Source organism: Callithrix jacchus, chromosome 21, assembly GCF_049354715.1.
Source record: "Callithrix jacchus isolate 240 chromosome 21, calJac240_pri, whole genome shotgun sequence".
NCBI classification, from domain to species: domain Eukaryota; kingdom Metazoa; phylum Chordata; class Mammalia; order Primates; family Cebidae; genus Callithrix; species Callithrix jacchus.
This window is the reverse complement of record NC_133522.1, coordinates 1,037,946-1,169,305: the sequence shown is the minus strand read 5'-3', so window position 1 is coordinate 1,169,305 and position 131,360 is coordinate 1,037,946. Positions and strand designations below refer to the sequence as shown.

Genomic DNA, 131,360 nt, shown 5'->3' with positions numbered 1-131,360 from the left:
TATAGCTTTCTTTGAAATATAGTTGGCATTAGTAAATATTTCTTAAATAATGAATGAATATTAATGCATTCAAGGCTTCAGTTGAAAAAAAAAAGCCTGTTTAGTTCTTCTGAATTCAGTGTTTCTCAAACTTACTTGATCTCAGATCCTATTTTAAAACAAAACAAAAGAAAACCGTAATACTTAACATTCTTCCAAAATAGTACTCCTCCATGATAGCCAGTTTGGGAGATTCTCATTTACAGCTAAGTCAGTGCTTTGCACATTCTCTTTACCAGTATTTTGTATCCTATCATCTTGAGACAACCTTTGATGGCTGTTAAACTTTTATGTTCACATTGAAATGCTGGTTGGTAGCTGATAAAGAATAAGCAAGATTTAAGAGGAGATTTCATGAAGTGGTCTTTGATCTGAAGGAATGAAGCACTAGAGTAGACGGTGTCCACTTTACAGGACTCAGTGGAGCTATTTGGGGCACCTACATTTCTCAGAAACGTCTGTCAGATCATATGCCTCCTCACTGTCACTTAAATTATGTTAGGGTGCCCTGGGGTCTTCTTCTGCATTGCAGGGGTGAATCATGATGAGAATCTGTCTGACTTCTTTATTGAATAATCTTTGCTAGACTATCTCTATCAATATAAACATTAAGGAAGTAATAAAAAGTTTTCTATGATAAATTTTAAGTGGGAAGTGGTCTGCATAAAAATAAAAATAAGGCAACTGCATAGACTAGAGAGAGTTGGCTTATAGGAAGTCCAAGGGTTTTAGTTGAATTACAAGAAGGCATCTGTCTCTGTGGATGCTGAGTTAGCTCTTTAACCTTATTCCTTTAGAGCTTTCCTTTGCAAGCTCAGTAAGCTTCTTAAGAAAAAAAGCAGAAAAGCACATCTGTCAAAACTAGAAAGTGGTAACTCCCAGGAAACAAAATGAATCATAGGGTCACTGGAGAATTTTGTAATAGTTTAAGCTCTCCCTTGCATAAATTGCCTCCTGTTCAATTTTCCTCCACTCTGATGATGCCAGCCAGCCAGTTTTCATTTCTTTGGTAGGGACATAAAGAGAAAATTGGAAAAGGATGGCTGTATTGCCAATCTTGGGGTATGTAGCCATTATTTTGCCCCCAAAGAGAAAACAGAAGAAAAGCCAAGGCCATACTTAGACTGGATTGAGTACATCTGACAACAATAACAACAAATTCCAAGCTTCTAGAAATGTCCCAATGTGTCTGCAAGATGTCATCTAGGCAAAATATCTTGAGCTGCTAATTGTAGAGTCATAAAATCTTGATAGGGAAAGACTTCTGGAAATCATTTAGACTACACTTAATGCCTCTCCTGCTCTCTTTTATGCTGAGGAAGCTAGGACCAGAGAGGGTAAGTGATCAACTAATTTAGTTTTCTTATTTACAGGCATGTGCTGCGTCCACATATATGACTGCGGTCATCCAATAAGCTAAGGTTAATTTATTACTGAAGAAAGAAAAATCTTTTGCATCAATTTGTGTATCCTAAGTGTACAGTCTACGGTGGTGTACAGTAATGTCTTGGTCTTTCACATTCACTCACCAAGAACAACTCACTGACTCACCCAGAACAGCTTTCGGTCCTGTGAACTCCATTCATGGTAAGTGCCCTATACAGTTAATCTTTTCTAATTTGTCTATGTTTATATATGTTTAGATACACAGTATGAACCATTGTGTGACCATTGCTTATAGTATATGGTATAATAACGTGCTATACAGGTTTGTAGCCTAGGAGCAATATCATATAGCATAGGTGTGTAGTAGGCTGGACCATATAGTTTTGTGTGAGTATATGCTACAATGTTTGCACAATGAGGATATTACCTAACAACATATTTCTTAGAGCTTGTCCCAGTCATCAAATTGCGCTTAACCGTGTTTCGTTTTGATGCATTGGAAATACAATCGGCCATGCCTAGAGCAGCCAGTAGGGGGCATTTGCTATCCCTCCCAAAAACCTTGCTGTCATTCAGAAATCCTGTTTCTCGCAGGGTTTCCAGAATTACAGGATAACTGTAGACCATCGTCCCTCCCACGACCCTTGTTTCATTTTCTTATCACATCCTTCCTTACATACAGAATCAGCTGTGAAAGGAGTGAGGACACTGAAGAATTATTGCTGTGTTTTACAGGAAAGTGGATGATGACACTTGAAGCAAAGCGGTCTTCGTTATCGTGTAATAGCGCAAGATCACCACTAGATGGAAGCATAGGATACACATTCTCATCCAAATTACGCTTTTGCCTCGTATTTGCTTCCTTGGAGGAAAAGCTTCCTTGCGTGGTTTTGGTAAATGCAAATTATTCAGCACCTGTAGTGAATATTTTTAACTTAACTACCGACAGAATGAAATGAAAAAATTAATGATTCAGACAAAAATCCCACAAACCCCCTTATAGAGGAAAATGCAATTATTTACCTTGAGTAATTGATTAATGAGATTTACTGGTTTCTCTGATTGAACATTAATTTACTTTTAAGATTTCAGTTTTTGCCTACACCTAAGAATAGCATTTTATGTGTGAGGAGGCTAACAGACAGAGGTGAACACTGGAGAAAAATAAGCTTTCTGTGAGAGTGAAGTGCCTGCCATGAGTAATGTTTCAAAAGGACAGTAAAAGCACTAGGGCACATGGCTCTGGGGCCGGATGTGGTACTTACTGAATGATTTTTAAAAAGCTTCGTAAACCTCCTGGACTTCAATTTTCTGTTCTGTATTCATTAAGCAGCTGTTTGTAGGTGAATTTCGAGATCCCTGAGGAAGCAATAAAGCACACTGGTTAAGAAGAGACCCTAGTGATAATCTTTATCGGGATCTTTGGTGTCAGATTTCTGCCTTTACATTTGCTTTAAAAGTGTGTTCCCTTACTTCTTGGGAATTTTTTATAATTGTTTTTAAATGTTTCTCAAATATTCCAACATCTGTAACCTCGCGGTTGGCATCTGTTATGTATTAACTGCATTGTGCCTCTCTCCTCATTCATATATTGAGTACTGAATCTATATTTGACTGTAATTGGAGCAGGGACATTTAAGGAGACTATGAAGGTTAAATGATGTCAAAGGTTGTGAAGTGGAGGCAGGGCTAATCTGATAGGGCTGGTGTCCTTATAAGAACAAAAAGAGAGGCTGGGCGCGGTGGCCCACGCCTGTAATCCCAGCACTTCGGGAGGCCGAGGCAGGAGGATCATGAGATCAAGAGATCAAGACCATCCTGGCCAAAATGCTGAAACCCCATCTCTACTAAAAATACAAAAAGTAGCTGGGCATGGTGGTGCGTGCCTGTAGTCCCAGTTAGTCGGGAGGCTGAGGCAGGAGAATTGCTTGAACCTGGGAGGCAGAGGTTGAAGTGAGCCAACGTCTTGCCACTGCATTCCAGCCTGGCGCCCCGTGACAGAGTGAGACTCTGTCTCAAACAAACAACAAACAAACAAACACACAAAAAACAAACAAAAAAACGCAGAAAGAGAAACCACAGTTCTCTTTTTGTGTGTTCCTGAAACAGAGTCCATGTGAGGACACAATGAGATGGCGGCCACCTGCAAGTCGAGGAGAGAGGCTTCACCAGGAACCAACTCTGCTGGCACCTTGACCTTGGACTTCTGGTCTCTAGAATTGTGAGGAATCAATATCTGTGGTATAAGCCTCTCAGTCTGTGTTATCTTATGATATCTGAGCAGACCAATACAACACCTATTAATTGTCTTTTCTTATATGAGTTGAAAATTTCTTGTTCTTCATATGCCAAATAATTTTAGGTGGTATCCTGGTCTTTTTGAATATTGTGATAGAAGAGGCTGGGTCTTGCTGACATCCTATGGAGAATGTTATTTTTTTTTCCAGCAAGCAATTAACCTGATTAATTCAGGTCACACATTCTGATCTACTTCCTGTGGGCTGTGGTTCAATATCAGTTCAATATTTAAAGACTTTGCAATTCTATTCAGATCGATCATACTTTGTGTCACCCAGTGCCATTGTAGCATCTGGGTGATAGTTTGTCTTTTAATTCAGTTCTGAATGTTTAAGATCCAATCCATGCACAGGAAGATTGGAGGTGAGCCAGGAGTTCGTCGACCAGTCAATGGGGTTGCTTTCCCAACCTCCTCCCTGAGATCTCCCTCTTACTTCCCAATTTCCTGGACACCTTTTTTCTTTCCTGTGGCCAGAAAACTGGGCCTTTTATTATTTTATGTGCACCTGCATTTGGGGCCAAGTGGCTAGAAGTAACAAGTGTTATCATCTTTTATGATGATAACATAAAAGTCACACTAGTTTAGTATTGTCTAAAGTTAAACTTCATGCAGTGATATACTACTAAGGGCTGCATTGTGGAATTGATCTCTCTTATGTGGGAGCTATAAGGAGGATTCATTATTTATGGGAAATTTAAAAAGAAAAATAAAATTGATCAAAAGTAGTCCTGACTTTTATCATCAATTTCCAGCAATTAAAAAAATCAGTAATCAAATACTCTCCCTAAAAAAGTATTTTGTTAAAGTTTCAAAAAATTGCTAAATTTCCTATTACTCAAATGTATTGTTTCAAATTTGAATATTTTATTGCATAAACATTAGTAAATATTACATTCAATTTAGAAGTTTATTAACAGAACGCCAGCTTTACATTTTCTCTAGTTTCATGGGAATTCAGCAATATGAACTCGTTTTAAGAGTAAATCCATAACAGTTTAGAATTATTTTGGTTGCATTTCTGTGTCTCCAATACCTTTGGTATTAAATATTCCTACATTTAGGTATTAGAAAAAAAATAACGATAGAACACTGATTTTAGAGGTCAATGGAATTCAAGTTACTTTCATTTTGTCATTGTATAGGATAACTTGAAATGTTATTTGCATTTAAAATTTACAATAGCGAACTAGAATGCAAATTGCAAGGTGTAATGTTTTTGTTTTCAAAGTATACATTTTAGTTCTTCAATCAACTATAAGTAAAACTATTGATGAACCTAGTTATAGTGTCTATTATATGTCAATATATAAAGAAGATACCTTTTGGAAAAATCATTCACAAATTTGCAAAAGTGAGACATGAAAACAGATATTAATATTATTTATCACTGTGACAGATCAAAATATCAATGTACTAGTTTTCTTTTTTAATATAAATGTAATTAAAGGAATTAATCTGTTGCTTTTTCATGTTTATACTATAATTTAAAAAACTTTTTGCTGGTGTAATATGAAGTCCAAAAATGAAAATTTTCATTGTTTGCCCTTTTCCTGATCATTTGTTTTGTTAAATTTTGTGATTATAACTGAGAATATTTTTGAAATATAGAGATGTTAAGAAATTATCAACTACATCTGTCAAATAAACTAGTTATGCTACTGACTCTGTTTACCCCATGAAATAGCAATTGCTCTCTATTAGGAAAATAAAACAGGGAAATGAGGCATATGTCCACTGAAAGACAATTTATACTTGTGTTATTCAAAATAACCAAATACTGGAAACAACCTAAATGCCCATCATCAGGAGAATAGATAAACTGTAGCATTTTCACAAAATGGACTACTGCATGGTAGTAAATTCATTAAACTCATGGTACAAGATGACATGGATAAATCTCAGAAACATTATGCACAGTCTAATAAGCCAGCCACAAACACCTACTATAAAGTTTCATTTATAAAAACAGGCTGTAATCCCAGCACTTTGGGAGGCAGAGGCAGGCAGATCACGAGGTCAAGAGATTGAGACCACCCTGGCCAACATGGTGAAATCTTGTCTCTACTAAAAAATACAAAAATTAGCTGGGTGTGGTGGCAGGCGCCTGTAGTCTCAGCTACTCAAGAGGCTGAGACAGGACAATTACTTGAACCTAGGAGGCAGAGGTTGCAGTGAGTCGAGACTGTGCCATTACACTCCAGCCTTGCACCTGGTGACAGAGCAAGACTGTCTCAAAAACAATAACAAACAAACAAAAACAAGCAACACTGCTGTGACAAAATAATCTACATTTACAAATGATTTTCTATAAAATAGTTTGATTTACTCTTGGTCAGCATTATCCTCTCATGAGTATATTGAGCTCAGAGCATTTTTAAAGTTTTTTTTATTTAAAAAAATTTTTTTCAGAGCATTTTTTTTTTCTTCCAGATATAGCTAAAAATAAAAAAGCCAAAGAATGAATCTGGTTTCCATGGGCCTCTGAGTAGATGAATGACTACATGATTCCTCTTACAGAGCAAGCTGATCCGCCCATTTACCCCCTAAGACATATGCCTTAAAATATTCTTATGACCATCTCATATAAATTTGGCTTTCTTAATCGATGCATTCTGCAGTCCATAGTTTGCATTTATATAAACTTCTACCTTCCTCCCCTCCTTCCTCCTTAATTTCTCAAATATTAATCATTTGCATTTCAGGACTTTTTGACCATTCAGATGAGCATTGCTTTATTCTTGTTTTATTCAAGTTGTTTTTCTTGGTCCTCACATTCATGTTTGTCTTCTTAAAGGCATTCCACAAAGGCATGCTATACCTTGCACAACTCTAAAATTATCTGAAAGTTTTTCAGACTCTTCTGATGCCTAAGACTTCACATCCTCTGTGTCCCCCAGAGACTTCAAATTCTAGAACACTGATTAAGACCTGAAATGAGGATTGACTTCTATTTATTCAGGACATGAGTAAACATTTTTCCAGTAATTGATATATATCTTCGGATTACTAAAAATTGTATACTCACCTAGCTTATTAGAAAATCCAATAAAAGGGCCGGGTGCGGTGGCTCAAGCCTGTAATCCCAGCACTTTGGGAGGCCAAGGCGGGTGGATCACGAGGTCAAGAGATTGAGACCATCCTTGTCAACATGGTAAAATCCTGTCTCTATTAAAAATACCAAAAATAATTAGCTGGGCATGGTGGCGCGTGCCTGTAATCCCAGCTACTCGGGAGGCTGAGGCAGGAGAATTGCCTGAACCCAGGAGGCGGAGGTTGCAGTGAGCCGAGATCGCCCCATTGCACTCCAGCCTGGGTAACAAGAGCGAAACTCCGTCTCAAAAGAAAAAAAAAAAAAGGAAAATCCAATAAAAAGGCATAAAATAATTTAGTTGATTTGAAAAAATGATAGCTTCTTTTCCTTTCCCTCTCCTTTCCTCCCATATATTGAGTATGTTTCACCGAAAGGAACAATTTGATACATTGTTCCAACTAGGTCTTACTATCTAGCAAGATATCAACATTTAGAGCTTAAAGGACAATTTACTTTGGTATCTCACATTTCTTTGGGTTGAAGTAGCCGTGTAGCATGCTGTTGAAGTCAGGCTTTTCCTGTAGCTACAGTCATCTTAGGGGGCTCCTGGGCTGGAGGTCAAGATAGCTTATCATATGGCTGGCAGTGCAAGGTAGCTATTGTCTAGTAGCTCAACTTGGGGTTAGAGTGCCTATATGTTACCTCTTCATGTATCCTGAGTTTCTCAAAGTATGAAAGTTTGATTCTAAGTGTTAGCATCAAAAGACTTAAGCAGAAGTGGAAGGCTTAATTGTGGAAGTCCCACCAAATACATTTTGCTGCATTCCATTGGTAAAGCAAGTCATTAAGCTCAGACTAAATTTGAATGGAGATTTAAACTTCCCCTTTGAATGGAGGAGTGACAAGGCCACATTGCTGGGGAGCACATAAGATAGAACATATTGTTGCAATCATACCTGGAAAATAAAATCTCTCATGCCTATTATTTTAAAAAATGAAGACCCAGGCTGGGCACAGTGGCTCATGCCTCTATTCCCAGAACTTTGGGAGGCTGAGGCAGGCAGATCATGAGGTCAAGACATTGAGACCATCCTGGCCAACATGGTCTCATTGATATGATAAGATTGATTGATATGCGTAAGGCTTATCTAAGGTTATGATAAGCCTAGTAATGGAATGGCTGGGTCAGGAAGTAGGTGTATTTTTAACTGTATTGGAAACTATCAGACAGTATTTTAGAATGGTTACACTATTGTATTCTCTTTTTCTCTCTCTTTTTGAGACAGTCTGTCGGCCAGGCTGGAGTGCAATGTCTCAATCTCGGCTCACTGCAACCTCTGCCTCCCAGGTTTAAGCCATTCTCTTACCTCAGCCTCCCACATAGCTGGGATTGAAGTCTTCTTCCTCAGCAATGCTCAATATCTCAATGATTGGCTTTCTGTGTGCTGAGCAGTGGGAAATGGAACAAGAGCCAATCGCGCTAAGGATCCAGGTCTGTAACAGGGGCCTGTTAGGTGCAGGATTCTGTTGGCTCCAATGATGTTTCTCAGATGAGCTGATTTTTATGGACATAGCCTCTGAAAGAAATCAGTCAGGGAATAATTCAGAGACACTTACCTGCATGTGAATTCTTCATTAATATAGAAGGGAGAACTGGCATTAGATTGTTTTCAGCAAATAAAAGTAAAATCAAAATTTAGAAAAGAGGAATGGGGAGGAGAAAAAATGTCTTGGACCATTGCGATTTTGCTCCCTTTGGATAAGCAACTCGGCAGAAGGCTATCAAAGAAGTCACTGTAACCTGTCTTCTCTGGACCCATGTGACTTGGTCACCACAGGAAACAATGACAAGCTGGGCACAGTAACACACAACTGTAATAGCAGCACTTTGGGAGGCTGAGGCAGGTGGATTGCTTGAGCTCAGTTGGAGAGCAGCCTAGCCAACATGGTGAAACCCCATCTCTACAAAAAGATACAAAAATTAGCCAGCCAGCATTGGTGTATGCTGGCAGTCCCAGCTACTCAGGAGGCTGAGGTGGGGAGGATCACCTGAGCCTGGGGAGGTCAAGGCTGCAGTGAGCCATGATCATGCTACATTATGACCATGCCACTGCATGGCTGCCTTGGCAAGAGACCAAGACCTTGTCTCAAAAATCAAATGAAACGTCTTAGAGGTTTACCTGTGCATCCTATGCCACAGAATATCAGTGTGTAATGTCCTCCATGTCATTCTGTTGTATCATCCCCTGTTGAGTCACAAAGCCACCTAGCCCCTTATTAGAATATCCTGGCACATGGCCATGGATGGTGGCTCACACCTGAAATCCCAGCACTTTGGGAGGCCAAGGCAGATGAATCTGTTGAGCCCAGGAGTCAGAGACCAACATAAGCAACAAAGCAAGACCCTATCTCTAAAAAAAAATAACCTGAATGTCGTTGTGCTTGCCAATAGATCCAGTTACTATGGAGGCTGAGGTGTGAGGATCATTGGAGCCCAGGAAGTGGAGGTTGCCGTGAGCTGAGATCACACCACTGCACTCCACACTGGGTGACAGAGGGAGACCTACTTTAAAAAAAAAAGGAGGAGAGGGAGAAGAAAGTTTGTTGTGCCAGCAAGTAAATGAATAAAGGGACAGTATTAGAGTTGAGAAATAAATTGGAATATGATTTGGTACGTCTCTTACAGAAGATAAATTTGCTAAATGTGCTGAAGTTAGATGTGTTCTACAAGGCCTGATGCAGTGGCTCATGCCTGTAAATCCTGGCACTTTCTGAGGCCTTGGAGCTGCTTCAGCCCAGGAGTTTGGAGACCAGCATGTGCCACATGGTGAAATCCCTTCTCTACAAAACATACAAAAATTAGCAGGGCATGATGGCCCACAACTGTAGTTCCAGGTACTGGGAAGGCTGAGATGGGAGGATCACTTGAGCCTGGGAAGTGGAGCCTGCAGTGAGACGTGATCGGGCCACTGTGCTCCAGCCTGAGAGACAGAATGAGACCCCACCACAAAGACTAAAACTAAAAATTAAAAAGCCTGTAACATGGCAGTGGCACATCCAGTTCTCTACACTATAGGAATATCAGTGGCCAAAGAGATGTGTGCAAGAAAGATGATTGCAGGATTCTTCAAAATCCCAAAACCATAAAGCCAACCTCATTTCAAACACATTTTGGAAAGGATTAAATAAATCATGCACAAACTGAGGGGAAAATGCTGTTTTCAAAAACGATGGGGAGGATTATGATGACGATGAATGATTTTACTGGTCACATTATGTAAATCCAGGCACATCCTGGGGATATGACACCTCTCTAATCTTCCTGTTAAAAAAAAAAACAAAAAACAAAACAAAAAACCAAGGCTGGTATAAAACCCATCCAAGCCTATGCAGGGCAGCATGAGGATTTTATCGCGCCAGAGGGACTCCTTTGGTCCCTGTTTCTTGTACACAGGCACAAGACGACAAGACATTTCAGGAGATGCTCTGTCAGAATTGGATCTGTGAGGGGCGTGGCTCTTGACAGGGATCCCTGTTAACTGTGACTAGAATCCTGAGAAGAGAAAACCCTCCCTGAAATGGGCATGTCCCTGGCTGGCCTAGAACCACCAACCTTTCGGAGTTAGCACTATGGGAAGAAACGGGAGATTCTCTAGTGAGTGATAATACATGAACCCTCTTAAAGTCAGAGGAGGCGTTCCTGGGTGGGCTCGAACCACCAACCTTTTGGTTAACAGCCAAATGCGCTAACCAAGTGAGCCGCAGAGACAGGTGCTGGTGGTTTCACAGGGTGCTAGAGGCAGGGCCCTCACCAACCTTCCCGCATCCCTTCCAGCCTCAGGGCTGCCCCGGCAGAACGGTGAGCAAGACCTGGGGAACCTGGAGAGATTAGAGCGGCGAGTCCGTTGGTCCCTTAGGACACCGGCGCATTGGGAGATTCTGGAGTCAGAGGACAGCGGAATGGCCTTTGCCCGCCCTGCCCCACCGCTGCTTCAGAAGCCCCCGGAAACACCCCGGGTCCGCGACCCGGGTGGAGTCACCTGGGGGTCGAAGGGAAGCTCAACGCCCGGCGGGCTCCTGGGATGGCTCTTCCCCTTCTTTGAGCCGCCTTCACCCAGAGGGGAAGCCTGTGCCCACCCTGCTCCGTCGCTTTCGAGGCCGCTGCGGAGTTTCCGCTGCTGTCTTCTGATCCTGTGTGCCGCACGGGGGCTCCACCAGGGCAGGGATGTGGTGAGGGTCCTTCGTGGGTCCCCTCGCGGGGAGCAGGGTCCGGCACTCAGCAGGGCGCACAACTTGGACTAGTCGACTGAACGCATCGTCACCTTTGGCTTTTAGTCCTTTGAAGAGCCTTGAGAATGGAAGTCATGAGATTTTTCCATGGAAATTCCGTTTACGTGCGTCACATAGCGTTTATTCGGGTTGATTTCTCTGCACTCTGCGGGGTGAGCAAAGGGGAGAGCCTCCAGGGCTCCTTCTGCGCGGTGGAGCCTGGGCGCGCAGCTGGGCTGGGGTCGGGTCGTGGGGCCGGACGGCGGGAGCGGGAAAGGGAAAAGCAGGGAAAGAAGCCATGGAGCGGCGGACCAGACAACCAGACCTCCTAAGAGGCTTGTGCAGAGGCACTGGCGGTGAGATGTCATTTTGTTATTGCAGCAGAATGGAGAGGAATTGAGGGGAAAACGGAGACAGAACCTGAAAGAGCCCAAATGAGAGAACATGTAGCTCCCAAGAATAAGATCTTTCAGAAGAACTAGCGTGAAAACCAAGCATCTGGGAACCCTGAAATCCATGCAGGAGTACATCTCGTGACCCTCTGCGTTCCTTTAGGCAAAAGGACTTCCTTCCACTGTTTGTTCAATTGCTTGTGTTTGTTTAATAAATAAAGCGCTTTCCATTATCTTCGAAATTGCGTTGGTTCTATTACTTTAGGATTACAAACAATGTTGCACTCATCATTCTTGTTCACTTCTCACTGGTCACTGGTGTGTTTCTATAGGGAGAGGCCTGGAGAGCATTTGTTCTCGAATAGTGATCACATGGTTTTTATATCAGTCCATTTTCTTTCCTATTTTGGCTTGTTAGCTATAATTCTTTCTTTTCTTATGTCAGTGACGGCTTTAGGGTTTCTAGACTACATCTTGATAGTCTGCCATCAAGTGACATTATACCTCCGCTTCTGGCCTTTATGCTAGTGTTGTCATGTAATTTGATTTTAGACATGTTCTAAACCCCAACATCAAAGTACTCACATAGAGATTTTCAGTCATCTATATTTGTTTGTGGAGGTCCAGATTTCTGTCTGGTATCCTTATCTGAGGCCTAGAGGACTTCTTTGACGTTTCTTGTAGTGTGGGTCAGCGAATACTTTCATATATCTTTATGTCTTTAATTTCATTTGTATTTTACTTTTAGTTTAAGAGCAGAAGTTTAATAGGTGAAAGAAAGAAAAAAGCTCTCTCGTGCAGAGAAAGGGTCCCAAATGGGTTTCCCTATTTGTATTTTCTTTTTTTTAGATGGAGTTTTGCTCCATCATCCAGGCTGAAGTGCAGTGGCATGATCTCAGCTCACTGCAACCTCCATCTCCTGGGTTCAAGTGATTCTCATGCTTAAGCCTCCTGAGTAGCTGGGATTTTAGGTACGTGCCACCACAACTGGCTGATTTTTGTATTTTTAGTAGAGGCAAGGCTTTGCCATGTTGGCCAGGCTGGTCTCTGACTCCCTGACCTCAAGTGATCTGCCTGCTTCCCAAAGTGCTGGGATTACAGGCCTGAGTCACCATGCCTGGCCTCATTTTTTGTATGTCTTTGAATGTCCTTACTAAGTCACGTTCTTGAAAGATTTTTCATTGCACCATAGAATTCCAAAATAAGTTTTTTCTCTTTCACTATTTAGGATGTTGCCACTTTGACATCTTGTCATCGATATGCCATCTTTTCTGTTTTTGTAAAACTTGCATAAAGGAGGCCTCCTAAACTTGTTATGTAATTTTTGGAATGTGTATTTAAATTAAAAAACTTTTTCTTTATTATACTTTAGGTTTTTGGATACATGTGCAGAATGTGCATGTTTATTACATGTGCCTATACATGTGCTATGGTGGTTTGCTGCACCCATCAACCTGTCATCTACATTAGGTGTTTGTCCTAATGTTATCTCTTCCTTTTGCCCCCTACCCCCCAACAGGCCCTGGTGTGTGATGTTACCTTCCCTGTGTGTATGTGTTCTCATTTTTCAACTCGCACTTATGAGTGAGAACATACAATGTTTGGTTTTCTGTTCTTGCATCAATTTGCTGAGAATGATAATTTCCAGCTTCATCCATTCCACACAAAGGACATTAGCTCATTCTTTTTTATGGCTACATAGTATTCCATGGTGTATATCTGCCACATTTTCTTTATCCATTCTATCATTGATGGGCATTTGGGTTGGTTCCAAGTCTTTGCTATTGAAGAGTGCTGCAATAAACATACATGTGCTTGTGTCCTTATAGTAGAATGATTTTAAATCCTTTGGGTATGTACCCAGTAACGGGATTGCTGGGTCAAATGGCATTTCTGGTTCTAGGTCCTTGAGAAATTACCACACTGTCTTCCACAATTGTTGGACTAAATTTAGAATATTAAAAGGGGCTGGGTGAGGTGGCTCACATTTGTAATCTGGACACTTTGAGAGGGAGAGATGAAAGGATTTGACTGAGGCCCAGAGTTGGAGACCAGCCAGGACAAGATAGCAAGACACACTCTCTCTCCATATATATATCTGTATGTATGTGTGTATATTGTGTGTGTATTTATATGTCTACACACACACACACACACACACACACACACACACACATAGATACATCCATTATGAAAGTCCTAGATTCATCTTAAATTCCAACAAAAGTGCACTTAACATAAAATGTCCCCACCCTGAGGGTCAAACCTACCTGCTGGTGTGTAATTTGTGTTTGTGTGACTTGTTAATAGCGTTTACTTTCCCTAGCATAGTGCTTTTCAGGTTTTTCTCACACCTGAATGTCCAGTATAAAACCTGCCAGAATTCATTTCTTTTGTGACGTTTCTTTGAGAACACTCCAGGGTTTTGTTTTATTTATTTATTTTATACCTTTAAAAAGCATAGAGACAAAGACTGGCAACTGGCATATATTACTATATTAGTCTGAGTTCTCCAGAGAAAGAAAAAGAGCAGGACACACACACACACACACACACACACACACACACACACACAGAGAGAGAGAGAGAGAGAGAGAGAGAGAGAGAGAGAGAGAGAGAGAGAGAGAGATATTTACATTGGCTCATGTGATTATGAATCAGAAAATTCCAGGTCTACACTGAGTAAGCTGTAGACCCAGGAGAGTCGAATATAGTTCACCACCAAGTCCAAGGCCCAAGGCAGAAGACTGATGTCCCAGCTCAAAGGCAGTGAGACAGACAGACTTCTTTCTTAGACTTTCGTTCGGTTCAAGCCTTCTGTGGGCTGGATGAGGCCCATGCACACTGGGGAAGGCAATCTGCTTTACTCAGTTTACCAATTCAAATGTCAATCGCATCCAGAAACACCCTCAGAGACACAGTGAGAAATAATGTCTAACCAAGTATCCGGACACCCCCTGGCCCAGTCAAATTATCCCAAAAGTAACCTTCACAAACAGTCTCAGTAAAAGTGATGAGTAAATGTAGCATCATGTCCTGCCAAGAAAGACATTTTGGTCTTTTCTCTATTGTTGATTTTTCACGCATCACTCATTAATGACAAGATTGCCAGAAGAGAAAGGTGATCCCAACTGATAAACATATTAAAGAAACTGGATTAGTAAACATGAATAACTTCCAGGTAGATAAGGCCAAGGCAAGGAAATCACACTGAACACAGGCTGTGTTTTGGGAGGGAGGGGATTTTAAACAACAAGGAAAATCAACACTAAATGAACATATGAGAGAAAAGAATTGGGAAGACTAAACATGGGATATTTATGAAACTATCATTCACATATGCATATTATATACAGAGACATTTTATTAAATGTCTCTGTATATAATAGATAATGTATATGACAAATGACATAAATGCATATATTTATATATATAATTCCATTGAAAGAAAGTATTACATAGGGATGTGGAAGAGGTTGAGTTAACTTTATAATCACTAACATTATAATCTGGTCCACTGAAATTGGAAAAATATGTAGAAAAATAAGACGAACGAGAGAGAGAAGGTGTGGTAGGGAACGAATGCTCTATTAGACAGCATGGAGAAATCACCAGGTAAAGGAGAATGAAAACCCTTCCCTTTGTTTTATTGCCTGGAGCCTGATAAGTGCTCTGAATTCCTGGGAAAGCCAGCAGGTGAGAGTGTTGGAGCCAGGGGGGGTGAGTCGTGACTGGGGGTGTGGGAATCCATGGGGAAGCAAAAGAGACACAAGCAAAGAACTCAGTTTCAATACTCGAGTTATTATGGCATGTGTCAGGGACTGTGCATCCCCCGACCCTCACTGAGCACCTTCAATGTGTCCTCTCCACAGGCCCAGATGCTGCTCCTTATCTCATGTGACCTCCCTCCTCCTAAGGACAGGGCTCCTCTCATTCCTCAGCTGAGGGCACCGCCTGGCAGATGAGCACCAGGCAGCCCCAGGGGCTCCAGGAGGAGACATGGAGTGGGAAGGAGAGTAACGATGAACATGACCCAGGGTTTTAAGGAAATCTGAGCAGAAGTGGATTCTGTGAGAAGGAAACTGAGGATATGGCCATGGACATGAGTGGAGATGTTGGACTAAATGGAGTTTCATAAAGAGACTCATTTGTACACTTTCCACGAGAAGGTTGCCCTTTATTGTTTTATTTCAAAATGCGGTGAAACACAGAGCAAGAAGCTGGATGTGTCAGGAGACTGACTTGTGGGCCCAGGATTTGCACTTTTACTCAATGTGCCTAATAGGCTGTTACTGAAAGTGCTTGATAGGGGAATTTGACTTAAAAAGGGATATTGATGGAGTTGAAGACAACTGGCAAAAGAGACTTTCTAAGGAAACACAGGAAGAGGGGTCCCTAGAAAGTGGAGATTCTAACAGTTGCTCTTTTCACACAAAACAATGCATGTGACATCACTTCCTAAGTGCTAATTTACCAGAAAGATAGCAATAAGGTAACATCTATTCATACATTTTCTGAGCAATTTTTATTGAATTAGCCCTTTGGAAACTATACTAATTAATGTTTTCAACAACAATTGAATGTGGATATGATTTTTCAGGTCTCTCAGATGATGGAACTGAGATGAAAATACCAGCACCGCAAATGACTTGGCCAAGGTGAATAATGAGTGTGAGTTAAACCCAGGACCAGAGGGCAGATTTGATCCAAAACTCCAGGCTCTTGCTCACCTCTCTGGGCTGGAGCATCGTGGATTTCTACTTGACTCTGAGAGAGCATGAAGAGACACCACTGCCTCCTCCCCTCATAGCACCATTACCACCAGTGCCTGGATTAGAGCTTCCTGGCCCACATTCCTTCCCTATCTTGGAAGGGCCATTGGTTCCCAGGATCATCAGAAAATACTTGCAAAATACAGATCTGATAAAGTGCTTGGGTCCAAATGAAACAAAGAACTCTTCAAACTCAGTAATAAGAAAGTGAACAACCCAATTTAAAAGTAGGTAAAAGATCTGAACACCTCACCAAAAAGATACACAGATAGCAAATAGGTATATGAAAGAGAAACTCATAGTCACTTGTCATCAGAAAATTGCACGTGAAAACAATGAGGTAACAGATCATACCTATTAGAGTGGCTAAAATCTGTAAAAAGTGACAATCTTAAAATCTATCAAACAAATAGAGCTACAGGAACTCTCATTGATTGTTGGAAGAAATGCAAAATGGTACAATCGCTTTAGAAAATAGTTTGGGAGTTATTTGTGTGTTTTTTTTTTTCTTTTGCTTGTTAAAGCTAAACATAGTCTTGCTGTATAATCTCACAGTGGCAGTTTGATTAGCCAAATGAGATGAAAACTTACGTTCACTCAAAAACCTGCACACAAATATTTACAGCAGTTTTATTTATTATCCCCCAAAACTAGAAGTAAACAAGATGTCCTTTGCAACAAGTGAATGGACAAACAAAATTTTGCTGTATCCATACACTGGAAGGCTCGTCAGTGATGCAAAGAAATGAGCTCTCAAGCCATGAAAAGACGTAAAGGAATGTCCAATTGATAACACTTGAAAGAAGCCAGTCTGAAGACCTACATACCCTATCATTCCAACTGCAGGACATTCTGAGAAAGTCAAAAAGATACAAATGATCAGTGGTTGCCAAGGGCGAAGAAGGGAAAGGAGGGATGAATTAGTGAAGCACGGGGAGTTTTCAGCAGTGAAACTATTACATATGATACTGTATTGGGGATTCATGACACTGTGCAATTTTGAAAACCCACAGAATTCTTAAAAAAGAAAAAAAAGATAAAAGATGGAACCCTTAATATAAACTATAGACTTTAGTTAATTACAATAATCAATATTGGTTCATCCAGTGTCACAAACGTACCACACTATTGCAAGATACTAATGAGGGAAATTATGTATTGAAGGACAGGCAGCACATGGGAACCTCTACAGAATCTGCTCAATTTATCTGTAAGCCTAGAACTGTCCTATAAAGTAATACCTATACATTTTTTTAAATTAGAATGTGAAAGCTCCAATCTTTGGTGGCATCCTGATATTGTGAGGCTAATACTGGGCATTGAGATGCACAACCTAGAGTCAGAGCAGTTGAAGATTTCAATATCTGTGCTTCACCCTCTGTCCTGGGGGTGCCCCTGGAATCCAGAGAGCAGATCAGTTAGGTCATAGTGGCATCAGCACTCCAGATAGTGCAGGTTCTGGTAAGGACAGGGCGAAACCACCTTGGATGGCAGAACTTGCTAAATACTTGGAACCACAGATCAAAGGAGAAGGAGACAGGGAGGAGCCACAGGCTACAGAATAAGCTCCTTGACTGAAAGATAAAGGTGCCTTCAGAGATTTGGCAAATTCTGAGAAAGAATTGGAAGTCAGAAAAATAACTTAGATTTCAAAGCAAAGTGGTCTATTTCAAAAGAAAGGGAGACTGGGAGCAGTGGCTCACACCTGTAATACCAGCACTTTGGGAGGCTGAGGCGGGCAAATCACCTGAGGTCAGGAGTTCGAGACCAGCCTGACCAATATGGTAAAACCTTATCTCTACTTAAAAACAAAAAAATTAGCTGGGTATGGGGGCGCGCTCCTGTAGTCCCACCTACTTGGGAGGCTGACGCAGAAGAATCGGTGGAACCTGGGAGGCGGAAGTTGTAGTGAGCTGAGATCATGGTACTGCACTCCAGCCAGGTGTCAGAGAGAGACTCCATTTCAAAAAAAAAGAAAGAAAGAAAGGGAAGGAAGGAAGGAAAAAAGGGAGAGAGGGAGGAAGGAAGGGAGGGAACTTAGGTGAAGACTAAAATATCCAAGGATGGGCTCAAACCATAATCCTTTCCATTAATGGCCACATGCTAACTAATTATAGCCCAGAGAAATGATACTGTAACATCAAATACAGCTAGCATGGGGTGAGAAGTTGCTCCCCAGCCTCTCCATTCTCCTCCAAGGACACAGTCAGAATTCACTGGGAACAGAGATATTGAATCTGGCCTTTGGGTGAGTTTGGACAACCACATGAAGGATCAGGGACACAAGACACCAGAACACCAGGCCATGACCTTCCCCACTGCCCCTTGCCTGTTTTGAAAGCAGCCCCACTGTAGGTGGGGACTTCAGCACCAGGTCTGATGTTGTCCATTTGCTTTCTCACTGGGCTTCTCTCCTGGCACTGGCTCCTACTTCCCCAGAACCCAATAAGTAGCCTCCTGGGAAGGACAAAAACTGGCTGTGCCCCTTTCTCTCTGACACCTCTCGATGCCTGCAGAGGTGGCCTCCAGACCCACTTCATGAGTCATGACTTGAGACTTGCTCACAATGATATACCTATCCCAGAGCAGGGCCTGATACTTCATAGCCACACCATGAAGCTCAGTGAAAGGAGACATCCCCCACATGGCCCTGGAGGTCCAAGAATTCCACAGTGGCCCAGAGCTTTCTAGTCCCAAAAGATCCCAGACTGAGAGATGTGAAAGGCTTTAGAAAGTGGCCATCCTTTCAAACCATTATACTGGCCGCTGCACCATGTTCCCCCATCCTGGACATGTCTAGAGGACACCAGCCACAAAAACACACATATTCCCACCCAGGATAGTCAGCAGTGTTAATTTGGGGGATGCCAATAGGCAGAAAAGGGGGGAACCATGAAAGCTGAAGAGGAGAAAGCAGGTGGAAGTGAGGCATCCAAGTGGAAACAGAGAGAGAAAATAAAGGCGGGTAGAGAATGAGGGGGCTCAGGAGGAGAGACAGAGAGAGAGAGAGAGAGAGAGAGAGAGAGAGAGAGAGAGAGAGAGAGGCAGATCTAGCCACTGAGGAATAATCCTGAAGAGAACACTTGTCTGCTTAAGTAAAATAATTTACACCCAACCAGGGGCAAGGGCACTGCAGGTGTGGGTGCCATGCCCTGGTCATGCTGTGATGTTTAGGGACCATGACATCTTCCCTTTGAATCTAAATCATAATAGAGAGGGGACGCTGTCCCTATCTAGCTGGTAATGCCTTGTGATTTTGCCTTTTGGATCTGGTGGCTCTTCACGTCTGCTCACTTTGTGGGAGGCACCTCTTGGTGCACCAAATCAGGACGATTCAAAAATCAGAACCTTGGAGACCTCACTGGAAGCCCAGAGCAGCGGGAGCTGGTGGCATTCCCAGGGTGAAGTCCAAGAGGTAGCAGTGCTGAGTCTCCACACGGCCTCAGGAGGATGGAAGGGGCAATCTCTTGGTGAGTGCCCACATCCCCAGGTACCTCTGCCTAGGTGGAAATGGGCCCCATGCCTAGCTTTTCCCTGAACAGGCCCTAGCCAGGCATCCAGGGTACTGGCTGAGTCCTGGGTGATGCAAATCCCTGAGTCTTGACCTCGCGGTGGCTGGAAGGAGAAACTGTGATCCTTCCACTTGGAACTGGACTTGCAAAGAAAATGGCTCCTTCTGCTGTCAATTTCCTTGGACTTTGGCAACTGGATTCGGTCTTCTTGAGTGGAAGCAGGACCCTTTTGGGTCACCCCAGGAATGGGGTGGCCTTGGATCTGCCGGTCCTGCCCAGGCCTTGAGGACTGGCTGATGTTCATCACCTCTGTTGGAGTCGCTGAACTCACATTCACCAGTAAAGATACCCCAAAATGTCCTGACTAGGAACACCCTCCTCCACTTCCTCTCGGACTGTGGTGGGCCGTTTTTCTGTGAGTGTAGGCTGTGTGGAAGGTTGGTAGTGGGTAGGGTGGGAGTCTAGAGAAGGAAGAAGAATGGTGGCCAAGGAGGGGTGGAGGAGGAGGAGGAGGAGGAGGAGGAGGCAGGAAGGATAGAGAGCTGGAGGGGGCTGGGAAAAGGAGTGTGGGGGGCTGTGAGGAAGAGAGCGAGGAGGAAGGAGGGAGTTGGAAATAGAATGACAGGAGGAGGAGAAGGGGGAGGAGAAAGAGGAGGAGGAGAAGGCAGAAGAAGAAGAAGAGCAGAAATCCCAGCATATTCCAAATCCCATTCTGGAAACGGTCAGTGGTGCTCCATGGACAGAGGAAACAGGACAGTTGCAAAGAAAAAGAAGGAAACCCCAGTGGGCAGGAAACTCCGGCAACTCTGCCGAGCTGGTGGCTTTTATGGAGGCCTAAATATAGCTCTCTGGGTTCCTATCCCAAATAGTGCTGAATCTCCGAGATAGAAACCTAAAGAGAAGAGCAGAGAGACGTCAGTCTGGGGCGACTCCTCCTATTGTAGTTTAAAGGTACTCAGGTGCTGTGTGACCAGAAGAAAAGAGCTGTGAAGGAAATTCCGGTGACTCTGGAAGCTGAAAATTCACTTGCAAATGCCAATAACTGAGACTGCTCTTGGCTGGCGGTTCCATGGTGTAATGGTGAGCACTCTGGAATCCGAATCTCAGAGATCCGAGTTCAAATCTCGGTAAGACCTTGTGGTTTGCTGTGCACAAAAGCTGGTCTTTTACTCTGGAGCCCCTCCCACCTCAAAGATAAAGTGAACGGGATGTGGATTCCGTTCGCCCTTTGTTTCAAGTCCTGGGTCACAGGTGAGAAAGATTTGGGTCCCAGAGAAGGAAGTCCCGCAGTGGCAGGGCTGCTGCAAGTTTCGGCCTCTCCTGCTCCCGCCTCGCAATGCGTCCCCTGTGATGTCACTCGCGCTCTCCTATCCCCTCCTAAGGGGGCCGGGGCCCAGAAACTGGGTTCTCACAGTGGCCTGGTCCACAGGGAAATTGCTGAAACATCCAATCGGAGTCACCAAGCCTGGAGGATCCCCGTCCTGAGCGACCCTCCTGGCCCCAGGCAATCGGAGGGCCAGAGCCCACAATCAGCGTCTCAGCAACCCAGTAAATCCCTCACCCCGTGACCCTGGGTTTTGGAGTGAGAGGTCTCCTTCACTAAAATTGCTGCTATGCCTCAATCCTAGACGGGGAGATTCCTTTCACCCAAAAAATCTCGTAATGGCACCCATTGTCTTTTTCGTAAAAAATGGTGGTATGAGAAATTTTGATGGGGTTAGCTCTGTCAGTCATTGGTGATTGTGTCTGGGTTTAGAGTAGATGATTGGGGACCTAACTTAGGAGTAATACTGTTTTATTCAGATGGCTCATCCTATTCCGAATGTTAATTTACTCTGTTCTTCATATTCAGATTTTTATGCCGAATTTCTAGCTCCCACGTCTCTATTGCGGGCTCTTTGTCGCTGTTTCACTAAGCTTTGGAACCTGACTCTGGAAATCTCATTCTTTGGTCCCAAGATCTCAGCCAGAAAGGGAAATCCGCACCACAGGCTCTTAAGCTCGTGGACTGGGAGCCCTGGTCCTGATCCTCCGCAGCCTGGAAGGATCTCCTGCAGGGCCACAGGGAAGAGGAGGCTGAGCAGCCCAGAAGGATGAGTGTTGGACGGTGGGGCTCTCCCTTGACTGGCCAGGACCCCGCCCCAAAAAGAAGATGTCACCTTAGGATGAGACAGATGCAAAAACGTTTTCTTCTGCTCAGCAGAACACTTTGGATGAGGCTCATGGGGTGTTTTGAGAGCGAGCAAAGATGTCCCTCCAGGCGCTCAGGACCATCGCTCTGATTTTCATATTGTGAAAATATGAAAAATTTCAGCAGTTACAAAGGACTGAAAAGCACTGCAGTCTTTGAGGGGGTCAGTTTGGAGGGTGTGGGGAGGTGTGGTGGGGGGCGGGAGAGAGGTGTCTTGTTGGCTCCTTGGAGTGGACCGGCAGGAAGGAAAACACACACAATCCGTTTCCTTTTGCAGGCTGGACTGAAGGGCCTGAGATGGAAAATTGCACAGTCAAAGAGTATCAGGTACATTGAAAATTGCTATCCCTAGAGAGAAGTGCAGGGCCAGGACACTGCCATCATTACTGCTGTTCACCACCAGCTTGGCAGCATGTGTGAATTTCATAAGTGTATAGTGAACGCAAATCACTCCTGTTTACAACCAACTGATAACAATTCCTTACAGATTTCCTTGTTCCTTCTCCACTCCAACTGCTAAACTTGTCTAAACTTAGAGGAAAAAAAGAAAACATTTGTTTTTACATACGATATTGTTTAAGTTGATCCTCAGCCCACCCTCCTCAAGTAGCTGAGATCACAGGTATACAACACGGTGTCCAGCTAATTTTTGTATATTTTGTAGTGATGGGGATTTTGCCATATTGGCCAGGCTGATCTTGAACTCCTGGACTCAAGTGATCTGCCCACCTGGGCCTCCCAAAGTGCTGGGATTAAGTGCTGGCCTGCATGCCCAGCCATCATTTGTATTTTGCATTTAAATATTTTATAGTCACATGTATCATTCCTCAAAGATTCTGGGTTTTGTAGCATGTGAATGATGGGGTTCAGGACATGCTACTCCAAAATATAATAACTTGGGCTCTTAAATATTTTATACTAGAGGAATTTGAGAAAACAACAAGAGCAGGATGGCCACTGTCACCCTCTGCCTGCCCTTCTTCCCTGAAGCCAATCATATGGCTCTCACATGAGAGGTGCCCTCTCTGTACCCAGAAGAAAGGTGCATCATTGTGTCTGAAGATACAAAGACACAGAGAAGAGTCTGAACATATAGGTCTGCTATGTTTCCCCCAGTATATTACCTACAGTATATTAGATTGTACTGTAGGGCTGATGGCCCACAGGGTCATGGGGTGTCTCTTATGCTGTGCTGAGGCACACAATCTGAGAAATAAAGAGACAGAACACAGAAGTACAAAGAAAATGCAGCTGGGCTCAGGAGGCCATGCCACCTATGAGTGGAGTCAGGTGAGGCTCCCAATGTCCAGAAGCATGAGTATTTATTGTGTATAAGTTAGGGGGTAGAGCAATGAGTGAAGTAGTCTTTAAGAATAGTGATAGGGTCATGAGCAATAAAACAAGGGCTCAACCCCCATTAGGTCACCTAGGCTGGGAGGGGGACAGCTCAAAGCAAAGGGTCCATTCCCATTAGGTCACTGAGGCATGGGGGTGGGCCGTGCGCAGTGAAGAGGGTGCCGTGTGCAATACCTCTGTCTATGGGAAAGCTACTAAGAAGATTTATAGGAGGATGCTTTAAGTCACATAGCAGTGACAGAGCTGTCAGGGTCTATGCCACCTGCTGGGAGCTTCCAATGAGTTCTGTGGGGGAATGCTCTTCCAGCAGCACAGTAACAAGAGCTGATAAAGTTCACAGTCACCAAGGTGCGATTGCCATTCTGAGGGCAGCCGTCCACAAATCTGGAGCAAGGTCCTACAACACCTTTATCAGGAGGAGTGGCTCTTGCCCCAAGCCTGACGTACAGCGGCTATTTTGACAATACTGAACGCTGCCTCCTGGGCCACGGATTCTTGTCCTGGTATAACTGCTTTTCCCTAAAATCATGCTGCGCACTGTGTTTGCTCTAGGCATTTCCCTGATTATAAGCTGCTTATTCCTTAATTCATGCTCTGTACTGTATCTACTCTAGGCATTCCTCTGATTATAAACTAAGATATAGATTCATATATATATTATGTATATTATACATTATATATATATTATATATATATATGGAAATAACTGAGTGGTAAGATATTCTTTAGGCACTCATTCTATGAACTAATATGTGATTATATAGAGAGGATTGTATAAAGAAAAATAACTGAGTAGTAACACTATAAACTGAGATATTCTCCAAGCCCTAATTCTATAAACTAATATATAATTAAATAAAGAATTATATAAAAGAAAATAACTGAATAGTAACACTATAAACTGAGATATTCTCCAGGTCTTAATTGTGAGAGGATTCTGCTTAGCTCTCCTTCCTTTGTATCTATACCTTACCCACATTTCCCCGTTTCTTTTGTTTTACAAGTGTGGTTATGGCCACCATGGACTGAGATTGTTGCATATTATGTTTGTGAAATTTTCAAATACAGAAACATGTAATTAACAAGGTAAAAATGCAAGCAACAATCACAATGATGGCAACAAGAAGAACCCACCTAGGAACAGACCATTTTCTAAACCACTTAATTAGATTAAGGTCAGAGAGGCCTTGTATGATGCCTTCAAAAGTTTCTGAACCTGGGACAGTAGTTAGATGTGCCGGAGAACCCTCAAAAATTTGTTGCTTCTGGTGGTTCATGTCCAAGGTGAGGTTATCATCCCAGGACAGCAGGTGGTGGTATATAGTGTCCCGGGGTGAAGTTTAGAATTTTAATTGAAAGGAGCAATGCAAGAATCAGACGTGTTCCAGTCACATTGTAACAGAGCACGATGCTCAAGATTTAAAAGGCTGTCGCCCAGCCAAATGATACTTTGGCGAAGGTCAGTAACTTGATTAGCCAAATGTTGATCAATCTGGGACTGGGAATTCTAGAGAGTAGTTGAATTATTTTGCCAAAGTTCAACCAAGTGAGCTGCTTGAATGCAGTTTTGTGTGGCCATGCCAGCAGTCGCAGCTGAGGCCGTGACAGCAATCAGTCCAATGACCGCTGCTATCAAGGTAAAGATAAAGTGATGGGTGCGATGTAAAATGTCCTTGAGGATTTGAGTTACAATGTGCATAGAGGGAGGGGACTCCCATGGATGATGTAATACAACAGAAACCCAAACTCCCTCCCTAGCCCTGACCAGCAATACATTAGAGTTAACAGAAAAGGTAGCATCTAGACAAAAAACAATTTGCAATTGTTACAGTCAATAGAGTTGGTGAAAAAGGAAACGAAAAATTTACCAACCAGTAACATCTAAGGAGGCTTAACACAACTGCGAATAGGTATTATGTCTTTGGGAGTAAAGTGTAGACGGTGTAGAGTGTCACCAGAGCTGCGACCATAAGAGTCCATGAAAACATTTCAAAAGTGAAGTCCACTGAGAGCAGCAGCCAGCTTCCACAGTTCAGGGTGTTCCAGTCCAACAAGACGGTGAATCACCTTAGAGCACGGTGCAACGATGACAGCGTGAGACCATTTGTAGGGAAGTGGTGAGGTCCGTAGGCGAGGAACGTGATGCAGAACTTGATGCAGTGCTGAGTGTGTCGTGTCCTCCGTGAAGAGATGAGAATATTTCTGGCAGTCTGGGTGTTGTCCAGTGCAATTATGCCAATAGAAACCTTTAGGAGCCCAGTCAACAATGATAGCATTATCAAGGGGGCCCAGTATGTTTCCAACTGGTGCATTACAGTGGTCCCAATGAACCAAAGGCAATGACAGTTGTGGGACTAATAAGTGAAGATAAAATGACATAAACATATACTGGGTCTGGAAAGAAGCATTACTGGCCCCAGATACAACCCACATCCATGCCTGGGGACCAATAGGGAGACAGCCGGGAGTGGGCCCAAGGCAAAGAGAAGAAAATTTAAATTCAATAGAGGCATTATAAAGGGTACCTTCTTCCCTTTGATGAACAGGTAGGTGGTTGTCATTAGAGACAGGCAGGAGAGCACTACAGTTAGTATAGATTTCTATGGAAGAGTCCATCCAAGAAACAGAGCATACAGTGGTGGGGTGAATGTATATATGCCCAGTAGGAAAAATTAACAGAGTTGAGAGATACAGAAGCAGTGAAACCCATCAGAATGAAATGGATAATGAGAGCAGCAGCAAGAGTATGGCTGGGAGTGGGTGGAATGTTGCACCGTTCTGTAGTGTGACAAGCCATATTCACAAGTGGATCAATTTGTGAGAAAGTGAGTAGAGGTGAATGAAGCGGGCTTTCATTAACAGGATGGTGAGGAGAATGGGGAGGAGGGGCAGGAGTTAGAGGAGGAGGAGGAGGAGGGTGGGGTAAACTGCCGAGGTGGTGAGAAGAAGCATGGCAGCCAGAAGAGTTGTGATTAGGGAGATGGATGATATGATCATCCAGAAGTTGGTCCATCAGATTTGGGGCTCTCCTGTGATTTCCGTGGGGGCAGCGGTGGGAGCTCATGTTGTTCTTCAGGGATGAGCTTAAGAAGCCATGATGGAATCCAAACAGGATCAGGAGAGTTATCTGTGGAAATGCAAGCAAATCCTCAGCCCGTAGTTATAAGAGTACATGACGTCCATTTTGCAGTGGATGAGTCTCCACCACACTTATTTCCGTTCCTGGGGGTTATGCTGAACTGCTGTAAAATGTTGTTCCACAGCCGTGTAGGCTTGAGACCTGCTAAAGTTCAGAAATTTTAAACAACACTAGATGCAATCTGGCCTGGGGAGTAGAACAATCATTGTCATCTGGTTTTTGTTGTTTATTTAACTGTTCCTTGAGAGTCCTGTTAGCCCTTTCAACCAGGGCCTGTCCTTGTGACTTATAAGGAATGCTGGTGGTATGTTGAATATTCCATTTCTCTAGAAAACATTGAAATGACTTACTAGTATATCCTGGTCCATTATCAGTTTTTAGTTTTGCAGGTATGCCCATCACAGAGAAGCATGAGAGCACATGCCTTTTTTTAAAAACATTTTTATTGCATTTTAGGTTTTGGGGTACATGTGCAGAACATGCAAGAGAGTTGCATAGGTACACACATGGCAGTGTGTTTTGCTTCCTTTTTTCCCCTTCACCCACATTTGGCATTTCTCTCCAGGCTATTCCTCCCCAGTTCCTCCCTTCGCTGGCCCTCCCCTTTTCCCCCCAATAGACCCCAGTGTTTATTACTCCCTTTCCTGTGTCCATGTGTTCTCATTTTTCATCACCCGCCTATGAGTGAGAATATGTGGTATTTAATTTTCTGTTCTTGTGTCAGTTTGCTGGGAATGATGTTCTCCAGATTCATTCACGTCCCTACAAACGACACGAACTCATCATTTCTGATTGCTGCATAATATTCCATGGTGTATATGTGCCACATTTTCCCAATGCAGTCTATCATCAGTGGGCATTTGGGTTGGTTCCAGGTCTTTGCTATTGTAAACAGTGCTGCAATGAACATTCATGTGCATGTGTCCTTATAGTAGAATGATTTATAGTCCTTTGGATATATACCCAGTAATGGGATTGCTGGGTCAAATGGAATTTCTATTTCTAAGGCCTTGAGGAATCGCCACACTGTCTTCCACAATGGTTGAACTAATTTACACTCCCACCAATAGTGTAAAAGTGTTCCTATTTCTCCACATCCTCTCCAGCATCTGTTGTCTCCAGATTTTTTAATGATCGCCATTCTAACTGGAGTGAGATGGTATCTCAATGTGGTTTTGATTTGCATCTCTCTGATGACCAGTGATGATGAGCATTTTTTCATATGATTGTTGGCCTCCTATATGTCTTCTTTTGTAAAGTGTATGTTCATATCTTTTGCACATTTTTAAATGGGCTTGTTTGTTTTCTTCCTGTAAATCTGTTTGAGTTCTTTGTAAATTCTGGATATCAGCCCTTTGTCAGATGGGTAAACTGCAAAAGTTCTTTCCCATTCTGTTAGTTGCGGATTCACTTTAGTGACTGTTTCTTTTGCCATGCAGAAGCTGTGGAGTTTCATTAGGTCCCATTTGTCTATTTTGGCTTTTGTTGTCAATGCTTTTTGTGTTTTGGTCATGAAGTCCTTTCCTACTCCTGTGTCCTGGATGGTTTTGCCTAGATTTTCTTCTACGGTTTTCATGGTGCCAGGTCTTATGTTTAAGTCTTTAATCCATGTGGAGTTAATTTTAGTGTAAGGTGTCAGGAAGGGGTCCAGTTTCTGCTTTCTGCACATGGCTAGCCAGTTTTTCCAACACCATTTATTAAACAGGGAATCCTTTCACCATTGCTTGTTTTTGTCAGGTTTATCAAAGATTGTATGGTTGTAGATATGTTGTGTTGCCTTCGATGCCTCTGTTTTGTTCCATTGGTCTATATCTCTGTTTTGTACCATGCTATTTTGATTACTGTAGCCTTGTAGTATAGTTTGAAATCTGGTAGTGTGATGCCGCCGCTGTTTTCTTTTTGCTTATAATTAACTTGGCTATGTGGGCTCTCTTTTGGTTTCATATGAAGTTCATGGTTGTTTTTTCCAGTTCTGTGAAGAAAGTCAATGGTAGCTTGATGGGGATAGTGTTTAGTCTGTAAATTACTTTGGGCAGTATAGCCATTTTCACGATATTAATTCTTCCTAACCATGAACATGGAATGTTTCTTCATCTGTTTGTGTCCTCTTTTATTTCGTGGAGCAGTGGTTTGTAGTTTTCCTTGAAGAGGTCCCTTACGTTCCTTGTGAGTTGTATTCCTAGGTATTTTATTCTTTTTGTAGCAATTGTAAGTGGCAGTTTGTTCTTGATTTGGCTTTCTTTAAGTCTGTTATTGGTATATAAGAATGCTTGTGATTTTTGCACATTGATTTTATATCCTGAGACTTTGCTGAAGTTGCTTATCAGTTTCAGGAGTTTTTGGGCTGAGGCGATGGGGTCTTCTAGGTATACTATCATGTCGTCTGCAAATAGAGACAATTTGGCTTCCACCTTTCCTATTTGAATACCCTTTATTTCTTTTTCTTGCCTGATTGCTCTGGCTAGAACTTCCAGTACTATATTGAATAGAAGTGGTGAAAGAGGGCATCCTTGTCTAGTGCCGGATTTCAAAGGGAATGCTTCTATTTTTTGCCCATTCAGTATGATATTGGCTGTTGGTTTGTCGTAAATAGCTTTTATTACTTTGAGATACGTTCCATCGATACCGAGTTTATTGAGGGTTTTTAGCATAAAGGACTGTTGAATTTTGTCGAATGCCTTCTCTGCATCAATTGAGATAATCATGTGGTTTCTGTTTTTGGTTCTGTTTATGTGGTGAATTACGTTTATAGACTTGCGTATGTTGAACCAGCCTTGCATCCCTGGGATAAATCCTACTTGATCACGATGGGTAAGTTTTTTGATTTGCTGTTGCAATCAGCTTGCCAATATTTTATTGAAGATTTTTGCATCCATGTTCATCATGGATATTGGCCTGAAGTTTTCTTTTCTTGTTGGGTCTCTGCCGGGTTTTGGTATCAGGATGATGTTGGTCTCATAAAATGATTTGGGAAGGATTTCCTCTGTTTGGATTATTTGGAATAGTTTCAGAAGGAATGGTACCAGCTCCTCTTTGTGTGTCTGGTAGAATTCGGCTGTGAACCCATCTGGACCTGGGCTTTTTTTTTTTGTGGTAGGCTCTTAATGGCTGCCTTGACTTCTGACCTTGATATTGGTCTATTCATAGTTTCAGCTTCCTCCTGGTTTAGGCTTGGGAGGACACAGGAGTCCAGGAATTTATCCATTTCTTCCAGGTTTACTAGTTTATGTGCATAGAGTTGTTTGTAATATTCTCTGATGATGGTTTGAATTTCTGTGGAATCTGTCGTGATTTCCCCTTTATCATTTTGTATTACATCTATTTGGTTGTTTTCTCTCTCTCTCTCTTTTTTTTTTAATCAATCTGGCTAGTGGTTTGTCCATTTTGTTGATCTTTTCACAAAACTAGCTCTTGTATTTATTGATTTTTTGAAGGGTTTTTCGTGTCTCTATCTCCTTCTGTTCAGCTCTCATCTTAGTTATTTCTTGTCTTCTGCTAGGTTTTGAGTTTTTTTTAATCTTGCTCCTCTAGCTCTTTCAATTTAGACAATAGGGTGTTAATTTTGGATTTCTCCATTCTCCTCATATGGGCACTTATTGCTATATATTTCTTTCTAGAGACTGCTTAAATGTGTCCCAGAGATTCTGGCATGTTGTGTCTTCGTTCTCATTGGTTTTGAAGAACTTCTTTATTTCTGCCTTCATTTCATTGTTTATCCAGTCAACATTCAAGAGCCAGTTGTTCAGTTTCCATGAAGCTGTGCGGTTCTGGGTTGGTTTCTGAATTCTGAGTTCTAACTTGATTGCACTATGGTCTGAGAGACTGTTTGTTATAATTTTAGTTGTTTTGCATTTGCTGAGGAGTGCTTTACTTCCCATTATGTGGTCAATTTTAGAGTAGGTGTGATGTGGTGCTGAGAAGAATGTATATTCGGGGTAGAGAGTTCTGTAAATGTCTATCAGGTTTGCTTGTTCCAGGTCTGAGTTCAAGCCCTGGAGATCCTTGTTGATTTTCTGTCTGGTTGATCTGTCTATTATTGACAGTGGAGTGTTAAAGTCTTCCACTATTATTGTGTGGGAGTCTAAGTCTCTTTTTAAGTCATTAAGAACTTGTTTTATATATCTGGGTGCTCCTGTATTGGGTCCATATATGTTTAGGATTGGTAGCTCTTTTTGTTGTATTGATCCTTTTACCATTATGTAATGGCCTTTTTTGTCTCTTTTGATCTTTGTTGCTTTAAAGTCTATTTTATCAGAGATGAGAATTGCAACTCCAGCTTTTTTTTTTGCTCTCCATTTGCTTGGTAAATCTTCCCCCATCGCTTTATTTTGAGCCTTTGTGTATCCTTGCATGTGAGATGGGTTTCCTGGATACAACACACTGATGGGTTTTGGTTTTTTATCCAATTTGCCAGTCCGTGTCTTTTGATTGGTGCATTTAGTCCATTTACATTTAGGGTTAATATTGTTATGTGTGAATTTGATACTGCCATTTTGATGCTAGCTGGCTGTTTTGCCCTTTAGTTGATGTAGATTCTTCATTATGTTGATGCTTTTCAGCATTTAGTGTGATTTTGGAGTGGCTGGTACTGTTTGTTCCTTTCTATGTGTAATGCCTCTTTCAGGAGCTCTTGTAAAGCAGGCCTGGTGGTGACAAAATCTCTGAGTACTTGCTTGTTCACAAAGGATTTTATTTTTCCTTCACTTATGAAGCTCAGTTCGGCTGGATATGAAATTCTGGGTTGAAAGTTCTTTTCTTTAAGGATGTTGAATATTGGCCCCCACTCTCTTCTGGCTTGTAGTGTTTCTGCTGAGAGATCTGCTGAGTCTGATGGGCTTCCCTTTGTAAGTGACCCAACCTTTCTCTCTGGCTTCCCTTAGTATTTTCTCCTTTATTTCAACCCTGGTGAATCTGATGATTATGTGCCTTGGGGTTGCTCTTCTTGCGAAATATCTTTGTGGTGTTCTCTGTATTTCCTGCATTTGAGTGTTGGCCTGCCTTGCTAGGTGGGGGAAATTTTCCTGGATTATATCCTGAAGAGTATTTTCCAGCTTGGATTCATTCTCTTCATCACATTCTGGTACACCTATCAAACGTAGGTTATGTCTCTTTACATAGTCTCACATTTTTTTGGAGACTTTGTTCATTCCTTTTTGCACTTTTTTCTTTAATCTTGGTTTCTCGTTTAATTTCATTGAGTTGATCTTCGACTTCTGATATTCTTTCTTCTGCTTGGTCAATTTGGCTGTTGAAACTTGTGCATGCTTAGCGAAGTTCTTGTATTGGGTTTTTCAGCTCCTTCAATTAATTCATATTCCTCTCTATGTTATCCATTCTTGTTATCATTTCCTCAAATCTTTTTTCAAGGTTCTTAGTTTCTTTGCATTGATTTAAAACATGTTCTTTTAGCTCAAAAAAGTTTTTCATTATCCACTTTCTGAAGTCTAATTCCATCATTTCGTCACAGTCATTCTCTGTCCAGCTTTGTTCCCTTGCTGGTGAGGAGTTTTGGTCCTTTGTAGGAGTCGTGGTGTTCTGGTTTTGGGTGTTTTCTTCCTTTTTGCGCTGGTTTCTTCCCATCTTTGTGGAATTATCCACCTGTCGTCTTAGTAGTTGCTGACTTTTCACTTGGGTCTCTGAGTGGACGCCCAGATTGTTAATGATGAAGTATTTCTGTAACTTGGTTTTTCTTCTACCAATCTAGCCCCTCCACTGTACAACTGCTGAGGTCCACTCCAGGCCCTGCTAGTCTGGGGTGCACCTATAGCAGCTGCAGAACAGTGAGGGATGCTACCAGTTTCTTTTTCTGCTATTTTTGTCCCAGAATGATGCCTGCCAAATGTCAGTCTTCTGGATATAGAGGGGTCAGGGAGCTGCTTGAGGAGACAGTCTGTACTTTATAGGAGTTCAAGTGCTGATCTGTGAGCTCTGTTGTTCATTCAGGGCTGTTAGGCTTCTACATTTAATTCTGCTGCAGCAGAACTCATTAAAAAAAACCCTTTTTTTCTTAGATGCTCTGTCTTGGGGGGTTGGGGTTTTATTTGTGTGTCCGTTGCACTGTCCTGCCCAGCTAGGAGGCAGTCTAGTCACTATTTGCCTGCTGAGGCTCTGCCCTCCTGGTGTGAGGTTCGCCCTGTTGCTGCAGGCTCTGCCTTGCTGATGTGGTCTCCTCCCGGCTGCCACAGGCTACGCCCTGCAGTGGAGTCTCTCTGTTGTGGCGGGTTGCCTCAGCAACGGCAGGCTGCGTCAGCAGTGGGAGTGTATCTCAGTAGGGGTGGGTTGCCTTGGTAATGGCAAAAGCCCCTCCTCCAACAAACTGCACCATCCTGGGTTCAGCTGTGCCCACAGTGAAACTCTCCACCTGAAGCATTTGGAATCACCGTTTTGTTTGTCTCACTGCCCTGGGCCAAACGCCATTTCCCTGGAATCTCCTGGCCTGTCTCACTGTCCAAGTCCCATTCAATCAAATGGATATGCCAATCTGCCCTCTCAAGTTTCAGATTGCTGGTTCAACAGGGTACCCAGACCAGTGCACTTTGCGCGGAGCACTGTGGAGCACCACTGTGCTGCAGCACAGGCCGCTGGCTGCACCAGCCAAAACTGCTTCACTGGCATCCCACGTCTCTTTTATACCTGGAAATTTCCCTGTTCTGTGGGCAACAAAAGTCCATCTGGAAATGCGGCCCTGACTCACCCTCTGCGCATTCACCGAGAGCTTCAATCCTGGGTTGTTCTCACTGCACCATCTTGAGTCAGTCTTTGAGCATATGCCTTTTAATCTGGGCAGCTGGTTCCCCTGTTTGGCAGGTAGCCCATTGTTGGGATCCGGCACATCTGCCGGGGGTGTACCGACCTGTGGGAATCCCCAAGACCACCAATGTAGATGTCTCATTCAATGTGAGGGAGAGAGTGCACGGAAGTGAAAGAGAATAGAAAAGCAGAGTCTGGAGGGCTGACTTAGGGCTATGTTCAAGCAGCAATTTTATTTTTGCAATCTGTTTTATTATATGCTTTTCTGAAGTTAAAGTTGTTTATGCCAGATCAACATACTTAAGTTACAGTAAGCAAGTTACAGCCACTTAGTTATGCCCAGTAAGTGAGTTAAGCCCAGTAAGTCAGTTACACCCAGCAAGTAAGGTACGCCCAGTAAGTACTTAACAATTGTAAGCAAGTTACAGTTATGCCCTATAAGCTATGGTAAGTAAGTTACAGTTACACCATGTAAGCTATGGTGAATACGTTACAGTTATGCCCTGTAAGCTATGGTAAGTTACAGTTACACCCAGTAAGTTATAGTAAGTAAGTTACCAAGTGTAAATACTTAAGTTAATATTTTACAATGAAGGTAACAAGGGTCCAAAATGAACACAATCAAGCAATAAACCATAAGAAGCCAAAAGTGGACACAATGCTTCCCATGTCCTCATATCCATAAAGTAACATCTGTTAATTATTTTGAATAACATAGTCCCTCTTTTGGTTCCTGCTTTCCCTCAGCTCGACTCCCCCAACCAGGGATCTGTGTCCGGGCTCAAGCTCACCATATGGCGAGGCCCATTTCCTAGGGGCCTCACATGGGAGCAATCCCCACAGATTCCCTCAGTTTCTCCTTTTGTTTTTAGATGCAACTCAAAAAGCTTGAGCTGCAATTGTTGAAGGGAGGAGAACACAAGGCAAAAGAGTACCGGGAGAAAGAGTATAAGAAGGAGTATAACCACTCCAATACCCATTAAAGAGGAAAAGGACGGGAGATGAACTCCACGTACCCAGGAAGACAAGGTGTCCACAATATGATGGGCGATTGTGTCATCTTCAGGCAGGTTTTGACGAGAAAAATCAATGGCATGAATTTTCTGCTGAAGCTTGAAAACATCTAGAGATAAATTGTCATGAGTCCAAATTCCTTGTAAATGGGCCTTAACAAGAGGCCACTGTCATTTGGTGTGATTATAAGGAGTATTACAAACACAAATATATTTATAATCAGCATGGCAAGGAAGGGCCAGGTGGTTTTGAATATTATAAAGTTTATCACCAAGAATAGTAACATTTTGTCCCAAAGCGTTCAGTTTAGCTTCTAATTAATCATCAAGAGACATATGAGATCCGATAGCAATAGAGACATTTTTTGCCAAATGATTCACATATACAGCAGTATTAATAAATTTTGAAAGACTAACAGCAGCTGTAGCTGTAGAAGCTATCACAGACACAATGGCTAATATGGCTAAAAATAGAGTAACCGGATTGAGAGAATGTCCTTGCCTACAAACAATGTGTGACACGTCAGCCACTAGGCATACATCTGGGTCCAGGTCAGGACTGGAACTTCTTGGGGTGGTGTCAGCTGGTGCCGCGGGTGATGGGCACGGTGGGATGTCATCCTCTGTAGGTGTAGACGTCGGATTCTCGGGAGAAGGGAGGTCGGTGAAGTCATCTGAGGTCTCGGCCAATGGGGAGATGTCAGTCGAGGAAGAGGGATGGTCACTGGTCTCGGAGAGGATTGTCTTCTTTGGGACATGCTTGATGTGCCACTCAGGCACCTAGATACGTGAGGAGGCAGACCTAGGAAAGACACAAACGTGACCTCTGCCCCAAACTAACACTGAGTGTTCTCTGAAGCACTGTTTTTTACTCCAGTTCTGATCCCGTCATCCCGAGCTCCCCCATTTTCAGCTCCAGTTCTGACTCTGAGAGTGGCGGGCTCTTTTAGAGAATTACAAGGTGGTAAGTTACAGCCGCCCCCTCCACCATCAGGGTTAGATTTGTAAGAGAAAGAAGAGGAATTGGAAGTGAGAGAGGCAGCAGGGGAGCAGTGAGTGCCAGTGCTTGTGAGATTGCAGGAAGGCAGGCAGACAGCGTGGCGCAACTTCAGCCAAATCCAAAGTAACAGTTCTGCTAGCAGGGAAGATTGATGAGTGGCGGCGTAATCCTCAATCATACTTCCTATTTTACTCCACGTAGATTCATCTAACAATCCCTCCTCAGAAATCCACGGACACAATATGTAGACAATCTCTAAAAACTTAGAAACACGTTTCATTTTTACATCTGCACCTCTATTTCTTAACATTTGATGATACAACATTACAAACACAGACTGATTTCTGAACTCACATTGCTCCATCTTTAATCCAGATTAATTTTGAGTCCAGAACTTCAAGAACCGCAGCTTTACCTTGTCTCCTCTGATTTGGGATGCGTCACTGTACCTCTCGTACTCAGGTCCCTGTCCCAGGCGTCAGATGTTGAGGTCTGGCACGGCTGCCGGGGGGCTACCAACCTGCGGGAGTCCCTGAAACTGCCAACGTAGATGTCTCATTCAACCTGAGGGAGATAGTGCACGAAAGTGAAAGAGAATAGAAAAGTGGAGTCTGGAGGGCTGGCTTAGGCTATGTCCAAGCAGCAATTTTATTTTTGCAATCTGTTTTATTATATACTTTTCTGAAGTTAAAGTTGTTTATGCCAGATAAACATACAAAAGTTAGAGTAAGCAAGTTACACCCACTTAGTTATGACCAGTAAGTGAGTTAAGCCCATTAAGTCAGTTACACCCAGCAAGTAAGTTACGCCCAGGAAGTACTTAACAATTGTAAGCAAGTTACAGTTATGCCCTGTAAGCTATGAAAAGTAAATTACACTTACACCCTGTAAGCTATGGTAAGTTACAGTTAAGCCCTGTAAGCTATGGTAAGTATGTTACAGTTACGCACTGTAAGCAATGGTAAGAAAGTTACAGTTACACCCAGTAAGTTATGGTAAGTTACCAAGTGTAAATACTTAATATTTTACAATGAAGGTAACAAGGGTCCAAAATAAACACAATCAAGCAATAAACCATTAGAAGCCGAAAGTGGACACAATGCTTCCCATGTCCTCATATCCATAAAGTAATGTCTGTTAAGACCTGAAGCATTAACATGAGTTAATTCATGAAAGTTGCAAGCTTCCTGTAGAGCCGTTGCTACAAGGGTGTCTGCTCAGGAATTAGCTGTGGTTAATGGGCCAGGTAAAGAGATGTGGGCGCTAATGGGTGTAATATTAAAAAGGGAGGTCCAAGACCATACAACTGTTTGTAACTGTAACAACAGTGAGCGAAGGGAATCATCATATAGAAATTTAACAAAGGCAGTTTCTATGTTATGAGTAACGTGAACCACGTAAGCAGAATCTGAAACAATGTTTAGAGGGCCTGGAAAATCTTCCAAGGCTACAATTACAGCAATTAGTTCTGCCCTTGCTGAATCAAAACAGCTGCGGTGTGAAAGACCATTTCCTTAGGGCCAGCGTATACAGCTTTGTTGTTAGAGGAAGCATCAGCAGAAACAGTCACTGCTCCCTCTAGCAGGGCATTTCGGGTAACTTTGGGCAATATCCAAGAGGTCAGGTGAAGAAATTGAAAACGTTTAACATTGGAGTAATGGTTGTCAATGACACCCAGGAATCCTGCCAGATTAACCTGCCAGGAGGTAGAATGAACAAAAGCCTGGAGAACTTGCTCCTGTGAGAGGGAGACAACCAACCTGTGTGCTTCTAAGCCTGTCAGACATAGTAGCCTATTATGAGCTACCCCTATTAAGGTAGAAAGTTGACCCAAATATACTGATAGGGTTCATGTAGCGGCATGAGGCAGAAAGCACCATTCAATAAGGCTATCATTGTGTGTAATCACGCCCATAGGGGAGTAAGGGGTAGCAAAAATCAAAATAGTGAAAGGCAAAGAGGTTGAATTCTAAACACCTGAGCCTCTCGGATTCTTTGTTAGAGAGACTGTTTGCTCTGTGGGTTAGATCTCCTTTCAGGGTGGAGAAAATGTTAGAAAGAGCATAGGTATGGATCCCTGACACTAGATGAATCCAATTTATATAATCAAGGAGTTTTTGGAAATCAAAATTTTTAACCCATCGCTCCTCAGTTCCACCAGCTGTTGCTAATTGCGTGCTCCTCAAGCCGCATTCCTAATTTCTGATAAAATGTAGACAGCTAGATCTTCTCAACTGAGATAGTCAGGCCAGCTGCTGTAATGAGCTCCCTAAGCATAGAGAGTACTGAAACAAGAGTCTCACATGTAGGAGCCGCATAAAGAATATCATCCATATAATGGATCTAATAGCATTGGGGAAACTGGGGACAGCACTTTTCCCACATAAAACTGACAAATTGTGGGGCTGCTAATCATGAGTGCTGGCAAGAGCTTCCATTGGAATCTCGTAGCCAGGGCAACATTGTTAAGGGAGGGCACTGTGAAAGCAAATTTATAGCAGTCTTAGGGGGCCAAGGGGTTATCAAAGAAGCAATCCTTTAAGTCAACGATGAGCAAAGGTCAGGAGTCTGGTATCATGGAAGTGGAAGGGAGACCAGGCTGTAAACTAGACTAAATGGCCAGGGGGTCCCACTGTCTCTTCCCAGCAACCGGTCCGCTGTAACCAGAATAAGTGGGTTAGTGGCAGCATTGAGGCGGACTCCCCTAGTAACAGCATCCCTCCACTATGCAAGGAATTGTAAATATTGGGCGTGAGAGAGTGCTGACTGCATGAGTGTTTCCAGATCACAAAAAATGAGTCTCTGCCCTTCTGCAATAGCTTTTACGGAGGCACATTCAAAAAGAGAATTTGTGTCATATTGTTTTACAGGGTCCTTAAAATCCTTGAGAAAAGGAAGTGTGAAACTTTGCTAATTAACTGGATGAACAAATAGTTGATTAGGGTTAAGAGGGTCGGGTCTAGTAATGACCGAGATAGGAGGCGGCATCTAATGGGGAATGACCTGTTGCACCGCCCTCAGAGGCTGATGTGCAGCCTGGGGCTGGGAAACTGCTTGGGGCTGTAACAGCTGTTGTGGCGGTTCTGCTTCATCAGCGGCTGCTGCACCAACATTAGGAGCTGGAGCTTGTTGTAAAGGCACTGCAGGGGGATCCGGGGAATTAGCCTGATTATCAGCCATTGGCAATACCTGGGTACCCTGAAGGGGGGTGTACTATAACTGGGAATTGCCAAGTTTTTCTGGAGCCCAAGGAAGCTTGGGGCATAATATTTAAATTGTGGCAAGAATTCTTGATTCTGTGTTAGAGGGGAGATTGCCCATGATTAAGAGAGCCATGTTACTAACACCTGATACCATAGGAGAATTCCTCCACTGTAGTAGAAGAAACACCTCCTGCATTCCCAGTCCCAGGTGAGTTTACCTGGGCCATATGGGCAATGACAGGGGCACAGACTTTTGGATTATTCTCAAGTACAGTGTTTCCAGTGCTATTAGTATCTGTGTGGGTGTATAGTTTCAAGCTATTGGTAGATTAAAAAGTAGAGTTAGAGTTCATGGGGGCGCATAGTTCCACACTGATAGATTGAAAAGAAGAGTCAGAGGTCACCGGGGTGCATAGTTCCATGCAGTAGATTAAAATGAAGAGTCAGAGTTCATGGGGGTGCATAGTTTCATACCAGTAGATTGAAAAGTGGAGTCAGAATTCACAGGGTTGCAAAGTCCCATGCCGGTGGATTAAAAAGAAGAGTCAGAGTTCATGGGGGCACATAGTTCCATGCTGGTAGATTGAAAAGTAGAGGTAAGTAAAGGAGCTGAGGCCGGACAGGGTGGTGAGAAAGCTTATATAGTCACACGCTACTCCTTGTGAAAAGGCTTGAAGTGCTTTACACTCTGAGGAAAAAACAGGACAGCGAGCAGACCATTCAGAGGGCGATCAAGGTCAGTGATAAGATCAGAAAAGGGAGGAAATAGCTCAGCAAGCTTATCTGAGGAGACTGAAACAGCCCCTGCCTTAGTAGAGTTTTAATAAAAGAAATATAGAAGTCATACTTACAGTTTGTTTGTCCCATTTTAACCCCGAGATTACCTTGAGCATTACCAAAAAGTCACTCCTCCTTTTCTTACCAAATGCCCAGGAATCCAGCACTGACTTTCCCGCAGTAGTAGCTCTGATGGCTATGCTAAGCACAGAAATAAGAAACCCACAACCTGGGCGCCAGATGTAGGGCTGATGGCCCCACAAGGTCGTGGGGTGTCCCTTATGCTGTGCTGAGGCACAGGATCCGAGAAATAAAGAGACAGGACACAGAAGTACAAAAAAAAATGCAGCTGGCCTCAAGGAGCCATGCCACCTATGAACGGAGTCAGGCAAGGCCCCGAATGTCCAGAAGCGTGAGTATTTATTGTGTATAGGTTAGGGGGCAGGGCAGTGAGTGAAGTCATCTTTAAGGATAGTGATAGGGTCGTGACCAATAAAACAAGGGCTCAACCCCGCTGGGAGGCGGACAGCTCACAGCAAGGAGTCCATTCCCATTAGGTCACTGAGGCATGGGGGTGGGCCTTGTGCAGTGAAGAGGGTGCCATGTGCAATACCTCTATCTATGGGCAAGCTACTAAGAAGATTTATAGGAGGATGCTTTAAGTCACATAGCAGTGACAGAGCTGTCAGGGTCTACGCCACCTGCTGGCAGCTTCCAATGAGTTCTATGTGGGAATGCTCTTCCAGCAGCACAGTAACAAGAGCTGATAAAGTTCACAGTCACCAAGGTGCGATTGCCATTCTGAGGGCAGCCGTCCACAAATCTGGAGCAAGGTCCTACAACACCTTTATCAGGAGCAGTGGCTCTTGCCCCAAGCCTGACGTACAGTGGCTATTTTTACAATACTGAACGCTGCCTCCTGGGCCATGGATTCTTGTCCTGGTATAACTGCTTTTCCCTAAAATCATGCTGTGCACTGTGTTTGCTCTAGGCATTCCCCTGATTATAAGCTGCTTATTCCTTAATTCATGCTCTGTACTGTATCTACTCTAGGCATTCCTCTGATTATAAACTAAGATATAGTTTCACATATATATATAAATATATGGAAATAACTAAATGGTAAGATATTCCGTAGGCACTCATTCTATGAACTAATACGTGATTATATACAGAGGATTGTATAAAGAAAATAACTGAATAGTAACACTATAAACTGAGATATTCTCCAGGTCTTAATTGTGAGAGAATTCTGCTTAGCTCTCCTTCCTTTGTATCTATATCGGAGGTTACCCACATTTCCCCGTTTCTTTTGTTTTACAAGCGTGGTTATGGCCACCATGGCCTGAGATTGTTGCATATTATGTTTGTGAAATTTTCAAATACAGAAACATGTAATTAACAAGGTACAAATGCAAGCAACAATCACAATGATGGCAACAAGAAGAACCCACCTATAGGAACAGACCATTTTCTAAACCACTTAACTGGATTAAGGTCAGAGAGGCCTTGTATGATGCCTTCAAAAGTTTCTGAACCTGGGACAGTAGTTAGATGTGCCGGAGAACCCTCAAAAATTTATTGCTTCTGGTGGTTCATGTCCAAGGTGAGGTTATCATCCCAGGACAGCAGGTGGTGGCATATAGTGTCCCGGGGTGAAGTGTAGAATTTTAATTGAAAGGAGCAATGCAAGAATCAGATGTGTTCCAGTCACATTGTAACAGAGCACGATGCTCAAGATTTAAAAGGCTGTCGCCCAGCCAAATGATACTTTGGCGAAGGTCAGTAACTTGATTAGCCAAATGTTGATCAATCTGGGACTGAGAATTCTAGAGAGTAGTTGAATTATTTTGCCAAAGTTCAACCAAGTGAGCTGCTTGAATGCAGTTTTGTGTGGCCATGCCAGCAGTCGCAGCTGAGGCCGTGACAGCAATCAGTCCAATGACCGCTGCTATCAAGGTAAAGATAAAGTGATGGGTGCGATGTAAAATGTCCTTGAGGATTTGAGTTACAATGTGCATAGAGGGAGGGGACTCCCATGGATGATGTAATACAACAGAAACCCAAACTCCCTCCCTAGCCCTGACCAGCAATACATTAGAGTTAACAGAAAAGGTAGCATCTAGACAAAAAACAATTTGCAATTGTTACAGTCAATAGAGTTGGTGAAAAAGGAAATGAAAAATTTACCAACCAGTAACATCTAAGGAGGCTTAACACAACTGCGAATAGGTATTATGTCTTTGGGAGTAAAGTGTAGACGGTGTAGAGTGTCACCAGAGCTGCGACCATAAGAGTCAATGGAAACATTTCAAAAGTGAAGTCCACTGAGAGCAGCAGCCAGCTTCCACAGTTCAGGGAGTTCCGGTCCAACAAGACGGTGAATCACCTTAGGGCACGGTGCAATGATGCCAGAGTGAGACCATCTGTAGGGGAGTGGTGAGGTCCATAGGCGAGGAACGTGATGCAGAACTTGATGCAGTGCTGAGTGTGTCGTGTCCTCCGTGAAGAGATGAGAATATTTCTGGCAGTCTGGGTGTTGTCCAGTGCAATTATGCCAGTAGAAACCTTTGGGAGCCCAGTCAACAATGATAGCATTAGCAAGGGGGCCCAGTATGGTTCCAACAGGTGCATTGCAGTGGTCCCAGTGTACCAAAGGCAATGACAGGGGTGGGACTGATAAGTGAAGATAAAATGACATAAACATATACTGGGTCTGGAAAGAAGCATTACTGGCCCCAGATACAACCCACATCCATGCTTAGTGACCAATAGGGAGACAGCCGGGAGTGGGCCCAAGGCAAAGAGAAGGAAATTTAAATTCAATAGAGGCATTATAAAGGGTACCTTCTTCCCTTTGATGAATAGGTAGGTGGTTGACATTAGGGACAGGCAGGAGAGCACTATGGTTAGTATAGATTTCTATGGAAGAGTCCATCCAAGAAACAGAGCATACAGTGGTGGGGTGAATGTATATATGCCCAGTAGGAAAAATTACCAGAGTTGAGAGATACAGAAGCAGTGAAACCCATCAGAATGAAATGGATAATGAGAGCAGCAGCAAGAGTATGGCTGGGAGTGGGTGGAATGTTGCACCGTTCTGTAGTGTGACAAGCCATATTCACAAGTTGATCCATTTGTGAGAAAGTGAGTAGAGGTGAATGAAGCGGGCTTTCATTAACAGGATGGTGAGGAGAATGGGGAGGAGGGGCAGGAATTAGAGGAGGAGGAGGAGGAGGGTGGGGTAAACTGCCGAGGTGGTGAGAAGAAGCATGGCAGCCAGAAGAGTTGTGATTAGGGAGATGGACGATATGATCATCCAGAAGTTGGTCCATCAGATTTGGGGCTCTCCTGTGATTTCCGCAGGGGCAGCGGTGGGAGCTCATGTTGTTCTTCAGGGATGAGCTTAAGATGCCATGATGGAATCCAAACAGGATCAGGAGAGTTATCTGTGAAAATATAAGCAAATCCTCGGCCCGTAGTTATAAGAGTACATGACGTCCATTTTGCAGTGGATGAGTCTCCACCACACTTGTTTCCGTTCCTGGGGGTTATGCTGAACTGCTGTAAAATGTTGTTCCACAGCCATGTAGGCTTGAGACCTGCTAAGGTTTAGAAAGTTTAGAGTAAATAACACTAGATGCAATCTGGCCTGGGGAGTAGAACAATGATGGTCATCTGGTTTCTGTTGTTTATTTAACTGTTCCTTGAGAGTCCTGTTAGCCCTTTCAACCAGGGCCTGTCCTTTTGACTTATAAGGAATGCTGGTGGTATGTTGAATATTCCATTTTTCTAGAAAACATTGAAATGACTTACTAGTATATCCTGGTCCATTATCAGTTTTTAGTTTTGCAGGTATGCCCATCACAGAGAAGCATGAGAGCATATGCTTTTCAATCTGGGCAGCTGGTTCCCTTGCTGGACAGGTAGCCCATTGTTGGGGTCCGGCACGTCTTCCGGGGTCTACCGACCTGCGGGAGTCCCCGAGACCGCCAATGTAGATGTCTCATTCAACCTGAGGGAGAGAGTGCGCAGAAGTGAAAGAAAATAGAAAAGCGGAGTCTGGAGGGTTGGCTTAGGCTATGTCCAAGCAGCAATTTTATTTTTGCAATCTGTTTCATTATATACTTTTCTGAAGTTAAAGTTGTTTATGCCAGATCAACATACTTAAGTTAGAGTAAGCAAGTTACACCCACTTAGTTATGCCCAGTCAGTGAGTCAAGCCCAGTATGTCAGTTACACCCAGTAAGTTACTTAACAATTGTAAGTAAGTTACAGTTACACCATGTAAGCTATGGTAAGTATGTTACAGTTACACCCAATAAGTTATGGTAAGTAAGTTACCAAGTGTAAATTCTTAAGTTAATATTTTACAATGAAGGTAACAAGGGTCCAAAATGAAAAAATCAAACAATAAACCATATGAGAAGCCGAAAGTGGGCACAATGCTTCCCATGTCCTCATATCCATAAAGTAATGTCTGTTAATTATTTTGAATAACATAGTCCCTCTCTTGGTTCCTGCTTTCCCTCAGCTCGACTTCCCCAACCAGGGATCTGTGTCCGGGCTCAAGCTCACCATATGGTGAGGCCCATTTCCTAGGGGCCTCACGGGAGCAATCCCCACAAATTCTCTCAGCCCATATGAAACGGGAAAATGTGTCTATAGAGACATGAACAAAAGAAACGTTTTCAAAGGCAGAATAGTGGGTCACGTCCATTTGCCATAGGGCATTGGAAGTGAGACCTCTGGGGTTGGCACCAGCTGGTTGTGAGGGAAGAGAAACAACTTGGCAGGGGGGACAATGATGGACGGTCCCCTTTGCCTGTTTCCATGTAATAGGGTAACGGTCTCTAAGACCTGAAGCATTAACATGAAATAATTCATGAAAGTTGCAGGCTTCCTGTAGAGCCATTGCTACAAGGGTGTCTGCTCAGGAATTAGCTGTGGTTAACGGGTCAGGCAAAGAGGTATGGGCTCTAATGTGTGTAATATTAAAGGGGGAGGTCCTAGACCATACAACTGTTTGTAAGTGTAAAAACAGTGAGCGAAGCGAATCATTATATAGAAATTTAACAAAGGCAGTTTCTATGTTATGAGTAACGTGAACCACGTAAGCAGAATCTGAAACAATGTTTAGAGGGCCTGGAAAATCTCCCAAGGCTATAATTACAGCAATTAGTTCTGCCCTTGCTGAATCAAAACAGCTGCGGTGTGAAAGACCCTTTCCTTGGGGCCAGCGTATACAGCTTTGTTGTTAGAGGAAGCATCAGCAGAAACAGTCACTGCTCCCTCTAGCAGAGCATTTCAGGTAACTTTGGGCAATATCCAAGAGGTCAGGTGAAGAAATTGAAAACGTTTAACATTGGAGTAATGGTTGTCAATGACACCCAGGAATCCTGCCAGATTAACCTGCCAGGAGGTAGAATGAACAAAAGCCTGGAGAACTTGTTCCTGTGAGAGGGGGACAACCAACCTGTGTGCTTCTAAGCCTGTCAGACATAGTAGCCTATTATGAGCTACCCCTATTAAGGTAGAAAGTTGACCCAAATATACTGATAGGGTTCATGTAGCGGCATGAGGCAGAAAGCACCATTCAATAAGGCTATCATTGTGTGTAATCACGCCCATAGGGGAGTAAGGGGTAGCAAAAATCAAAATAGTGAAAGGCAAAGAGGTTGAATTCTAAACACCTGAGCCTCTCGGATTCTTTGTTAGAGAGACTGTTTGCTCTGTGGGTTAGATCTCCTTTCAGGGTGGAGAAAATGTTAGAAAGAGCATAGGTATGGATCCCTGACACTGGATGAATCCAATTTATATAATCAAGGAGTTTTTGGAAATCAAAGTTTTTAACCCATCGCTCCTCAGTTCCACCAGCTGTTGCTAATTGCGTGCTCCTCAAGCCGCATTCCTAATCTCTGATAAAAGGTGGACAGCTAGATCTTCTCAACTGAGATAGTCAGGCCAGCTGCTGTAATGAGCTCCCTAAGCATAGAGAGTACTGAAACAAGAGTCTCACATGTAGGAGCCGCATAAAGAATATCATCCATATAATGGATCTAATAGCATTGGGGAAACTGGGGACAGCACTTTTCCCACATAGAACTGACAAATTGTGGGGCTGCTAATCATGAGTGCTGGCAAGAGCTTCCATTGGAATCTCGTAGCCAGGGCAACATTGTTTAGGGAGGGCACTGTGAAAGCAAATTTATAGCAGTCTTAGGGGGCCAGGGGCTTATTAAAGAAGCAATCCTTTAAGTCAACGATGAGCAAAGGTCAGGAGTCTGGTATCATAGAAGTGGAAGGGAGACCAGGCTGTAAACTAGACTGAATGGCCAGGGGGTCTCACTGTCTCTCCCCAGCAATTGGTATGCTGTAACCAGAATAAGTGGGTTAGTGGCAGCACTGAGGCAGACTCCCCTAGTAACAGCATCTCTCCACTATGCAAGGAATTGTAAATATTGGGCGTGAGAGAGTGCTGACTGCATGAGTGTTTCCAGATCACAAGGAATGAGTCTCTGCCCTTCTGCAATAGCCTTTATGGAGGCACGTACAAAAAGAGAATTTGTGTCATATTGTTTTACAGGGTCCTTAAAATCCTTGAGAAAAGGAAGTGTGAAACTTTGCTAATTAACTGGATGAACAAATAGTTGATTAGGGTTAAGAGGGTCGGGTCTAGTAATGACCGAGATAGGAGGCGGCATCTAATGGGGAATGACCTGTTGCACCGCCCTCAGAGGCTGATGTGCAGCCTGGGGCTGGGCAGCTGCTTGGGGCTGTAACAGCTGTTGTGGCGGTTCTGCTTCATCAGCGGCTGCTGCACCAACATTAGGAGCTGGAGCTTGTTGTAAAGGCACTGCAGGGGGATCCGGGGAATTAGCCTGATTATCAGCCATTGGCAATACCTGGGTACCCTGAAGGGGGGTGTACTATAACTGGGAATTGCCAAGTTTTTCTGGAGCCCAAGGAAGCTTGGGGCATAATATTTAAATTGTGGGCAAGAATTCTTGATTCTGTGTTAGAGGGGAGATTGCCCATGATTAAGAGAGCCATGTTACTAACACCTGATACCATAGGAGAATTCCTCCACTGTAGTAGAAGAAACACCTCCTGCATTCCCAGTCCCAGGTGAGTTTACCTGGGCCATATGGGCAATGACAGGGGCACAGACTTTTGGATTATTCTCAAGTACAGTGTTTCCAGTGCTATTAGTATCTGTGTGGGTGTATAGTTTCAAGCTATTGGTAGATTAAAAAGTAGAGTTAGAGTTCATGGGGGCGCATAGTTCCACACTGATAGATTGAAAAGAAGAGTCAGAGGTCACCGGGGTGCATAGTTCCATGCAGTAGATTAAAATGAAGAGTCAGAGTTCATGGGGGTGCATAGTTTCATACCAGTAGATTGAAAAGTGGAGTCAGAATTCACAGGGGTGCAAAGTCCCATGCCGGTGGATTAAAAAGAAGAGTCAGAGTTCACGGGGGCACATAGTTCCATGCCGGTAGATTGAAAAGTAGAGGTAAGTAAAGGAGCTGAGGCCGGACAGGGTGGTGAGAAAGCATATATAGTCACACGCTACTCCTTGTGAAAAGGCTTGAAGTGTTTTACACTCTGAGGAAAAAACAGGACAGGGAGCAGACCATTCAGAGGGTGATCACAGTCAGTGATAAGATCAGAAAAGGGAGGAAATAGCTCAGCAAGCTTATCTGAGGAGACTGAAACAGCCCCTGCCTTAGTAGAGTTTTAATAAAAGAAATATAGAAGTCATACTTACAGTTTGTTTGTCCCATTTTAACCCCGAGATTACTGTGAGCGTTACCAAAAAGTCACTCCCCCTTTTCTTACCAAATGCCCAGGAATCCAGCACTGACTTTCCCGCAGTAGTAGCTCTGATGGCTATGCTAAGCACAGAAATAAGAAACCCACAACCTGGGTGCCAGATGTAGGGCTGATGGCCCCCCAGGGTCGTGGGGTGTCCCTTATGTTGTGCTGAGGCACAGGATCCGAGAAATAAAGAGACAGGACACAGAAGTACAAAAAAAAATGCAGCTGGCCTCAAGGAGCCATGCCACCTATGAACGGAGTCAGGCAAGGCCCCGAATGTCCAGAAGCGTGAGTATTTATTGTGTATAGGTTAGGGGGCAGGGCAGTGAGTGAAGTCATCTTTAAGGATAGTGATAGGGTCGTGACCAATAAAACAAGGGCTCAACCCCACTGGGAGGCGGACAGCTCACAGCAAGGAGTCCATTCCCATTAGGTCACTGAGGCATGGGGGTGGGCCTTGTGCAGTGAAGAGGGTGCCGTGTGCAATACCTCTATCTATGGGCAAGCTACTAAGAAGATTTATAGGAGGATGCTTTAAGTCACATAGCAGTGACAGAGCTGTCAGGGTCTACGCCACCTGCTGGCAGCTTCCAATGAGTTCTATGTGGGAATGCTCTTCCAGCAGCACAGTAACAAGAGCTGATAAAGTTCACAGTCACCAAGGTGCGATTGCCATTCTGAGGGCAGCCGTCCACAAATCTGGAGCAAGGTCCTACAACACCTTTATCAGGAGCAGTGGCTCTTGCCCCAAGCCTGACGTACAGTGGCTATTTTTACAATACTGAACGCTGCCTCCTGGGCCATGGATTCTTGTCCTGGTATAACTGCTTTTCCCTAAAATCATGCTGTGCACTGTGTTTGCTCTAGGCATTCCCCTGATTATAAGCTGCTTATTCCTTAATTCATGCTCTGTACTGTATCTACTCTAGGCATTCCTCTGATTATAAACTAAGATATAGTTTCACATATATATATAAATATATGGAAATAACTAAATGGTAAGATATTCCGTAGGCACTCATTCTATGAACTAATACGTGATTATATACAGAGGATTGTATAAAGAAAATAACTGAATAGTAACACTATAAACTGAGATATTCTCCAGGTCTTAATTGTGAGAGGATTCTGCTTAGCTCTCCTTCCTTAGTATCTATACCGGAGGTTACCCACATTTCCCCGTTTCTTTTGTTTTTACAAGCGTGGTTATGGCCACCATGGCCTGAGATTGTTGCATATTATGTTTGTGAAATTTTCAAATACAGAAACATGTAATTAACAAGGTACAAATGCAAGCAACAATCAAAATGATGGCAACAAGAAGAACCCACCTATAGGAACAGACCATTTTCTAAACCACTTAACTGGATTAAGGTCAGAGAGGCCTTGTATGATGCCTTCAAAAGTTTCTGAACCTGGGACAGTAGTTAGATGTGCCGGAGAACCCTCAAAAATTTATTGCTTCTGGTGGTTCATGTCCAAGGTGAGGTTATCATCCCAGGACAGCAGGTGGTGGCATATAGTGTCCCGGGGTGAAGTGTAGAATTTTAATTGAAAGGAGCAATGCAAGAATCAGACGTGTTCCAGTCACATTGTAACAGAGCACGATGCTCAAGATTTAAAAGGCTGTCGCCCAGCCAAATGATACTTTGGCGAAGGTCAGTAACTTGATTAGCCAAATGTTGATCAATCTGGGACTGGGAATTCTAGAGAGTAGTTGAATTATTTTGCCAAAGTTCAACCAAGTGAGCTGCTTGAATGCAGTTTTGTGTGGCCATGCCAGCAGTCGCAGCTGAGGCCGTGACAGCAATCAGTCCAATGACCGCTGCTATCAAGGTAAAGATAAAGTGATGGGTGCGATGTAAAATGTCCTTGAGGATTTGAGTTACAATGTGCATAGAGGGAGGGGACTCCCATGGATGATGTAATACAACAGAAACCCAAACTCCCTCCCTAGCCCTGACCAGCAATACATTAGAGTTAACAGAAAAGGTAGCATCTAGACAAAAAACAATTTGCAATTGTTACAGTCAATAGAGTTGGTGAAAAAGGAAACAAAAAATTTACCAACCAGTAACATCTAAGGAGGCTTAACACAACTGCGAATAGGTATTATGTCTTTGGGAGTAAAGTGTAGACGGTGTAGAGTGTCACCAGAGCTGCGACCATAAGAGTCAATGGAAACATTTCAAAAGTGAAGTCCACTGAGAGCAGCAGCCAGCTTCCACAGTTCAGGGAGTTCCGGTCCAACAAGACGGTGAATCACCTTAGGGCATGGTGCAATGATGCCAGAGTGAGACCATCTGTAGGGGAGTGGTGAGGTCCATAGGCGAGGAACGTGATGCAGAACTTGATGCAGTACTGAGTGTGTCATGTCCTCCGTGAAGAGATGAGAATATTTCTGGCAGTCTGGGTGTTGTCCAGTGCAATTATGCCAGTAGAAACCTTTGGGAGCCCAGTCAACAATGATAGCATTACCGAAAGAGCCCAGTATTGTTCCAACAGGTGCATTGCAGTGGTCCCAGTGAACCAAAGGCAATGACAGGAGTGGGACTGATAAGTGAAGATAAAATGACATAAACATATACTGGGTCTGGAAAGAAGCATTACTGGCCCCAGATACAACCCACATCCATGCTTAGTGACCAATAGGGAGACAGCCGGGAGTGGGCCCAAGGCAAAGAGAAGGAAATTTAAATTCAATAGAGGCATTATAAAGGGTGCCTTCTTCCCTTTGATGAATAGGTAGGTGGTTGACATTAGGGACAGGCAGGAGAGCACTATGGTTAGTATAGATTTCTATGGAAGAGTCCATCCAAGAAACAGAGCATACAGTGGTGGGGTGAATGTATATATGCCCAGTAGGAAAAATTACCAGAGTTGAGAGATACAGAAGCAGTGAAACCCATCAGAATGAAATGGATAATGAGAGCAGCAGCAAGAGTATGGCTGGGAGTGGGTGGAATGTTGCACCGTTCTGTAGTGTGACAAGCCATATTCACAAGTTGATCCATTTGTGAGAAAGTGAGTAGAGGTGAATGAAGCGGGCTTTCATTAACAGGATGGTGAGGAGAATGGGGAGGAGGGGCAGGAATTAGAGGAGGAGGAGGAGGAGGGTGGGGTAAACTGCCGAGGTGGTGAGAAGAAGCATGGCAGCCAGAAGAGTTGTGATTAGGGAGATGGACGATATGATCATCCAGAAGTTGGTCCATCAGATTTGGGTCTCTCCTGTGATTTCCACAGGGGCAGCGGTGGGAGCTCATGTTGTTCTTCAGGGATGAGCTTAAGATGCCATGATGGAATCCAAACAGGATCAGGAGAGTTATCTGTGAAAATATAAGCAAATCCTTGGCCCATAGTTATAAGAGTACATGACATCCATTTTGCAGTGGATGAGTGTCCACCACACTTGTTTCCGTTCCTGGGGGTTATGCTGAACTGCTGTAAAATGTTGTTCCACAGCCATGTAGGCTTGAGACCTGCTAAGGTTTAGAAAGTTTAGAGTAAATAACACTAGATGGAATCTGGCCTGGGGAGTAGAACAATGATGGTCATCTGGTTTCTGTTGTTTATTTAACTGTTCCTTGAGAGTCCTGTTAGCCCTTTCAACCAGGGCCTGTCCTTGTGACTTATAAGGAATGCTGGTGGTATGTTGAATATTCCATTTCTCTAGAAAACATTGAAATGACTTACTAGTATATCCTGGTCCATTATCAGTTTTTAGTTTTGCAGGTATGCCCATCACAGAGAAGCATGAGAGCATATGCTTTTCAATCTGGGCAGCTGGTTCCCCTGCTGGACAGGTAGCCCATTGTTGGGGTCCGGCACGTCTTCCGGGGTCTACCGACCTGCGGGAGTCCCCGAGACCGCCAATGTAGATGTCTCATTCAACCTGAGGGAGAGAGTGCGCAGAAGTGAAAGAAAATAGAGGAGATCTATCCAAGATGGCCGACCACTAACAGCTCAGGATTGTAGCTCCCAGTGAAAGCTCAGAGAACGAGACGACGCCACATCATTAGACGAATTTTCGTCACTCACCGATTAGCCGACTCCCAGTGGAGGAGCCCCACGGGTCGCCAGCGCGACTCTTGTGGCCGCTGCAGGGGTTTTGCCGGCGTCTCGGCGCAGCAGCTCTTCACGCAGAGCCAACGGGACCGCTTCCCCTCCTGACCAGAGTTTGGAGCTCCGGGAAGTCAGAGCCGCTTGTTGCGGACTCAAGAGGGAAGCCAGACCAGAGATTCCTGGGCAGAAGAGCACCATCAGTCTTATCGCTGCTATTTAGGCTGCCACAGTGGGTGGCTCGGATCCCAGCACTGGGAATCAGTAAGTCGGACGTCGACTCAGAAAACTAATTAGAAAGGCGGTTCATCTAAAATGAAGGGAAAAAAACAGCCTAAGAAGGCCGAGTATACTCAAAATCAGAACCCATCAGCAATGGAACAAGCCCTGATGGAAAAGGACTCATCAGCAACCGAACAAGCCCTGATGGAAAAGGACTCATCAGTAACGGAACAAGCCCTGATGGAAAAGGACTGTGTTCCATTATCTGAAGTAGGCTTTAAAAGGTGGATGATAAGAAACTTCTGGGAGTTAAAGGAACTTGTTCTAACCCAATGTAAAGAAACTAAGAACTTGGAAAAAAGGTTCGATGAAATGTTGAAAAGAATAGACAATATAGAGAGGAATACAAATGAACTTATGGAGTTGAAAAATACAACACGAGAACTGAGTGAAATATGTACAAGCTTAAACAGCCGAATGGATCAAGCAGAAGAAAGGGTATTAGAGGTCGAAGACCAACTTAATGAAACAAAACGACAAGACAAGAATAGAGAAAAAAGGATAAAAAGGAATGAGCAAAGTCTCCAAGAAATATGGGACTATGTGAAAAGACCTAATATACGCTTGATTGGTGTACCTGAATGTGACGGAGAGAATGAAGTCAAGCTGGAAAATACTCTCCAGGACATTATCCAGGAAAATTTTCCTAATTTAGCAAAGCAGGACACTATTCAACCCCAGGCAATACAGAGAACACCACAAAGATATTCCTCAAGAAGACCAACCCCAAGGCACATAATCGTTAGATTCACCAAGATCGAAACGAAGGAGAAAATATTAAGGGCAGCCAGAGAGAAAGATCAAGTTACCCATAAAGGTAAGCCTATTAGGCTTACAGCAGATCTTTCAACAGAAACCCTACAAGCTAGAAGAGAGTGGGGGCCAATATTCAATATACTTAAAGAACAAAACTTTCAGCCCAGAATTTCATATCCTGCCAATTTAAGCTTTACATTTGAAGGAAAAATAAAATATTTTAGGAACAAGCAAGTACTCAGAGATTTTATTACCACCAGGCCTGCTTTACAAGAACTTCTAAAAGAAGCATTATACACAGAAAGGAACAACCAGTATGATCCTTTCTAAAAATACACCAAAAAGTAAAGAGCGTTAACATAAAGAAGAATTTTTATCAACAAAAGGACAAAATAGCCAGTTAATATCAAATGGCAGCAACCCTAAAGTTAAACCAACCAAATCTCCCAATCAAAAGATACAGACAAAATCCAACGGTATATCCAAAGATATACATAGACTCAAAATAAAGGGTTGGAAAAAAAAAACGTACCAACCAAATGGAGAGCAAAAATAAATAAATAAAAAGCAGGAGTTGCAATTTTCACATTTGACAAAATAGATTTCAAAGCTATAAGGATACAAGGGTAAAAGGATTAATGTAACAATAAGAGATCTTAACACCCAGATACATAAGACACATAGATTTAGATTCAATAAGACAACAAATTGATAACGATATCCAGGATTTGAACTCAGAGCCAGAACAAATAAACACAATAGAGGTCTCCATTTTAAACACATAAAATATGCATTAACCACTTTAAACACTCAAAATATTGATCGGCCATTATTGAAACCCATTTTAGGAATGAAGTAATATTCCTTTTTCCCCCTTTTTATTTTTTTCCCCTTCTTTTTCTCTTTTTCCCTAAAAAAAAAAAACAAGTAAATGAAAGACAACAGTATAATTGCTGGAAAATACAAGTTTTTTTTTAAATTAGTATTTAGTGGCACAAATAGTCGTAAAAACATTGCTTGGGGGAAAGAAAAAAGCTTTAAGGCTGGAAACTTTAAGGTAAAAAAAAAAAAAAAAAGAAAATAGAAAAGCGGAGTCTGGAGGGTTGGCTTAGGCTATGTCCAAGCAGCAATTTTATTTTTGCAATCTGTTTCATTATATACTTTTCTGAAGTTAAAGTTGTTTATGCCAGATCAACACACTTAAGTTACAGTAAGCAAGTTACACCCACTTAGTTATGCCCAGTCAGTGAGTCAAGCCCAGTATGTCAGTTACACCCAGTAAGTTACTTAACAATTGTAAGTAAGTTACAGTTACACCATGTAAGCTATGGTAAGTATGTTACAGTTACACCCAATAAGTTATGGTAAGTAAGTTACCAAGTGTAAATACTTAAGTTAATATTTTACAATGAAGGTAACAAGGGTCCAAAATGAAAAAATCAAACAATAAACCATATGAGAAGCCGAAAGTGGGCACAATGCTTCCCATGTCCTCATATCCATAAAGTAATGTCTGTTAATTATTTTGAATAACATAGTCCCTCTCTTGGTTCCTGCTTTCCCTCAGCTCGACTTCCCCAACCAGGGATCTGTGTCCGGGCTCAAGCTCACCATATGGTGAGGCCCATTTCCTAGGGGCCTCACGGGAGCAATCCCCACAAATTCTCTCAGCCCATATGAAACGGTAAAATGTGTCTATAGAGACATGAACAAAAGAAACGTTTTCAAAGGCAGAATAGTGGGTCACGTCCATTTGCCATAGGGCATTGGAAGTGAGACCTCTGGGGTTGGCACCAGCTGGTTGTGAGGGAAGAGAGACAACTTGGCAGGGGGGACAATGATGGACGGTCCCCTTTGCCTGTTTCCATGTAATAGGGTAACGGTCTCTAAGACCTGAAGCATTAACATGAGATAATTCATGAAAGTTGCAGGCTTCCTGTAGAGCCATTGCTACAAGGGTGTCTGCTCAGGAATTAGCTGTGGTTAACGGGTCAGGCAAAGAGGTGTGGGCTCTAATGTGTGTAATATTAAAGGGGGAGGTCCTAGACCATACAACTGTTTGTAAGTGTAAAAACAGTGAGCTAAGCGAATCATTATATAGAAATTTAACAAAGGCAGTTTCTATGTTATGAGTAACGTGAACCACGTAAGCAGAATCTGAAACAATGTTTAGAGGGCCTGGAAAATCTTCCAAGGCTATAATTACAGCAATTAGTTCTGCTCTTGCTGAACCAAAACAGCTGCGGTGTGAAAGACCCTTTCCTTGGGGCCAGCGTATACAGCTTTGTTGTTAGAGGAAGCATCAGCAGAAACAGTCACTGCTCCCTCTAGCAGGGCATTTCGGGTAACTTTGGGCAATATCCAAGAGGTCAGGTGAAGAAATTGAAAACGTTTAACATTGGAGTAATGGTTGTCAATGACACCCAGGAATCCTGCCAGATTAACCTGCCAGGAGGTAGAATGAACAAAAGCCTGGAGAACTTGTTCCTGTGAGAGGGGGACAACCAACCTGTGTGCTTCTAAGCCTGTCAGACATAGTAGCCTATTATGAGCTACCCCTATTAAGGTAGAAAGTTGACCCAAATATACTGATAGGGTTCATGTAGCGGCATGAGGCAGAAAGCACCATTCAATAAGGCTATCATTGTGTGTAATCACGCCCATAGGGGAGTGAGGGGTAGCAAAAATCAAAATAGTGAAAGGCAAAGAGGTTGAATTCTAAACACCTGAGCCTCTCGGATTCTTTGTTAGAGAGACTGTTTGCTCTGTGGGTTAGATCTCCTTTCAGGGTGGAGAAAATGTTAGAAAGAGCATAGGTATGGATCCCTGACACTGGATGAATCCAATTTATATAATCAAGGAGTTTTTGGAAATCAAAGTTTTTAACCCATCGCTCCTCAGTTCCACCAGCTGTTGCTAATTGCGTGCTCCTCAAGCCGCATTCCTAATTTCTGATAAAAGGTAGACAGCTAGATCTTCTCAACTGAGATAGTCAGGCCAGCTGCTGTAATGAGCTCCCTAAGCATAGAGAGTACTGAAACAAGAGTCTCACATGTAGGAGCCACATACAGAATATCATCCATATAATGGATCTAATAGCATTGGGGAAACTGGGGACAGCACTTTTCCCACATAAAACTGACAAATTGTGGGGCTGCTAATCATGAGTGCTGGCAAGAGCTTCCATTGGAATCTCGTAGCCAGGGCAACATTGTTAAGGGAGGGCACTGTGAAAGCAAATTTATAGCAGTCTTAGGGGGCCAAGGGGTTATCAAAGAAGCAATCCTTTAAGTCAACGATGAGCAAAGGTCAGGAGTCTGGTATCATGGAAGTGGAAGGGAGACCAGGCTGTAAACTAGACTAAATGGCCAGGGGGTCCCACTGTCTCTTCCCAGCAACCGGTCCGCTGTAACCAGAATAAGTGGGTTAGTGGCAGCACTGAGGCGGACTCCCCTAGTAACAGCATTTCTCCACTATGCAAGGAATTGTAAATATTGGGCGTGAGAGAGTGCTGACTGCATGAGTGTTTCCAGATCACAAGGAATGAGTCTCTGCCCTTCTGCAATAGCCTTTACGGAGGCACGTACAAAAAGAGAATTTGTGTCATATTGTTTTACAGGGTCCTTAAAATCCTTGAGAAAAGGAAGTGTGAAACTTTGCTAATTAACTGGATGAACAAATAGTTGATTAGGGTTAAGAGGGTCGGGTCTAGTAATGACCGAGATAGGAGGCGGCATCTAATGGGGAATGACCTGTTGCACCACCCTCAGAGGCTGATGTGCAGCCTGGGGCTGGGCAGTTGCTTGGGGCTGTAACAGCTGTTGTGGCAGTTCTGCTTCATCAGCGGCTGCTGCACCAACATTAGGAGCTGGAGCTTGTTGTAAAGGCACTGCAGGGGGATCCGGGGAATTAGCCTGATTATCAGCCATTGGCAATACCTGGGTACCCTGAAGGGGGGTGTACTATAACTGGGAATTGCCAAGTTTTTCTGGAGCCCAAGGAAGCTTGGGGCATAATATTTAAATTGTGGGCAAGAATTCTTGATTCTGTGTTAGAGGGGAGATTGCCCATGATTAAGAGAGCCATGTTACTAACACCTGATACCGTAGAAGAATTCCTCCACTGTAGTAGAAGAAACACCTCCTGCATTCCCAGTCCCAGGTGAGTTTACCTGAGCCATATGGGCAATGACAGGGGCACAGACTTTTGGATTATTCTCAAGTACAGTGTTTCCAGTGCTATTAGTATCTGTGTGGGTGCATAGTTTCAAGCTATTGGTAGATTAAAAAGTAGAGTTAGAGTTCATGGGGGCGCATAGTTCCACATTGATAGATTGAAAAGAAGAGTCAGAGGTCACCGGGGTGCATAGTTCCATGCAGTAGATTAAAATGAAGAGTCAGAGTTCATGGGGGTGCATAGTTTCATACCAGTAGATTGAAAAGTGGAGTCAGAATTCACAGGGGTGCAAAGTCCCATGCCGGTGGATTAAAAAGAAGAGTCAGAGTTCACGGGGGCACATAGTTCCATGCCGGTAGATTGAAAAGTAGAGGTAAGTAAAGGAGCTGAGGCCGGACAGGGTGGTGAGAAAGCATATATAGTCACACGCTACTCCTTGTGAAAAGGCTTGAAGTGTTTTACACTCTGAGGAAAAAACAGGACAGGGAGCAGACCATTCAGAGGGTGATCACAGTCAGTGATAAGATCAGAAAAGGGAGGAAATAGCTCAGCAAGCTTATCTGAGGAGACTGAAACAGCCCCTGCCTTAGTAGAGTTTTAATAAAAGAAATATAGAAGTCATACTTACAGTTTGTTTGTCCTATTTTAACCCCGAGATTACTGTGAGCGTTACCAAAAAGTCACTCCCCCTTTTCTTACCAAATGCCCAGGAATCCAGCACTGACTTTCCCGCAGTAGTAGCTCTGATGGCTATGCTAAGCACAGAAATAAGAAACCCACAACCTGGGTGCCAGATGTAGGGCTGATGGCCCCGCAGGGTCGTGGGGTGTCCCTTATGTTGTGCTGAGGCACAGGATTCGAGAAATAAAGAGACAGGACACAGAAGTACCAGGAAAATGCAGCTGGGCTCGGGGAGCCAAGCCACCTATGGTTGGAGTCAGGCAAGGCCCCGAATGTCCAGAAGCGTGAGTATTTATTGTGTATAGGTTAGGGGACAGGGCAGTGAGTGAAGTCATCTTTAATGATAGTGATAGGGTCATGAGCAATAAAACAAGGGCTCCCGCCCCATTACATCACCTAGGCTGGGAGGGGGACAGCTCACAGCAAGGAGTCCATTCCCATTAGGTCACTGAGGCATGGGGGTGGGCCGTGTGCAGTGAAGAGGGTGCCGTGTGCAATACCTCTATCTATGGGCAAGCTACTAAGAAGATTTATAGGAGGATGCTTTAAGTCACAAAGGAGTGACAAAGCTGTCAGGGTCTAGGCCACCTGCTGGCAGCTTCCAATGAGTTCTATGTGGGAATGCTTTTCCAGCAGCACAGTAACAAGAGCTGATAAAGTTCACAGTCACCAAGGTGCGATTGCCAGTCTGAGGGCAGCCTTCCACAAGAACTGGAGCAAGGTCCTACAACACCTTTATCAGGAGCAGTGGCTCTTGCCCCAAGCCTGCCATACAGTGGGTATCTTTACAATACTGAACGCTGCGACCTGGGCCATGGATTCTTTTCCTGGTGTAACTTTTATAAGCTGCTTATTCCTTAATTCGTGCTCTGTACTGTGTCTTCTCTAGGCATTCCTCCGTTTATATACTAAGATATAGTTATATATATATGGGAATAACTGAGTGGTAAGATATTTTTTAGGCACTCATTCTATGAACTAATTATATGTGATTATATAGAGAGGATTGTATTAAGGGAAATAACAGTAGTAACACTATAAACTGAGTGTTTATATTCTCCAAGCACCAATTCTGTAAAATAATATATGATTATATAAAGGAGTATATAAAAGGAAATCATTGAGTAGTAACACTATAAACTGAGATATCTCCAGGTCTTATCTGTGCCAGGATTCTGCTTGGCTCTCCTTCCTCGGTGCCTATACAGGGGTTCCCCACATTGTACTCCTTTTATTCTATCACACTTCTCTATGACTATCCACTCTTCATCTAACCTACTTTAAAAAAAAAGAAAAAAAGGAAAAAACCCTGAGGTTTAGTTGTGTCCATAGGCCTTCATTTCCTTTGGAACTCACTGCCGTCATGTAAAACTGACATTAGATAACTAGGTATGCTGTTCTCTTGTTAGTCTGTCTTTTGCTGTAAGGGTCTCAGCAGTGAACCTAGGCTGGGTGAGGAAAAGTCATATTTCCTCCCTTACGTGTACAAATATCTTCCACTTTAAAACTATACAAATTTTATTGAGGCTGATTTGAAGCAAGAAATTGAATCACTAATTCCCTTCGGATGAGCTGAAGAGATGAGTTAATTAAGTCCCAGTTCCTCCCAGAGAGAGATGGGGTTTTGTTTTGTTTTGTTTTTTGAGACTGAGTTTCACTCTTGTTGCCCAGGCTAAAGTGCAGTGGTGTGATCTCGGCTCATCGCAACCTCCACCTCCCAGGTTCAAGTGATTCTCCTGGCTCAGCCTCCCAAGTGACTGGGATTACAGGCATGCACCACCATGCCGGGCTAATTTTTGTATTTTTAGTGGAGATGGGGTTTCTCCGTTTTGATCAGGCTGGTGTTGAACTCCAGACCTCAGGTGGTGATCCTCCCACCTTGGCCTCTCAAAGTTCTGGGATTACAGGTGTGAGCCACCATGCACAGCCAGAGAAACACTTCTATAGCTCATTCCCTGAAGTTCCTTGAGGGTCAAACCTGCTGAAGATTGAGGGGCCTTCCTGGGACCTCCCACCCCAGGAGATCACTGCTGGTGAGAGGATTGTCACAGTCTCCCTGGGAGGGTGCATGGCCACTGGAAAGTATCACTGCTGTGACTTCGATACAACCAGTTTTCATCACATTTGCTCTTTCTGTTTGTTTTTTTAAAGATGGAGTCTCACTCTATCACCTGGGCTATAGTGCAGAGGCACAATCACAGCTCACTGCAACCTCTGCCTCCTTGGTTCAAGTGATTCTTCTGCCTCAGCCTCCTGAGTAGTTGGGATTACAGGCACACCACCTTGCCGGGCTAATTTTTGTATTTTTAGTAGAGACGGAGTTTCACCATGATGGCCAGGCTAGTCTTGAACTCCTGACCTCAGGTTCTCTGCCTACCTTGGCCTCCCAAAGTGCTGGGATTACAGGTGTGAGCCCCGGCACCTGGCCACATCTGCTCTTTGTGCACTGCTGCAGGGAACTACAAGAGCGAACATGGAAATGAGAAACAGATCCACGCTCCTTGACTGTGCCTGATATGCAAAGTGCCACATGGCAGGCACAGCTGACGAGTGTGTGTAATTACTTATTTAGACCTTACAGGCCAAGGTCGCACCATCGTCTTCATCTTCCATATGTTGTATTGGACCGAACATAGGAAGTCCACACCAAGACAAAAGCATGCCAAATTGCAGGGTTTATTGCCGGCGACCACTGAGGACTCATGTCTCTCCAACCCGTGGCAGAGAAAGAAGGGTGACAAGACCTTTTTATACCTGCAAAACCACCTTGGGAGTGGAGGTGAAGAGCAGAGATGGGGATGAAAGCTGTCAATCACCTCCTAGGCTGAGACGAGGGTGAGGGGACTCCGGACATTCCGAGGGCCAGGGGACTTTTGTCATTCCGATTGCCACTTAAGTGGTTTACAGAAGTCAAGATAAACATTAGTTTATACATCATTTGGACAGGTGTGGGGTCCACATAATTTTAGGTTGCTTGGCACCAGGATGGAATTATCTGGGGGTGCTTACTCTGGTCAGTACCGGTAAACAAAGGCCAGCAATTCTGGCAGTTACAGATAAGAGAAGGTATGCAGCTTTACCTCTCTTTGCATTTTGCAATGTAAACTTAGCAGTTTACAGAGGCCATGGCTAGCAGTCATTGTGAGACGAATAGAAACAGTTTTGTCTCTGTATAAAATGGCATTGTACCGGTTCTAACTCTAGGCCAGCTATATCACACATATGAGAGGACTGAGATGCAGAGATGTTAAGTAACCTGCTCAGGGTCACTCAGGTCAGATTTCTTTGACAGTCATACTTTTCCTATGTCAGGTTTTTCTCACTGTCGTAGTTTTTGCAAGGGCACTTTCATCAGGAGCAGTACAAATGCAGTGGTTCTCAGAATGCCTTCTGGAGCCAGGCAGCCTTCAGTTCAAATTCCTACTTGCAAATTCTCCTTCCCTGGCTAAGTGACCCTGAGCATTGCACTTGCTGCTAACCTCCAACCTGCCCTGTCTATTCCTGGGCATAGGCCAGGCTAAATATGGGAGAAATTTACTTTCAACTCTAAGTCTGAAGCAAAGATGTTAACGGCCCCTTCCTGAGACAAACTCGTCCCTTTCTTGGGCATCAGAGCTCCTTAGTAAAGCTACCAAATTAGCCACAAGATTGAAAATTATGGCTCAGGAGCCATGCAGCCAGAACCCACATGATTCCTAGGCTCCCCAGTAGTGCCTATGGATAACATCATTCGTATAAAACCTAAGATTGGTATTCAAGGTATTTTTCAGACCCAGCCTTATGATGAACTAGCTGGTGCCACCCAGACAGATAAACTGGCTCATCTGGTCCTGTGGACCCCACCCAGGGACTGACTAAGTGCAAGAAGACAAGGTCCAACTCCCTGTGACTTCACCCTCAACCCAACCAATCAGTTTTCCCCATTTCCTAGGCCTCTGCCGGCCAAACTATCCTTTAAAAAAACCCTAGTCTCTGAATTTGGGGAGAGACAGATTTGAGTAATAATAAACCTCTATCCTGTTGCTTAGCTGGCTCTGCATGCATTAGATTCTTTCTCTATTGAAGGAAGCCTGCTGTTCTCAGCCCCATTGACTTTTCTGAGCAACCAGCATAAGAGAAAAAACACAAATGGCACATATGCTTGAGAAGAAATGTAAGTCTGTGTATCTCTTTTGAAGAAATGCAAAAGGAGGAGGAATGATATGACAGGCAGTACACTGTCCTAAATATTTTCACGATTCTCCTGCCTCCCCCATATCCTTCTTCTCCCAACAACTATTCCCCAGAAACCTTCAACTTAAACACGATTCCTGCCAGACTGGGTTTGTCCTCCCCTTTACATTTTCCTCTCACCTGCCCCACATGCCTTCCATATCTAATCTGTTCTTTCACTTCCAGGTCATTGAGTTTTTCCATTTAAAAATATAAAAGATACAGAAAGAATAAGATAACCAGTCATCCATATTTCCACCACCTGGAATTAAGTACCACTTGCACATGTACATAGTGTTCTTCCAAACCATTTTAAAGTGACTCTCTTTTTTAAAATCATACATGCTTAGCATAGACTATACCACCAGTATAGAGAAAGTACAGATATGTAAGATTTCTGATCATCTTAAGTTCAAAATCACTTTTGTTAACATTAGGGCAACGCTGATGGAGTCGTGTTCTTCTGGTGTATCTACAGAGAGAATAATGTATATTTTAGATAGACTGTCCCCTGCCCGCCCCGTAGGGAAAAAAAAATCAATAAAGGAGGCCATATATAAATACATGTTTTTGTAAAATTGAGCTTAGACTCTATTTTTAGTTTACTATTATTTCATTTAATAGTGCGTGAACTTAACTGAAGACAATAAGACAGAAACAAAAATGAAGGAATTCCTGAACTCCCGATCACACTTAGAGACACTTTTCTAAAGGAATCCTCTAAAGGATTAATGTTTAATACGTTAATTAATAATGTGTAATACATTACATTAAGGCGAAGGCGTTAGGATTCGCAGTGGTTTTCTTTTGTTGTTGGTGGTGGTGGTTTGTTTTTTGAATCAATATGGTTTCTCTCTGATATTGAAGGACTTTCAATTTCAAGCGGAATGCTACATCACCAGGATAACCATATGTGAAAAGAACCAGTTTTCTTTGTAACCCTAAGCATTCTAGTCTGCGAATTAAAAGCCATGATTTGAAGAAGGGTGCACAGGTTCCAGTTGGCGGCCGAAAGTGTCCTCGGCAACACAGGATAAGGAGGCGCTTCTTTGGGAGAAAACAGACATGGGGGAGGGAGGGAGACGCCGACGGTCACTTCCCCCTCCAGCTCCGACTGCGGGTTGGTCGGCTGAGAGGCGGTGGAAGAGATTGGGACTGGAAAAGGCACTGTCGGTGACATCACGGATAGGGGCATTTCTATGTAGATGAGGCAGCGCAGGGGCTGCTGGTTGGCCACCTGCTGCTTCCCAACGTAGGAGTTCCCCGCTGTGGGAGCCAGTCCAGGACCGCCGGTCAGAGCCGAGAGCCCCAGCTGTGTGTCAGGGCTAGGAGGGCTGGGGGAGCAGTGCCCGCGGCAAGTGACCGTGAATGTAAAGGGTGAGACGTATGAGGCTGTGGCGGGGCGGAGGCGTATGAATTCATACTTGTCTGGCAGGAAAAATACCATGATTACGAAGGTGGTTTTTCCAGGGCGAGGCTTATCCGTTGCACTCCAGATGTGCTGATCTCTGCGATTTTCCGAAAAGTGGGAAACTCAACTGCATGATTGGTGGTAGTGGGAGACTGCGTTCGCACTTTCCCCCCTTTTTTTTTTTTTGTGGTTAACGAAGAAAAGTTGCTCCAAGGTTGGTTCTCATTTGTTTAGTTTTCTTATTTCGGGGGTTGTCGAGCTATATTCTAGTTGCTAAGGCTGGAAAAGAGTGAGAACGGTGTTGCTGTCTTTTCTGCTGTAGAATTAGGGAGCCGACCGTGGTGACATAGTTTATACAACCTACTATCGCGATGGCTACACGCGTATTTCTACCTGCGCGGCTTCTGTTTACAGAGGTTGCTCCACGTCTCTCGACTCTTCACGCTCTTTGAGAACATTTGCGTTTTTCCCTACCCCTCAAGTCACCTTTTAGAATTCCCGGGATTTCTGTGCTGCCAAGGAATGGGTTCTCACTTCATAGGGCCAGGTAGGATCAAAGCGGTGCCTTTCTCTCTTAGTGTCCCCTTCGGGGGACATAACACGCTTACTTCGTGTAGGGGAACGACTCTGCCAGCGCCCAGGTTCCCTTGTGCAGATTCATCGAGGCCCACAGGTCAGAACCACAATCCCACCGTGTCCTAGCGGAAATGCGCTGCCATCCTCCATGAAATAGAGGCCGGGACGTTTGATGAGGAGCTGGTCTAGTTTCCCGACTATCTCGTGTCGTTTACATAGCTCGTCTTTCTTCAGACTTCACTTAAGTGGTTTCGCTTCCACATCCTACATCCATTGCCAGGCAACTTTCTAGATAGCACCCTGACCCATCCTTCCCACCCCACCCCCCAGCCGCCTCTTCCTATTTCTGCCGCCTGTGTCCTCCCCGTCCCTTTCTTCAGCCCCTCGATTATCACCTTCATGGACGGAAAATACTTAGCTCTCTCTCAACCAGCGGTTTGCACCTGACACGCATCAAATATCCCTTCTCAAATGGCATTGTAAATTCATCTCTTTTTACCTTCCACAAGTATCTCATTGGTTCTGTCCCCGCACTACGTGAACACGAAAATTTCACCACACAAGAAAGCCCCAGGCCTAGTGATGGCCATTCTGGGCACTTTGCCAGCCTCTCCCGGGGTGTGTTTTCTGACCCCACACTTTTCTGATTTGTAATGTCCTGGTGAATAGAAACTACCGGGCCCAAACTGAAAACACGGGGAGAATGGGGTCGGGGTGGGTGCTGAGTGTGGTGTGTGTGTGTGTGTGTGTGTGTGTGTGTGTGTGTGTGTGTGTTGCGGGGAACGGCGGCCTATGGCGTCCCCTGGTGGCTACCCCGGGAATGGCACTCATAGATCCGCATGTCTGGAGAAGCCTCTGCCATTCCAACCAGGGTGCGGGTGCAGAAACCCGCGGCTCCAAACAAAACCGGCCAGAACGCACAGGATGCCGAGTGAGTGTTCAGGACACTGCGAGTGGAAGCCATATGTCCTATGAACTGACGTAGGTCAGCATGTCCCTCTTTGCCAGAAAGGCTCATTCCTGGATAGTCCTGTCCCACGCTGGGGACAGGGGAGGAAAGGAGCCGCCTCTCTGAGGAATTTTTAAGAGTACCCAAAAGTCCAATGGAAGGGGCATTACAACCAGGTGTAGTGGCTCACAGCTGTTATCCCAGCACCTCACAAGGCCGAGGTGGGTGGATTGCCCGAGTCCAGGAGTTCCAGACCAGCCTGGGCAACATGGCAAAGCTCCACCTCTACTGAAAATACAAAAATTAACCAGGTGTGGTCGTATGTGCCTGTAATTCCAGCTACTCAGGAGGCTGAGGCATGAGAATCATTTAAACCTGGGAGGCGGAGGTTGCAGTGAGCCAAGATTGTGCCACTGCACTCCAGGCTGGGTGGCAAAGCGAGACTCTGTCTCAAAAAAAAGACAAAAAGAAAGAAAAAAGGGCATCACAGAGTGGCCAGAGAAAGAGAGAGAGAGAGGCCTCAGTTAAGTCTCCAGCTGCTGTCACTTGTTGAATCATCTCTAGTCTTCGGAATACCATGCAATTAGTTTTCTCAGAAGTAAAGCGATGAGAAACATGTAACAATAATGACATCGCACTTCATCATTCCATGCCCTTAGACATTTATAGGGCCATGGATGGTGATCTTTTCAAGAGACAAAAATAAACGCTGGTGCAGAACAGGCAAGTGCACTGTAATTTGAGTACATCCGCTTTTGGGCATTTAAATCATGGGTCACGAATTTAGAGCAAGAGGGCGGGCTGGATCCTGATAGTGGGAGGGAGTGTTTTTCTTTTAGCTTTCCAACAGCATCACGGTTGGTGTCGCTGTTGGTGTCACGGTTGGTGTCATGGTTACCACCGTTATTTTGGAGTGAAGTGATGATTTTTTGCTTGGTTGGTTTTTCACTTTATATTTTTATTATTGTTACTTTTTAAGATAGGGTCTCATTCTGTTGCTCAGGCTGGAGTGTAGTGGCAAGATCACAGCTCAGTACAGCCTTGTTCCCTTGTCCTCCAGGGCTCAATGGCTCAGCCTCCCAAGCAGCTGGGACTCAGCACACACCACCAGGCCCAGCTTATGTATTTATTTTTTGAGACAGGGTCACACTCTTTTGCCCAGGCTGGAGTGCAGTGGCATCATCAGGGTTCACTGCAAGCTTGAACTCCTGAGGTCAAGTGATCCTCTCACCTCATACCCCTGAGTAGCTGGGACTACAGGTGAGCACCACCACACCCAGATAATTTGTATATATTTTGTAGAGACAGGGTTTCACCATTTTACCCAGGTTCATCTCAAACTCCTCGGCTCGAGTGATACTCCTGCCTCAGCCTCCCAAAGTGCTGGGATCACAGGCAGTTATTTTGACAGTATGATTATATGGATTAAACTGACATTAGGATGTCTCAGACAGATCTGATAAACAGCTTTTACTTGATATGACCCTGAATTGCATTGTGACTGCGATGAGGTGGAACGCCAGTGAAATTTAGCAGAGGATGTACCAATAGGTCATTATGTTCAAAAGCGGTTTGTGGTTCTGAGTGGTAAACCTGGCACCTTATCAAATTTCCCACATTGCCAATAGTTTGTGAGATTCTGATTTGAGAAGTATCCCTCCATGCTGTAATCACATTAATTAGGGACAGTAAAACAGAAACCTGATCAGACACATTGTGCTATGTATGTATGTATATGTATATACACACATACACAATAGGGCTAGTGTGTCAGATGTTAAGAGAATATGCATATAGGGTGATTTTACCAAAAAACCACCAAGAGAAAACTCCTACAACTTAAAGGAGCCCTAACGGTGCACGCATTCCAGTCAACAGAAAAATAGATAAACTCTTTCAGGCGCGGTAAGCACTGGAATTGTAACTGGTTACACAGGCCAGTATCTTGCACTAAACGGGACTACAACAAATGTCAGCTATTTGCCATCTCGGTCAGGAAGATTGTGAGTCACCTTTAAGTGAAAATCTCCACTGACAGGTGTCTGCTCTGGTAGGGTTACCTTTTATAAGAGCAACATGAATCCATGTGTCAATGCCCTTAGGTTTCCTGGCACAGAGATTGGTCAATACGACCTGATGTGAGCCAGGTGCACTGTACATGCCTGTAGTCCCTCCCAGCTACTTGGAAGGATGAGGCAGAAGGATGGCTTGAGCCCAGGAGTTTGAGGCTACATGCATGATTGTATCACTGCATTATGGGTTGGGGAAAACTGTGAGATTCCATCTCAAAAAAAATAATAAATAAATAAAATAATAATAATACCTGATGTGGTCCCTTCCAACAGGCTTGGAGGGAATATTTTATTTGTTGTTGTTTCCAGTCAACAACATCTCCAGGTTATAGGCTATGATTTCTGATATTTTCATCTCCCATGAGTTCATCATGAAAGGAATCCTTTATTAATGAAGAGTTCTTCATAAGAAGTTTTGTGAGATCTTAGCAATAATGGAGAATGTCACCTAAGAAGTGCAGATTCTTAGAAGCAAGATGGAGTAAAAACAAAAATGACAGAAAAGAAAGAGGAAAAAGAAGAAAGAAAGAAAGAAAAGAAAGAAAGAAAGAAAGAAAGAAAGAAAGAAAGAAAGAAAAGAAAGAAAAGAAAGAAGAGAAGTGCAGAATCACAAGTGCCTTCATCTAACCTCCGCATGGGTCTTCCTGTTATTATTTCAAAGGGAGAGAGTGCAAGTTTTCCAGAACTCATGGGAGATCCTTGGTGAAGAAAGATTAAAAACATCTGTTTGCTTTGACCATTGGGTTTTTATTGTATCATTAGTGCACTCCACCGGCCCAGAGGATTAGGGGTGATAGGCATGATGCAAATGCTGGGACATAGGCAAACCTTACAAATGGATCCAACCACCTGACCGATGAAGTGAATTCCTCGGTTGCTATGGAGCTCAGATGGCGCCTTACGAGAAACGACTTTTTCTAATTACAATCTACCTGCTACTTCGGCTGTGGCCCATCAGCATGGAAATGCTTCCTTCACCCCAGTGAGAGCACATATGAATTAGCACCAGAAGGTATCTATAATCCCAGGACAGAGAGAGCTGGATAAATTTAATGGCCATGTCTTGAAGGGTCATAAAAATAAAATGTCCCGGCGACCTATGAAGCAGTTTCCAGAGTTACGTTTGGGACGAATAGTATGGCTAGAATAAACCTTTTGTGCAGTCATAGATGATGGTGGATGCCATTGCTTTCCCCCGCTAACATTTTGCCTGAATTCCAATGAGTCAGCTTATGAACTACTGTAAAGAGGGTAATTGAAGCCTAAGGGGTAGATCACTGTGTCACCGGGCCCATACCATATGCCTGTTTCTGGAAAACACTTGTTTCCTTTACCTTTCTGGAGATCGCTTTCCTGCTTGGGAGCTCCCAGTTATGCCTTTTTTATATTTTATTTTTCAAGAGTCTCACTCTGTCACCCAGGCTGTAGTGCAGTGGTGCAATCCTGGCTCACTACAACCTCTGCCTCCCAGGTTCAAGTGATTTTCATGCCTCTGCCTCTCAAATAGAAGGGATGATAGGTGTGTGTCACCACACTAGCTACTGTTTGTATTTTTAGTAAAGACAGGGTTTCATTACATTGGCCAGGCTAGTCCCAACCAAACTCCTGACCTCAGGTGATCCACCCACCTCAGGTGATCCACCCACCTCAGGCTCCCAAAGTGCTGGAATTACAGGCATGAACCACCGTGCCCAGCCCACTTGCGCTTCTAACAAAGTCTTCAATGGGTCATAAGTCAGCAAGGTCATTTTGAGGAGTCTGTGTCTCATTTTACCTTCAGAACTGGATCTTAGCTGCAGCATCAGCAAAATGGTTGTCCGTGCTCTCTGGAGTATCGAATTTTGAATGACCAGGAATTTTGATGATGGCCAAAGATTCAGGTTTTCAAGTTGCTTCTAAGAGGACAGAGACTTATTGGTCATTTTTGATGGGTTGACCTGATGAGATCAGAAACCTATGTTGCTTATAAAGCATTCCAAAATCGTCGTCTTCTCCAAATGCATCTCTGCAGTCAATGTAAATTGTAGGTGGAGGTGGGAGGATTGATTGAGCCCAGGAGTTCACTCGAGACCATCCTGAAAAACAGTGAGACGTCCTCTCTACAAAAAAAAATAATAATCAAAGAATAAGCTGGGTGTTGTGGCATGCACATGTGGTCCCAGGTAACTGGGAGGCTGAGGTGGGAGGATTGCCAGAGCTGAGAGTTTGAGGCTGTGCTGGGCCATGATGGAGCCGCTGCACTCCAGCCTGGGTGACAGAGTGAGACCCTGTCTCAATAAATAAGTACATCTCAACCATTTAAAATATCAATGGCAGATTTATTTGGACTTTAAAGTGCATTGCACTTCATAACATCAAAACCAGAAACTTACAGTGATGCCACTGGTGGCAGAAAACAACAATGCAAACATGAGAGAGAGAGAGGGAAAAGACCTGTCCAATGATTCTACTTAGTATATAAATCAAAAGATTCAATTTCTGCTCATGAAAACAGAAGAACTGAGGGAACAAGAGCCAATAGCGCTAAGGATCCAGGTCTGTTAACTGCAGGATTCTGTCGGCTTTAGTGATGTTCCTCAGATGGGCTGATTTTTATGGACATAGCCTCTGAAAGAAAACAGTCAGGAAACAATATAGCTACCAAAGGTGGTCACTGTGACCTGTCTTCTCTGGACCCATGTGATTTGGTCACCACAGGAAACAATTACAGGCTGAGCACAGTGGCTCACACCCGTAACACCAACACTTCGGGAGGCTGAGGCAGGCAGATCTCTTGAGCTCAGGAGCTGGACAGTAGCCGGGGCAACTTGATGAAACTCTGTCTGTTAAAAAGATACAAAAATTAGCCAGGCATGGTGGTGCATGCTGGTAGATCTAGCTACTCAGGAGGCTGAGGTGAGAGGATCACCTGAGCCTGAGGAGGTTGAGGCCGCATTGAGCCATGATCATGCCACTGCACTCCAGCCTGGGTGGCAGAGTAAGACTATGTCTCAAAATAAATAAATTTTACAAAGAAACAGGGCCAGGCCTGGTGACTTGCACATATAATCCCAGAACTTTGGGAGGCCAAGGTGGGAGTATCACTTGAGCTCAGGAGGAGTTCAAGACGAGCCTAGGCAACGTAGTGAGACTTCATCTCTAAAAAATACATGTATATATATTTTAAATAAGTATATATAATATATATAATAAAATACGTACATGTAGATATATTTTAAATAAGTATATATAATAAAATATATACAAAATATATACACAATGCAATCATATATACTTAATATATATTTATATATTTTATTATATATACACATATTATATATATATATATAAACACTTGCAGATGTTGAAGGACTTTAAAGTATTTCAGCTGGGTGCAATGGTTCAGGTCGGTAATCCCAGCACTTTGGGAGACCGAGGCAGGAGGATCACTTGAGCCCAGGCAGCTGAGGCTACACTGAACTATGACCATGCCACTCACTGTGCTGCAGCCTGGGCAACAGAGCAAGACTGCATCTCAAAAAATAAAATAAAATGTCTTAGAAGTTTAGCTGTCCATCCTGCGCAACAGAATGTCTGTGTGTAATGTCCACCATATCCTTCTGCTGTGCCTCTCCCTCAGTTAAGCCAGAAAGGTACTTGTCCCCTTAGAATGTCATTGGCATATGGCCGGGCTTGGTGGCTCCTTACTGTAATTCCAGCACGTTGGGAGGCTGGTCCAGAGTTCGAGACCAGCCTGGCCAACATGATAAAACCCCGTCTCTACTACAAATACAAAAATTAGCTGGGTATGGTGGTGCAGGCTCATAAGCTGAGATCATTCCACTGCACTCCAGCCTCAGCAACAGAGCAAGACTGTCTCAAAAAAAAAGTAAGGACTAGGCACGGTGGATCACGCCTGTAATCCCAGCATTTTGGGAGGCTGAGGCGGGACGATCACGAGGTCAAGAGATCGAGACCATCCTGGCCAACGTGGTGAAACCCCATCTCCACTAAAAATGCAAAAATTAGCTGGGCATGGTGGTGTGCGCCTGTAGTCTCAGCTACTCAGGACACTGAGGCAGGAGAATTGCTTGGACCTGGGAGGCGGAGGTCGCAGTGAGCCGAGATCACGCCACTGCACTCCAGCCTGCCACCTGGCAACAAAGCAAGACTGTCTCAAAAAATATAAAAGAATATCACGGGCCAATATATAGAGAATTTCCTAGGCCATGTGCAGTGGTTCACCCTGAAATCCCAGCACTTTGGGAGGCTGAGGCAGGCGGATCTCTTGAGCCCAGACTCTCTCTCTTAAAAAAAAAAAAAAAAAAAGGTTGGATTTGATGGTACACACCTGTAGTTCCAACTATTCTGGAGAATTACGGTGAGTTTGCAGTGAGCTGAGATCAGGCCACTGCACTCCATGCTGGGTGACAGAGTGACAGCTGGTCTCAAAACAAAAAAGGGCGGGGGGGGGGGAATTTGTTGTGTCAGCAAGTAAATGAAGAAAGAGATATTATTAGAATTGAGAAATAAATTGGAATATAATCTGGTACCTTTCGCACAGAAGACAAATTTGCTAAACGTGCTGAAATTAGAAGCATTATATAAAGCCCGGTGAGGTGGCTCCCGCCTGCAAGCCTAGCACTTTGGCTGACCTCGGAGGTGCTTGAGCCCAGGAGTTTGGAGATCAGCCTGGGCAACATAGTGAAACCCCTTCTCTACAAAAAATACAAGTAAGCCGGGCCTTTTGGATGCACCAACTGATTGTGCCACAGAGATACAACCCTAATGGGGCAGCTTAGGACTCTGGGAAGATATAATCTTCCCCGTTAATCTAGTGCATGAACGCTTTAAAAGGTGGAGCAGGGGTTCCTGGGTGGGATCTAACCACCAACCGCGCTAACCGATTGTGCCCAGAGTGACGGAGTAGACCTTCTGGGCGCTAGAGGAAGGGTGCACTCACCAAACACTCCCCGTCTCTCCCATCCTCAGAGTCCACCAGACAGGACGACTGTGCAAGGCCTTGGAAATCCAGAGAGATTAGAGCGGTGGGTCGTGTTGATCTCGTTGGACACTCGCAGGTTAGGAGATTCTGGAACCAGGACGGCCCTGCCCCACTCCTGCTTCAGAATCCCCCGGAAATGCCCCACCCTCGACCTCGACCTGAGCCTCCTGGGGCCCAGGGGAGGCTGAACGCCCGGCGGACTCCCGGGATGGCTCTTCCCGTTCTTTGCGCCGCCTTCACCCAGTGAGGGAGCCTGTGCCCACCGTGCCCAGACGCTTTCGAGGCCGCTGCGGAGCTTGGCTGCCATCTTCGGATCCCGTATCCCGCACGGGGGCTCCACCAGGGCAGGGATGGGGGTGAGGGTCGCTCGTGGGTCCCCTCACGGGGAGCAGGGTCCTGCACTCAGCAGGGCACACGACTAGGACTTGTCGAATGAATCCATCGTCGCCTTCGGCTTTTAGTGCTTTGAAGAGCCCTGAAAATGGAAATCATGAAATATTTTTCCATGGGGGAGTTTTGTTTTGTTTTGTTTTGAGACGGGGTCTCACTTGTCGCCCAGGCTGGAGTGCAGTGGTGCAAACACGGCCCACTGCAGCCACCACTTCCTGGGGCCGTCGTAGCCTTTAGCTTTTAGTTTTTTGAAGAACCCTGAGAATAGAAATCAAGAGATTTTTCCAAGGGGAAGTTCTTTTTACAAAGCGTTTATTCAGGTTGATTTCTCAGCCCCCCCGCGGGTGTCAACTGGCAGGGTTTCCAGTGCACCTTCTGCGCGGTGTGGCCGCGGGGACTGAGCTGGGCGGTTGGAGGGCGGGTACCCGGGAAGAATAAAGCAAAAGTAGAGGAAGAAGCCGGGCGGCGGTGGACCAGACATCCAGACCTCCTGAAAGGCTGGATCTTCTGGAAATGAGAACTGTTATTTTATTGCAGAAGAATGGGGAGGAATTGAGGGGAAAAGGAAATACAAGCTGAAAGAGTCCCCAAGGCAAGGATCTATAGCTCCCCAAGGATAAGATCTTCCAGAAGAACTAGACCCAAACCTAGGCGTCTGAGAACCATGAAATCCTTGGAGGAGCAGCCTCATCATGACCCTCGGCGTTCCTTTTGGTAAAAGAACCTTTTTTCCTTGTTTGTTCAATTCTCTGTGTTTGTTAAATAAAACTCTATCCATGTATCTTTGGAATTACATTGGTTCTGTAATTTTATGATCACAAGTAATGCCTCAGTCATCATTCTTGTAGAGTTATCATTGGCCACTGGTGTATTCCTACAGGGTAGAGGCCTGGAGAGCGGTTTTCCAGCATGCTGATGACATAGTTTTTATAGCAGTCCATTGGTTTCCTTTGTTGGCTTACTTATTAGCTATAATTCCTTTCACCTGGCCCACCTCTCCCCAGCTTCTTTGCCTGCTTTTGCTTTTTCGGTGATGGCTTTAGGGTTTCTAGGATATATCTTTATCGGTTTGCCATCAAGTGACATTATACCTCTTTTTCTGGCCATTATGCTAGTGTTGTCATGTAATTTGATTTTAGACATGTTATAAACCACAGAACCCATTACTATTGCTTTTGTTTAATCAGTCAAATTATTTTAAAAGATTCAAATAATAAGAAAATAATGTATTTGACTACGTACATAGCAATTTTCAGTCATCTCCATTTCTTTGTGTAGGTCCAGCTTTCTGTCTGGTATCCTAACCCTTAGGCCTGGAGGACTCGGTTTGCATTTCTTGTGGTGTGAGTTGCTGAATTCTTTCATTTTTTTTGGTATGCCTTTAAATGTCCTTATTTCAGTCACATTCATGACAGGTTTTTCATTTTGGCATAGAATTCTAGGAAAATTTCTTTCTTTCTTTCTCTCAGTACTTCAGGATGTTGCCACTCTGATGACTTGTCATTGATACGTCATCCTTCCTGTTTTTGTAAAAATGGCATAAAGTGGGCTTCCTGTGCTCGTTATATAATATTTGAAATGTGTATTTAAATTAAAAACATTAAAATGGGCTGGACGAGGTGGCTCATGCCTGTAGTCCCAGCACTTTGGGAGAGGGAGACAAGAGGATTGCTTCAGGCCCAGAGCTGGGGAAAGATAGCAAGATCCTGACTCTCTCTCTATCTCATACACACACACATACAGACACACACACACACACACACACACACACACACACACACACACACATATACATACACATGCATACATACATTGTGAATGTCCTAGATTCATCCTAAGTTGCGCCAACAGTGCACTTAAAGTAAAACATGCCCACCCTGAGGGTCAGACCCATCCGCTGACGTGTAATTTGTGTTTGTGAGACATTCTCAACAGCATTTGCTTTCCCCAGCCTAGTGGTTTTCATGTTTTCACACCTGAATGCCTTCAGTGCAAAACCTGTCAGAAACTATTTCCTTTGCCAAAGATTATAAAATACTTTTTTTTTTTTTTTTATCAACTCACTGCAACCTCCACGTCCCAGGTTCACAGGATTCTCCTGCCTCAGCTTCCCAAGTAGCTGGGACTACAGGCCGGTACCAACATATCTGGCTGATATTTGTATTCTTACTAGAGACAGAGCTTCACCATATTGGCCAGGCTGGTCTCGAATTCCTGACCTCATGATCTGCCCTCCTTAGCCTCCCAAAATGTTGGGATTACAGATGTGGTGAGCCAGCAAGCCCATCCTAAAATACTCTTATGTCAAGTAAAAATGGGTTTCTCATTTGCATCCCTGGAACCCATAGAAAGCCTGGGAGAGACAATCAAGTGCTACAGAGGCAAGCACTAAGCAGGGGAGGACCAAGCGTGGCTTCCTCACTAGGAGACAGGGCAGTTACCTGCTGTGGTCTCCAATGCAGACTGAACTTGCTTCACCTGTGATGGGAGGACCCAGCCCAGAGGATGCACAGTTCCTCTTCATGGTGCCTTCAGATAGGAAATCTAGGATTTCACTCTTTCGTTGATCTACTTCCAACTCTCCCTTTCTACTTCAAAACCTTTTTTGGATCCCTCCTGTGCAGGACATAAGGGGGTGGTGCCCTTATTTATTGGCCCCTCCCTGCCCGGGCATCTTTGGAGTCCAAGCTCACCAGGAACGTTACTGCCCACCAGAGACAGTGAGAGGACCAAGGAGGGTGGCAGGTGAGATGGGAACCACAGAGGAACCATGCACCTGCACCTCCAGGGCTCCTGGAAAATTGAATAAGTGTCTCCTGAAGCTTCTCTGTAGGTCACAGGGAAAGGGAGGGTGGCTGCCGACCCACGGGAGGTGCAACAAGAAGCGTCAGGAGGCCCTGGCCCTGCCACAGGACTTGAAGACAGGCCTGGCCAGGCTGATTTTGACCGGTAGGCCCAAAGAAGAGGCTCAAGGGTGGCCCAAACCCTGTCCCCGAGATTAAGGTTTTCAAATGTCTGATCATTTTCAGGCTGGTCAGTAGAATCGTCCCACTTCTAATCAGGGGGCGTCCTTTGCCAAAATTCAGAGACCTGGGGTTTCTTCTGCTTGCTGCATAGAAAGCCAATCACCAAGATGATTATTGCCAAGGAAGGGGTTTCAACAGGGAGCTGCAGCGGGGGAGATGAGAACTCAGTCTCAAATCCATCTCCCCGACCAACCAAAACCAGAGGTTTAGATCGCAGGAAGCAGTGTAACAATGTCTAAGAAAACGGGAACTAGGTGAACAAGGAAGCAATCACAGTGAATGAGGTCCAGCGTCTCATTGTGTGGATGGCTTTCAGTTCTTTGATAGCTTCTTTGAGAGGGCTGAAGGTCATTTCCCGAGGAAGGAACTCAGATAAAACAAATACTAAGTTTCAAGCCTTAACACCAAAAGGTTCATTTCTACGTTTATCCAAAAAAGCTACATATGAGACTATTGGGTGGATTTCAGACCAAGAAAGAAAGACTGTGCAGAAGAAAGTCTACAGTTAACCAAAGAAAAAGCATCATTTTCTGACCAATGGATGTATGGGGCCAAAGAAGGGCCAGCCCGTAGAAGAACTGTTTTTTGGCCTGAGCATAGGGGAGGATGAAGTTCACCAGCTAAGGTGGAATTCAGGTGCACATGGGGGAAATCTGGGTTTTGGTTCAGAGCCTTGGGGTCCTCCTTAAAGGTCCTTCCTCTTCCTTGAAAGAGGAACTCTGTCTGGGTTTCTGAGTCTGAGTACTTTTGGAGGTTGAGGATGCTGAGGTGTTGGTGCTCGGCCCCCTCTAACCCTGGGCACTTCCCCTTCTGCCGGGCAACCTGGTCCGGTACTCAGACCCCAGCTCTGAGACCACCTCCTTTTCTTTGCTCCTAGCAAAGGCCGTTTCTGGGTCAGTTGTGAGGTACGGTCAGGACAGGACAACTCGCTCTGAGACTTTTGGCCCTGGAAGGCCGTGAAGGCTGTGGTCCTGTGGAAGTAGCCTCCCTCTTTTGGAGACGGCAGGGAGGAAATGACATGTGTGGAGGGAAGCGAGGGCTGCACCTGTGGAGGAGCTGAGGCAAGTGCGGCAGTTCTGGGCTGTCAACGTAACGGACATTTGTCACCCAAGTGGTTGGGCTGTTATTATTAATTTGAATTTTGTCAATAATAACTACATGGAAAGTTTCTTCTTACTTGTAGGCACCTCACAAGACCTCTCATCTTATATTCCAGGGAGAATTGCTGCATATGACACGAACACATCGGTGAGACTGCGGTTCTGACCTGCAGGCCTCGATGCCCTGTGCAGGGGACACCAGGGCACTGGCAAAGCTCTTCCCATACAAGGAGCAAGTGTTTTAGGTCTACAACCCAATCGCACCAGCTCCGAGTACAATTTCTACTCGGCTCTATGAGCTGAGTACACGTTTCCGCCAGCACAGACATCCTACAAACTCGCGTGAACGCTGTGGCGAAAAGCAGGGAATGGCCGGGTGTGAAGGATCACACCTGTCAACCCAGCACTTTATTTAGGAGGCCCAGGCAAGGCGGATCACTCGAGTCCAGAAGTTGGAGATCGACCTAGAAAACATGGCAAAACCTCAACTCTTAAAAAAAGAAAGGAAGAAAAGAAAATCAACTAGCTAGCTGTGGCGGCGCATGCCTGTGCTATTCCAGAGGCTGAAGCAGCATCTGGGTTCAACCTCCAGAGGATACAGTGAGACTGTCTGAGGGGGGAAAAAAAAAAAGAGGGTGCGTAAGAGGTGACTCTGGGGACAGCGGAAAAACGCTAGGGTTTCCGAGCAGCGTTAAAAGCCAATAGGCCCCGAGGACCGTTGAGCAATCTAGAAAGCCGGCAAGTATAGATTCCCTGAACTCCACCCACCCCGGCCTCCCAAAATGCTGGGATTACAGGCTTGAATCCCAGCGCCCGGCCAAAACAGCACACCTCGACCACCGAAAACCTGTGCGGCCGTAGGCAAACGCGAAAAAGCTGATCTACCATTTACACTGCAAAGATCAGGGGAAAGCGCGAACGCAGTCCCCCACTACCACAAATTATGCAGTCGAGTTTCCCACATTTGGGGAAATCGCAGGGGTCAGCACATCCGGAGTGCAATGGATAAGCCTCGCCCTGGGAAAACCACCTTCGTGATCATGGTATCTCCCCTGCCAGGTAAGTATGAATTCCTACGCCTCCGCCCCGCCACAGCCTCATACGCCTCACCCTTTACATTCACGGTCACTTGCCCGGGACATTTCCTCCCCCCCTCCCCCCGCACCCCCAGCCACCCCGAGCCCTCCTAGTCCGGACACACAGCTGGGATTCTCAGATCCAACACCGGTCCTGGACTTGCTCCCACAGCACCAGAAATCCCTCATGGCGAAGCAGCAGCCCCTGCGCTGCCTCATCTACATAGAAGTCACCCTGTGTGTGACGTCACTGACAGTGTCTTTCCCAGTGGCGGGCCGCTCTGCCACTCAGCCCACCAATCCGCTGCCTGAGGCGGTGGGGGAAGTGACTCTGCCTCTCCCTTCTTTCCCTCCCTCCCTTGTCCTCTGGGGAGGTGCGCCAAGATCCCGCAACTGGTCTCCCTCAAAGAACCGATTGCTTAACCTGTGTCCCGTGGCGGCCAGCTGGAAGCCTGTGCCTCCGTCTCCAGATAATGGCTTTTAATTCGCAAACTAGAATGTTTAGGATTACAGAAAACCGGTTCCTTGCTAACATGGTTATCTTTGTGAAGTAGCATTGCGCTTAAAATCGGAAGTCCTTCAATATCAGAAACAAATAGCTATGAAACCAGAGAGGCTGCTCAGATGACTGCACACAAGCCATCCTGATTTTACCAGTGGTAATGTCATAAAGACAATTGGCCAATTACTTGAATCTTGTAGGTTGGGATTTTTTGTTTTTGTTTCGTTTTCAAATACAGTATTGTACAGAAAGAAAGCAGAGCATGGTTTCTGTCTCAGTGTAATGACTCTCTGGGCCTGAGAATTTGAAAAGGCTCAGGTTCCTCATATAAAAAAGTTCTCTTCTTTCCTCATTCTCTTTTAAGATGAAAGTTTTTCTTGAAAGCGTTGATGGTCAAAAGCTGGGCCAAGGTGTTTCTCCTTGCCAGAAAGACTCATTCCCAGTTAGTCCTGTCCCACACGGGGAGCTGGGGAGGAAAGGAGTCCTCTCACTGATGAAGTTTTAACAGCTCCCAATAGCTGAATTGGTGTGGCATCACAGAACGGGAAAAAAAAAAAAAAGAGAGAGAGAGAGAGATCACGGTCAATTCCACAGTTGCTGTCAGTTGTTGAATCTTCTCTAGTCTTCAGAGTACCATGAATTTAGTTTCCCAGAAGAAGTAAGAAGTGAGAAATACATAGCATTAACAATTTGAGTTGTAGAAATATAATGTACACAAGACTGATAATCACAAAGAGAATCTGTGTGCTAGAACAGTAAGGGAACCTGCTCCATTAGGCAGCCAGCTGAAAACAGCAGGGAAAACATGAAATCCCAGTTCTTCTTCAGTGATTTCTCATAGCCAAGTGGCTTCTTTTATGATTTTTTTCAAGAGAAAGTTCTACTTCATGGGAAATATTTATGTATATGCAACAGGAGGTATTTGCCACCACACATACATCTCCCTGCTCAGCTAAATATATCACTAAAGCGATATGATTATCTGGTACAAACTTAGCCAGTGAATAAATAACTTTTTGTTAAGCTGCAAAAGAGGCTGCAGTTCTATCAGCAATATTTTTCTTTCTTTTTCTTTCAGAGACAGGATCTGGCTCTGAGACAGCCCAGGCTGGAGTGCAGTGGCACCATCATAGCTCACTGCAGCCTCAAACTCCTGGGGTTGGGATCTCCCATCTCAGCCCCTGAGTCACTGGGATTACAGGCCAGAGCCACCACGCCTGGTTTTCATCAGCAACGTTTCCTGAGGTTACAGAAAGATTTGTAATCCTGGGAAGAAACACTCCAAGCAAAACTGTTATCCCCACAAAATACAAGGAGTTTTCTTCTTGATGGCCAGGCAGATAATTCTCTGGTTTTGCTCCAATAGAATCTCTATCTAAAATAGAGTGGTGGTCAGACCTAGTGAAAAGTTTGAGGGAACTTGCCCAACGTTGGGTTTCTTCAGAGCCATGTATGTATTCAAACATCCTAGAAGACATTGCCCTTCATCACTCCATGTCCTTAGACATTTATGGGACCTGGATAGTGATCTCCTCCAGACAAAAATAAATGCTGGTGCAGAACAGGAAAGTGTATTATAATTTGAGTACGTCATCTTTTGTGCATTTTAACCCATGGGTCAAACACGTTAGAGCAAGAGGGCAGGTTGACAGCAGGAGGGAGTGTTTTCCTTTTAATTTCCCAATAGCACAGTGGTGTCTGCCACAGTCATTCCAGAGTGAGGTGACAATCTGTAGAGGTTGCTGTTTGTTTCTGTGGGTTTTGTGTGTTTGTTTTTGAGACAGAGTCTCACTGTGACCCAGGCTGGACTGCAGTGGCATGATCAGGGTTGACTTCTGCCTTGACCTCATGAATTCAAGCAACTCCCTTACTCATTCTCCCAAGTAGCTGGGGCTGCAGGCATGTGACACACACCCTGGGGTGTGAACTGGGATTTGAGGTTTTAGCTGGCTCCCTAATGGATAGGCTCCCTTACTCTCCTGGAATACAGACTGCCTACATGATTATCATTCTTGTGTGCATTGTATTTCTACTACCTTGCTATTTTCTTTTTCTTTTTTCTTTTTGTAGAGACAGGGTTTCATCATGTTGCCCCGGCTGGTCTCAAACTCCTAAGCTTCAGGGATCCACCCACCTCAGTGTCCGGTGTCCCAAAGCATTGGGATTACAGGTATAAACCACCGTGTCTGGCCTAAGCTAGTGTCTTAGTTCACTAAAGTAACTAAGTCTTTATTTAAGCCATTGAGAAAAGCACAATTTACAAGGGAATCATTCTGGTGATCTTCAAGGCTAGTGTCAGCCATTTCAGAATACTGTTTAAAGAATTCTCCATCGAGGGTCCCTGTAGAACCACTGTTGCACCGCTACTCCGTGCCGCACCTGGGAAGCATTGCGTTGCTGCATTGCGTCCCACTGGCTCCACCACGTTGAAGAAATTCGGCAAGAAGGACGAGGAGTCAAGTGGAGGCTCCAGCCCATTCCAGCACCTTGAGAAGAGTGCCATACTCCAAGAGGCCAGTGTATTTAATGAAACTCCCATCAATCCTCGGAAATGTGCCCACATCCTCACCAAGAATCTTTATCTCATAAACCGTGGGAAGCATCTGGGGACCACAGAAGCGACCGAGGCCTTCTTCGCCATGACCGAGTTGTCAGTCAGATGTGCTGCTTGACCATCAAGGAGATGTCTTGCATCGCAGAGGATGTCATCATTGTCACCAGCAGCCTAACAAAAGACATGACTGGGAAAGGAGACAACTACTGGGGCCGGCTGTGCGAGCCCTCTGCCAGCTCACTGACAGCACCATGCTGCAGGCTACTGAGCGCTACATGAAACAGGCCATTGTAGACAAGGTGCCCACGTCTCCAGCTCTGCCCTGTGTCTTCCTTGCACCTGCTGAAATGTAGCTTTGATGTGGTCAAGCGCTGGGTGAATGAGGCTCAGAAGGTGGCATCCAGTGACAACCTCATCGTCCAGCACCGCGCACTAGGGCTCCTGTACCACATGTGTAAGATTGACTGCCTGGCTGTCAATAAGATGATCAGCAAGGTCACCCGGCATAGCCGTAAGTCTTCCTTTGCCTCTTGCACGATGATCTAGGTGGCCAGCAAGCAGCTGAAGGAGGAGGATGGCAGCCGTGACAGTCCACTGTTTGATCTCATCGAGCGCTGCTTGTGCAACAGGCGTGAGATGGTGGTGTGTGAAGCTGCCTCGGCCATCATCAACCTGCCAGGCTGCAGTGCCAAGGAGCTGCCCCGGCTGTGCCAGTGCTCCAGCTTTTCTGCAGCTCACCCAAGGCTACTCTCTGTTATGCAGCTGTTCACACCCTCGATAAGGTTGCCATGAAGCATCTGTCAGCTGTGACAGCTTGCAGTCTGGATCTGGAGCACCTGGTCAAAGATTCAAACCGCAGCATCGCCAGCTGGCCATCACCACCCTCCTTAAGCCAGGCAGTGAGAGCAGCATCAACCACCTTATGAAGCAGATGTCCTCCTTCTTGTCAGAGATCTCAGATGAATTCAAGGTGGTGGTTGTCCAGGCCATCAGTGCCCTGTGTCAGAAGTATCCTCACAAAAATGGCATCCTCATGAACTTCCTGCTCACCGTGCTCCAGGAAGAGGGTGGCTGTGAGTACAAGCGTGCCACTGTGGACGGCATCATCAGCATCACTGAGGAGAACTCAGAGAGCAAGGAGACAGGGCTGTCACATCTGTGCGAGTTCATTGAGGACTGCGAGTTCACAGTGTTGGCCACCCATCTTCTGCATCTCCTGGGCCAGGAGGGGCCCAAGACCACCAACCCTCAAAGTACATCCACTTCATCTATAACCCAGTGGTCTTGGAGCATGAGGAGGTCTGGGCAGGAGCTGAGAGTGCTCTGGCCAAGTCTGGAGCCCAGAATGAAGGTGTTACCCAGTATCTTGGCATTGCTGAAGAGGTATGTGATGAAATAAGACACTGAGCCACCTTCTATCTAAAAGTCCTGGAGCGAAGCAGAAGGCCCTCAATGCAGGCTATATCCTAAATGGTCTGACTGTGTCTGTCCCTGATCTGGAGAGGGCTTTGCAACAGTACATGCTAGAACAATCAGAAAAACCTTTTGACCTCAAGTCTGTGCCCCTCACCACGGTGCCCGTGGCAGAGCAGAGAACAGAAAGCACCCCCATCACCGCAAACAGCCTGAGAAAGTGGCAGCTACCAGGACGTCTTCCAGGAGCAGTTGGTGGCAGGGCCAGAGTTCCAGGGACTTGGGCCCCTCTTCAAGTCCTCGCCTGAGCCCATGGCCCTCACCGAGTCAGAGACTGAGTATGTCATTGGCTGCACCAAACACACCTTCATCGGTCACATGGTGTTTCAGTGTGACTGCACAAACACACTCAATGACCAGACCCCGGAGAATGTCACAGTGCAGACGGAGCCCACTGAGGCCTGTGAGATGCCTGCCCAGAGCTTGCCCTACAACCCGCCTGGTACCTGCTACACACTGGTGGCACTGGCCAAAGGAGACCCCACAGCTGTGGCTTGCACATTCATCTGCATGATGAAGTTCACTGTCAAGGACTGTGATCCCACAACCGGGGAGACCGATGGCGAAGGCTATGAGGATGAGTATGTGCTGGAAGATCTGGAAGTTACTGTAGCTGACCATATTCAAAAGGTCATGAAACTGAACTTAAAAGCAGCCTGGGATGAGGCAGGGGATGAATTTGGGAAGGAGGAAATGTTCGCCTTGTCTACCCTTAAGACACTTAGAGAGGCTGTGGATAACATCGTGAAGTTCTTGGGAGTGCACCCTTGTGAGAGGTCAGAGAAGGTGCTGGATGACAACACCCACACGTTGCTCCTGGGTGGTGTGTTCTGGGGTGGTCGTGACATCCTGGTGTGCTCTCAGCTGCTGCTTTTGGACACAGTGACAATGCAGGCGACAGCCAGAAGTTTGGAGGTGCTGCCAGTAGACATCACTTTGGCATCTGTGGGCTAAGGGGCCAGCCTGCATAGGACCTTATACCCTTCCCCAACACTATCTGGAAGTCATGCCTTCCTTATGAAACTGGTGGAAATCCCTTCCCAAGCTTCTGTATTCAAAAACAATTAGGAATCATTGCAGATACATATATTTTTTATTCTGCCTCCCTGTTCAGGACTACTTCAGGGTGACTATTTTTTTTTTTTTTTTTTTTTTTTAATAGGGGATGATTTTAAAGCTTGTCCTAAATCTTGCTATCCTCCCTTCCGGGAAAGGGACATCATAAAGGAATAAAACATTCTCAACTCTTTTTGAACTTATCCCCCCAGAGGCCATCTTATCCCTGTAATAAATCAGCATGTATCTATAAAAAAAAAAGAAGAAAGAAAAAGAAAGAAGGAAAAAGACAGACAAGAAAAGAAAAATCTCCATCAAATGTGGTGGCTCATATCTGTAATCCCAGCATTTTGGGAGGCTCAGACAAGAAAATCGCTTGTGCCCAGGAGTTCAAGACAAGCGTGGGCAACAGCTGGGAGAGAATCCTCATCACTACAAAAAACCAAAATTGTAGCCAGGTGTGATGGTGCACACCTGTGGTCACAGCAGCTACTGCAAAGGCTGAGGTGGGAAGATCACTTGAGCTCAAGTGACAGAGCCTGGGCTGGGCCATAATCCTGCCACTGCATTCCAACCTGGGAGACGGAGTGGGACCCTGCCCCAGTAAAGACACAGATTCTCAAATCACTCAAACCATTTTATTCTAAACATTTATAAACGGTGTTTTTGTTGTTGTTGTTTTTCCTTTTTTTTTTTTTTTTTTTTTTTTTGAGACACAGTGTCACTCCATCTCCCAGGCTGGATTGCAGTGGCAGGATCTCGGCTCACTGCAACTTCTCCCTCCCGGGTTCAAGTGATTCTTTTGCTTCAGTCACCCGGCAAATTTTTGTATTTTTAGTAGCTACGGGGTTTCACCACGTTGGCCAGGCTGGTCTCGAACTCCTGACCTCAAGTGATCCACCCACTTCGGCCTCCCAAAGGGCTGAGATTACAGGCATGAGCCACCACACCTGGTTCTCAAACCATTTTAAGCAAGCAAAGACACATTTGTCTGGCTTTTTTTAGTACAGTGCTGAATTATCCTCCAATCTACATTTTTAGGAAGGACCTGGGGAATGGCAACATGGAGTTATTTGGCCAAAATGCAGACATTTTCACGTTCTACTACTGTCTATTTTTGAAAATCCTTCCATTTTGCCTTTTGTATCCAGTTTAGTGGCCTTGCCTTCTTATACCAGCATGTGAATTAATTGATGAAGGTTAGAATATTTGGGCTCAAAGGTTTCAACAGTTAAGTCAAATTTTCTCCCAGACCCTATAGTATCTTGGCACTTGCATTAGAAACAGAAGGGGAAACTGTATTTACATTTAGATCAGGGAAGTCTTATATAATAATTTTAATTCACATAATGGTAAAGCAGAATACACAGTGGTAGGCTTCCCTCTTCCTGTGGGTGTTACCTTGAAAGGGGCTGTCAGAACAGAAGTTTCAGGGAAGGGGCCAGAGCCCTGGGGACTCTCCGCAGGTGATGGTGATGGAAGGAGAGGCAAGGCAGGACAGGAGGGCTCAGGTAAGGGAGACTATGCAGGTGCAGGGGCTGGAGGAGAAGGAGCAGATGGAGGCGAAAGAGACAAAGCCTCTTCAGTATTTCTCAATTCAGAAAAAGTCTGCTGGCCTCCTTCAGTTTACTCCTCAATGGAGGCAATTTTCTCAGTTCTTTTAGAAATTTCTAGGTATCATTGGAAGTAAGTCTCCCATTTCATTTGTCTGGTTCTAAAACCATTTTTTATTTTATTGAGACAGTGTCTCACTGTGTCATCTACCCTGGAGTGTACTGATGTGATCTTGGCTCACTGCAGCCTCCGCCTTCCGGGCTCAAGTGATTGTCCTGCCTCAGCCTCTCAGGTAGCTAGGGTTACAGGCACACACCACCATCGCCTGGTTAATTTTTGTGTTTTTAGTAGAGATGGGGTTTCACCATGTTGTCCAGGCTGGTCTGGACTCCAGACCTCAAATGATCCTCCCACCTCACCCTTCCGAAGTGCTGGAATCGCAGACGTGATCCAGCATGCCTGGCCTAATTGTCCACACTAATAAATTATTTTAGGCATTTCAAAAAGATCCCCATTTTCTCCATTCTGCTCATGACTTTTTCTGGTTAGGCGAATCCAGTTTCTTGGATATTTACAAGAGGATGCTTCATAAGTGTTATACATAAACCCAACTGGTGTTTCTAAAGGTGGTTGTTTTTTCACGGTGTGCTCAGAATTTGAAGCTTGATTTCCCATAATTCAGAGCTTTTCAAAGATGACCAAGGCCCGAGATGTGTTTTGGGTCACAGTGTGTTGCTTATGAAGTCACTCCTACAGATGTCACCCGAGTCATTTATCACTCTCTCAGTGGCTCCCACTGTTTCTAACCACCAGGTGGCCACAGAGTGCATATGCTATGGGGGACCCGTCCCACATATACCATCCCAGAAGAGCAGGAAAGGGGGTTCGTAAAGATATTCTCCTGATGGAGAGTGTCCCATGAGGCCCGCCTTTACATGGTGAGTAGTGACCCTGTTACCTTTGCAGAGTCCCCAGTCACTTGGAGCACCTGAATGGGTCAGCGGGAGCAGATCACTTCTTATCTTCAGGGTTCAGAACTAACAGGAGCTCATCACAAATGAAAAGCTAAGTTTGAATGTTCAAGAAGGCATGCTACATAAAGTGAAATCACCAGTGCCTACCTGATGCTTTGTCATTACAGGATACTGCCAACCAACTTTCCAAAGTTTTTGAACTTATTTATACTTCTGCCAGAAATAAGTAGGACATTACAGTGCTCTCATTATGCCAAAATTTGGGAATGTGCGTTTTTTGTTTTTGTTGGGACGGAGTTTTGCTCTTGTTACCCAGGCTGGAGTGCAATGGCGCGATCTCGGTTCACCGCAACCTCTGCCTCCCGGGTTCAGACAATTCTCCTGCTCAGCCTCCTGAGTAGCTGGGATTACAGGCACGCGCCACCATGCCCAGCTAATCTTTTGTATTTTTAGTAGAGACGGGGTTTCACCATGTTGACCAGGATGGTCTCGATATCTTGACCTCGTGATCCACCCGCCTCGACCTCCCAAAGTGGGGTTTGTTTTTTTTTTTAAGTCAAGTTAGCTGGGCATGGTGGCTCACGCCTGTAATACCAGCACTTTGGGAGGCCCAGGCGCTCAAATCACAAGGTCAGGAGTTTGAGACCAGCCTGACCAACATGGTGAAACCCCGTCTCTACCAAAAGCACAAAAAAAAAAAAAAAAAATTTAGCCGGGCACGGTGGCATGCACCTGTAATCTCAGCTACTCGGGAGGCTGAGGCGGGAGTATCACATGAACCCAGGAGGCGGAGGTTGCAGGGAGCGGAGACCAGTACCACTGCACTCCAGACTGGGTACCGGAGTGAGACTCCATCTCAAAAAATAAAAAAGGTCAAGTTTATTGAAGTCGGAATTAAAATTCACCAGCATTACATTATGCACATTGTTTCCATGACATCTATCTTTGCAAAGTTGGCCTTTGAGGGTAGCTCTGATTAAAAAGCTAGTACCAAATAAAAACATCAATATGTAACGAAGAACGAAGGTGACCGTTTGAGAGCGTTTGAGAAGCTATGAGGTACACAACACAAATGCGTACTATTTTAAAATGTCAAAATATTAAAAAGAACAAATGACTTGAGTGAACAATCACAAAATTACCAAGAGTTAAGAGAACACATAAGAATTCCCACATCACCAGCGGCATACCTACAATATACAGGAATCTATCTAAACCCAGCAAGCAATTGCACTCTCCCAGCAAATCAATGAAGTAAGAGACAAACAAAGGCAATCAAAATTTTCAACTCCATTTCATATTCATCATGAATTCTTAAATTAACCATATATCATGAAATTATAAATTGAGCTGACATATAATAGAGAATGATAGTGTTACATATTAGATGATATCTAAAAATATTTACCCAGGCATCCTAAGTGGAATAATTGAGTCTTCTGGTTTGTAGAATCATAAAAATTAATTCCCTTCTAAAGGTATTACCCACTTAATTTATAACTGAGTCCAAAGCTCATAGCTCTTGCTGAATTACAGCCAATAAGTCGAGAGACAAAGTGTAGGGGCAGGGAAGGTGACTGTATTCCAGAGAGCCACCAAACAGAGCAAATGGTGAACTAATATCCTAAAGAACCAACTTAACATGGATTCCAGGCCCCTTGTATGTTAGGGAAGGGAGGAAGAAGGAGGTGTTTGAGGTGAAGAGGTCTGATAATGACAGGCTTATGGGCCGCAGTAAGAGCACAAGTGGGTGGTGAAAATTCTTTGTCCTTTGCCAGGTCACAATGCTCTTCTAAATCTTCAACCTAACACTGTTTCTTGTGTATACAACCTCTTACCTTCTCAGGAATCAGTTTTGGGAAGGGTTTTTTTTGTTTTGTTTTGTTTGTTTGTTTTTTCAAGACGGAGTCTCACTCTGTCACCAGGCTGGAGTGCAGTGGCACACTCTTGGCTCGCTGCAACCACTGCCTCCTGGGTTCAAGCAATTCTCCTGCCTCAGCCTCCCAAGCAGTGGGACTACAGGCACGCACCACCATGCCCTGCTAATTTTTGTATTTTTAGTAGAGACAGGGTTTCACCACATTGGTCAGGATGGTCTCAGTCTCTTGACCTTGTGATCCACCCACTCAGCCTCTCAAAGTGTTGGGATTACAGGCATGAGCCACCGCACGTGGCTGGGAAGGGATTATCGTCATCTGTGCTTAGAGTTAAACTATAAACTAAATCCCTCCGATAGATAGCGTGGCCTATGTGCAGAGAAATAAGGGAAAGCAGTTAGCCTAAAAGACACCACCACAGGGTAGGAAGGGTAAGGAGCAAAATGTAGTTAGCCGTGCATGCCAGGCCTCCTTTTCATTGCTATATATTTAATTTTCTGAACATAAAATTTTAATTTTTTATACTTTTTTTTGAGATGGAGTCTTGCTCTTGCTCAGGCTGGAGTGCAGTGTCACGATCTTGGCTCACTGCAACCTCTGCCTCCCTGGTTGAAGCAATTCTCCTGCCTCAGCCTTCTGAGTAGCTGGGATTACAGGCATCCACCACCATGCCTGGGTGATTTTTTTGTATTTTTAGTAGCGACAAGGTTTCACCACATTGGCCAGGGTGGTCTCAAACACCTGACCTCAAGTGATCTGCCTGCCTCAGCCTCCCAAAGTGCTGGGATACAGGCGTGAGCCACGGAGCCAGGTCTAACTTGTTGTTTATACATTTAAATAGATATTGGCAATAATGTTTGTTTCTTTGATAGTACAACCAGCACAAGGAATTTAGGAAGTTCTATTTATTTAATTAAAACTTTCTTTTTCTTTCTTTCTTCTTTTCTCTTTCTTTTTCTTTCTTTCTTTTTTCTGTCTCTTTCTTTTCTTTCTTTCTTTCCTTCTTTCTTTTTTTGAAACAGAGTCTCCCTCTGTCACCCAGGCTGAAGTGCAGTGGCATGATCCTGGCTTACCACAAACCCGCCTCCCGGCTTCAAGCAATTCTTGTGTCTCAGCCTCCAGAGTAGCTGGGACTACAGGTGCGCACCACCATGCCCGGCTAATTTTTGTATTTTAGTAGAGTCAGGGTTCCATTATGTTGGCCAGGCTGGGTCTCGAACTTCTGGCCTACTGTGATCTGCCCACCTTGGCCTCCCAAAGTGCTGGGATTATGGGTGTGAGCCACCACACCCAGCCTTTAGATTTTCAGGCCAAAATAAACCTAAGTCTTGTATGTACTAGAATATTATACTACCACTATTTTCTACCTTATAATAAAATCTGAAATAAATTATAGTATATAATAATTTTTAGACCAAGATGATGATGATGATTTTTCAAGACAGAGTCTCCCTTTGTCACCCAGGCTGGAGTACAGTGATGTAACTTTGACTCACTACAACCTCTGCCTCCCGGGTTCAAGCAATCCTCCTGCCTCAGCCTCCCGAGTAGCTGGATTATAGGTGCATGCCACTATGGCCGGCTAATTTTTGTATTTTTAGTAGAGATGGGGTTTCACCATGTTGGCCAGGCTAGTCTCAAACTCCTGACCTCGTGATCCCCCACTTCTCGGCCTCCAAAAATGCTGGGACTACAGGCATGAGCCACTGCACCCCGCATGACCAAGATTATTAAACCATTCTAATTTGTCAAACGAGTCACACTGATTTTTAAAAAATAACTTAATAAACTTTTTGATGTCTTTATATGTTATTTACATTATTTAAATTGTTCAAAAGCATCAAATTCCTCTCTGCTATCAACTTTATTTCTTTTATTGTACCAAACTCTCAAGACCATTAATTTAATTTACTGCTAAATCTATTATTTTTTCATGTTAGAAATTCAACAAGAAAATTTTCCCCTAATGAAACATCACAGTTAAAGCGTAAATATGCTGGGCGAGGTGGCTCGTGCCTATAATCCCAGCCTTTTGGGGGGCAGAGCCAGGCGTATCATTTGAGGTCAGGAGTTTGAGACCAGCCTAGCAAATATGGTGAAACCTTTTCTCTACTAAAAATATAAAAGTTAGCTGAACATGGTGGCATGTGCCTATAACCCCAGCTACTCTGGAGTGTGAGGCAGGAACATGGCTTGAATCTGGGAGCTGAACTTGGTGAACTGAGATCATGCCATGCACTGTAGCCTGGCTACAGAGCAAGACTGTCTCAAAATAAATAAATAATAAAGCATAAGTAGTAAAGTAATAATAATAATAATAATGCACAGGCTCTTCCTCTGTTATCTCAGCTAGAGTACAGCCTTGCAATCATAGCTGACCAACCTGGGACCTCAAGGCTGACCTCGAGGTCCCTAGAGCAATCTCTGCATAAACAGCGCAGCCCAGAACTCACAGCTGTGCCAGGGACAAATACAAGTGATTGAGTCGGGAGACCCTGGACAGCAGCGAACAGTCAGCAGCAGCAAAGAAAAAGAGAATCTGTGTCCTGATACTGTCTTCTAAAAAAAGGGCGGGGAGGGGGGGCGGAAAAAACCAAAAAAACGGCGTCATCTCCCTTTTCTTGTCCAGATATAGTTACGTAAAACCGAACTCTGACTGCAAGCCGCCGCAGGATTGCACCGCAAAAGCACAAACATCTTGGAGTCGCCGCACGTCTGTTTTTTGGCAAACTACGGAAGACCAGGGGAAAGCGCGAACGCAGTCCCCCACTACCACAAATTATGCAGTCGAGTTTCCCACATTTGGGGAAATCGCAGGGGTCAGCACATCCGGAGTGCAATGGATAAGCCTCGCCCTGGGAAAACCACCTTCGTGATCATGGTATCTCCCCTGCCAGGTAAGTATGAATTCCCACGCCTCCGCCCCGCCACAGCCTCATAGGCCTCACCCTTTACATTCACGGTCACTTCCCGCGGGCACTGCTCCCCCAGCCCTCCTAGCCCTGACACACAGCTGGGGCTCTCGGCTCCGACCGGCGGTCCTGGACTGGCTCCCACAGCGGGGAACTCCTTCGTTGGGAAGCAGCAGGTGGCCAACCAGCAGCCCCTGCGCTGCCTCATCTACATAGAAATGGCCCTATCCGTGATGTCACCGACAGTGCCTTTTCCAGTCCCAATCTCTTCCACCGCCTCTCAGCCGACCAACCCGCAGTCGGAGCTGGAGGGGGAAGTGACCGTCGGCCTCTCCCTTCCCTCCTTCCCTCCCTCCCTCTCCTCCCTCCCCCGTGTCTGTTCTCTCCCAAAGGAGCGACTCCTTATCCTACGTTGCCGAGTACCGTCTCAGCGGCCAAGTGGAGCCTGTGCACCCTTCTTCAAATAATGGCTTTAATTCTCACACTAGAACGTTTAGGGTTACAAAATAAACCACTTCTCTCCACATCCTTGTGATGTAGCAATCCCCTTGAAATTGGAAGCTGTTCAGTATCAGAGAGAAACCATATTTATGAAACTAGAGAGAGGGCTCAGATGACTGCACACCAGCCGTCCAGGACAGAAACGCAGTCTCACCTGTCTTGGAGGAATGCTTCGGTCCTCCCAGGAATACAAACCAGTGATAATAGTTTTATCACTAGTAATGTTGTAAAGACTGTTGTCCAGTTTCACGAATCTTGCTGTTTTTTTTCTCCAAATTCAGCATTATAGAAAAATATGCTGCCCGAGAAGAGGTGACTGGACGCTCTCACGCATCGCGCTGGACTATGGCACCTCCTGCACGGCCTTCTCCAGACCTCAGCACTTACTTCATGTTCGTATTTTATGTTCTGCAAAGACAAAAGCAAAACAATCCACATTTGGCACAAATACCTGAGATACATCTTATATGAGGTGTTTAAATATGGGAACACTCCCATGTGAGACCCCCAAGTAGTGGGTCACATCATATGGTTGAGCTTGATTCCGGACACAGGCCCCCTGTTGGAGGTAGTCGAGCTATGGGGAAGAAGGACTGCAAGAAGGCTTATGTGATATACAAAAAATAACATGAGTTATTATTCTATTGTGCTGAGGTGATGGGAGGCATGGTGTCCACTTTTGGTTCTCACAGTGTCTACTTTTGGTTCTCACAGTGTCCACTTTTGTTTCTCTATTCGTTATAGTTTCTTCTTAAAGTTATGACTTAAATCTTCAAAGCAAGCTGATAGTAAAAATTGCTTTGTTTATGTCTTTCCTACACCTGGACCCTTGATGCAGTATTTACAATACTGCTTGTGACTTAATGATTTATAATGTAGCCTGTGATTTTCTTGTGAAACTCCTGCCCTAGATAAATAGTTTCTTTTAAACTTTTGAATTTAGGTATTGCACCTGGACTATTGTGACTGATAATTGCACCCCCCACTTTAATCTGATTATATATCTCCTTGTTCCCAGCATATTTATCCAAAATATGGTGACTTGTGATTGTATTGTAAAACTTTCTGTTCCCACGAAACACTGATCCCATGACGCAGACATTTCTACTTGTAATGTATATATATAACCAGGCCCTGAGTTCAATAAAGCTGTTGGTGAAGCATCTGACTTCTCAACACTCCAGACCCCATCTGTTCTTTCTTCTTGTCTTCCGTGCACTCTCCTTTCAAGGTTGGGACCCTCTTGCTGGCCAAGAGCCCCCTGGCAGATGTGCCGGACCCCACATTTAACAAATGCCTGGATTATCTTTCCTTATATTGGATGATAATGCAGAAAACACTGTGAAGTAAGCAGGTTGGAAGGCCCAAGTCAAAGACCATTTGAATATTTACAAGGAGATTTGAGACAGGAATAGTACAGGGCGGTCACAGGAAATGAATTTTAGGCAGCAGATTTACATGACTTGAGGCTATGGGCTTATAAGATGTTGAAAAACTAGGGTGTAGACCAAGCTGGCTGAGACTGACTGGACCCCATGTGGTGCTGGATTCGATGTAGATTTCACCTAGGACCACACTACATGCTCATTAACATACTAAATCACACACCCACCAGTGCCAGGACAGTTCTCACTCCACCAATATTTCATATAAAAGTGAGTGGCATCACAGTTCCAAGAAAGCTCCACCTTTACCCAGGACTTTTCATGAGTATTCCACTCTGTGCTTAAGGAAACCATCAAGATGAAACCCCAGACCCCATTGTCCTCTCTCTTGGGTTTGCCCAAACTCCCCTTTCTTGAATTTGTACCTTTTGCTTTGCAGTAAATCTCTTCTTTAAATATTTACTGACTCATCTTTGACTTCCTTCTTGAGATGGTGTCAAGAACCTGGACACCGCAGCTGGGGTCGAGATCCCACCAGTGTTTGGGGACCTCCTGCAGCCCACCAGTATCAGATTCTATTCCATTGCTCAAATCACAAATTATTGAGTGGTGAGTTCTCCTTTGGAGATCATAAAGCACAGATTCTGTGGCATGGTATCCAGTTAGGCCACTGGAAAACATGGCAAAATATTAAAAATGAGGGATTAGGTGACAGTGTAGCAACTGCTGAATACTAAATGCTTGATCCAAGCCCCATTCCCTGGACACTGACAGGGAGATGCATTGTCCAGGTAGCAGCAGAGAAATATTTTCTGGGTATCAGACCAGGCTTTGTGGAAAGTGTAAGGGTTATTGCCAAGGTTAAAATGAGGAAACTGAGGCCAGTATAAGAAAATTAAATGCCAATTTATTCAGCTTCTGGGTGAGGTTCTATGGTCTGGAGAAACAGGGCCAGAGAAGTTGTGCTGACTTCCTGGGGCATGGGGTTTTTATGGCTATAAGGAACGAGCAACAGCTAAGTGCTCTGATTGGCTCCAGGGGAGTGGGATTGGGATAGGGTGGGCTGCCATTGGTTGGTGGGTTTTTGGGTGGGTTTTTCAGTGTGAGAGCCAGCCAGGGTTGTATCGGCCAGAGCCTTCCAGGGGAGCCATGTGGCAGAGCTAGGTGTCGAGTGCAGAGCCTGGTGCTGGGTGCAGAGTCAGGTGCTGAGTGCAGAGGTGGGTGTGTCTGGCCTCCCGGTGAGGCAACAGGCCTTACATTTCAATTCTTTTGATGACATAGGATGCTACTTCTTTCTGGCTACTTCCTGCTGAATAGGGGCAGAGTGAGGGAAAAAGTTCAGTTGACTGGTGCCTCAGTTGGGAGTTGGACATAGGGGTGAAGTAGCATCTGGTTTACAGCCACCCTGGAAATTTCTCTCATGTGGGCCTGTAGAAAGAAACCTGAGGGAAAAAATGGGCTAGCATTAACAGAAGACAAACTATAATGATGGGAGTGATAATAGGGGTTAGCCAGGTTAGCATGGGGGATTGCCACCAGTTAAGAGGCGAAACTGATGGATTCTGCTTCTTGTGGAAGTCCTCTTGGAGGTGATAGAGAGTGTTGACATTTTCTTCTACAAGGCCTGTTTCATTGATGTAATAGCAGCACTGCTCCTGAAGAAACAGACAGGTATCTCCCTTCTCTGCTGTCAGTGGGTCAAGGGCCCATTGGTTCTGGAGAGTTACCTGGTCCAGTGATGTGATTTGTCACTGGAGGGAGGCCAGGGAGGTGGCCGATGCTTTGATAGCCATGTGAAGCTTGTTCTCTAGTTGAGTGGCTGAGGTGACACTGCAGCCTAGGGCACCACTACCCAGCCTGGCTGCCACCAGAAAGGATGCTAGAGAGAGACCAATGACCATTGGGAGGAAGACTGCTCATCTGTCTCAGTGATTAGGAAAGGGTGGAAGGAGGGATAGAAGTTTGGCCTGTTCGTATACCTCTAACTGTGGGACCAAGGTGACAGGCACACAAAGGAAAGGGAAGGAGGCGTTAATAACTTTAGTTAAGGTTCCATTACACCAGAAGTATCCTCCTGGTGGTGCATAGAGGGAGGATTTTACCTTTACTGTGGTGTTACAGCTGTGACTGGAGCTGCTGGCTGTCTCATAACAGAGAGAGAAATTTTGAGGGTGACCTTGGAACAAGGGGATATCCGTTAAGGTGGTGCCAGGCCCTGTAGGTGATTGTGACAGATTGAACCCGGACCTGAGGGGAAGTGTAGCTCGGGGGGGGGGTTGCTGAGAGAGGCACATAAAAAGCAGTTGGTAATATTCATGACTTTAGTTAAATTTAACATTTTGGCTCCCTGCTGTACTAGAGTCAACCAAGAGAAAGACTGAGAGGTGTTATCTGAGGCAAAGTTAGGTATCCAGTGGCAGAAGAATCCTAAAAATCCTGAAAAGGAGAGAATCTGGTTGGCAGTCTCTGGGGGCTGCAGTGAAAGAAGTGCCTTCTGGTGATCTGTTGTTAGGCTTTTAGTTTTGGGGGTGAGGTAAATGCCCAAGTAGACCACCGAGGTGACTGATAACTGTGCTTTGGAGGGAGATACTCAGTATCCCCAAGATCCAAGAAAGTTAAGGAGAATGGCAGTATGCTGTTGGGATAGGGAGAGGGAAGGGCTACAAAGTAACGGGTCATCTACATACTGGAGAAGGAGACTGAGTTGAAGGGGGCAGGAGCCAAAGCTGGCTGCCAAGGCTTGTCCAAAAAATGTGAGGGCTGTCTCAGAACTCCTAAGGCAGGACCATCCAGGTAAGCTGTTGTGACAGGTTGGTGTCAGGATCAGCCCACATGAAGGAAAAGAGAAAGTAAGACTCAGGGTGAAGGGGAATGGTAAAGAAGGCATCCTTGAGGTCAAGAACTGTAAAATAATAGGTAGTGGAGGGAATGTTTGATGATAGGGTGTATGGGTTGGGGACTACAGGGTGGAGGGGTAGCACTGCCTCATTGATAAGGTGCAGGTCCTGAACCAGGCAGTAGTCATGGATGACTTTTGGACCTGCAAGATAGGAGTGTTACAAGGGGAACTGGTGGGAATAAGTAGTTCCTGGGCTAGCAGGTGGGTGATGATAGGCTTCAGGCCTTGATGGTGGGCCTTTGAGATGGGGAACTGAAGATGTGAAAGAAAGTGGGTAGGATTTTTGAGAAGTATCTTAATCAGGGGATGATATTTGGTCACTACAGGCTTGGAGGTATCCCATACTAGGGGATAAACTATGTCAGGAGGGATAGGGGGTTGAGGCAAGGAGTTAAGACAAGGTGTGGCATCAGTTAGTAGTGGCAGCAGGAGGTGAGTGGATGATGAGCTTGAGTGATGATGGAACAATGAGTTGGAAAATAGCCCCCACAGTCTGGAGAATGTCTTGTCCTAAAAGGGGAAATGGGCACAAGGGTATAATTAAAAAAGAGTGAGAAAAGGGATGTCTCTCAAGGACACAGGCTAAAGGATGGGTTTGATTAGGACAGGAAGGCTTTCTGTCAATTCCCATGACTGAAACCTGGGAAGCTATGCTAGGTCCTGAGTAGGAAGGCAATACAGAATAGGTAGCTCCCGTGTCCACTAAGAAGAAATGGATTTACCTGCTACCTGCAGCATTACCCTGGGCTCAGCAAGGGTGATGGGGATCTTCAAGTCCAGGCTGCATCAGTCATCCAGAAGGCCAAGAAGTTCAAGTGATGGGATTGCTTCCTGCAGATTGGCCTGCCCTCCACATAGAGGTTCAGGGGGTGGGCCTGTAGTCTGGGACAGGCAATCACTGCACCAATGTCCAAGCTGCTTGTAGTCTGGGCAGGGCTTGGTAGGTGGTTGGGGACATAGACACTAACGTGCCCAGTGTCCCTTCTGATGGCACTTGAAACAGGGCCCAGGCAGAACACCTCTGGAGTTCTTGGCAGGTTTTGATGAACCCCCTCCACCAGGTGCCTGGTGGGCTGCCAGCCTCAGGGCTGCCACAAGATCTTGGGTTTGGAGGCTTACCTTTTGCTGTATATGGGCCTGGTGGGTGGCCTCAGCCTTTTCCTCTTGGCCATTAAAAACTTTAAATACCATGTTTACCAGGTCTCATATGGGAGTTTGGGGGCCCTCCTAAGCCTTTTTAAGTTTCTTTTTAATGTCAGCCACTGACTGAGAGATGAAATGGGTGGCTAGGACTGTAGCCCCCAGTAAAGAGGCGGAGTCCAGCTGGCTATGAAGAATCATAGCATTAGTTAATCAGTTGAGGAAGGCGGTGGGGTTTTCAGTAGGATCCTGAGTTATTTTTTTTAACTTATCATAATTAACTACCTTTTGGGCTGTGCTTTGCATGTCTATTAGGAGGCACTGTAGCATTTGGTCTCAGCAGCAGTGGCCATCTTGACCAGTTTGATAGTTTTAATTAGGGTCAGTCTTGGGGACTGCTGCTGCACCTACTGGCATTTGATTGTCTGTGAGATGTACCTGATCAGCGTGCACCTGGGCTGCCATAAGGATACAGTCACACTCACTTGGGGTGAGGGTGGAGGACAGAATCACATAGGTATCATGCCAGGTGAGGTTGTAAGCCTGGGTGAGGTAGCAGAATTCTTTGCTGTAAGCAGTAGGATTGGTGGAAAATAACACTAGGTGTTTCTCAATGGCTGATAGATCAGAGAGGGAGAAGGGAACATGTACGTGAACAATGCCTTCCACTCCAGCAACCTCATGAAGGGGGCAAAGGAGGGAGGTTTCATCATTAGGAGCACAGCACAAGCAGGTGTAAGCACTAACAGGAGAGGCTAGGTTGGGACTAGGAAGAGGAGGAGCTGAAGGGGGTTGAGGTTCTGCATATGGCAGAGGGTTTGTGGGTCAGGCTGGTGGAAAGGAGAATTATTTGGGCAGGTCAGGGTCAGAAAAGGAGGAGGATGGTGGAAAGGCCAAGGGTGGTGAGGGAGTTTCTTTGGCCAGGAGCACCTGAGCAGTGGTGCAAGAGGAACAGAGGGTGGGGCAGAAGCAAAGATACAAGAAGGCCTGAATGTAGGAGACCTCTGACCATTTACCATTTCCTTGACAGAAATTGTCTAAATCGGTTAGAATGCCAGAATTGAAAGTTCCCTCTGGTGGCCACTTGGACTGGTTATTCAGAGGATACTGGGGCCAGGCCACAGTGGAAAGAAAAAGCAGTCTTTTCTTTTTTATGGAGAGGCCCAGCTTGGGTAAATTTTGGACTAGACATCCCAATGGTGACTTGGGGTCTAGGCAGGACTCCTGATTACCCATAGTCCACTCTCTGTCACAGAGTAGTCAGGAGTGAGGAATGGTGTCCTGGACCTCAACACCTGAGTTCTGGAGATTATGGGGAAGGACAGGAGTATAGGGATGAGGAGGGAGACCCAGGAATTTAGGATTCCCTATCCCTCTGTCATCCTCTGTGCATCTCAAAAAAGAGAGAGCAGGCCAGCTGGCACCTCCTGAATCTCCTTCCTGAAAACAACAGGCTAGGCCTTGGGGAAACTCTGCTACAGGGACATCTCCACAATATTCCTGTCTTCCAGAATGGGTGAGCAGGGGCACCGGGATGTCTCCGCGAGACCCACAGCTCGAGACAGAAAGGAGTCCCTGACGCGGCCGCAATTATGGAAAAAGTACCCCAAGGTTTGGAGCAAACAGGGGATGGGGTTATGGGCAATAGGAGTCTTACTGAGTGATGGCTGCAGGCGATCAGAGGGGTGGCAGCTCCCTGGTTCAGCTTATGGTAGAGGAGTCAGTTTCCCCAAGGAGGGGTCTTGAACTCCTCCCGGGTTTTTGGCACCACTTGTAAGGGTTATTGCCGAGTTTAAAATGAGGAAACTGAGGCCAGTATAAGAAAATTAAATACCAATTTATTTAGCTCCGGGGCGAAGTTCTATGGTCTGACAAAAGGGGGCCAGAGAAGTTGCACTGACTTCCTGGGGCGTGGGGTTTTTATTGCTATGAGGAACAAGCAACAGCTGGGTGCTCTGATTGGCTCCAGGGGAGCAGGATTGGGACTTGGTGAGCCGCCATTGGCTGGTGGGTTGTTGGGTGGGTTTTCTGGTGTGAGAGCCAGCCAGGGTTGCATTGGCTGGAGCCTTCCAGGGGAGTCATGTGGCAGAGCTAGGTGCCAAGTGCAGAGCCTGGTGCCAGGTGCAGAGTCAGGTGCTAAGTGCAGAGATAGGTGTGTCCGGCCTCCCAGCAAGGCAACCAGCCTTACAGAAAGAACTGGCACCATCCTGCAAATATGACCACCTGAAGGGGTTCTTCCTGCCCACTATACAAACAAACTAATTCATGGAGAACATGGGATTGCAGTAAAGAGTTTAATCGACACAGGCCAGCCATGACATGTGAGAGACAGAGTTATTAATCAAATCAATCTTACTGAAGGCTCAGAGGCAAGGGGTTTTTCAAAAATAGTTTTATGGGGAAGGGGCTAGAGTTTGTGTGGTGCTGATGGTTGGGGATGAAATCTCAGGGGTGTGGAAAATGGCCCTCTTGCACTGAGTCAGGTTCTGGGTGGAGCCTGAGGGAGTGGTTGATTTTCAGGCCAAATGGTGACATCTACTAGTCATAAATGCAAAAGTCTGAAAAGATATCTCAAGAGGCTGACCTTAGGTTCTACAATAGTGATGTTCTTCCCAGTAGTAATTGGGGAAGCTGCTAATCTTGTGACCTCTGGAGTAACGGCTAGTAATTATCTAATGAGGCATACATCTTAGTAGAATTCAGGCCCCTTTCAGCCTCCTAACGTGGGGGGCTTTCATAATTTCACAGGGGTAATTTTATTTTGGGGAAGTTATCATTTAAACCAGTCTTTTTGGCTGTTCCCAACTTTTTGCCATCAGGGACTGGTTTCATAGAAGACAATTTTTCTGCAGAAGGGGTAGGGGATGGTTTCTGGATAAACTGTTCCACCTCAGGTCAGCAGGCAGTAGTTAGAATCTCATAAGGAGCACGCAGCCTAGATCCTTAACATGCACAGTTCTCAATAGGGTTTGAGCTCCTATAACAATTTGATGCCGATTCTGATCTGACAAGAGGCAAAGCTCAGGTAGTAATGCTTGAAAGCCTGCAGCCCACCTCCTCCTGTTCAGCTGGGTTCATAACAGTCCCAGGGATGAGTACCTGTCTGTGGCTCTGGGTATTGGAGACTCCTAATTTAAACTATAAACTCAATTTTTCCCAAAAGTATCTTGGGAGAAAATGCACAGGAATGAGTGAAGACAGCTAGCCTGTGAGGTTAGAACCAAGACGGAATCAGCCATGTCAGATTTATTTTACTGTCATAATTTTCAAAGTAGTTTCAGAGGGACTACACTAGACATTTGTTAAAAACATAAGACAGATTCTAATGTATGTATTACAGTAGGCAAGAGAGACCAGCAGAGAACTGAGCTCAACTTTCTTTCAATTGGCCATTTAAGTTTAGCAGTAAAAGACTGGTTAATAATAACAGTGCATCGTAAAACCTTCAGAAGGAAAGGAGAATGTTTTGTGGACCACTTTGGTTTGCTTTTTTGGGTGTGGCAGTTTTAAGTCATTAGTTTTTAAAATTAGTACTTTTTAATGGAAATAACCAAAACTTGTCACAGAATTTTGAGATCCATTAAAAAAGTTTGATGAGGAAAAAAAAAAAAAGAAAGAAAACTGAAGCTTTATAGCCAACAGGCAAGATAATAAAGTCAGTGGATGGAAAATTACTAAGAGGAACTTGATTAACTACCAAAGGTGGTTCAGAAGATTTTTGATAAACTAGGCTCGACAGGATTCTTTTTTAAAACTGGACTCGGCAGGCCAGGAACTAATAGAGCAAAGGGCCCAGAGGAAACTGACTGAGGTTTGGTCAAAGATAATGCCCTTGTCAGCTCTACACTGAAGCTTCTGCAAAAGAATGAAGATGAACAAAATGAAAAAAAAGAGCAGAATTTATTCAACCTGTTATGTTATTCTGAGCTTGCTGTAGCAAGGAGTCAGTCACCGTTACTTGCATTTTGGCAGAGACTTGAAGGCAACCAGAAGAGTGGGAAAGCTTTTTAAAAAGAAAGGCTTCAGATATGATTGGATTGGGGACTGTCGGCATGGTGAGGCTGTAGATAGATGAAGAAAATAAAAATATTTTACCCCAGAATGTATTTCTTTGGCATATTTCAAGGTGGCCATCAGAGAGCCAGCAAACAGAAGTAGCCCTGCCAAGCTTTCTTTGTGTGTGTGTGTGATGGAGTCTCACTCTTGTTGCCCAGGTTGGAGTGCAATGGCACAATCTTGGCTCACAGCAAACTTCACCTCTCAGGTTGAATTAATTCTCCTGCCTCAGCCTTCTGAGTAGCTGGGATTACAGGCATGTGCCACCATGCTGAGTGAATTTTGTATTTTTAGTAGAGACAGGATTTCTCCACGTTGGTCAGGCTGGTCTCAAACTCCCAACCTCTGGTGATCCGCCCACCTTGGCCTCCCAAAGTGATGGGATTACAGGCATGAGCCACACTCACAGTGAAAATTCTTTTGTAGGAGAAATTTACACCTGCAGAGAATCTGTATTAATCCAGCCTTCTCTTGTCAGGATTGAGAAATAAAAATAAGCTTTAAGCCCTTCATCCAGACTCCCTCTTGGCTGACAGGACTGCAGAGAAACCTTGAAAACTGAGTTTCTGGCTATGACAGGATTGGAGATTACACATCGCACATGCCCCTTAAAACCCCTCCTTCCCTAACCGCCATTATGAGGCAGGAGAACAGCAGAGGGAATTGGAAGTTGGATAAGAGGCAGAATGAGTAAAAGCAGAAACAAGCAAGGTGAAGGGGCATGTGGGCAAGAAGCAAGATAAGAGGCAGAAGTTGAGCAGCCAAAACAACAAGTAAGATTTAAAAAGCAAGCAAGGCCGGGCCCAGCGGCTCACACCTGTGATCCCAGCACTTTGGAAAGTGGAGGCAGTCAAATCCCCTGAGGTCAGGAGTTCAAAACCAGCCTGGCCCAAATGGGGAAACCTCATGTCTACTAAAAACACAAAAAAATTAGCCGTGTGTAGTGGTACATGCCTGTATTCCCAGCTACTCAGGAAGCTGAGACAGAATTGCTTGAACCTGGAGGGCGGAATTTGCAGTGAGCCGGGATAGCATCACTGCACTCCAGAAGGAGTGAGAGCAAGACTTTGTCTTAAAAAAAAAAAAAAAAGCAAGCAAAGACCACATGGCTGGCAGGATCCAAACCAGTAAAGGGGTAGCTCCTCAGAGCTAGGCATGTGTGTTAGAGAAAAGGTATCCTTGACATGACCCCATATGATAATCAGCTCATTAAAGCCCATACATATGGACTGCATACATGCATGTATGTAAAATTATGGGATGGAGGCAACGTGCATGTGCACAAGGGCCAAAGTAACTAAGCAATCTACCTATCAGTCAAAAGGCAAACACGGGCTAAAGATTAGCCATCCTTGTGAAGAGAAGAAAAAAATACACATGAACAGACCCAATGTACACCAAACTAATACTGATCTCATCTCTCAGAGGTCAAGCTGCTCTTCCCTCTCTGAGAGTGTTACTGTGCTTAATAAATTTTTCTTTGCTTTGCTGCTTTGTGTGTGTCATGTGCAGTTTGGGACACCAAGAACCTGGAACTGCATGGCACCATCTGGTAACAATTAGGCTTGTTTCTCCTAAGGGTTAACCAACCAGCCCTTCGGAAAAACTTGCTTCACCACTGTTACCAATTAATAGCCTGACGCTTTCCCTCCCTTTTGTGGTTTTGATAAAACAAGCAACCAGCTTTCCCTCCTGATAAGAGACCACCAACCTAGGAATGAATCTGGCCAGCCTACAGAGGATATATAGTGAGGGTTTTCATGTCCTCTGCTTCAGCTTTTGATGTCAGAAGGCCACATATGCCACCCTCAGATGATTGCACATCCCACTGTTTTATGAACATGAGTCCCATGGAGAGGCACGAAGCTTAATTGCACATATGCACATTCTTCCTGTTAGAAATATTCATATGGGAATATTATTTGGTACTGCTCTCATGAAAGACACATTCTCAGAGCGTCCTCAAATTAGAAGCATGAGATAAACACTACAATGAAGCAATGGCACATCCAGTTCTCTACACTATAGAAATAACTGTGGTTTACAATGATCACAGACAGGTGTACAAGGATGGTGACTGTGGCGTTCTTTGTAATCCTAAAACTGAAACCAACTTCATCTCAAAAACTTTTCTTTTTTGAGATGGACTCTCACTCTGTTGCCCAGCCTGGAGTGTAGTGGTGCAATCTCAGCTCACTGCAGTCTCTATCTCCCAGGTTCAAACAATTCTTCTTCCTTAGCCTCCTGAGTAGCTGAGATTACAGGCACCTATACTTAATAGAGCGATTGCTCTATCAGTGTGAACATGGGTCCCAGGGAGAGGCATAAAGCTCAATTGCACATCTGCACATTTTTCCTTTTATAGATATTTATATTGTGATACTGTTTGGTACTGCTCCCATGAAAAAGACATTTGCAGAATGTACTCAGATGAGAAGCATTATATAAACTCTATAATGTATCATTGGCAAATCCAGTTCTCTACACTACAGAAATATCAAATCCAGACATCCTGGGGATACTACTGGCCTTTATTGCTAAAGAATAAAAAACTAGAGGCACATAAATTACTCATTTAAGCGAATAACGGACTGAATTAGAATTTTATCACACCAGAGATGGAATCCTAGCTCGCTGTTTCAGGATTCCTGAGTTGCACAGGTGTAAGTCTGGCATTTCAGAAGCTATCTGGTTAAGAATCTGGTCGGGGAGGTGGGTTGGGCTGTGACATGAATCGGTCATAAATTAGTGGCTTAGGACTTCGGGAAGATAAAATCTTCCCCACTTATCTAGTGATTGGCAATTCGTGAATGCTTTAAATGTTCCACACTAGCGTCCTGAGTGGGCTCAAATAACCAAGCTTTTGAATAACAGCCGAACGCGCTAACCAATTGCGCCACAGAGACAGGTGTTGCTGTCTCTACTGGGCACTATAGGTAAGGCGCACTCACTAAACTTCCTCCGTCTAGTCTATCCTCAAAGCCTGTCCGCAGGACGACTGAGCAAGGCCTTGGGAAACCAGAGATTAGAGCGGTCACGTTGGACACCCGCGCGTTGGAAGATTCCAAAGCCAGAGGACAGATGAATGGCCTTTGCCCACCCTGCCCCTCGCCTGTTTCAGAAGCCCCCGGAATCTCCCTGGTTCGACCCCGCGGGAGCCCCTAGAGACCCAAGGGAAGCTAAACGCCCAGCGGGCACCCGTGATGGCTCTTCGGTTCTTTGCGCCGCCTTCACCCAGTGAGGGAGTCTGTGCCCACCCTGCCCAGTCGCTTTCGGGACGCTGCGGAGCCTCCGCTGCCATATTTGGATCCTGTGTCTGGCACAGGGGCTCCACCAGGGTAGGGATGGGGGTGAAAGTCGCTCGTGGGTTTCCTCTCGGGGAGCAGGGTCTGGCACTCAGCAGGGCGCACGACTAGGACTTGTCGAATGAATCCATCGTCGCCTTTAGCTTCTAGCTCTTTGAAGAGCATTGAGAGTGGAAATCATTGGGGATTTTTCCACGGGAAGTTAGTTTCACAAAGGGTTTATTTAGGTTGATTTCTAGGCACCCCGCGGGTGGCAGCGGGCAGGGCCTCCAATGCACCTTCTGTGGAGCCGCGGGGGCTCTGATGGACGGTGGTGGGGTCGAGTCTGGAGGGCGGGAGCCGGGGAAGGGAAAAACAAAAGCAGAAACAGAAGCCGGGGAGCGGTGGACCCAACATCCAGACCTCCTTAAAGGCTCCTGCAGAGGCACAGGAGGGATCTTCTGGAAGTGAGAATTGGTTTTTTGGTTTTGGGGGGATTTTTTTTTTTGTTTTTGTGTTTGTTTTGTTTCGTTTTAATTGTAGCAGAATGAGAAAATGGAAAGAGAACCTGAAAGAACCCCCAAACACGAGGACCTATTGCTCCTCAAGAATAAGACCTTCCAGAAGAGCTAGGCAAAATCTAAGCATCTGGGAACCCTGAAATCTGAAGGAGCAGCCTCATCGTGACCCTCAGCGTTCCTTTTGGCAAAGGACTCGCGTCCATTGTTTGTTCAGTTGTCTGTTTGTCAAATAAATAAAACCTTTTTCATATATCTTTAAAATTACGTTGGTTCTATTACTTTAGGATTACAAACAATGCTGCAGTCATCGTTCTTGTTCACTTCCCACTGGCCACTGTGTGTTTCAATAGGATAGAGGCCTGGAGAGTTGTTGTTCCAGCATAGTAATCACATAGCTTTTATTTCATTCCATTTTTTACTTTTCTTGCTTTATTGGCTATAAGTCTTTCCTTATTTCAGTGACTGCTTTAGGGTTTCTGGGATACATCTTTAATTCACCACAGTTGGTTTTAAGTGACATTACACCTTCCTTGCTGACCTGTATCTTAGTGTTATCATATATTTTTATTCTTCCTGTTATAAGTTTGTAATTTATTATTACTTTTATTTATTACATCAAATTTTTTAGAATATTTAAATTCTAATTTAATTTAATCTAAATCTGATATAATCTAATTTAAATAAGAAAATGTGTAGTACATGCTTTCTAAATGCCATTTCCAATATTCACTTCTTTGTATAGGTCCTGGTATCCTTTTGCTTCACCTGGAGGACTCTTTTAAGATTTCTTGTAGTGAGGGTTGGTGAATTATTTTAGCTTTTTTATGTTTTCTTTTCTTTTTTCTTTTTTTCTTTTTTTTCTTGAGTCAGAGTCTCACTCTGTCCCCTAGGCTGGAGTGCAATGGTTCGATCCTGGCTTGCTGCAACCTCTGCATCCTGGGTTCAAGTGATTCTCCTGTCTCAGCCTCTGAGTAGCTGAGATTACAGGTGCCCACCACCATGTCTGGCCAATCTTTGTATATTTAGTAGAGAAGTGGTTTCACCATGTTGGCCAGGCTGGTCTTGAACTCCTGACCTTGTGATCTGCCTACCTCAACCTCCCAAAGTGCTGGGATTACAGGTGTGAGCCACCATGCCTGGCTGATAGTTAAACTTATTTCCCTATTAACCATTTCTATTATCTGTGAATTTCAGATTTTCCTAAGTAAGAACCTTAAGGTTACTCTGGGCATGGCGACTCATACCTCATAATGCCAGCACTTTGAGAGGCTGAGGCCGAGGTGGATGAATAACTTGAGCCCAGGAATCCAAGACCACCCCTTCAAAGCCGTGCCTTACAATACAAAACCAAACCAAACCAAAAGAAAACAAACAAACAAACAAACAAAAAACCTTAAGATCAGATAAATGGTTGTTTGGGCCAATAACTCAAGACTTAGCTATATTTATTAAACAAACAATATTAGTCACCTTATTTATAAAAAATGACACAAACAAACATAAGATGTATCTCAGGTATTTGTGCCAAATGTGGATTGTTTTGCTTTTGTCTTTGCAGAACATAAAATACGAACATGAAGTAAGTGCTGAGGTCTGGAGAAGGCCGTGCAGGAGGTGCCATAGTCCAGCGCGATGCGTGAGAGCGTCCAGTCACCTCTTCTCGGGCAGCATATTTTTCTATAATGCTGAATTTGGAGAAAAAAAACAGCAAGATTCGTGAAACTGGACAACAGTCTTTACAACATTACTAGTGATAAAACTATTATCACTGGTTTGTATTCCTGGGAGGACCGAAGCATTCCTCCAAGACAGGTGAGACTGCGTTTCTGTCCTGGACGGCTGGTGTGCAGTCATCTGAGCCCTCTCTCTAGTTTCATAAATATGGTTTCTCTCTGATACTGAACAGCTTCCAATTTCAAGGGGATTGCTACATCACAAGGATGTGGAGAGAAGTGGTTTATTTTGTAACCCTAAACGTTCTAGTGTGAGAATTAAAGCCATTATTTGAAGAAGGGTGCACAGGCTCCACTTGGCCGCTGAGACGGTACTCGGCAACGTAGGATAAGGAGTCGCTCCTTTGGGAGAGAACAGACACGGGGGAGGGAGGAGAGGGAGGGAGGGAAGGAGGGAAGGGAGAGGCCGACGGTCACTTCCCCCTCCAGCTCCGACTGCGGGTTGGTCGGCTGAGAGGCGGTGGAAGAGATTGGGACTGGAAAAGGCACTGTCGGTGACATCACGGATAGGGCCATTTCTATGTAGATGAGGCAGCGCAGGGGCTGCTGGTTGGCCACCTGCTGCTTCCCAACGAAGGAGTTCCCCGCTGTGGGAGCCAGTCCAGGACCGCCGGTCGGAGCCGAGAGCCCCAGCTGTGTGTCAGGGCTAGGAGGGCTGGGGGAGCAGTGCCCGCGGGAAGTGACCGTGAATGTAAAGGGTGAGGCCTATGAGGCTGTGGCGGGGCGGAGGCGTGGGAATTCATACTTACCTGGCAGGGGAGATACCATGATCACGAAGGTGGTTTTCCCAGGGCGAGGCTTATCCATTGCACTCCGGATGTGCTGACCCCTGCGATTTCCCCAAATGTGGGAAACTCGACTGCATAATTTGTGGTAGTGGGGGACTGCGTTCGCGCTTTCCCCTGGTCTTCCGTAGTTTGCCAAAAAACAGACGTGCGGCGACTCCAAGATGTTTGTGCTTTTGCGGTGCAATCCTGCGGCGGCTTGCAGTCAGAGTTCGGTTTTACGTAACTATATCTGGACAAGAAAAGGGAGATGACGCCGTTTTTTTGGTTTTTTCCGCCCCCCCTCCCCGCCCTTTTTTTAGAAGACAGTATCAGGACACAGATTCTCTTTTTCTTTGCTGCTGCTGACTGTTCGCTGCTGTCCAGGGTCTCCCGACTCAATCACTTGTATTTGTCCCTGGCACAGCTGTGAGTTCTGGGCTGCGCTGTTTATGCAGAGATTGCTCTAGGGACCTCGAGGTCAGCCTTGAGGTCCCAGGTTGGTCAGCTATGATTGCAAGGCTGTACTCTAGCTGAGATAACAGAGGAAGAGCCTGTGCATTATTATTATTATTATTACTTTACTACTTATGCTTTATTATTTATTTATTTTGAGACAGTCTTGCTCTGTAGCCAGGCTACAGTGCATGGCATGATCTCAGTTCACCAAGTTCAGCTCCCAGATTCAAGCCATGTTCCTGCCTCACACTCCAGAGTAGCTGGGGTTATAGGCACATGCCACCATGTTCAGCTAACTTTTATATTTTTAGTAGAGAAAAGGTTTCACCATATTTGCTAGGCTGGTCTCAAACTCCTGACCTCAAATGATACGCCTGGCTCTGCCCCCCAAAAGGCTGGGATTATAGGCACGAGCCACCTCGCCCAGCATATTTACGCTTTAACTGTGATGTTTCATTAGGGGAAAATTTTCTTGTTGAATTTCTAACATGAAAAAATAATAGATTTAGCAGTAAATTAAATTAATGGTCTTGAGAGTTTGGTACAATAAAAGAAATAAAGTTGATAGCAGAGAGGAATTTGATGCTTTTGAACAATTTAAATAATGTAAATAACATATAAAGACATCAAAAAGTTTATTAAGTTATTTTTTAAAAATCAGTGTGACTCGTTTGACAAATTAGAATGGTTTAATAATCTTGGTCATGCGGGGTGCAGTGGCTCATGCCTGTAGTCCCAGCATTTTTGGAGGCCGAGAAGTGGGGGATCACGAGGTCAGGAGTTTGAGACTAGCCTGGCCAACATGGTGAAACCCCATCTCTACTAAAAATACAAAAATTAGCCGGCCATAGTGGCATGCACCTATAATCCAGCTACTCGGGAGGCTGAGGCAGGAGGATTGCTTGAACCCGGGAGGCAGAGGTTGTAGTGAGTCAAAGTTACATCACTGTACTCCAGCCTGGGTGACAAAGGGAGACTCTGTCTTGAAAAATCATCATCATCATCTTGGTCTAAAAATTATTATATACTATAATTTATTTCAGATTTTATTATAAGGTAGAAAATAGTGGTAGTATAATATTCTAGTACATACAAGACTTAGGTTTATTTTGGCCTGAAAATCTAAAGGCTGGGTGTGGTGGCTCACACCCATAATCCCAGCACTTTGGGAGGCCAAGGTGGGCAGATCACAGTAGGCCAGAAGTTCGAGACCCAGCCTGGCCAACATAATGGAACCCTGACTCTACTAAAATACAAAAATTAGCCGGGCATGGTGGTGCGCACCTGTAGTCCCAGCTACTCTGGAGGCTGAGACACAAGAATTGCTTGAAGCCGGGAGGCGGGTTTGTGGTAAGCCAGGATCATGCCACTGCACTTCAGCCTGGGTGACAGAGGGAGACTCTGTTTCAAAAAAAGAAAGAAGGAAAGAAAGAAAGAAAAGAAAGAGACAGAAAAAAGAAAGAAAGAAAAAGAAAGAGAAAAGAAGAAAGAAAGAAAAAGAAAGTTTTAATTAAATAAATAGAACTTCCTAAATTCCTTGTGCTGGTTGTACTATCAAAGAAACAAACATTATTGCCAATATCTATTTAAATGTATAAACAACAAGTTAGACCTGGCTCCGTGGCTCACGCCTGTATCCCAGCACTTTGGGAGGCTGAGGCAGGCAGATCACTTGAGGTCAGGTGTTTGAGACCACCCTGGCCAATGTGGTGAAACCTTGTCGCTACTAAAAATACAAAAAAATCACCCAGGCATGGTGGTGGATGCCTGTAATCCCAGCTACTCAGAAGGCTGAGGCAGGAGAATTGCTTCAACCAGGGAGGCAGAGGTTGCAGTGAGCCAAGATCGTGACACTGCACTCCAGCCTGAGCAAGAGCAAGACTCCATCTCAAAAAAAAGTATAAAAAATTAAAATTTTATGTTCAGAAAATTAAATATATAGCAATGAAAAGGAGGCCTGGCATGCACGGCTAACTACATTTTGCTCCTTACCCTTCCTACCCTGTGGTGGTGTCTTTTAGGCTAACTGCTTTCCCTTATTTCTCTGCACATAGGCCACGCTATCTATCGGAGGGATTTAGTTTATAGTTTAACTCTAAGCACAGATGACGATAATCCCTTCCCAGCCACGTGCGGTGGCTCATGCCTGTAATCCCAACACTTTGAGAGGCTGAGTGGGTGGATCACAAGGTCAAGAGACTGAGACCATCCTGACCAATGTGGTGAAACCCTGTCTCTACTAAAAATACAAAAATTAGCAGGGCATGGTGGTGCGTGCCTGTAGTCCCACTGCTTGGGAGGCTGAGGCAGGAGAATTGCTTGAACCCAGGAGGCAGTGGTTGCAGCGAGCCAAGAGTGTGCCACTGCACTCCAGCCTGGTGACAGAGTGAGACTCCGTCTTGAAAAAACAAACAAACAAAACAAAACAAAAAAAACCCTTCCCAAAACTGATTCCTGAGAAGGTAAGAGGTTGTATACACAAGAAACAGTGTTAGGTTGAAGATTTAGAAGAGCATTGTGACCTGGCAAAGGACAAAGAATTTTCACCACCCACTTGTGCTCTTACTGCGGCCCATAAGCCTGTCATTATCAGACCTCTTCACCTCAAACACCTCCTTCTTCCTCCCTTCCCTAACATACAAGGGGCCTGGAATCCATGTTAAGTTGGTTCTTTAGGATATTAGTTCACCATTTGCTCTGTTTGGTGGCTCTCTGGAATACAGTCACCTTCCCTGCCCCTACACTTTGTCTCTCGACTTATTGGCTGTAATTCAGCAAGAGCTATGAGCTTTGGACTCAGTTATAAATTAAGTGGGTAATACCTTTAGAAGGGAATTAATTTTTATGATTCTACAAACCAGAAGACTCAATTATTCCACTTAGGATGCCTGGGTAAATATTTTTAGATATCATCTAATATGTAACACTATCATTCTCTATTATATGTCAGCTCAATTTATAATTTCATGATATATGGTTAATTTAAGAATTCATGATGAATATGAAATGGAGTTGAAAATTTTGATTGCCTTTGTTTGTCTCTTACTTCATTGATTTGCTGGGAGAGTGCAATTGCTTGCTGGGTTTAGATAGATTCCTGTATATTGTAGGTATGCCGCTGGTGATGTGGGAATTCTTATGTGTTCTCTTAACTCTTGGTAATTTTGTGATTGTTCACTCAAGTCATTTGTTCTTTTTAATATTTTGACATTTTAAAATAGTACGCATTTGTGTTGTGTACCTCATAGCTTCTCAAACGCTCTCAAACGGTCACCTTCGTTCTTCGTTACATATTGATGTTTTTATTTGGTACTAGCTTTTTAATCAGAGCTACCCTCAAAGGCCAACTTTGCAAAGATAGATGTCATGGAAACAATGTGCATAATGTAATGCTGGTGAATTTTAATTCCGACTTCAATAAACTTGACCTTTTTTATTTTTTGAGATGGAGTCTCACTCCGGTACCCAGTCTGGAGTGCAGTGGTACTGGTCTCCGCTCCCTGCAACCTCCGCCTCCTGGGTTCATGTGATACTCCCGCCTCAGCCTCCCGAGTAGCTGAGATTACAGGTGCATGCCACCGTGCCCGGCTAAATTTTTTTTTTTTTTTTTTGTGCTTTTGGTAGAGACGGGGTTTCACCATGTTGGTCAGGCTGGTCTCAAACTCCTGACCTTGTGATTTGAGCGCCTGGGCCTCCCAAAGTGCTGGTATTACAGGCGTGAGCCACCATGCCCAGCTAACTTGACTTAAAAAAAAAAACAAACCCCACTTTGGGAGGTCGAGGCGGGTGGATCACGAGGTCAAGATATCGAGACCATCCTGGTCAACATGGTGAAACCCCGTCTCTACTAAAAATACAAAAGATTAGCTGGGCATGGTGGCGCGTGCCTGTAATCCCAGCTACTCAGGAGGCTGAGCAGGAGAATTGTCTGAACCCGGGAGGCAGAGGTTGCGGTGAACCGAGATCGCGCCATTGCACTCCAGCCTGGGTAACAAGAGCAAAACTCCGTCCCAACAAAAACAAAAAACGCACATTCCCAAATTTTGGCATAATGAGAGCACTGTAATGTCCTACTTATTTCTGGCAGAAGTATAAATAAGTTCAAAAACTTTGGAAAGTTGGTTGGCAGTATCCTGTAATGACAAAGCATCAGGTAGGCACTGGTGATTTCACTTTATGTAGCATGCCTTCTTGAACATTCAAACTTAGCTTTTCATTTGTGATGAGCTCCTGTTAGTTCTGAACCCTGAAGATAAGAAGTGATCTGCTCCCGCTGACCCATTCAGGTGCTCCAAGTGACTGGGGACTCTGCAAAGGTAACAGGGTCACTACTCACCATGTAAAGGCGGGCCTCATGGGACACTCTCCATCAGGAGAATATCTTTACGAACCCCCTTTCCTGCTCTTCTGGGATGGTATATGTGGGACGGGTCCCCCATAGCATATGCACTCTGTGGCCACCTGGTGGTTAGAAACAGTGGGAGCCACTGAGAGAGTGATAAATGACTCGGGTGACATCTGTAGGAGTGACTTCATAAGCAACACACTGTGACCCAAAACACATCTCGGGCCTTGGTCATCTTTGAAAAGCTCTGAATTATGGGAAATCAAGCTTCAAATTCTGAGCACACCGTGAAAAAACAACCACCTTTAGAAACACCAGTTGGGTTTATGTATAACACTTATGAAGCATCCTCTTGTAAATATCCAAGAAACTGGATTCGCCTAACCAGAAAAAGTCATGAGCAGAATGGAGAAAATGGGGATCTTTTTGAAATGCCTAAAATAATTTATTAGTGTGGACAATTAGGCCAGGCATGCTGGATCACGTCTGCGATTCCAGCACTTCGGAAGGGTGAGGTGGGAGGATCATTTGAGGTCTGGAGTCCAGACCAGCCTGGACAACATGGTGAAACCCCATCTCTACTAAAAACACAAAAATTAACCAGGCGATGGTGGTGTGTGCCTGTAACCCTAGCTACCTGAGAGGCTGAGGCAGGACAATCACTTGAGCCCGGAAGGCGGAGGCTGCAGTGAGCCAAGATCACATCAGTACACTCCAGGGTAGATGACACAGTGAGACACTGTCTCAATAAAATAAAAAATGGTTTTAGAACCAGACAAATGAAATGGGAGACTTACTTCCAATGATACCTAGAAATTTCTAAAAGAACTGAGAAAATTGCCTCCATTGAGGAGTAAACTGAAGGAGGCCAGCAGACTTTTTCTGAATTGAGAAATACTGAAGAGGCTTTGTCTCTTTCGCCTCCATCTGCTCCTTCTCCTCCAGCCCCTGCACCTGCATAGTCTCCCTTACCTGAGCCCTCCTGTCCTGCCTTGCCTCTCCTTCCATCACCATCACCTGCGGAGAGTCCCCAGGGCTCTGGCCCCTTCCCTGAAACTTCTGTTCTGACAGCCCCTTTCAAGGTAACACCCACAGGAAGAGGGAAGCCTACCACTGTGTATTCTGCTTTACCATTATGTGAATTAAAATTATTATATAAGACTTCCCTGATCTAAATGTAAATACAGTTTCCCCTTCTGTTTCTAATGCAAGTGCCAAGATACTATAGGGTCTGGGAGAAAATTTGACTTAACTGTTGAAACCTTTGAGCCCAAATATTCTAACCTTCATCAATTAATTCACATGCTGGTATAAGAAGGCAAGGCCACTAAACTGGATACAAAAGGCAAAATGGAAGGATTTTCAAAAATAGACAGTAGTAGAACGTGAAAATGTCTGCATTTTGGCCAAATAACTCCATGTTGCCATTCCCCAGGTCCTTCCTAAAAATGTAGATTGGAGGATAATTCAGCACTGTACTAAAAAAAGCCAGACAAATGTGTCTTTGCTTGCTTAAAATGGTTTGAGAACCAGGTGTGGTGGCTCATGCCTGTAATCTCAGCCCTTTGGGAGGCCGAAGTGGGTGGATCACTTGAGGTCAGGAGTTCGAGACCAGCCTGGCCAACGTGGTGAAACCCCGTAGCTACTAAAAATACAAAAATTTGCCGGGTGACTGAAGCAAAAGAATCACTTGAACCCGGGAGGGAGAAGTTGCAGTGAGCCGAGATCCTGCCACTGCAATCCAGCCTGGGAGATGGAGTGACACTGTGTCTCAAAAAAAAAAAAAAAAAAAAAAAAAGGAAAAACAACAACAACAAAAACACCGTTTATAAATGTTTAGAATAAAATGGTTTGAGTGATTTGAGAATCTGTGTCTTTACTGGGGCAGGGTCCCACTCCGTCTCCCAGGTTGGAATGCAGTGGCAGGATTATGGCCCAGCCCAGGCTCTGTCACTTGAGCTCAAGTGATCTTCCCACCTCAGCCTTTGCAGTAGCTGCTGTGACCACAGGTGTGCACCATCACACCTGGCTACAATTTTGGTTTTTTGTAGTGATGAGGATTCTCTCCCAGCTGTTGCCCACGCTTGTCTTGAACTCCTGGGCACAAGCGATTTTCTTGTCTGAGCCTCCCAAAATGCTGGGATTACAGATATGAGCCACCACATTTGATGGAGATTTTTCTTTTCTTGTCTGTCTTTTTCCTTCTTTCTTTTTCTTTCTTCTTTTTTTTTTATAGATACATGCTGATTTATTACAGGGATAAGATGGCCTCTGGGGGGATAAGTTCAAAAAGAGTTGAGAATGTTTTATTCCTTTATGATGTCCCTTTCCCGGAAGGGAGGATAGCAAGATTTAGGACAAGCTTTAAAATCATCCCCTATTAAAAAAAAAAAAAAAAAAAAAAAATAGTCACCCTGAAGTAGTCCTGAACAGGGAGGCAGAATAAAAAATATATGTATCTGCAATGATTCCTAATTGTTTTTGAATACAGAAGCTTGGGAAGGGATTTCCACCAGTTTCATAAGGAAGGCATGACTTCCAGATAGTGTTGGGGAAGGGTATAAGGTCCTATGCAGGCTGGCCCCTTAGCCCACAGATGCCAAAGTGATGTCTACTGGCAGCACCTCCAAACTTCTGGCTGTCGCCTGCATTGTCACTGTGTCCAAAAGCAGCAGCTGAGAGCACACCAGGATGTCACGACCACCCCAGAACACACCACCCAGGAGCAACGTGTGGGTGTTGTCATCCAGCACCTTCTCTGACCTCTCACAAGGGTGCACTCCCAAGAACTTCACGATGTTATCCACAGCCTCTCTAAGTGTCTTAAGGGTAGACAAGGCGAACATTTCCTCCTTCCCAAATTCATCCCCTGCCTCATCCCAGGCTGCTTTTAAGTTCAGTTTCATGACCTTTTGAATATGGTCAGCTACAGTAACTTCCAGATCTTCCAGCACATACTCATCCTCATAGCCTTCGCCATCGGTCTCCCCGGTTGTGGGATCACAGTCCTTGACAGTGAACTTCATCATGCAGATGAATGTGCAAGCCACAGCTGTGGGGTCTCCTTTGGCCAGTGCCACCAGTGTGTAGCAGGTACCAGGCGGGTTGTAGGGCAAGCTCTGGGCAGGCATCTCACAGGCCTCAGTGGGCTCCGTCTGCACTGTGACATTCTCCGGGGTCTGGTCATTGAGTGTGTTTGTGCAGTCACACTGAAACACCATGTGACCGATGAAGGTGTGTTTGGTGCAGCCAATGACATACTCAGTCTCTGACTCGGTGAGGGCCATGGGCTCAGGCGAGGACTTGAAGAGGGGCCCAAGTCCCTGGAACTCTGGCCCTGCCACCAACTGCTCCTGGAAGACGTCCTGGTAGCTGCCACTTTCTCAGGCTGTTTGCGGTGATGGGGGTGCTTTCTGTTCTCTGCTCTGCCACGGGCACCGTGGTGAGGGGCACAGACTTGAGGTCAAAAGGTTTTTCTGATTGTTCTAGCATGTACTGTTGCAAAGCCCTCTCCAGATCAGGGACAGACACAGTCAGACCATTTAGGATATAGCCTGCATTGAGGGCCTTCTGCTTCGCTCCAGGACTTTTAGATAGAAGGTGGCTCAGTGTCTTATTTCATCACATACCTCTTCAGCAATGCCAAGATACTGGGTAACACCTTCATTCTGGGCTCCAGACTTGGCCAGAGCACTCTCAGCTCCTGCCCAGACCTCCTCATGCTCCAAGACCACTGGGTTATAGATGAAGTGGATGTACTTTGAGGGTTGGTGGTCTTGGGCCCCTCCTGGCCCAGGAGATGCAGAAGATGGGTGGCCAACACTGTGAACTCGCAGTCCTCAATGAACTCGCACAGATGTGACAGCCCTGTCTCCTTGCTCTCTGAGTTCTCCTCAGTGATGCTGATGATGCCGTCCACAGTGGCACGCTTGTACTCACAGCCACCCTCTTCCTGGAGCACGGTGAGCAGGAAGTTCATGAGGATGCCATTTTTGTGAGGATACTTCTGACACAGGGCACTGATGGCCTGGACAACCACCACCTTGAATTCATCTGAGATCTCTGACAAGAAGGAGGACATCTGCTTCATAAGGTGGTTGATGCTGCTCTCACTGCCTGGCTTAAGGAGGGTGGTGATGGCCAGCTGGCGATGCTGCGGTTTGAATCTTTGACCAGGTGCTCCAGATCCAGACTGCAAGCTGTCACAGCTGACAGATGCTTCATGGCAACCTTATCGAGGGTGTGAACAGCTGCATAACAGAGAGTAGCCTTGGGTGAGCTGCAGAAAAGCTGGAGCACTGGCACAGCCGGGGCAGCTCCTTGGCACTGCAGCCTGGCAGGTTGATGATGGCCGAGGCAGCTTCACACACCACCATCTCACGCCTGTTGCACAAGCAGCGCTCGATGAGATCAAACAGTGGACTGTCACGGCTGCCATCCTCCTCCTTCAGCTGCTTGCTGGCCACCTAGATCATCGTGCAAGAGGCAAAGGAAGACTTACGGCTATGCCGGGTGACCTTGCTGATCATCTTATTGACAGCCAGGCAGTCAATCTTACACATGTGGTACAGGAGCCCTAGTGCGCGGTGCTGGACGATGAGGTTGTCACTGGATGCCACCTTCTGAGCCTCATTCACCCAGCGCTTGACCACATCAAAGCTACATTTCAGCAGGTGCAAGGAAGACACAGGGCAGAGCTGGAGACGTGGGCACCTTGTCTACAATGGCCTGTTTCATGTAGCGCTCAGTAGCCTGCAGCATGGTGCTGTCAGTGAGCTGGCAGAGGGCTCGCACAGCCGGCCCCAGTAGTTGTCTCCTTTCCCAGTCATGTCTTTTGTTAGGCTGCTGGTGACAATGATGACATCCTCTGCGATGCAAGACATCTCCTTGATGGTCAAGCAGCACATCTGACTGACAACTCGGTCATGGCGAAGAAGGCCTCGGTCGCTTCTGTGGTCCCCAGATGCTTCCCACGGTTTATGAGATAAAGATTCTTGGTGAGGATGTGGGCACATTTCCGAGGATTGATGGGAGTTTCATTAAATACACTGGCCTCTTGGAGTATGGCACTCTTCTCAAGGTGCTGGAATGGGCTGGAGCCTCCACTTGACTCCTCGTCCTTCTTGCCGAATTTCTTCAACGTGGTGGAGCCAGTGGGACGCAATGCAGCAACGCAATGCTTCCCAGGTGCGGCACGGAGTAGCGGTGCAACAGTGGTTCTACAGGGACCCTCGATGGAGAATTCTTTAAACAGTATTCTGAAATGGCTGACACTAGCCTTGAAGATCACCAGAATGATTCCCTTGTAAATTGTGCTTTTCTCAATGGCTTAAATAAAGACTTAGTTACTTTAGTGAACTAAGACACTAGCTTAGGCCAGACACGGTGGTTTATACCTGTAATCCCAATGCTTTGGGACACCGGACACTGAGGTGGGTGGATCCCTGAAGCTTAGGAGTTTGAGACCAGCCGGGGCAACATGATGAAACCCTGTCTCTACAAAAAGAAAAAAGAAAAAGAAAATAGCAAGGTAGTAGAAATACAATGCACACAAGAATGATAATCATGTAGGCAGTCTGTATTCCAGGAGAGTAAGGGAGCCTATCCATTAGGGAGCCAGCTAAAACCTCAAATCCCAGTTCACACCCCAGGGTGTGTGTCACATGCCTGCAGCCCCAGCTACTTGGGAGGATGAGTAAGGGAGTTGCTTGAATTCATGAGGTCAAGGCAGAAGTCAACCCTGATCATGCCACTGCAGTCCAGCCTGGGTCACAGTGAGACTCTGTCTCAAAAACAAACACACAAAACCCACAGAAACAAACAGCAACCTCTACAGATTGTCACCTCACTCTGGAATGACTGTGGCAGACACCACTGTGCTATTGGGAAATTAAAAGGAAAACACTCCCTCCTGCTGTCAACCTGCCCTCTTGCTCTAACGTGTTTGACCCATGGGTTAAAATGCACAAAAGATGACGTACTCAAATTATAATACACTTTCCTGTTCTGCACCAGCATTTATTTTTGTCTGGAGGAGATCACTATCCAGGTCCCATAAATGTCTAAGGACATGGAGTGATGAAGGGCAATGTCTTCTAGGATGTTTGAATACATACATGGCTCTGAAGAAACCCAACGTTGGGCAAGTTCCCTCAAACTTTTCACTAGGTCTGACCACCACTCTATTTTAGATAGAGATTCTATTGGAGCAAAACCAGAGAATTATCTGCCTGGCCATCAAGAAGAAAACTCCTTGTATTTTGTGGGGATAACAGTTTTGCTTGGAGTGTTTCTTCCCAGGATTACAAATCTTTCTGTAACCTCAGGAAACGTTGCTGATGAAAACCAGGCGTGGTGGCTCTGGCCTGTAATCCCAGTGACTCAGGGGCTGAGATGGGAGATCCCAACCCCAGGAGTTTGAGGCTGCAGTGAGCTATGATGGTGCCACTGCACTCCAGCCTGGGCTGTCTCAGAGCCAGATCCTGTCTCTGAAAGAAAAAGAAAGAAAAATATTGCTGATAGAACTGCAGCCTCTTTTGCAGCTTAACAAAAAGTTATTTATTCACTGGCTAAGTTTGTACCAGATAATCATATCGCTTTAGTGATATATTTAGCTGAGCAGGGAGATGTATGTGTGGTGGCAAATACCTCCTGTTGCATATACATAAATATTTCCCATGAAGTAGAACTTTCTCTTGAAAAAAATCATAAAAGAAGCCACTTGGCTATGAGAAATCACTGAAGAAGAACTGGGATTTCATGTTTTCCCTGCTGTTTTCAGCTGGCTGCCTAATGGAGCAGGTTCCCTTACTGTTCTAGCACACAGATTCTCTTTGTGATTATCAGTCTTGTGTACATTATATTTCTACAACTCAAATTGTTAATGCTATGTATTTCTCACTTCTTACTTCTTCTGGGAAACTAAATTCATGGTACTCTGAAGACTAGAGAAGATTCAACAACTGACAGCAACTGTGGAATTGACCGTGATCTCTCTCTCTCTCTCTTTTTTTTTTTTTTCCCGTTCTGTGATGCCACACCAATTCAGCTATTGGGAGCTGTTAAAACTTCATCAGTGAGAGGACTCCTTTCCTCCCCAGCTCCCCGTGTGGGACAGGACTAACTGGGAATGAGTCTTTCTGGCAAGGAGAAACACCTTGGCCCAGCTTTTGACCATCAACGCTTTCAAGAAAAACTTTCATCTTAAAAGAGAATGAGGAAAGAAGAGAACTTTTTTATATGAGGAACCTGAGCCTTTTCAAATTCTCAGGCCCAGAGAGTCATTACACTGAGACAGAAACCATGCTCTGCTTTCTTTCTGTACAATACTGTATTTGAAAACGAAACAAAAACAAAAAATCCCAACCTACAAGATTCAAGTAATTGGCCAATTGTCTTTATGACATTACCACTGGTAAAATCAGGATGGCTTGTGTGCAGTCATCTGAGCAGCCTCTCTGGTTTCATAGCTATTTGTTTCTGATATTGAAGGACTTCCGATTTTAAGCGCAATGCTACTTCACAAAGATAACCATGTTAGCAAGGAACCGGTTTTCTGTAATCCTAAACATTCTAGTTTGCGAATTAAAAGCCATTATCTGGAGACGGAGGCACAGGCTTCCAGCTGGCCGCCACGGGACACAGGTTAAGCAATCGGTTCTTTGAGGGAGACCAGTTGCGGGATCTTGGCGCACCTCCCCAGAGGACAAGGGAGGGAGGGAAAGAAGGGAGAGGCAGAGTCACTTCCCCCACCGCCTCAGGCAGCGGATTGGTGGGCTGAGTGGCAGAGCGGCCCGCCACTGGGAAAGACACTGTCAGTGACGTCACACACAGGGTGACTTCTATGTAGATGAGGCAGCGCAGGGGCTGCTGCTTCGCCATGAGGGATTTCTGGTGCTGTGGGAGCAAGTCCAGGACCGGTGTTGGATCTGAGAATCCCAGCTGTGTGTCCGGACTAGGAGGGCTCGGGGTGGCTGGGGGTGCGGGGGGAGGGGGGGAGGAAATGTCCCGGGCAAGTGACCGTGAATGTAAAGGGTGAGGCGTATGAGGCTGTGGCGGGGCGGAGGCGTAGGAATTCATACTTACCTGGCAGGGGAGATACCATGATCACGAAGGTGGTTTTCCCAGGGCGAGGCTTATCCATTGCACTCCGGATGTGCTGACCCCTGCGATTTCCCCAAATGTGGGAAACTCGACTGCATAATTTGTGGTAGTGGGGGACTGCGTTCGCGCTTTCCCCTGATCTTTGCAGTGTAAATGGTAGATCAGCTTTTTCGCGTTTGCCTACGGCCGCACAGGTTTTCGGTGGTCGAGGTGTGCTGTTTTGGCCGGGCGCTGGGATTCAAGCCTGTAATCCCAGCATTTTGGGAGGCCGGGGTGGGTGGAGTTCAGGGAATCTATACTTGCCGGCTTTCTAGATTGCTCAACGGTCCTCGGGGCCTATTGGCTTTTAACGCTGCTCGGAAACCCTAGCGTTTTTCCGCTGTCCCCAGAGTCACCTCTTACGCACCCTCTTTTTTTTTTTCCCCCCTCAGACAGTCTCACTGTATCCTCTGGAGGTTGAACCCAGATGCTGCTTCAGCCTCTGGAATAGCACAGGCATGCGCCGCCACAGCTAGCTAGTTGATTTTCTTTTCTTCCTTTCTTTTTTTAAGAGTTGAGGTTTTGCCATGTTTTCTAGGTCGATCTCCAACTTCTGGACTCGAGTGATCCGCCTTGCCTGGGCCTCCTAAATAAAGTGCTGGGTTGACAGGTGTGATCCTTCACACCCGGCCATTCCCTGCTTTTCGCCACAGCGTTCACGCGAGTTTGTAGGATGTCTGTGCTGGCGGAAACGTGTACTCAGCTCATAGAGCCGAGTAGAAATTGTACTCGGAGCTGGTGCGATTGGGTTGTAGACCTAAAACACTTGCTCCTTGTATGGGAAGAGCTTTGCCAGTGCCCTGGTGTCCCCTGCACAGGGCATCGAGGCCTGCAGGTCAGAACCGCAGTCTCACCGATGTGTTCGTGTCATATGCAGCAATTCTCCCTGGAATATAAGATGAGAGGTCTTGTGAGGTGCCTACAAGTAAGAAGAAACTTTCCATGTAGTTATTATTGACAAAATTCAAATTAATAATAACAGCCCAACCACTTGGGTGACAAATGTCCGTTACGTTGACAGCCCAGAACTGCCGCACTTGCCTCAGCTCCTCCACAGGTGCAGCCCTCGCTTCCCTCCACACATGTCATTTCCTCCCTGCCGTCTCCAAAAGAGGGAGGCTACTTCCACAGGACCACAGCCTTCACGGCCTTCCAGGGCCAAAAGTCTCAGAGCGAGTTGTCCTGTCCTGACCGTACCTCACAACTGACCCAGAAACGGCCTTTGCTAGGAGCAAAGAAAAGGAGGTGGTCTCAGAGCTGGGGTCTGAGTACCGGACCAGGTTGCCCGGCAGAAGGGGAAGTGCCCAGGGTTAGAGGGGGCCGAGCACCAACACCTCAGCATCCTCAACCTCCAAAAGTACTCAGACTCAGAAACCCAGACAGAGTTCCTCTTTCAAGGAAGAGGAAGGACCTTTAAGGAGGACCCCAAGGCTCTGAACCAAAACCCAGATTTCCCCCATGTGCACCTGAATTCCACCTTAGCTGGTGAACTTCATCCTCCCCTATGCTCAGGCCAAAAAACAGTTCTTCTACGGGCTGGCCCTTCTTTGGCCCCATACATCCATTGGTCAGAAAATGATGCTTTTTCTTTGGTTAACTGTAGACTTTCTTCTGCACAGTCTTTCTTTCTTGGTCTGAAATCCACCCAATAGTCTCATATGTAGCTTTTTTGGATAAACGTAGAAATGAACCTTTTGGTGTTAAGGCTTGAAACTTAGTATTTGTTTTATCTGAGTTCCTTCCTCGGGAAATGACCTTCAGCCCTCTCAAAGAAGCTATCAAAGAACTGAAAGCCATCCACACAATGAGACGCTGGACCTCATTCACTGTGATTGCTTCCTTGTTCACCTAGTTCCCGTTTTCTTAGACATTGTTACACTGCTTCCTGCGATCTAAACCTCTGGTTTTGGTTGGTCGGGGAGATGGATTTGAGACTGAGTTCTCATCTCCCCCGCTGCAGCTCCCTGTTGAAACCCCTTCCTTGGCAATAATCATCTTGGTGATTGGCTTTCTATGCAGCAAGCAGAAGAAACCCCAGGTCTCTGAATTTTGGCAAAGGACGCCCCCTGATTAGAAGTGGGACGATTCTACTGACCAGCCTGAAAATGATCAGACATTTGAAAACCTTAATCTCGGGGACAGGGTTTGGGCCACCCTTGAGCCTCTTCTTTGGGCCTACCGGTCAAAATCAGCCTGGCCAGGCCTGTCTTCAAGTCCTGTGGCAGGGCCAGGGCCTCCTGACGCTTCTTGTTGCACCTCCCGTGGGTCGGCAGCCACCCTCCCTTTCCCTGTGACCTACAGAGAAGCTTCAGGAGACACTTATTCAATTTTCCAGGAGCCCTGGAGGTGCAGGTGCATGGTTCCTCTGTGGTTCCCATCTCACCTGCCACCCTCCTTGGTCCTCTCACTGTCTCTGGTGGGCAGTAACGTTCCTGGTGAGCTTGGACTCCAAAGATGCCCGGGCAGGGAGGGGCCAATAAATAAGGGCACCACCCCCTTATGTCCTGCACAGGAGGGATCCAAAAAAGGTTTTGAAGTAGAAAGGGAGAGTTGGAAGTAGATCAACGAAAGAGTGAAATCCTAGATTTCCTATCTGAAGGCACCATGAAGAGGAACTGTGCATCCTCTGGGCTGGGTCCTCCCATCACAGGTGAAGCAAGTTCAGTCTGCATTGGAGACCACAGCAGGTAACTGCCCTGTCTCCTAGTGAGGAAGCCACGCTTGGTCCTCCCCTGCTTAGTGCTTGCCTCTGTAGCACTTGATTGTCTCTCCCAGGCTTTCTATGGGTTCCAGGGATGCAAATGAGAAACCCATTTTTACTTGACATAAGAGTATTTTAGGATGGGCTTGCTGGCTCACCACATCTGTAATCCCAACATTTTGGGAGGCTAAGGAGGGCAGATCATGAGGTCAGGAATTCGAGACCAGCCTGGCCAATATGGTGAAGCTCTGTCTCTAGTAAGAATACAAATATCAGCCAGATATGTTGGTACCGGCCTGTAGTCCCAGCTACTTGGGAAGCTGAGGCAGGAGAATCCTGTGAACCTGGGACGTGGAGGTTGCAGTGAGTTGATAAAAAAAAAAAAAAAAGTATTTTATAATCTTTGGCAAAGGAAATAGTTTCTGACAGGTTTTGCACTGAAGGCATTCAGGTGTGAAAACATGAAAACCACTAGGCTGGGGAAAGCAAATGCTGTTGAGAATGTCTCACAAACACAAATTACACGTCAGCGGATGGGTCTGACCCTCAGGGTGGGCATGTTTTACTTTAAGTGCACTGTTGGCGCAACTTAGGATGAATCTAGGACATTCACAATGTATGTATGCATGTGTATGTATATGTGTGTGTGTGTGTGTGTGTGTGTGTGTGTGTGTGTGTGTGTGTCTGTATGTGTGTGTGTATGAGATAGAGAGAGAGTCAGGATCTTGCTATCTTTCCCCAGCTCTGGGCCTGAAGCAATCCTCTTGTCTCCCTCTCCCAAAGTGCTGGGACTACAGGCATGAGCCACCTCGTCCAGCCCATTTTAATGTTTTTAATTTAAATACACATTTCAAATATTATATAACGAGCACAGGAAGCCCACTTTATGCCATTTTTACAAAAACAGGAAGGATGACGTATCAATGACAAGTCATCAGAGTGGCAACATCCTGAAGTACTGAGAGAAAGAAAGAAAGAAATTTTCCTAGAATTCTATGCCAAAATGAAAAACCTGTCATGAATGTGACTGAAATAAGGACATTTAAAGGCATACCAAAAAAAATGAAAGAATTCAGCAACTCACACCACAAGAAATGCAAACCGAGTCCTCCAGGCCTAAGGGTTAGGATACCAGACAGAAAGCTGGACCTACACAAAGAAATGGAGATGACTGAAAATTGCTATGTACGTAGTCAAATACATTATTTTCTTATTATTTGAATCTTTTAAAATAATTTGACTGATTAAACAAAAGCAATAGTAATGGGTTCTGTGGTTTATAACATGTCTAAAATCAAATTACATGACAACACTAGCATAATGGCCAGAAAAAGAGGTATAATGTCACTTGATGGCAAACCGATAAAGATATATCCTAGAAACCCTAAAGCCATCACCGAGAAAGCAAAAGCAGGCAAAGAAGCTGGGGAGAGGTGGGCCAGGTGAAAGGAGTTATAGCTAATAAGTAAGCCAACAAAGGAAACCAATGGACTGCTATAAAAACTATGTCATCAGCATGCTGGAAAACCGCTCTCCAGGCCTCTACCCTGTAGGAATACACCAGTGGCCAATGATAACTCTGCAAGAATGATGACTGAGGCATTACTTGTGATCATAAAATTACAGAACCAATGTAATTCCAAAGATACATGGATAGAGTTTTATTTAACAAACACAGAGAATTGAACAAACAAGGAAAAAAGGTTCTTTTATCAAAAGGAACGCCGAGGGTCATGATGAGGCTGCTCCTCCAAGGATTTCATGGTTCTCAGACGCCTAGGTTTGGGTCTAGTTCTTCTGGAAGATCTTATCCTTGGGGAGCTATAGATCCTTGCCTTGGGGACTCTTTCAGCTTGTATTTCCTTTCCCCCTCAATTCCTCCCCATTCTTCTACAATAAAATAACAGTTCTCATTTCCAGAAGATCCAGCCTTTCAGGAGGTCTGGATGTCTGGTCCACCGCCGCCCGGCTTCTTCCTCTACTTTTGCTTTATTCTTCCCGGGTACCCGCCCTCCAACCGCCCAGCTCAGTCCCCGCGGCCACACCGCGCAGAAGGTGCACTGGAAACCCTGCCAGTTGACACCCGCGGCGGGGGCTGAGAAATCAACCTGAATAAACGCTTTGTAAAAAGAACTTCCCCTTGGAAAAATCTCTTGATTTCTATTCTCAGGGTTCTTCAAAAAACTAAAAGCTAAAGGCTACGACGGCCCCAGGAAGTGGTGGCTGCAGTGGGCCGTGTTTGCACCACTGCACTCCAGCCTGGGCGACAAGTGAGACCCCGTCTCAAAACAAAACAAAACAAAACTCCCCCATGGAAAAATATTTCATGATTTCCATTTTCAGGGCTCTTCAAAGCACTAAAAGCCGAAGGCGACGATGGATTCATTCGACAAGTCCTAGTCGTGTGCCCTGCTGAGTGCAGGACCCTGCTCCCCGTGAGGGGACCCACGAGCGACCCTCACCCCCATCCCTGCCCTGGTGGAGCCCCCGTGCGGGATACGGGATCCGAAGATGGCAGCCAAGCTCCGCAGCGGCCTCGAAAGCGTCTGGGCACGGTGGGCACAGGCTCCCTCACTGGGTGAAGGCGGCGCAAAGAACGGGAAGAGCCATCCCGGGAGTCCGCCGGGCGTTCAGCCTCCCCTGGGCCCCAGGAGGCTCAGGTCGAGGGTGGGGCATTTCCGGGGGATTCTGAAGCAGGAGTGGGGCAGGGCCGTCCTGGTTCCAGAATCTCCTAACCTGCGAGTGTCCAACGAGATCAACACGACCCACCGCTCTAATCTCTCTGGATTTCCAAGGCCTTGCACAGTCGTCCTGTCTGGTGGACTCTGAGGATGGGAGAGACGGGGAGTGTTTGGTGAGTGCACCCTTCCTCTAGCGCCCAGAAGGTCTACTCCGTCACTCTGGGCACAATCGGTTAGCGCGGTTGGTGGTTAGATCCCACCCAGGAACCCCTGCTCCACCTTTTAAAGCGTTCATGCACTAGATTAACGGGGAAGATTATATCTTCCCAGAGTCCTAAGCTGCCCCATTAGGGTTGTATCTCTGTGGCACAATCAGTTGGTGCATCCAAAAGGCCCGGCTTACTTGTATTTTTTGTAGAGAAGGGGTTTCACTATGTTGCCCAGGCTGATCTCCAAACTCCTGGGCTCAAGCACCTCCGAGGTCAGCCAAAGTGCTAGGATTGCAGGCGGGAGCCACCTCACCGGGCTTTATATAATGCTTCTAATTTCAGCACGTTTAGCAAATTTGTCTTCTGTGCGAAAGGTACCAGATTATATTCCAATTTATTTCTCAATTCTAATAATATCTCTTTCTTCATTTACTTGCTGACACAACAAATTCCCCCCCCCCCGTCCTTTTTTGTTTTGAGACCAGCTGTCACTCTGTCACCCAGCATGGAGTGCAGTGGCCTGATCTCAGCTCACTGCAAACTCACCGTAATTCTCCAGAATAGTTGGAACTACAGGTGTGTACCATCAAATCCAACCTTTTTTTTTTTTTTTTTTTTTTTTAAGAGAGAGAGTCTGGGCTCAAGAGATCCGCCTGCCTCAGCCTCCCAAAGTGCTGGGATTTCAGGGTGAACCACTGCACATGGCCTAGGAAATTCTCTATATATTGGCCCGTGATATTCTTTTATATTTTTTGAGACAGTCTTGCTTTGTTGCCAGGTGGCAGGCTGGAGTGCAGTGGCGTGATCTCGGCTCACTGCGACCTCCGCCTCCCAGGTCCAAGCAATTCTCCTGCCTCAGTGTCCTGAGTAGCTGAGACTACAGGCGCACACCACCATGCCCAGCTAAGTTTTGCATTTTTAGTGGAGATGGGGTTTCACCACGTTGGCCAGGATGGTCTCGATCTCTTGACCTCGTGATCGTCCCGCCTCAGCCTCCCAAAATGCTGGGATTACAGGCGTGATCCACCGTGCCTAGTCCTTACTTTTTTTTTGAGACAGTCTTGCTCTGTTGCTGAGGCTGGAGTGCAGTGGAATGATCTCAGCTTACGAGCCTGCACCACCATACCCAGCTAATTTTTGTATTTGTAGTAGAGACGGGGTTTTATCATGTTGGCCAGGCTGGTCTCAAACTCTGGACCAGCCTCCCAACGTGCTGGAATTACAGTAAGGAGCCACCAAGCCCGGCCATATGCCAATGACATTCTAAGGGGACAAGTACCTTTCTGGCTTAACTGAGGGAGAGGCACAGCAGAAGGATATGGTGGACATTACACACAGATATTCTGTTGCGCACGATGGACAGCTAAACTTCTAAGACATTTTATTTTATTTTTTGAGATGCAGTCTTGCTCTGTTGCCCAGGCTGCAGCACAGTGAGTGGCATGGTCATAGTTCAGTGTAGCCTCAGCTGCCTGGGCTCAAGTGATCCTCCTGCCTCGGTCTCCCAAAGTGCTGGGATTACCGACCTGAACCATTGCACCCAGCTGAAATACTTTAAAGTCCTTCAACATCTGCAAGTGTTTATATATATATATAATATGTGTATATATAATAAAATATATAAATATATAAGTAAGTATATATGATTGCATTGTGTATAATAAAATATATACATATGCATATATTTTAAAATATATACATGGTCATAGTTCACTGTAGCCTCAGCTGCCTGGGCTCAAGTGATCCACTTGCCTCGGTCTCCCAAAGTGCTGGCATTACCGACCTGAACCACTGCACCCAGCTGAAATACTTTAAAGTCCTTCAATATCTGCAAGTGTTTATATATATATATAATATGTGTATATATAATAAAATATATAAATATTAAGTATATATGATTGCATTGTGTATAATAAAATATAAACATATGTAAAATATATACTTATTTAAAATATATCTACATGTATGTATTTTATTATATATATTATATATACTTATTTAAAATATATATACATGTATTTTTTAGAGAGGAAGTCTCACTACGTTGCCTAGGCTGGTCTTGAACTCCTCCTGAGCTCAAGTGATACTCCCACCTTGGCCTCCCAAAGTTCTGGGATTATATGTGCAAGTCACCAGGCCTGGCCCTGTTTCTTTGTAAAATTTATTTATTTTGAGACATAGTCTTACTCTGCCACCCAGGCTGGAGTGCAGTGGCATGATCATGGCTCAATGCGGCCTCAACCTCCTCAGGCTCAGGTGATCCTCTCACCTCAGCCTCCTGAGTAGCTAGATCTACCAGCATGCACCACCATGCCTGGCTAATTTTTGTATCTTTTTAACAGACAGAGTTTCATCAAGTTGCCCCGGCTACTGTCCAGCTCCTGAGCTCAAGAGCTCTGCCTGCCTCAGCCTCCCGAAGTGTTGGTGTTAGGGGCATGAGCCACTGTGCTCAGCCTGTAATTGTTTCCTGTGGTGACCAAATCACATGGGTCCAGAGAAGACAGGTCACAGTGACCTCTTTGATAGCTATATTGTTTCCTGACTGTTTTCTTTCAGAGGCTATGTTCATAAAAATCAGCCCATCTGAGGAACATCACTAAAGCCGACAGAATCCTGCAATTAACATACCTGCTTCTCAGAGCAATTTTGCTTGTAACATTGGGGTACATAGATAATATTTATTTTTTTTGTAACAGCGTAAATTTAGAATTTCGGTATTTTACATGAGAAAGAATATTGAGATGGTGTATATACTCCAAAAGAGAGTAGAAAAGGGCATTGTATATTTTCTCTAACAGGTTATCTTCAGAGCAATTTTGCTTTTAACATTGGGGTACATAGATAATATTTATATTTTTTTGTAACCGTGTAAATTTAGAATTTCAGTATTTTAAATGAGAGAGAATATTGAGATGGTGTATATATGCCAGAAGTTAGTAGAAAAGAACACTGTATATTTTTTCTAATAGAGTCTATTCACAGCAATTTTATTTTTAACATTGGGGTACAAAGAGAATATTTATATTTTTTTCTATTCGTGTAAAGTTAGAATTTCGGTATTTTACATGAGAGAGATTACTGAGATTGTGTATATACTCCAAAAGAGAGTAGAAAAGTGCATTGTATATTTTTTCTAACATATTATCTTCAGAGCAATTTTGCTCTTAACATTGGGGTACATAGATAATATTTATATTTTTTTGTAACCGCATAAATTTAGAATTTTGGTATTTTACATGAGAAAGAATATTGAGATGGTGTATATACTCCAAAAAAGAGTAGAAAAGGGCATTGTACATTTTTTCTAACTGATTATCTTCAGAGCAATTTTGCTTTAAACATTGGGGTACATAGATAATATTTATTTTTTTTGTAACCGCGTAAAGTTAGAATTTTGATATTTTACATGAGAGAGAATACTGAGATGGTGTATATACTCCAAAATAAAGTAGAAAAGAACACTGTATATTTTTTCTAATAGAGTCTATTTAGAGCAATTTTGTTTTTAACATTGGGGTACAAAGAGAATATTTATACTTTTTTCTGTCGCGTAAAGTTAGAATTTTGGTATTTTACATCAGAGAGTATATTGAGATGATGTATATACTCCAAAAGAGAGTAGAAAAGGGCATTGTATATATTTTCTAACAGATTATCTTCAGAGCAATTTTTCTTTTAACACTGGGGTACATAGGTAATATTTATATTTTTTTGTAACCGCGTAAAGTTAGAATTTTGGTATTTTACATGGGAGAGAATATTGAGATGGTGTATATACTTAGAAACAGAGTAGAAAAGGGCATTCTATATCTTTTCTAAAAGAGTATCTTCAGAGCAATTTTGTTTTTATCATTGGGGTACAAAGAGAATATTTATATTTTTTTCTAAACGCGTAAAGTTAGAATTTCGGTATTTTACATGAGAGAGAATATTGAGATGGTGTATATACTCCAAAAGAGAGTAGAAAAGGGCATTGTATATTTTTTCTTACAGATTATCTTCAGAGCAAGGTTGCTTTTAACATTGGGGTACATAGAGAATTTTATATTTTTTTCTAACCACATAAATTTAGAATTTCGGTATTTTACATGTGAGAGAATATTGAGATTTTGTATATACTACAAAAGAGAGTAGAAAAAAACATTCTATATTTTTTCTAACAGAATGTCTTCAGAGTAATTGTGTTTTTAACATTGAGGTAAAAAGGAAATACTTACATTTTCTCTAAACGCGTAAAAATAGAATTTCCATGTTCTACAAGGGAGAGAATATGGAGATGGTGTATATATTCAAAACAGACTAGAAAAGGGCATTGTATATTTTTTCTAACAGAATATCTTCAGAGCAATTTTTTTTTTAACATTGGAATACAAAGAGTGTATTTATATTTTTTTAACCGCGTAAAAATAGAATTTAGGTATTTTACAAGACAGAATATTGAGATGATGTATATACTTTAAAATAGTGTAGAAAAGGGCATTGTATGTTTCTTCTCACAGAGTACCTTTTGAGTAATTTTGTTTTAAACATTTGGGTTAGAATAGAGTATTTATATTTTCTCTAACCAGGAAAAAGTAGAATTTTGGTATTTTATAAGAGAGAGAATATTGAGAAGGTGTATATATGTAAAAAAGAGTAGACATTGGCATTGTATATTGTTTTTAACAAAGTATATTCTGAGTAAATTTGTTTTTAATATTGGGTACAAATAAAATACTTATATTTTCTATAACCGTGTAAATAAAAATTTCGATATTTTATATGAGAGAGAATATTCAGACGGTGTATATACTCTAAAACAGAGTAGAAAAGGGCATTTTATATTTTTTCTAACAGTGTAACTTCAGACCAATATTTTTTTAACATTGGGGTACAAAGAGATTATTTATATTTTCTCTAACCTCGTAAAAATAGGATTTCGGTATTTTTCAAGAGAGAGAATATTGAGACGGTGTATGTACTTTTAAACAGAGTAGAAAAGGGCACTGTACACTTTTTCTAACAGAGTATCTTCAGAGTAAATTTGTTTTTAACATTGTGGTAAAAAGTGAATACTTACAGTTTCTCTAACCGCGTAATAATAGAATTTCGGTATTTTAAAAGAGAGAGAATATTGAGACGGTGTATATACTTTAAAACAGAGTAGAAAAGGGCATTATATATTTTTTCTAACAGGGTGTCTTCAGAATAATTTTGTTTCTATCATTGGGGTACAAATAGAATATTTATATTTTTTTCTAACCGCTTAAAAATAAAATTTATGTATTTTACTTGAGAGAGAATATTGAGACGGTGTATATTCTCTAAAACAGAGTAGAAAAGTGCATTGTATATTTTTTCTAACAGTGTATCTTTAGAGTAATTTTGTTTTTAACATTGTGGTAGAAAGAGAATATTTATATTTTCTCTAACCTCGTAAAAATAGAATTTCTGTATTTTACAAAAGAGAGAATATTGGGATGGTGTATGTACTTTTAAACAGAGTAGAAAAGGGCATTATATATTTTTTCGAACACAGTACCTTCAGAGTAATTTTGTTTTAAACATTTGCGTTAGGAAATTTATTTATACTTTCTCTAACCTCGTAAAAACAGAATTTCGGTATTTTGCAAGACAGAAAATATTGAGACGGTTTATATACTTTAAAACAGAGTAGAAAAGGGCATTGTATATTTTTTCTCACAGAGTATTTTTAGAGTAATTTTGTTTTAAACCTTTGGTTTAGAATAGTGTATTTATTTTTTCTCTAACCACATAAAAATAGAATTTCGGTATTTTACAAGAGAGAGAATATTGAGATGGTTGTACACTTTAGAACAGAGTAGATATTGGCATTGTATATTTTTTCTAACACAGTATCTTCAGAGTAAATTTGTTTTTAACATTGGGGTACAAACAGAATATTTGTATTTTCTCTTACCGCGTAAAAATAGAATTTCAGTATTTTACGAGAGAATATTGAGACGGTGTATATACTTTAAAACAGAGTAGAAAAAACATTGTATATTTATTTTTACAGAGTATCTTCAGAGTAATTTTGTTTTTAAGATTGGGGTACAAAGAGAATACTTATATTTTCTCAAACCGTGTAAAAATAGAATATTGGTATTTTACAAGAAAGAGAATATTGAGACAGTGTATATACTTTAAAACAGAGTACAATATGGCATTGTATATTTTTCTAACAGAGTACCTTAAAAGTAATTTTGTTTTATAAATTTCAGTTAGAATAGAGTATTTATATTTTCTCTAACCACGTAAAAATAGAATTTTGGTATTTTACAAGAGAGAATATTGAGACGGTGTATATACTTTAAAACAAAGTAGAAAAGGACATTTTATATTTTTTCTAACAGAGTGTCTTCAGAGTAATTTTGTTCTTATCATTGGAGTACAAAGAGAATATATTTTTTTCTAACTGCAAAAAAATAGAATTTCGGTATTTTACATGAGAGAGAAAATTGAGATGGTGTATATACGCTAAAACAGAGTAGAAAAGTGCACTGTATATTTTTTCTAACAGTGTATCTTTAGAGTAATTTTGTTTTTAACATTGGGGTACAAAGAGAATATTTATATTTTCTCTAACCTCGTAAATATATAATTTCGGTATTTCACAATAGAGAGAATATTGAGACGGTGTATGTACTTTTAAAAAGAGTAGAAATGGGCATTGTATATATTTTCTAAGACAGTACCTTCAGAATAATTTTGTTTTAAAAATTTGCGTTACTAAATTTATTTATCTTTTCTCTAGCCACGTAAAAAGAGAATTTCGGTATTTTACAAGAGAGAGAATATTGAGATGATATATACTTTAAAGCAGAGTAGAAAAAAGCATTTTATATTTTTTCTAACAGAGTACCTTCAGAGTAATTTTGTTTTAAATATTTGGTTTAGAATAGAGTATTTATATTTTCTCTAACTGCCTAAAAATA

General features: G+C 44.4%; 2 long non-coding RNA genes, 5 other non-coding genes and 4 pseudogenes across 13 annotated transcripts; 6 read left to right on the top strand and 5 right to left on the bottom strand.

Annotated features, from left to right (window-relative positions):
* Nucleotides 1-10,976: 10,976 nt before the first annotated feature.
* On the top strand, nucleotides 10,977-11,658 carry LOC108589401 (uncharacterized). Its single transcript, XR_001908624.4, has 2 exons — nucleotides 10,977-11,197; nucleotides 11,406-11,658. It is a non-coding gene; the product is annotated as an uncharacterized LOC108589401 (long non-coding RNA).
* A 21,692-nt stretch (nucleotides 11,659-33,350) lies between these two features.
* On the bottom strand, nucleotides 33,351-57,171 carry LOC144580666 (uncharacterized). 4 transcript variants are annotated; one of them, XR_013530609.1, is made up of 4 exons: nucleotides 50,989-57,171; nucleotides 46,972-50,842; nucleotides 39,275-43,144; nucleotides 33,351-35,713 (listed from the first exon to the last, which is right to left on the bottom strand). It is a non-coding gene; the product is annotated as an uncharacterized LOC144580666 (long non-coding RNA). The 4 variants fall into 4 exon arrangements; XR_013530608.1 differs by having other exon boundaries at nucleotides 33,351-43,144; nucleotides 46,972-50,276; nucleotides 50,644-50,842; XR_013530610.1 differs by having other exon boundaries at nucleotides 33,351-43,144; nucleotides 46,972-50,276; nucleotides 50,644-50,842; nucleotides 56,923-57,171.
* Nucleotides 57,172-62,536: 5,365 nt separating this feature from the next.
* LOC118150024 (U1 spliceosomal RNA) lies at nucleotides 62,537-62,700 on the top strand. The gene has a single exon (XR_004737792.1). It is a non-coding gene; the product is annotated as a U1 spliceosomal RNA (small nuclear RNA).
* Nucleotides 62,701-68,397: 5,697 nt separating this feature from the next.
* LOC144580709 (uncharacterized) lies at nucleotides 68,398-71,979 on the bottom strand (annotated as a pseudogene). The gene is made up of 3 exons (XR_013530706.1): nucleotides 71,871-71,979; nucleotides 71,067-71,583; nucleotides 68,398-68,946 (listed from the first exon to the last, which is right to left on the bottom strand). The product of XR_013530706.1 is annotated as an uncharacterized LOC144580709 (transcript).
* A 4,548-nt stretch (nucleotides 71,980-76,527) lies between these two features.
* Nucleotides 76,528-76,691, bottom strand: LOC118150001 (U1 spliceosomal RNA). Its single transcript, XR_004737770.1, has one exon. It is a non-coding gene; the product is annotated as a U1 spliceosomal RNA (small nuclear RNA).
* Nucleotides 76,551-82,928, top strand: LOC118149972 (coatomer subunit gamma-1 pseudogene; annotated as a pseudogene).
* Nucleotides 82,929-89,431: 6,503 nt separating this feature from the next.
* Nucleotides 89,432-89,595, bottom strand: LOC118149990 (U1 spliceosomal RNA). Its single transcript, XR_004737760.1, has one exon. It is a non-coding gene; the product is annotated as a U1 spliceosomal RNA (small nuclear RNA).
* A 16,267-nt stretch (nucleotides 89,596-105,862) lies between these two features.
* On the top strand, nucleotides 105,863-106,026 carry LOC118150057 (U1 spliceosomal RNA). The gene has a single exon (XR_004737818.1). It is a non-coding gene; the product is annotated as a U1 spliceosomal RNA (small nuclear RNA).
* Nucleotides 106,027-112,529: 6,503 nt separating this feature from the next.
* Nucleotides 112,530-118,907, bottom strand: LOC100412570 (coatomer subunit gamma-1 pseudogene; annotated as a pseudogene). Its single transcript, XR_004737751.3, has 2 exons — nucleotides 118,099-118,907; nucleotides 112,530-117,177 (listed from the first exon to the last, which is right to left on the bottom strand). The product of XR_004737751.3 is annotated as a coatomer subunit gamma-1 pseudogene (transcript).
* On the top strand, nucleotides 118,767-118,930 carry LOC118150046 (U1 spliceosomal RNA). The gene has a single exon (XR_004737807.1). It is a non-coding gene; the product is annotated as a U1 spliceosomal RNA (small nuclear RNA).
* Nucleotides 118,931-123,478: 4,548 nt separating this feature from the next.
* LOC144580708 (uncharacterized) lies at nucleotides 123,479-126,916 on the top strand (annotated as a pseudogene). Its single transcript, XR_013530705.1, has 3 exons — nucleotides 123,479-123,587; nucleotides 123,876-124,386; nucleotides 126,765-126,916. The product of XR_013530705.1 is annotated as an uncharacterized LOC144580708 (transcript).
* Nucleotides 126,917-131,360: the final 4,444 nt, after the last annotated feature.